Source organism: Heterodontus francisci, chromosome 21 (assembly GCF_036365525.1).
Source record: "Heterodontus francisci isolate sHetFra1 chromosome 21, sHetFra1.hap1, whole genome shotgun sequence".
NCBI lineage: Eukaryota > Metazoa > Chordata > Chondrichthyes > Heterodontiformes > Heterodontidae > Heterodontus > Heterodontus francisci.
In genome coordinates this window covers 10,562,019-10,706,197 of record NC_090391.1, presented here as the reverse complement: position 1 = coordinate 10,706,197, position 144,179 = coordinate 10,562,019, and positions in this window count along the sequence as shown.

The window sequence follows — 144,179 nt, the reverse complement described above, 5'->3', positions numbered from 1 at the left end:
GGAGTTCCCTCCCCTTTGTACATAGAGAGGGAGCTCCGTCCACTTTGTAAATAGAGAGGGAGCTCACTCCACTTTATACATCGAGTGGGAGCTCCCTCCACTTTATCCATGGAGAGGGAGCTCCCTCCACTTTGTACATAGAGAGCGAGCTCCCTCCACTTTATATATGGAGAGGGAGCTCCATCCACTTTATATATAGAGAGGGAGCTCCCTCCACTTTATACATAGAGAGGCAGCTCCGTCCACTTTGGACATAGAGAGGGAGCTCCCTCCGCTTTATCCATGGAGAGGGAGCTACTTCCCCTTTGTCCAAAGAGAGGGAGCTCCGTCCACTTTATACATAGAGAGGGAGCTCCCTGCAAATTATAGATAGAGAGGGAGCTCCCTCCAAATTATACATAGAGAAGGAGCTCCCTCCACTTTATACATTGAGAGTGAGCTCCGTCCACTGTATGCATAGAGAGGGAGCTCCCTCCACTTTATGCACAGAGAGGGAGCTCCGTCCACTTTATACATAGAGAGGGAGCTCCATTCACTTTAAACATAGAGAGGGAGCTCCCTCCACTTTATACATAGGGAGGGGGCTCCCTCCCCTTTGTACATAGAGAGGGAGCTCCGTCCACTTTGCAAATAGAGAGGGAGCTTACTCCACTTTATACATCGAGTGGGAGCTCCCTCCACTTTATACATGGAGAGGGAGCTCCCTCCACTTTGTATGTAGAGAGGGAGCTCCCTCCACTTTAGATATAGAGATGGAGCTCCCTCCACTTTGTACAGAGAGAGGGAGCTCCCTCCACTTTGTACATAGAGAGGGAGCTCCGTCCACTTTGTACAGAGAGAGGGAGCTCCGTCCACTTTATGCATAGATTGGGAGCTCCCTCCAAATTTGCATAGAGAGGGAGCTCCCTCCACTTTATACATAGAGAGGGAGCTCCGTCCACTTCGTACAAAGAGAGGGAGCTCCGTCCACTTTGTACATGGAGAGGGAGCTCACTCCACTTTATTCATCGAGAGGGAGCTCCCTCCACTTTATACATAGAGAAGGAGCTCCCTCCACTTTGTACATAGAGAGGGAGCTCCTCCACTTTATACACAGAGAGGGAGCTCCGGCCACTTTATGCATAGAGAGGGAGCTCCCTCCACTTTATTCACAGAGAGGGAGCTCCGTCCACTTTGTCTATAGAGAGGGAGCTCCGTCCGCTTTATACATAGAGAGGGCGCTCCCTGCAAATTAAAGATGGAGAGGGAGCTCCCTCCGAATTATACATAGAGAGGGAGCTCCCTCCACTTTATACATAGAGAGGGAGCTCCCTCCACTTTATACATAGAGAAGGAGCTCCCTCCACTTTGTACATAGAGAGGGAGCTCCTCCACTTTATACACAGAGAGGGAGCTCCGGCCACTTTATGCATAGAGAGGGAGCTCCCTCCACTTTATTCACAGAGAGGGAGCTCCGTCCACTTTGTCTATAGAGAGGGAGCTCCGTCCGCTTTATACATAGAGAGGGCGCTCCCTGCAAATTAAAGATGGAGAGGGAGCTCCCTCCAAATTATACATAGAGAGGGAGCTCCCTCCACTTTATACATAGAGAGGGAGCTCCCTCCACTTTATACATAGAGAGGGAGCTCCGTCCACTTTGTACATGGAGAGGGAGCTCACTCCACTTAGTACATCGAGAGGGAGCTCCCTCCACTTTATACATGGAGAGGGAACTCCCTCCACTTTGTACATAGAGAGGGAGCTCCCTCCACTTTATACACAGGGAGGGAGCTCCTTCCACTTTATACATAGAGAGGTAGCTCCCTCCAAATTATACATAGAGAGGGAGCTCCCTCCTATTTATTCATAGAGAGGGAACTCCCTCCACTTTATACATAGAGAGGGAGCTCCATCCACTTTATACATCGAGCGGGAGCTCCCTCCACTTTATACATAGAGATGCAGCTCCATTCACTTTATTCATAGAGAGGGAGCTCCCTCCTCTTGATACATGGAGAGGCTGTTCCCTCCACTTTATACATAGAGAGGGAGCTCCCTGCACTTTCTACAGAGAGAGGGAGCTCACTCCACTTTATACATAGAGAGGGAGCTCCCTCCACTTTATACGTAGGGAGGGAGCTCCGTCCACATTATACATAGAGAGGGAGCTCCATCCAATTTATATAGAGAGAGGGAGCTCCCTCCACTTTATACATAGAGAGGGAGCTCCGTCCACTTTGGACATAGAGAGGGAGCTCCCTCCGCTTTATACATAGAGAGGGAGCTCCGTCCACTTTGTACATAGAGAGGGAGCTCCCTGCAAATTACAGATGGAGAGGGAGCTCCCTCCAAATTATACACAGAGAGTGAGCTCCGTCCACTTTATTCATAGAGAGGGAGCTCCCTCCACTTTAGATGTAGAGCGGGTGCTCCCTCCAATTTATACATTGAGAGGGAGCTCCCTCCACTTTATACATAGAGAGTGAGCTCCGTCCACTTTATTCATAGAGAGGGAGCTCCCTCCACTTTAGACAAAGAGAGGGAGCTCCGTTCGCTTTGACATAGAGAGGGAGCTCCCTCCACTTTAGATGTAGAGAGGCAGCTCCCTCCACTTTATAGATAGAGAGGGAGCTCCGTCCACTTTATACATAGAGAGGGATCTCCATCCACTTTACACATAGAGAGGGAGCTCCCTCCACTTTATACATAGGGAGGGAGCTCCCTCCCCTTTGTACATAGAGAGGGAGCTCCGTCCACTTTGCAAATAGAGAGGGAGCTCACTCCACTTCATACATCGAGTGGGAGCTCCCTCCACTTTATACATGGAGAGGGAGCTCCCTCCACTTTGTACATAGAAAGCGAGCTCCCTCCACTTTATATATGGTGAGGGAGCTCCATCCACTTTATATATAGAGAGGGAGCTCCCTCCACTTTATACATAGAGAGGCAGCTCCGTCCACTTTGGACATCGAGAGCGATCTCCCTCCACTTTATATATGGAGAGGGAGCTCCATCCACTTTATATATAGAGAGGGAGCTCCCTCCACTTAATAGATAGCGAGGGAGCTCCGTCCACTTTGGACATAGAGAGGGAGCTTCCTCGGCTTTATACATAGAGAGGGAGCTCCATCCAATTTGTCGATAGAGAGGGAGCTCCGTCCACTTTATACATAGAGAGGGAGCTCCCTGCAAATTATAGATAGAGAGGGAGCTCCCTCCAAATTATACATAGAGAAGGAGCTCCCTCCACTTTATTCATTGAGAGTGAGCTCCGTCCACTGTATGCATAGAGAGGGAGCTCCCTCCACTTTATTCATAGAGAGGGAGCTCCGTCCGCTTTGACATAGAGAGAGAGCTCCCTCCACTTTATATATAGAGAGGGAGCTCCATTCACTTTATACATAGAGAGGGAGCTCCCTCCACTTTATACATAGAGAAGGAGCTCCGTCCACTTTGGACATAGAGAGGGAGCACCGTCCACTTTGTACATAGAGAGGGAGCTCACTCCACTTTATAGATCGAGATGGAGCTCCCTCCACTTTATACATAGAGAGGGAGCTCCCTCCACTTTGTACGTAGAGAGGGAGCTCCCTCCACTTTAGATATAGAGAGGGAGCTCCCTCCACTTTCTACAGAGAGAGGGAGCTCCCTCCACTTTGTACATAGAGAGGGAGCTCCGTCCACTTTGTCCAGAGAGAGGGAGCTCCGTCCAATTTATACATAGATTGGGAGCTCGCTCCAAATTTGCATAGAGAGGGAGCTCCCTCCACTTTATACATAGAGAGGGAGCTGCGTCCACTTCGTACATAGAGAGGGAGCTCCGTCCACTTTGTACATGGAGAGGGAGTTCACTCCACTTTATACATCGAGAGGGAGCTCCCTCCACTTTATACATAGAGAGGGAGCTCCCTCCACTTTATACATAGAGAGGGAGCTCCCTCCACTTTGTACATAGAGAGTGAGCTCCGTCCACTTTATACATAGAGAGGGAGCTCCCTCCACTTTATACTCAGAGAGGGAGCTCCCTCCCCTTTGTACATAGAGAGGGAGCTCCGTCCACTTTGTAAATAGAGAGGGAGCTCACTCCACTTTATACATCGAGAGGGAGCTCCCTCCACTTTATACATGGAAAGGGAGCTCCCACCACTTCGTACATAGAGAGCGAGCTCCCTCCACTTTATATATGGAGAGGGAGCTCCCTTCGCTTTATACATAGAGAGGGAGCTCCGTTCACTTTGTCCATAGAGAGGGAGCTCCGTCCACTTTAAACATGGAGAGGGAGCTCCCACCACTTCTTACATAGAGAGCGAGCTCCCTCCACTTGATATATGGAGAGGGAGCTCCCTCCACTTAATACACAGAGCGGGAGCTCCGTCCACTTTGTACATGGAGAGGGAGCTCCGTCCACTTTATACATAGCGAGGGTGCTCCCTGCAAATTATAGATAGAGAGGGAGCTCCGTCCACTAGATACATAGAGAGGGAGCTCCCTCCACTTTATTCATAGAGAGGGAGCTCCGTCCGCTTTGACATAGAGTGGGAGCTCCCTCCACTTTATATGGAGAGAGTCAGCTCCCTCCACTTTATACATAGAGAGGGAGCTCCGTCCACTTTACACATAGAGAGGGAGCTCCCTCCACTTTGTACATAGAGAGGGAGCTCCGTCCACTTTGTACATAGAGAGGGAGCTCCCTCCACTTTATGTTTCGAGAGGGAGCTCCCTCCACTTTTTACATAGAGAGGGAGCTCCGTCCACTTTGGACATAGAGAGGGAGCTCCCTCCACTTTATACATGGAGAGGTAGCTCCCTGCAAATTATTGATAGAAAGGGAGCTTCCTCCAAATTATACATCGAGCGGGAGCTCCCTCCACTTTATACATTGAGAGGGAGCTCCCTCCACTTTGGAAATAGAGAGGGAGCTCACTCCACTTTATACATCGAGAGGGAGCTCCCTCCACTTTAGACATGGAGAGGGAGCTCCCACCACTTCGTACATAGAGAGCGAGCTGCCTCCACTTTATATATGGTGAGGGAGCTCCCTCCACTTTATATATAGAGAGGCAGCTCCCTCCACTGAATACATAGAGAGGGTGCTCCGTCCACTTTGTACATAGAGAGGGAGCTCCCTCCGCTTTATACATAGAGAGGGAGCTCCGTTCACTTTGTCCATAGAGAGGGAGCTCCGTCCACTTAATACATAGAGAGGGAGCTCCCTGCAAATTATAGATAGAGAGGGAGCTCCGTCCACTTGATACATAGAGAGGGAGCTCCCTCCACTTTATTCATGGAGAGGGAGCTCCGTCCGCTTTGACATAGAGTGGGAGCTCCCTCCACTTTATATATAGAGAGGGAGCTCCCTCCACTTTTTACATAGGGAGGGTGCTCCGTCCGCTTTGGACATAGAGAGGGAGCTGCCTCCACTTTATACATGGTGAGGGAGCTCCGTCCACTTTGTCCATAGAGAAGGAGCTCCGTCCACTTTCTTCATAGAGAGGGAGCTCCATCCACTTTATACATAGAGAGGGAGCTCCCTCCACTTTATACATAGAGAGGGAGCTCCCTCCCCTTTGGACATGGAGACGGAGCTCCGTCCACTTTGTAAATAGAGAGGGAGCTCACTCCAGTTTATACATCGAGAGGGTGGTCCCTCCACTTCATACATGGAGAGGGAGCTCCCACCACTTTGTACATGGAGAGCGAGCTCCCTCCACTTTATATACGGAGAGGGAGCTCCCTCCACTTTATATATGGAGAGGGAGCTCCCCCCACTTAATACGTAGAGAGGTAGCTTCGTCCACTTTGGACATAGAGAGGGAGCTCCCTCCGCTTTATACATAGAGAGGGAGCTCCGTCCACTTTATACATAGAGAGGGAGCTCCGTCCACTTTATACATAGAGAGGGATCTCCCTCCACTTTAGACACAGAGAGGGAGCTCCGTTCGCTTTGACATAGAGAGGTAGCTCCGTCCACTTTATACATAGGGAGGAAGCTCCCTGCAAATTATTGATAGAAAGGGAGCTCCCTCCAAATTATACATAGAGCGGGATCTCCCTCCACTGTATACATTGAGAGGGAGCTCCCTCCACTTTATACATCGAGAGTGAGCTCCGTCCACTTTATACATAGAGAGGGAGATCCCTCCACTTTAGACACAGAGAGGGAGCTCCGTTCGCTTTGACATAGGGAAGGAGCTCCCTCCACTTTATATGCAGAGAGGCAGCTCCCTCCACTTTATACAGAGAGAGGGAGCTCCGTCCACTTTATACATAGAGAGGGAGCTCCATCCACTTTATACATAGAGAGGGAGCTCCCTCCACTTTATACATAGAGAGGGAGCTCCCTCCCCTTTGTACATGGAGACGGAGCTCCGTCCACTTTGTAAATAGAGAGGGAGCTCACTCCACTTTATACATCGAGAGGGAGGTCCCTCCACTTTATACATGGAGAGGGAGCTCCCACCACTTTGTACAGAGAGAGCGAGCTCCCTCCACTTTATATACGGAGAGGGAGCTCCCTCCACTTTATATATGGAGAGGGAGCTCCCTCCACTTAATACATAGAGAGGGAGCTCCGTCCACTTTGGACATAGAGAGGGAGCTCCCTCCGCTTTCTACATAGAGAGGGAGCTCCGTCCACTTTGTCCATAGAGAGGGAGCTCCGTCCACTTTATACATAGAGAGGGAGCTCCCTGCAAATTACAGATAGAGAGGGAGCTCTGTCCACTTGATACATAGAGAGGGAGCTCCCTCCACTTTATTCATAGAGAGGGAGCTCCGTCCGCTTTGACACAGAGAGGCAGCTCCCTCCACTTTATTCATAGAGAGGGAGCTCCGTCCACTTTATACATAGAGAGGGAGCTCCGTCCACTTTATACATAGAGAGGGAGCTACGTCCACTTTATACATAGAGAGGGATCTCCCTCCACTTTTGACACAGAGAGGGAGCTCCGTTCGCTTTGACATAGAGAGGGAGCTCCCTCCACTTGAAATGTAGAGAGGCAGCTCCCTCCACTTTATACATAGAGAGGGAGCTCCCTCCACGTTGTACATGAAGAGTGAGCTCCGTCCACTTTGTAAATAGAGGGGGAGCTCCCTCCCCTTTGGACATAGAGAGGGAGCTCCGTCCACTTTGTAGATAGAGAGGGAGCTCCCTCCACTTTATACGTAGAGGGGGAGCTCCCTGCACTTTGTACATCGAGAGGGAGCTCCGTCCACTTTGTACAGAGAGAGGGAGCTCCGTCCACTTTGTACATAGCGAGGGAGCTCCCGACAAATTACACAGAGAGAGGGAGCTCCCTCCACTTTATACATAGAGAGGGAGCTCCATCCACTTTGCACATAGAGAGGGAGCTCACTCCACTTTATACATAAAGAGGGAGCTCCCTCCACTTTGTACATAGAGAGGGAGCGCACTCAACTTTGTACATAGAGAGGGGCTCCCTCCACTTAATGCATAGAGAGGGAGCTCCGTCCACTTTAAACATAGAGGGGGAGCTCCCTGCACTTTGTACATAGAGAGGGTGCTCCGTCCACTTTGTACATGGAGAGGGAGCTGACTCCACTTTATACATCGAGAGGGAGCTCCCCCCACTTTATACATAGAGAGGGAGCGCCCTCCAAATTATACACAGAGAGGGAGCTCCGTCCACTTTATACATCGAGCGGGAGCTCCCTCCACTTTATGCATAGAGAGGGAGCTCCCGCCACTTGATACATAGAGAGGGAGTTCCCTCCACTTTATCCACAGAGAGTGAGCTCCCTCCACTTTCTACAGAGAGAGGGAGCTCACTCCACTTTATACATAGAGAGGGAGCTCCCTCCACTTTGTACATAGAGAGGGAGCTAAATCCAGTTTACACATAGAGAGGGAGCTACCTCCCCTTTGTACATAGAGAGGGAGCTCCTTCCACTTTGTAAATAGAGAGGGAGCTCACTCCAGTTTATACATCGAGAGGGAGCTCCCTCCACTTTATACATGGAGAGGGAGCTCCCTCCACTTTGTACATAGAGAACGAGCTCCCTCCACTTTATATATGGAGAGGGCGCTACCTCCACTTTATATATAGAGAGGGAGCTCCCTCCACTTAATACATAGCGAGGGAGCTCCGTCCACTTTGGACATAGAGAGGGAGCTCCCTCGGCTTTATACATAGAGAGGGAGCTCCATCCAATTTGTCCATAGAGAGGGAGCTCCGTCCACTTTATACATGGAGAGGGAGCTCCCTGCAAATTACAGATAGAGAGGGAGCTCCCTCCAAATTATACATAGAGAGGGAGCTACCTCCACTTTATACATAGAGAGGGAGCTCCGTCCACTTTATACATAGAGAGGGAGCTCCCTCCACTTTATTCATAGAGAGGGAGCTCCATCCGCTTTGACATAGAGAGGGAGCTCCCTCCACTTTACATGTAGAGAGGCAGCTCCCTCCACTTTATACATAGAGATGGAGTTCTCTCCACTTTACACATAGAGAGGGAGCTCCATCCACTTTTCATCGAGAGGGAGCTCCGTCCACTTTATACATAGACAGGGAGCTCCCTCCACTTTAGACACAGAGAAACAGCTCTGTTCGCTTTGACATAGAGAGGGAACTCCCTCCACTTTATATGTGGAGAGGCAGCTCCCTCCACTTTATACAAAGAGAGGGAGCTCCGTCCACTTTATACATGGAGAGGGAGCTCCATCCACTTTATACAGAGAGAGGGAGCTCCCTCCACTTTATATATGTTGAGGGAGCTCCCACCACTTTGCACATAGAGAGCGAGCTCCCTCCACTTTATATATGGAGAGGGAGCTCCCTCCACTTTATATATAGAGAGGGAGCTCCCTCCACTTAATACATAGAGAGGGAGCTCCGTCCACTTTGGACATAGAGAGGGAAATCCCTCCGCTTTATACATAGAGAGCGAGCTCCGTCAACTTTGTTCATCGAGATGGAGCTCCATCCACTTTATACATAGCGAGGGAGCTCCATGCAAATTATAGATAGAGAGGGAGCTCCCTCCAAATTATAAATAGAGAGGGAGCTCCCTCCACTTTATACATAGAGAGGGAGCTACCTCCACTTTATACATCGAGAGGGAGCTCCGTCCACTTTATACAAAGAGAGGGAGCTCCCTCCACTTTATTCATAGACAGGGAGATCCGTCCGCTTTCACATCGAGAGGGAGCTCCGTCCACTTTGTACATAGAGAGGGAGGTCACTCCACTTTATACATCGAGATGGAGCTCCCTCCACTTTATGCATAGAGAGGGAGCTCCCTCCACGTTGTACATGGAGAGGGAGCTCCGTCCACTTTGTACAGAGAGAGGGAGCTCCGTCCACTTTAGACATAGAGAAGGAGCTCCCTCCACTGTCTACATAGAGAGGGAGCTCCCTCCACTTTGTACATAGAGAGGGAGCTCCGTTGGCTTTGACATAGAGAGGGAGCTCCCTCCACCTTATATGTGGAGAGTCAGCTCCCTCCACTTAATACATAGAGAGGGAGCTCCGTCCACTTTATACATAGAGAGGGAGCTCCATCCACTTTATGCATAGAGAGGGAGATCCCTCCACTTTATACATAGAGAGGGAGCTCCCTCCACTTTGTACATAGAGAGGGAGCTCCGACCACTTTGTAAATAGAGAGGGAGCTCACTCCACTTTATACATCGAGAGGGAGCTCCCTCCATTTTATACATGAAGAGGGAGCTCCCTCCACTTTGTACATAGAGAGCGAGCTCTCTCCACTTTATACATGGAGAGCGAGCTCCCTCCACTTTATACATAGAGAGGGAGCTCCTTCCACTTTATACATACAGAGGGAGCTCCCTCCACTTTATTCATAGAGAGGGAGCTCCGTCCACTTTGTCCAAAGAGAGGGAGCTCCGTCCACTTTATACATCGAGAGGAAGCTCCCTGCACATGATAGATGGAGAGGGATCACCCTCCAAATTATACATAGAGGGGGAGCTCCCTGCACTTTATACATAGAGAGGGAGCTCCCTCCACTTTATGCATAGAGAGGGAGCTCCGTCCACTTTATACAGAGAGAGGCAGCTCCCTCCACTTTATTCATAGAGAGGAAGCTCCGTCCGCTTTGACATAGAGAGGGAGCTCCCTCCACTTTATACATCGAGAGTGAGCTCCCTCCACTTTATACATCGAGAGGGAGTTCCCTCCACTTTGTACATAGAGAGGGAGCTCCCTCCACTTTATACATAGAGAGGGAGCTCCCTCCACGTTGTACATGGAGAGGGAGCTCCGTCCACTTTGTACAGAGAGAGGGAGCTCCGTCCACTTTATACATAGAGAAGGAGCTCCCTCCACTGTCTACATAGAGAGGGAGCTCCCTCCACTTTCTACAGAGAGAGAGAGCTCACTCCACTTTATACATAGAGAGGGAGCTCCCTCCACTTTGTACATAGAGAGGGAGCTCCGTTGGCTTTGACATAGAGAGGGAGCTCCCTCCACCTTATATGTAGAGAGTCAGCTCCCTCCACTTAATACATAGAGAGGGAGCTCCGTCCACTTTATACATAGAGAGGGAGCTCCATCCACTTTATGCATAGAGAGGGAGATCCCTCCACTTGATACATAGAGAGGGAGCTCCCTCCACTTTGTACATAGAGAGGGAGCTCCGACCACTTTGTAAATAGAGAGGGAGCTCACTCCACTTTATGCATCGAGAGGGAGCTCCCTCCACTTTATACATGAAGAGGGAGCTCCCTCCACTTTGTACATAGAGAGGGAGCTCACTCCACTTTATCCACAGAGAGGGTGCTCTCTCCACTTTATACATGGAGAGGGAGCTCGCTCCACTTTATATATAGAGAGGGAGCTCGCTCCACATTATACATAGAGAGGGAGCTCCATCCACTTTGTACATAGAGAGGGAGCTCCGTCCACTTTATACATAGAGAGGGAGCTCCCTCCAAATTATACATAGAGAGGGAGCTCCCTCCTGTTTATACATAGAGAGGGAGCTCCCTCCACTTTAGACATAGAGAGGGAGCTCCGTCCACGTTATACATCGAGCGGGTGCTCCCTCCACTTTATACATAGAGAGGGAGCTCCATCCACTTTATTCATAGAGAAGGAGCTCCCTCCACTTGATACATAGATAGGCAGTTCCCTCCACTTTATAGATATAGAGGGAGCTCCCTCCACTTTCTACACAGAGAGGGAGCTTCCTCCACTTTATACATAGAGAGGGAGCTCCCTCCACTTTATACATAGAGAGGGAGCTCCCTCCATTTTCTACAGAGAGAGGGAGCTCCCTCCACTTTGTCCATGGAGAGGGAGCTGCCTCAACGTTATACATAGAGAGGGAGCTCACTCCACTTTATCCACAGAGAGGGAGCTCCCTCCACTTTATACATCGGGAGGGAGATCTGTCCACTTTATACATAGAGAGGGAGCTCCCTCAACTTTGTACATAGAGAGGGAGCTCACTCCACTTTATACATAAAGAGGGAGCTCCCTCCACTTTGGACATAGAGAGGGAGCTAACTCCACTTTGTACATAGAGAAGGAGCTCCCTCAACTTTATACGTAGAGAGGGAGCTCCGTCCACTTTGTCCATGGAGAGGGAGCTCCCTCCACCTTATATATAGAGAGGGTGCTCTCTCCACTTGAAACAAAGAGAGGGAGCTCGGTCCAATTTGTCCATAGAGAGGGAGCTCTGTCCACTTTATACATAGAGAGGGAGCTCCCTCCACTTTATGCATAGAGAGGGAGCACCCTCCACTTTATACATAGAGAGGGAGCTCCCTCCACTTTGTACATAGAGAGCAAGCTCACTCCACTTTATATATGGAGAGGGAGCTCCCTCCACTTTATATATAGAGAGGGAGCTCGCTCCACTTTATACATAGAGAGGGAGCTCAGTCCACTTTAGACATAGAGAGGGAGCTCCCTCCACTTTGCACATGGAGAGGGATCTCCGTCCACTTTGTAAATAGAGAGGGAGCTCACTCCACTTTATAGATCGAGAGGGAGCTCACTCCACTTTATACATAGAGAGTGAGCTCCCTCCTCTTTGTACATTGAGAGCGAGCTCCCTCCACTTTCTATATCGAGAGGGAGCTCCCTCCACTTTATACATGGAGAGGGAGCTCCCTCCACTTTGGACATCGAGAGGGAGCTCCGTCCACTTTATGCATAGAGAGGGAGCTCCATCCACTTTATTCATAGACAGGGAGCTCACTCCACTTTATACATAGAGAGCGAGCTCCCTCCACTTTGTACATAGAGAGGGAGCTCACTCCACTTTATACATAGAGAGGGAGCTCCCTCCACTTTATACATAGAGAGGGAGCTCCGTCCAGTTTGTACATAGAGAGGGAGCTCCCTCACTTTATATATAGAGAGGGAGCTCACTCCACTTTATGCATAGAGAGGGAGCTCCGAACACTTTGGACATAGAGAGGGAGCTCCCTCCGCTTTATACATAGAGAGGGAGCTCCGTCCTCATTGTCCATAGAGAGGGAGCTCCGTCCACTTTATACATAGAGAGGGAGCTCCCTGCAAATTATAGATAGAGAGGGAGCTCCCTCCAAATTATACATCGAGCGAGAGCTCCCTCCACTTTATACATAGAGAGGGAGCTCCCTCCACTTTGTACATAGAGAGTGAGCTCCGTCCACTTTATACATAGAGAGGTAGCTCCGTCCACTTTCTACATAGAGAGGGAGCTCCGTCCGCTTTGACATAGAGAGGGAGCTCCCTCCACTTTATATATAGAGAGGGAGCTCCCTCCACTTTATATATAGAGAGGGAGCTCCGTCCACTTTATACATCGAGAGGGAGCTCCCTCCACTTTATTCATAGACGGGGAGCTCACTCCACTTTATATCTCGAGAGGGTCCTCCCTCCACTTTCCACAGAGAGAGGTAGCTCACTCCACTTTATACATAGAGAGGTAGCTCCGTCCACTTTCTACACAGAGACGGAGCGCACTCCACCTTATACATAGAGAGGGAGCTCCCTCCACTTTGTACATAGAAAGGGAGCTCCGTCCACTTTGTACATAGAGAGGGTGCTCACTCCACTTCGTACATAGAGAGGGAGCTCCCTCCAAATGACACATAGAGAGGGAGCTCCATCCACTTTATACATAGAGAGGGAGCTCCCTCCACTTTATGCATAGAGAGGGATCTCCCTCCACTTTATACATCGACAGGGAGCTCCATCCACTTTACACTTGGAGAGGGAGCTCCCTCCACTTTTTCATAGAGAGGGAGCACAATTCACTTTATACATAGAGAGGGAGCTCCCTCCACTTTATACACAGAGAGGGAGCTCCCTCCACTTTATTCAGAGAGAGGGAGCTGCGTCCACTTTGTTCATGGACAGGGAGCTGCCTCCACTTTATTCATGGAGAGGGCGCTCACTCCACATTGTACATGTAGAGGGAGCTCCGTTCACGTTGTGCAGAGAGAGAGCTCCCTCCACTTTATATATAGAGGGAACTCCCTCCACTATATACATAGAGTGGGAGTTCCATCCACCTTATACATAGAGAGGGAGCTCCCTCCACTTGATACATTGAGTGGGTGCTCACTCCACTTTATGCATTGAGAGGGAGCTCCCTCCACCTTCTACATAGAGAGAGATCTCTGTCCACTTTATACATAGAGAGGGAGCTCCATCCACTTTGTGCATAGAGAGGGAGCTCACTCCACTTTATACATCGAGATCGATCTCTCTCCACTTTATACAGAGAGAGGGAGCTCCCTCCACTTTATACATAGAGAGGGAGCTCCCTCCACTTTATACATAGAGAGGGAGCTCCCTCCACTTTATACACAGAGAGGGAGCTCCCTCCACTTTATACATAGAGAGGGAGCTCCGTCCACTTTGTACATGGAGAGGGAGCTCCCTCCACTTTATACGTAGAGAGGGCGCTCACTCCACTTTGTACATATAGAGGGAACTCCCTCCACTATATACATAGAGTGGGAGTTCCATCCACTATATAGATAGAGTGGGAGCACCCTCCACTTGATACATAGAGTGGGTGCTCACTTCACTTTATACATTGAGAGGGAGCTCCCTCCACCTTCTACATAGAGAGGGATCTCTGTCCACTTTATACATAGAGAGGGAGCTCTGTCCACTTTGTACATGGAGAGGGAGCTCCCTCCACTTTATTGGTAGAGAGGGTGCTCACTCCACTTTGTACATATAGAGGGAACTCCCTCCACTACATACATAGAGTGGGAGTTCCATCCTCTTTATACATACAGAGGGAGCTCCCTCCACTTGATACATAGAGTGGGTGCTCACTCCACTTTATACATTGAGAGGGAGCTCCCTCCACCTTCCACATAGAGAGGGGTCTCTGTCCACTTTATATATAGAGAGGGAGCTCTATCCACTTTGTGCATAGAGAGGGAGCTCACTCCACTTTGTACATAGAGATTGAGCTCCCTCCACTTTATACATAGAGAGGGAGCTCCCTCCACTTTATACATAGAGAGGGAGCTCCCTCCACTTTATTCATAGAGAGGGAGCTCCCTCCACTTTATAAATAGAGAGGGAGCTCCGTCCACTTTGTACGTAGAGAGGGAGCTCACTCCACTTTATCCATAGAGAGGGAGCTCCATCCACTTTGAACACAGAGAAGGAGCTCCGTTCACTTTGTACAGAGAGAGAGCTCCTTCCACTTTATATATAGAGAGGGAGCTCCATTCACTTTATAGATGGACAGGGAGCTCCGTCCACTTTGGACATGGAGATGGAGCTCCGTCCACTTTATCGATGCAGAGGGAGCTCCGTCCACTTTATACTGAGAGAGGGAGCTCCGTCCACTTTATACATAGAGAGCGAGCTCCCTCCAAATTTTACATAGAGAGTTAGCTCCCACCTGCTTATTCATAGAGAGGGAGCTCCCTCCACTTTATACATAGAGAGGGAGCTCCCTCCACTTCATACCTGGAGAGGGAGATGCCTCCACTTTCTACACAGAGAGGGAGCATCCTCCACTTTATACAGAGAGAGGGAGCTCCCTCCACTTTATACATGGAGAGGGAGCTCCCTCCACTTTCTACAGAGAGAGGGAGCTCACTCCACATTATACATAGAGAGGGAGCTCCCTCCACTTTGTACATAGAGATGGAGCTCCCGCCACTTTATACAAAGAGAGGGAGCTCACTCCACTTTATACATAGAGAGGGAGCTCCCTCCACTTTATACATCGAGAGGGAGCTGCGTCTACTTTACACATAGAGAGGGAGCTCCCTCCACTTTATACTAGAGAGGGAGCTCCCTCCACTTTGTACATAGAGAGGGAGCTCCGTCCACTTTGCACATAGAGAGGGAGCTCACTTCACTTTATACATAGAGAGGGAGCTCCGTCCACTTTGTACATAGAGAGGGAGCTCCCTCCACTTTATATATAGAGAGGGAGCTCCCTCCACTTTATACATAGAGAGGGAGCACCCTCCACTTTATACATAGAGAGGGAGCTACCTCCACTTTATACATAGAGAGGGAGCTCCCTCCACTTTCTACATAGAGAGGGAGCTCCCTCCACTTTATACACAGAGAGGGAGCTCCATCCACTTTGTACATAGAGAGAGAGCTCCGTTCACTTTGTGCAGAGAGAGAGCTCCGTCCACTTGATACATAGAGCGGGAGCTCCCTCCACTTTATACACAGAGAGGGAGCTCCATCCACTTTGTACATGGAGAGGGAGCTCCGTTCACTTTGTACAGAGAGAGATCTCCTTCCACTTTATATTTAGAGAGGGAGCTCCCTCCACTTTATCCATAGAGAGGGAGCTCCGTTCACTTTGTACAGAGAGAGAGAGCTCCTTCCACTTTATATGTAGAGAGGGAGCTCCCTCCACTTTATAGATGGAGAGGGAGCTCCGTCCACTTTGGACATCGAGATGGAGCTCCGTCCACTTTACACATGGAGAGGGAGCTCCGTCCACTTTGTACAGAGAGAGGGAGCTCCGTCCACTTTAATCATGGAGATGGTGCTCCCTCCACTTTCCACACAGAAAGGGAGCTTCCTCCACTTTATACCTAGAGAGGGAGCTCCCTCCACTTCATAAATGGAGAGGGAGATCCCTCCACTTTCTACAGAGAGAGGGTGCTCACCCCACTTTATACATGGAGAGGGAGCTCCCTCCACTTTAATCATGGAGATGGTGCTCCCTCCACTTTCCACACAGAAAGGGAGCTTCCTCCACTTTATACCTAGAGAGGGAGCTCCCTCCACTTATTACATGGAGAGGGAGCTCCCTCCACTTTCTACAGAGAGAGGGTGCTCACCCCACTTTATACATGGAGAGGGAGCTCCCTCCACTTTGTACATAGAGAAGGAGCTCCCTCCACTTGAAACATAGAGAAGGAGCTCACTCCACTTTATACATAGAGAGGGAGCTCCCTCCACTTTATACATAGAGAGGGAGTTCCGTCCACTTTATACATAGAGAGGAAGCTCCATCCACTTTGTTCATAGAGAGGGAGCTCACTCCACTTTATACAAAGAGAGGGAGCTCCCTCCACTTTATACATCGAGAGGGAGCTGCGTCTACTTTATACATAGAGAGGGAGCTCCCTCCACTTTATCCATAGAGAGGGAGCTCCATCCACTTTGTACATAGAGAGGGAGCTCCGTCCACTTTGCACAAAGAGAGGGAGCTCACTTCACTTTAAACATAGAGAGGGAGCTCCTTCCACTTTGTACATAAAGAGGGAGCTCCCTCCACTTTATACATAGAGAGGGAGCTCCGTCCACTTTGGACAGAGAGAGGGAGCTCCCTCCACTTTCTACCTAGAGAGGGAGTTCCGTCCACTTTGTACATAGAGAGGGAGCTCCCTCCACTTTATATATATAGAGGGAGCTCCCTCCACTTTGTACATAGAGAGGGAGCTCCCTCCACTTCATACATAGAGACGGAGCACCCTCCACTTTATGCATCGAGAGGGAGCGCCCTCCACTTTATACATATGGAGGGAGCTCCCTCCACTTTATACATAGAGAGGGAGCTCCGTCCACTTTATACATAGAGTGGGAGCTCCCTCCACTTTATACACAGAGAGGGAGCTCCATCCAATTTGTACGTAGAGAGGGAGCTCACTCCACTTTATTCATAGAGAGGGAGCTCCATCCACTTTGTACATAGAGAGGGAGCTCCGTTCACTTTATAGATGGAGAGGGAGCTCCGTCCACTTTGGACATAGAGATGGAGCTCCGACCACTTTATACATGGAGATGGTGCTCCCTCCACTTTCTGCACAGAGAGGGAGCTTCCTCCACTTTATACATAGAGAGGGAGCTCCCTCCACATTATACATAGAGAGGGAGTTCCCTCCACTTTATTCATAGAGAGGGAGCTCCCTCCACTTTATAAATAGAGAGGGAGCTCCGTCCACTTTGTACGTAGAGAGGGAGCTCACTCCACTTTATCCATAGAGAGGGAGCTCCATCCACTTTGTACATAGAGAGGGAGCTCCGTTCACTTTGTACAGAGAGATAGCTCCTTCCACTTTATATGTAGAGAGGGAGCTCCCTTCACTTTATAGATGGAGAGGGAGCTCCGTCCACTTTGGACATGGAGATGGAGCTCCGTCCACTTTATACTTGCAGAGGGAGCTCCGTCCTCTTTGTACTGAGAGAGGGAGCTCCCTCCACTTTATACATAGAGAGGGAGCTCCATCCACTTTATACATAGAGAGGGAGCCCCCTCCACTTCATACATAGAGAGGGAGCTCCCTCCACTTCATACATGGAGAGGGAGATCCCTCCACTTTCGACACAGAGAGGGAGCATCCTCCACTTTATACATAGAGAGGGAGCTCCATCCACTTTATACATGGAGAGGGAGCTCCCTCCACTTTCTACTGAGAGAGGGAGCTCACTCCACATTATACATAGAGAGGGAGCTCCCTCCACTTTGTACATAGAGATGGAGCTCCCTCCACTTTATACATAGAGAGGGAGCTCACTCCACTTCATACATAGAGAGGGAGCTCCCTCCACTTTATACATAGGGAGGGAGTTCCGTCCAGTTTATGCATAGAGAGGAAGCTCCATCCACTTTGTTCATAGAGAGGGACCTCACTCCACTTTATACATAGAGAGGGAGCTCCCTCCACTTTATACATAGAGAGGGAGCCCGCTCCACTTTGGACATCGAGAGGGAGCACCGTCCACTTTGTACATAGAAAGGGAGCGCCGTCCACTTTGTACATAGAGAGGGAGCTCCGTCCACTTCGTACATCGAGAGGCAGCTCCCTCCAAATGACATATTGAAAGGTAGCTCCATCCACTTTATACAGAGAGAGGGAGCTCCCTCCACTTTATGCATAGGGAGGGAGTTCCGTCCAGTTTATGCATAGAGAGGAAGCTCCATCCACTTTGTTCATAGAGAGGGACCTCACTCCACTTGATACATAGAGTGGGTGCTCACTTCACATTATACATTGAGAGGGAGCTCCCTCCACCTTCTACATAGAGAGGGATCTCTGTCCACTTTATACATAGAGAGGGAGCTCTGTCCACTTTGTACATGGAGAGGGAGCTCCCTCCACTTTATACGTAGAGAGGGTGCTCACTCCACTTTGTACATATAGAGGGAACTCCCTCCACTACATACATAGAGTGGGAGTTCCATCATCTTTATACATACAGAGGGAGCTCCCTCCACTTGATACATAGAGTGGGTGCTCACTCCACTTTATACATTGAGAGGGAGCTCCCTCCACCTTCCACATAGAGAGGGGTCTCTGTCCACTTTATATATAGAGAGGGAGCTCTATCCACTTTGTGCATAGAGAGGGAGCTCACTCCACTTTGTACATAGAGATTGAGCTCCCTCCACTTTATACATAGAGAGGGAGCTCCCTCCACTTTATACATAGAGAGGGAGCTCCCTCCACTTTATTCATAGAGAGGGAGCTCCCTCCACTTTATAAATAGAGAGGGAGCTGCGTCTACTTTATACATAGAGAGGGAGATCCCTCCACTTTATCCATAGAGAGGGAGCTCCATCCACTTTGTACATAGAGAGGGAGCTCCGTCCACTTTGCACAAAGAGAGGGAGCTCACTTCACTTTAAACATAGAGAGGGAGCTCCTTCCACTTTTTACATAGAGAGGGAGCTCCCTCCACTTTATACATAGAGAGGGAGCTCCGTCCACTTTGGACATAGAGAGGGAGCTCCCTCCACTTTATACCTAGAGAGGGAGTTCCGTCCACTTTGTACATAGAGAGGGAACTCCCTCCACTTTATATATATAGAGGGAGCTCCCTCCACTTTGTACATAGAGAGGGAGCTCCCTCCACTTCATACATAGAGACGGAGCACCCTCCACTTTATGCGTCGAGACGGAGCGCCCTCCACTTTATACATATGGAGGGAGCTCCCTCCACTTTATACATGGAGAGGGAGCTCCGTCCACTTTATACATAGAGTGGGAGCTCCCTCCACTTTATACACAGAGAGGGAGCTCCATCCAATTTGTACGTAGAGAGGGAGCTCACTCCACTTTATTCATAGAGAGGGAGCTCCATCCACTTTGTACATAGAGAGGGAGCTCCGTTCACTTTATAGATGGAGAGGGAGCTCCGTCCACTTTGGACATAGAGATGGAGCTCCGTCCACTTTATACATGGAGATGGTGCTCCCTCCACTTTCTACACAGAGAGGGAGCTTCCTCCACTTTATACATAGAGAGGGAGCTCCCTCCACTTTATACATAGAGAGGGAGTTCCCTCCACTTTATTCATAGAGAGGGAGCTCCCTCCACTTTATAAATAGTGAGGGAGCTCCGTCCACTTTGTACGTAGAGAGGGAGCTCACTCCACGTTATCCATAGAGAGGGAGCTCCATCCACTTTGTACATAGAGAGGGAGCTCCGTTCACTTTGTACAGAGAGATAGCTCCTTCCACTTTACATATAGAGAGGGAGCTCCCTTCACTTTATAGATGGAGAGGGAGCTCCGTCCACTTTGGACATGGAGATGGAGCTCCGTCCACTTTATACTTGCAGAGGGAGCTCCGTCCACTTTGTACTGAGAGAGGGAGCTCCCTCCACTTTATACATAGAGAGGGAGCTCCATCCAATTTATACATAGAGAGGGAGCCCCCTCCACTTCATACATAGAGAGGGAGCTCCCTCCACTTCATACATGGAGAGGGAGATCCCTCCACTTTCGGCACAGCGAGGGAGCATCCTCCACTTTATACATAGAGAGGGAGCTCCATCCACTTTATACATGGAGAGGGAGCTCCCTCCACTTTCTACTGAGAGAGGGAGCTCACTCCACATTATACATAGAGAGGGAGCTCCCTCCACTTTGTACATAGAGATGGAGCTCCCTCCACTTTATACATAGAGAGGGAGCTCACTCCACTTCATACATAGAGAGGGAGCTCCCTCCACTTTATACATAGGGAGGGAGTTCCGTCCAGTTTATGCATAGAGAGGAAGCTCCATCCACTTTGTTCATAGAGAGGGAGCTCACTCCACTTGATACATAGAGAGGGAGCTCCCTCCACTTTATACATAGAGAGGGAGCCCCCTCCACTTTGGACATCGAGTGGGAGCACCGTCCACTTTGTACATAGAAAGGGAGCTCCGTCCACTTCGTACATCGAGAGGCAGCTCGTTCCAAATGACATATTGAAAGGTAGCTCCATCCACTTTATACAGAGAGAGGGAGCTCCCTCCACTTTATGCATAGGGAGGGAGTTCCGTCCAGTTTATGGATAGAGAGGAAGCTCCATCCACTTTGTTCATAGAGAGGGACCTCACTCCACTTGATACATAGAGTGGGTGCTCACTTCACTTTATACATTGAGAGGGAGCTCCCTCCACCTTCTACATAGAGAGGGATCTCTGTCCACTTTATACATAGAGAGGGAGCTCTGTCCACTTTGTACATGGAGAGGGAGCTCCCTCCACTTTATACGTAGAGAGGGTGCTCACTCCACTTTGTACATATAGAGGGAACTCCCTCCACTACATACATAGAGTGGGAGTTCCATCCTCTTTATACATACAGAGGGAGCTCCCTCCACTTGATACATAGAGTGGGTGCTCACTCCACTTTATACATTGAGAGGGAGCTCCCTCCACCTTCCACATAGAGAGGGGTCTCTGTCCACTTTATATATAGAGAGGGAGCTCTATCCACTTTGTGCATAGAGAGGGAGCTCACTCCACTTTGTACATAGAGATTGAGCTCCCTCCACTTTATACATAGAGAGGGAGCTCCCTCCACTTTATACATAGAGAGGGAGCTCCCTCCACTTTATTCATAGAGAGGGAGCTCCCTCCACTTTATAAATAGAGAGGGAGCTCCGTCCACTTTGTACGTAGAGAGGGAGCTCACTCCACTTTATCCATAGAGAGGGAGCTCCATCCACTTTGAACACAGAGAAGGAGCTCCGTTCACTTTGTACAGAGAGAGAGCTCCTTCCACTTTATATATGGAGAGGGAGCTCCATTCACTTTATAGATAGACAGGGAGCTCCGTCCACTTTGGACATGGAGATGGAGCTCCGTCCACTTTATCGATGCAGAGGGAGCTCCGTCCACTTTATACTGAGAGAGGGAGCTCCGTCCACTTTATACATAGAGAGCGAGCTCCCTCCAAATTTTACATAGAGAGTTAGCTCCCACCTGCTTATTCATAGAGAGGGAGCTCCCTCCACTTTATACATAGAGAGGGAGCTCCCTCCACTTCATACCTGGAGAGGGAGATGCCTCCACTTTCTACACAGAGAGGGAGCATCCTCCACTTTATACATAGAGAGGGAGCTCCCTCCACTTTATACATGGAGAGGGAGCTCCCTCCACTTTCTACAGAGAGAGGGAGCTCACTCCACATTATACATAGAGAGGGAGCTCCCTCCACTTTGTACATAGAGATGGAGCTCCCTCCACTTTATACAAAGAGAGGGAGCTCACTCCACTTTATACATAGAGAGGGAGCTCCCTCCACTTTAAACATCGAGAGGGAGCTGCATCTACTTTACACATAGAGAGGGAGCTCCCTCCACTTTATACTAGAGAGGGAGCTCCCTCCACTTTGTACATAGAGAGGGATCTCCGTCCACTTTGTACATAGAGAGGGAGCTCCCTCCACTTTATATATAGAGAGGGAGCTCCCTCCACTTTATACATAGAGAGGGAGCACCCTCCACTTTATACATAGAGAGGGAGCTACCTCCACTTTATACATAGAGAGGGAGCTCCCTCCACTTTCTACATCGAGAGGGAGCTCCCTCCACTTTATACACAGAGAGGGAGCTCCATCCACTTTGTACATAGAGAGAGAGCTCCGTTCACTTTGTGCAGAGAGAGAGCTCCGTCCACTTGATACATAGAGCGGGAGCTCCCTCCACTTTATACACAGAGAGGGAGCTCCATCCACTTTGTACATAGAGAGGGAGCTCCGTTCACTTTGTACAGAGAGAGATCTCCTTCCACTTTATATATAGAGAGGGAGCTCCCTCCACTTTATCCATAGAGAGGGAGCTCCATCCACTTTGTACATAGAGAGGGAGCTCCGTTCACTTTGTACAGAGAGAGAGAGCTCCTTCCACTTTATATGTAGAGAGGGAGCTCCCTCCACTTTATAGATGGAGAGGGAGCTCCGTCCACTTTGGACATCGAGATGGAGCTCCGTCCACTTTACACATGGAGCGGGAGCTCCGTCCACTTTGTACAGAGAGAGGGAGCTCCGTCCACTTTATACATGGAGATGGTGCTCCCTCCACTTTCCACACAGAGAGGGAGCTTCCTCCACTTTATACCTAGAGAGGGAGCTCCCTCCACTTCATAAATGGAGAGGGAGATCCCTCCACTTTCTACACAGAGAGGGAGCTTCCTCCACTTTATACATAGAGAGGGGGCTGCCTCCACTTTTTACATGGAGAGGGAGCTCCCTCCACTTTCTACAGAGAGAGGGTGCTCACCCCACTTTATACATAGAGAGGGAGCTCCCTCCACTTTGTACATAGAGAAGGAGCTCCCTCCACTTGAAACATAGAGAAGGAGCTCACTCCACTTTATACATGGAGAGGGAGCTCCCTCCACTTTATACATAGAGAGGGAGTTCCGTCCACTTTATACATAGAGAGGAAGCTCCATCCACTTTGTTCATAGAGAGGGAGCTCACTCCACTTTATACAAAGAGAGGGAGCTCCCTCCACTTTATACATCGAGAGGGAGCTGCGTCTACTTTATACATAGAGAGGGAGCTCCCTCCACTTTATCCATAGAGAGGGAGCTCCATCCACTTTGTACATAGAGAGGGAGCTCCGTCCACTTTGCACAAAGAGAGGGAGCTCACTTCACTTTAAACATAGAGAGGGAGCTCCTTCCACTTTGTACATAGAGAGGGAGCTCCCTCCACTTTATACATAGAGAGGGAGCTCCGTCCACTTTGGACAGAGAGAGGGAGCTCCCTCCACTTTACACCTAGAGAGGGAGTTCCGTCCACTTTGTACATAGAGAGGGAGCTCCCTCCACTTTATATATATAGAGGGAGCTCCCTCCACTTTGTACATAGAGAGGGAGCTCCCTCCACTTCATACATAGAGACGGAGCACCCTACACTTTATGCATCGAGAGGGAGCGCCCTCCACTTAATACATATGGAGGGAGCTCCCTCCACTTTATACATAGAGAGGGAGCTCCGTCCACTTTATACATAGAGTGGGAGCTCCCTCCACTTTATACACAGAGAGGGAGCTCCATCCAATTTGTACGTAGAGAGGGAGCTCACTCCACTTTATTCATAGAGAGGGAGCTCCATCCACTTTGTACATAGAGAGGGAGCTCCGTTCACTTTATAGATGGAGAGGGAGCTCCGTCCACTTTGGACATAGAGATGGAGCTCCGTCCACTTTATACATGGAGATGGTGCTCCCTCCAATTCTACACAGAGAGGGAGCTTCCTCCACTTTATACATAGAGAGGGAGCTCCCTCCACATTAGACATAGAGAGGGAGTTCCCTCCACTTTATTCATAGAGAGGGAGCTCCCTCCACTTTATAAATAGAGAGGGAGCTCCGTCCACTTTGTACGTAGAGAGGGAGCTCACTCCACTTTATCCATAGAGAGGGAGCTCCGTTCACTTTGTACAGAGAGATAGCTCCTTCCACTTTATATATAGAGAGGGAGCTCCCTTCACTTTATAGATGGAGAGCGAGCTCCGTCCACTTTGGACATGGAGATGGAGCTCCGTCCACTTTATACTTGCAGAGGGAGCTCCGTCCACTTTATACATAGAGACCGAGCTCCCTCCAAATTTTACATAGAGAGTTAGCTCCCTCCTGTTTGTTCATAGAGAGGGAGCTCCCTCCACTTTATACATAGAGAGGGAGCTCCATCCACTTCATACATAGAGAGGGAGCTCCCTCCACTTCATACATGGAGAGGGAGATCCCTCCACTTTCGACACAGAGAGGGAGCATCCTCCACTTTATACATAGAGAGGGAGCTCCATCCACTTTATACATGGACAGGGAGCTCCCTCCAGTTTCTACTGAGAGAGGGAGCTCACTCCACATTATACATAGAGAGGGAGCTCCCTCCACTTTGTACATAGAGATGGAGCTCCCTCCACTTTATACATAGAGAGAAAGCTCACTCCACTTCATACATAGAGAGGGAGCTCCCTCCACTTTATACATAGGGAGGGAGTTCCGTCCAGTTTATGCATAGAGAGGAAGCTCCATCCACTTTGTTCATAGAGAGGGACCTCACTCCACTTTATACATAGAGAGGGAGCTCCCTCCACTTTATACATAGAGAGGGAGCCCCCTCCACTTTGGACATCGAGAGGGATCTCCCTCCACTTTATACATGGACAGGGAGCTCCATCCACTTTACACATAGAGAGGGAGCTCCCTCCACTTTATACATAGAGAGGGAGCACAATTCGCTTTATACATAGAGAGGGAGCTCCCTCCACTTTATACACAGAGAGGGAGCTCCCTCCACTTTATACATAGAGAGGGAGCTCCGTCCACTTTGTTCATGGAGAGGGAGCTGCCTCCACTTTATACATAGAGAGGGCTTTCACTCCACTTTGTACAAATAGAGGGAGCTCCGTTCACGTTGTACAGAGATAGAATTCCCTCCACTTTATATATAGAGAGGGAGCTCCCTCCACTTCACACATAGAGTGGGAGTTGCATCCACTTTATACATAGAGAGGGAGCTCACTCGACTTTATCCATAGAGAAAGAGAGCTCCCTCCACCTTATACATAGAGAGGGAGCTTACTCCACTTTATACATTGAGCGGGAGCTCCCTCCACTTTTTAAATAGAGAGGGATCTCAGCCCACTTTATACATAGAGAGGGAGCTCCGATCACTTTGTACATAGAGAGGGAGCTCACTCCACTTTATACATAGAGAGGGAGCACAATTCGCTTTATACATAGAGAGGGAGCTCCCTCCACTTTATACATAGAGAGGGAGCTCCGTCCACTTTGTTCATGGAGAGGGAGCTGCCTCCACTTTATACATAGAGAGGGCGCTCACTCCACTTTGTACAAATAGAGGGAGCTCCGTTCACGTTGTCCAGAGATAGAATTCCCTCCACTTTATATATAGAGAGGGAGCTCCCTCCACTTCACACATAGAGTGGGAGTTGCATCCACTTTATACATAGAGAGGGAGCTCACTCGACTTTATCCATAGAGAAAGAGAGCTCCCTCCACCTTATACATAGAGAGGGAGCTTACTCCACTTTATACATTGAGCGGGAGCTCCCTCCACTTTATAAATAGAGAGGGATCTCCGCCCACTTTATACATAGAGAGGGAGCTCCGTCCACTTTGTACATAGAGAGGGAGCTCACTCCACTTTATACATAGAGAGGGAGCACAATTCGCTTTATACATAGAGAGGGAGCTCCCTCCACTTTATACACAGAGAGGGAGCTCCCTCCACTTTATACATAGAGAGGGAGCTCCGTCCACTTTGTTCATGGAGAGGGAGCTGCCTCCACTTTATACATAGAGAGGGCGCTCACTCCACTTTGTATAAATAGAGGGAGCTCCGTTCACGTTGTCCAGAGATAGAATTCCCTCCACTTTATATATAGAGAGGGAGCTGCCTCCACTTTTTACATGGAGAGGGAGCTCCCTCCACTTTCTACAGAGAGAGGGTGCTCACCCCACTTTATACATAGAGAGGGAGCTCCCTCCACTTTGTACATAGAGAAGGAGCTCCCTCCACTTGAAACATAGAGAAGGAGCTCACTCCACTTTATACATGGAGAGGGAGCTCCCTCCACTTTATACATAGAGAGGGAGTTCCGTCCACTTTATACATAGAGAGGAAGCTCCATCCACTTTGTTCATAGAGAGGGAGCTCACTCCACTTTATACAAAGAGAGGGAGCTCCCTCCACTTTATACATCGAGAGGGAGCTGCGTCTACTTTATACATAGAGAGGGAGCTCCCTCCACTTTATCCATAGAGAGGGAGCTCCATCCACTTTGTACATAGAGAGGGAGCTCCGTCCACTTTGCACAAAGAGAGGGAGCTCACTTCACTTTAAACATAGAGAGGGAGCTCCTTCCACTTTGTACATAGAGAGGGAGCTCCGTCCACTTTGGACAGAGAGAGGGAGCTCCCTCCACTTTACACCTAGAGAGGGAGTTCCGTCCACTTTGTACATAGAGAGGGAGCTCCCTCCACTTTATATATATAGAGGGAGCTCCCTCCACTTTGTACATAGAGAGGGAGCTCCCTCCACTTCATACATAGAGACGGAGCACCCTACACTTTATGCATCGAGAGGGAGCGCCCTCCACTTAATACATATGGAGGGAGCTCCCTCCACTTTATACATAGAGAGGGAGCTCCGTCCACTTTATACATAGAGTGGGAGCTCCCTCCACTTTATACACAGAGAGGGAGCTCCATCCAATTTGTACGTAGAGAGGGAGCTCACTCCACTTTATTCATAGAGAGGGAGCTCCATCCACTTTGTACATAGAGAGGGAGCTCCGTTCACTTTATAGATGGAGAGGGAGCTCCGTCCACTTTGGACATAGAGATGTAGCTCCGTCCACTTTATACATGGAGATGGTGCTCCCTCCAATTCTACACAGAGAGGGAGCTTCCTCCACTTTATACATAGAGAGGGAGCTCCCTCCACTTTAGACATAGAGAGGGAGTTCCCTCCACTTTATTCATAGAGAGGGAGCTCCCTCCACTTTATAAATAGAGAGGGAGCTCCGTCCACTTTGTACGTAGAGAGGGAGCTCACTCCACTTTATCCATAGAGAGGGAGCTCCGTTCACTTTGTACAGAGAGATAGCTCCTTCCACTTTATATATAGAGAGGGAGCTCCCTTCACTTTATAGATGGAGAGCGAGCTCCGTCCACTTTGGACATGGAGATGGAGCTCCGTCCACTTTATACTTGCAGAGGGAGCTCCGTCCACTTTATACATAGAGACCGAGCTCCCTCCAAATTTTACATAGAGAGTTAGCTCCCTCCTGTTTGTTCATAGAGAGGGAGCTCCCTCCACTTTATACATAGAGAGGGAGCTCCATCCACTTCATACATAGAGAGGGAGCTCCCTCCACTTCATACATGGAGAGGGAGATCCCTCCACTTTCGACACAGAGAGGGAGCATCCTCCACTTTATACATAGAGAGGGAGCTCCATCCACTTTATACATGGACAGGGAGCTCCCTCCAGTTTCTACTGAGAGAGGGAGCTCACTCCACATTATACATAGAGAGGGAGCTCCCTCCACTTTGTACATAGAGATGGAGCTCCCTCCACTTTATACATAGAGAGAAAGCTCACTCCACTTCATACATAGAGAGGGAGCTCCCTCCACTTTATACATAGGGAGGGAGTTCCGTCCAGTTTATGCATAGAGAGGAAGCTCCATCCACTTTGTTCATAGAGAGGGACCTCACTCCACTTTATACATAGAGAGGGAGCTCCCTCCACTTTATACATAGAGAGGGAGCCCCCTCCACTTTGGACATCGAGAGGGAGCACCGTCCACTTTGTACATAGAAAGGGAGCTCCGTCCACTTTGTACATAGAGAGGGTGCTCCGTCCACTTCGTACATCGAGAGGCAGCTCCCTCCAAATGACATATTGAGAGGTAGCTCCATCCACTTTATACAGAGAGAGGGATCTCCCTCCACTTTATGCATAGAGAGGGATCTCCCTCCACTTTATACATGGACAGGGAGCTCCATCCACTTTACACATAGAGAGGGAGCTCCCTCCACTTTATACATAGAGAGGGAGCACAATTCGCTTTATACATAGAGAGGGAGCTCCCTCCACTTTATACACAGAGAGGGAGCTCCCTCCACTTTATACATAGAGAGGGAGCTCCGTCCACTTTGTTCATGGAGAGGGAGCTGCCTCCACTTTATACATAGAGAGGGCGTTCACTCCACTTTGTACAAATAGAGGGAGCTCCGTTCACGTTGTACAGAGATAGAATTCCCTCCACTTTATATATAGAGAGGGAGCTCCCTCCACTTCACACATAGAGTGGGAGTTGCATCCACTTTATACATAGAGAGGGAGCTCACTCGACTTTATCCATAGAGAAAGAGAGCTCCCTCCACCTTATACATAGAGAGGGAGCTTACTCCACTTTATACATTGAGCGGGAGCTCCCTCCACTTTATACATAGAGAGGGAGCTCCGTCCACTTTGTACATAGAGAGGGAGCTCACTCCACTTTATACATAGAGAGGGAGCACAATTCGCTTTATACATAGAGAGGGAGCTCCCTCCACTTTATACACAGAGAGGGAGCTCCCTCCACTTTATACATAGAGAGGGAGCTCCGTCCACTTTGTTCATGGAGAGGGAGCTGCCTCCACTTTATACATAGAGAGGGCGCTCACTCCACTTTGTACAAATAGAGGGAGCTCCGTTCACGTTGTCCAGAGATAGAATTCCCTCCACTTGATATATAGAGAGGGAGCTCCCTCCACTTCACACATAGAGTGGGAGTTGCATCCACTTTATACATAGAGAGGGAGCTCACTCGACTTTATCCATAGAGAAAGAGAGCTCCCTCCACCTTATACATAGAGAGGGAGCTTACTCCACTTTATACATTGAGCGGGAGCTCCCTCCACTTTATAAATAGAGAGGGATCTCCGCCCACTTTATACATAGAGAGGGAGCTCCGTCCACTTTGGACATAGAGAGGGAGCTCACTCCACTTTATACATAGAGAGGGAGCACAATTCGCTTTATACATAGAGAGGGAGCTCCCTCCACTTTATACACAGAGAGGGAGCTCCCTCCACTTTATACATAGAGAGGGAGCTCCGTCCACTTTGTTCATGGAGAGGGAGCTGCCTCCACTTTATACATAGAGAGGGCGCTCACTCCACTTTGTATAAATAGAGGGAGCTCCGTTCACGTTGTCCAGAGATAGAATTCCCTCCACTTTATATATAGAGAGGGAGCTCCCTCCACTTCACACATAGAGTGGGAGTTGCATCCACTTTATACATAGAGAGGGAGCTCACTCGACTTTATCCATAGAGAAAGAGAGCTCCCTCCACCTTATACATAGAGAGGGAGCTTACTCCACTTTATACATTGAGAGGGAGCTCCCACCACTTTATAAATAGAGAGGGATCTCCGCCCACTTTATACATAGAGAGGGAGCTCCGTCCACTTTGTACATAGAGAGGGAGCTCACTCCACTTTATACATAGAGAGGGAGCTCCCTCCAATTTATACATAGAGAGGGAGCTCCCTCCACTTTATACATAGAGAGGGAGCTCCATCCACTTTTTACATAGAGAGGGAGCTCCGTTCACTTTGTACATAGAGAGGGAGCTCCGTCCACTTTCTACATAGAGAGGGAGCTCCGTCCACTTTGTACATAGAGAGGGAGGTCCGTCCACTTTATACATAGAGAGGGAGCTCCCTCCAAATGACACATAGAGAGGGAGCTCCCTCCTCTTTGTACATGGAGCGGGAGCTCCATCCACTTTACACATAGAGAGGGAGCTCCCTCCACTTTATACATAGAGAGGGAGCTCCGTCCACTTTGTTCATGGAGAGGGAGCTGCCTCCACTTTATACATAGAGAGGGCGTTCACTCCACTTTGTACAAATAGAGGGAGCTCCGTTCACGTTGTACAGAGATAGAATTCCCTCCACTTTATATATAGAGAGGGAGCTCCCTCCACTTCACACATAGAGTGGGAGTTGCATCCACTTTATACATAGAGAGGGAGCTCACTCGACTTTATCCATAGAGAAAGAGAGCTCCCTCCACCTTATACATAGAGAGGGAGGTTACTCCACTTTATACATTGAGCGGGAGCTCCCTCCACTTTATAAATAGAGAGGGATCTCAGCCCACTTTATACATAGAGAGGGAGCTCCGATCACTTTGTACAGAGAGAGGGAGCTCACTCCACTTTATACATAGAGAGGGAGCACAATTCGCTTTATACATAGAGAGGGAGCTCCCTCCACTTTATACACAGAGAGGGAGCTCCCTCCACTTTATACATAGAGAGGGAGCTCCGTCCACTTTGTTCATGGAGAGGGAGCTGCCTCCACTTTATACATAGAGAGGGCGCTCACTCCACTTTGTACAAATAGAGGGAGCTCCGTTCACGTTGTCCAGAGATAGAATTCCCTCCACTTTATATATAGAGAGGGAGCTCCCTCCACTTCACACATAGAGTGGGAGTTGCATCCACTTTATACATAGAGAGGGAGCTCACTCGACTTTATCCATAGAGAAAGAGAGCTCCCTCCACCTTATACATAGAGAGGGAGCTTACTCCACTTTATACATTGAGCGGGAGCTCCCTCCACTTTATAAATAGAGAGGGATCTCCGCCCACTTTATACATAGAGAGGGAGCTCCGTCCACTTTGTACATAGAGAGGGAGCTCACTCCACTTTATACATAGAGAGGGAGCACAATTCGCTTTATACATAGAGAGGGAGCTCCCTCCACTTTATACACAGAGAGGGAGCTCCCTCCACTTTATACATAGAGAGGGAGCTCCGTCCACTTTGTTCATGGAGAGGGAGCTGCCTCCACTTTATACATAGAGAGGGCGCTCACTCCACTTTGTATAAATAGAGGGAGCTCCGTTCACGTTGTACATAGAAAGGGAGCTCCGTCCACTTTGTACATAGAGAGGGTGCTCCGTCCACTTCGTACATCGAGAGGCAGCTCCCTCCAAATGACATATTGAGAGGTAGCTCCATCCACTTTATACAGAGAGAGGGAGCTCCCTCCACTTTATGCATAGAGAGGGATCTCCCTCCACTTTATACATGGACAGGGAGCTCCATCCACTTTACACATAGAGAGGGAGCTCCCTCCACTTTATACATAGAGAGGGAGCACAATTCGCTTTATACATAGAGAGGGAGCTCCCTCCACTTTATACACAGAGAGGGAGCTCCCTCCACTTTATACATAGAGAGGGAGCTCCGTCCACTTTGTTCATGGAGAGGGAGCTGCCTCCACTTTATACATAGAGAGGGCGTTCACTCCACTTTGTACAAATAGAGGGAGCTCCGTTCACGTTGTACAGAGATAGAATTCCCTCCACTTTATATATAGAGAGGGAGCTCCCTCCACTTCACACATAGAGTGGGAGTTGCATCCACTTTATACATAGAGAGGGAGCTCACTCGACTTTATCCATAGAGAAAGAGAGCTCCCTCCACCTTATACATAGAGAGGGAGCTTACTCCACTTTATACATTGAGCGGGAGCTCCCTCCACTTTATAAATAGAGAGGGATCTCCGCCCACTTTATACATAGAGAGGGAGCTCCGTCCACTTTGTACATAGAGAGGGAGCTCACTCCACTTTATACATAGAGAGGGAGCACAATTCGCTTTATACATAGAGAGGGAGCTCCCTCCACTTTATACACAGAGAGGGAGCTCCCTCCACTTTATACATAGAGAGGGAGCTCCGTCCACTTTGTTCATGGAGAGGGAGCTGCCTCCACTTTATACATAGAGAGGGCGCTCACTCCACTTTGTATAAATAGAGGGAGCTCCGTTCACGTTGTCCAGAGATAGAATTCCCTCCACTTTATATATAGAGAGGGAGCTCCCTCCACTTCACACATAGAGTGGTAGTTGCATCCACTTTATACATAGAGAGGGAGCTCACTCGACTTTATCCATAGAGAAAGAGAGCTCCCTCCACCTTATACATAGAGAGGGAGCTTACTCCACTTTATACATTGAGAGGGAGCTCCCTCCACTTTATAAATAGAGAGGGATCTCCGCCCACTTTATACATAGAGAGGGAGCTCCGTCCACTTTGTACATAGAGAGGGAGCTCACTCCACTTTATACATAGAGAGGGAGCTCCCTCCAATTTATACATAGAGAGGGAGCTCCCTCCACTTTATACATAGAGAGGGAGCTCCATCCACTTTTTACATAGAGAGGGAGCTCCGTTCACTTTGTACATAGAGAGGGAGCTCCGTCCACTTTCTACATAGAGAGGGAGCTCCGTCCACTTTGTACATAGAGAGGGAGGTCCGTCCACTTTATACAGAGAGAGGGAGCTCCCTCCAAATGACACATAGAGAGGGAGCTCCCTCCTCTTTGTACATGGACCGGGAGCTCCATCCACTTTAAACATAGAGAGGGAGCTACCTCCACTTTATACATAGAGAGGAAGCACCATCCACTTTATACATAGAGAGGGAGCTCCCTCCACTTGATACATGGAGTGGGTGCTCACTCCAATTTATACATTTATAGGGAGCTCCATCCACCTTCTACATAGAGAGGGATCTCTGTCCACTTTATACACAGAGAGGGCGCTCACTCCACTTTGTACATAAAGAGGGAACTCCCTCCGCGATATACATAGAGTGGGAGTTCCATCCACTTTATACATAGAGAGGGAGCTCCCTCCACTTGATGCATTGAGTGGGTGCTCACTCCACTTTATACATTGAGGGGGAGCTCCCTCCACCTTCTACATAGAGAGGGAGCTCTGTCCACTTTATAAACAGAGAGGGAGCTCCATCCACTTTGTGCATAGAGAGGGAGCTCACTCCACTTTCTACATAGAGATCGATCTCTCTCCACTTTATACATAGAGAGGGAGCTCCCTCCACTTTATACACAGAGAGGGAGCTCCCTCCACTTTATACATAGAGAGGGAGCTCCCTCCACTTTATACATAGAGAGGGAGCTCCCTCCACTTTATTCATAGAGAGGGAGCTCCCTCCACTTTATAAATAGAGAGGGAGCTCCGTCCACTTTGTACCTAGAGAGGGAGCTCACTCCACTTTATCCATAGAGAGGGAGCTCCATCCACTTTGTGCATAGAGAGGGAGCTCCGTTCACTTTGTACAGAGAGAGAGCTCCTTCCACTTTATATATAGAGAGGGAGCTCCCTTCACTTTTAACATAGAGAGGGAGCTCCGTCCTGTTTATACATAGAGAGGGAGCTCCATCCTCTTTATGCAGAGAGAGCGAGCTCCCTCCACTTTTTACATGGAGATGTTGCTCCGTCCAGTTTATACATAGAGAGGGAGCTCCGTCCACTTTATATATAGAGAGGGAGCTCCGTCCACTTTATACATAGAGAGTGAGCTCCCTCCACTTTATACATACAGAGTGAGCTCCGTCCACTTTGTACATAGAGAGGGAGCTCGCTCCACTTTATACATACAGAGGGAGCTCCCTCCACTTCATACGTTGAGGCGGAGATCCCTCTACTTTATCCAAAGAAAGGGAACTCCCTCTGTTTTATATAGCTGACGTGGTGGGATTTGAACCCCTGTCCCCAGTCCATCAGGTTGGGCCTCTGGATTCCGTGACCAGTGATATTATCACTACTCTGTTGCCTCCCAAAAGGATGCGTCCAGTGTCTGTCCCGTAATATCACACACAGTAGTTTCTGGGCTGTTACCCTGAACATGGTCCCGAATCAGAGAATCAAAGTTCACATTTTAACTGGGAAAAGGCAGGAATAGAGTGAAACGGGATTGCTTTTGTCCCTGGATTCAGTGTCCACTGCAGACAGATCAGTTACATTTACAATAGAAATGCCAGGATTGAACAAGATCAATGCAATAATATGGAAAATGTAAATGACGCCTCTCATAATTGCCATCCATCCAGTATGAGTACAGATTTCAGGTTTATTCCCGAGAGAGGTCTTACTCAGAAAATGCCATTGAAATTGAATTGATTGTGTTTTATCCACCACATTCCTTGCATGAGAGTCAAAGCTGCTGATGTAATGTGTTTGTCCAGGTGACTGTAACGAATAGCAATGATCAGAGGTATAACCGTGTCAGTGGAGACTTATCCCCTGTATAAATCAGGACCCATTAGAAGGGATCAGCTCAGAGCGCCTGGTGGAGCAGTGGATTCCAGGCAACTAGAATTCTCTGCTTCTCACAGAAATGGGATATCCAGTAATCTATCAGGTACAAGACATTTATTATCCTGTACTTGCAGCAATTGGAGTTCCTGGTGAGCCAGTATCTCAGCTGTTAATGGTGTAATTCGATGTTACCTGAGCTGCTCTACTTGGTATATTTTCCCTCTGTGTGTGTTACACAGCCGCCTGTTCTTTTCCAGCAATTTACTGCTGGAATCTCCTCATTGTCTACAATTTCATTCTTGCAAGAACTGCATTATGTATTTAATGGTATTGTTTTAAGTAACTGTGGCATTGTTACTGGATTATTCTGTGTATTGAATGTATTGGAATGAGATGTTTCAGTGAGGATCAATAATCAGACCATGAGGAGTTTTTAACAGTTTCATGATGTGGATCTAACCGGGCCTGGAATATTTTTATGATTTTGTTTTCAGTGATTGATAATGAGACATTTCACAGTCTCATTGTTGCAAGGGGACAGAACAATTTCCTCCCTCCCAAATAACATGGCTCAGTTGAACTGGAATTTCAATGTGTTTATTGATTATCACAGTTATCAAATATTATTTCATTCTGTGTGTGTCTGACGCTGCTTCAGAAGTCTGGCTACTGAACCGAGTTTCCTGCTGACACTTTCACATCTCCTTCTCTGCTTCACTGTGGACCTTCACTGTCACTGGACTACATTGTAAAATAGAAAGTATTGATGTGATGTTTTACTGGTTTTCACTCTATCAGTTGGAATCAAGAGTCTTTCCATTTATCTGTCGATTATCAGCTGCAGCGCTGATGTTGGTGTTTTATTAATTAAACAATCCCACATTCTAACAGGTTACTGTATAATTCCAGGAGAAGGAATTTCAATGATTGTGAGGTTTGTCTGGAAGTTGCTTTCGATCCTGTTTATTCCATGTATTGTAGATGAAGTGAAGAGTGTAGGTGAATAGGTGGAGACTTGAGTGTTCTGTGGATACATTAAATTATTCACAGAGGTTTCACCATTGAACAAACTGACTCTGAGAATAGAATCATTGAACCTGGGGCTGGTGAACAGAACACAGGTGCAGAATGGTAGTAATAAATCATTTGTGAAAAGTAGCAATAAGTAACAGTTTGCAGGTGTGAGTACTCCAGAGAGATAGGGAAGGAGAAAAGGAGCAGGGAGAACGAAACCGAGGGAAAGAGATAAGCAGAAGTAAAGAGAAAGAGAAAGAAGCAGCAGTGTAAATAATTCACAATCATAAAGTGCTGGAATGTCCAGAACAATTAGTGAGAGAAACTGTGAGTTGAATTTGTCTGTTGTCAGATTGTGTTCATTTTCCTGTTGGACTTGATCCTCTGTTTTGATTTCTGTCAGGTCCTCATTTTGTTTTGTAGAAAGTTCCTATTCCTTACTTAGTGACTGAATAAACAGAATAGAATCAGTTCATCACTGATGGTAATTCATTATTTAAATACTGCACTTTAAAATCTCTGTGACTGCTGAAATCAATAAAGAGCGAGGCTGATATCAGAAATATATTTACATTTATATTTAATAGCCTGTACAAACTACAGATATTGACTATATTGTAGAAACAATGAACTGTTCTCCAACACCAATAACCACAGGAATTATTGTCTGAATGTATGACTTGAGTTGTATGACTGGGATCTATAGATTAGATTTCCTCTAACACTCTGCTGCAGTCTCTCCCTGTGAATCTCAGCCTCTCTTCTCACTGTATTGAATCCTTAGTCTCCTCATCAATTGCTTCAGTTTATCCACTTTCCCAAACCATCTGCTCCAGTCTCCTCTCCTGCTCCGACATGTCCTTTCCCTGGAATTTAGAAGGTTATGGGGTGATGTGATGAATGTATTCAAGACAGTCAGGGAAACTGAAAGGGTGGACAGAGAGTAACAATTCCCACTGGCTGCGGAGTCAGGAACTTGGGGGCATAGTCTAAAAACCTAAACGCAGTCTAAAAACCTTTCAGGAGTTAAATGAAGAAACGCTTCAACACACCAGGTGTGGTATCAGTTTGGAACTCTCTTCCACAAACAGCAATTGATGCTGAGACATTTGCTGTTTTTAAATCTGAATTTGATAGATTTTGTTAACCAAAGGTATTAATGGGAAATGATCGGTACGTGGAGTTAGATCACACATCAGCCATGAGCTCATTGAATGACAGAAGAGGTTTGAGGGGCCAAATGGCCTCCTCCTCTTCCTCTGTCCAATGACAAATATCTTGCTATCACTCTCTGTGTCTTGTTCTGTGTCTCTCTCTTTGTCTCTCTTTCTGTCTGTCTGTCTCTCTCTCTCTCCTCTCTCACACATCTGTGGAAATCCACAAACATTAGTCAGCCATTTTCGGCTGGTTCTTGGTGGCCATTTTATGTAACCACAACACTGGGCCATTTATTCCAGAGGCCGACTCCTCACCATTGTTTGGGTCGTGCTTCAAATGTGACAGAGACAGAGACACAGAGTCACTGAGACACACTGTACGAGAAAATAATTAATCGTTCTCTTGTGCCTAATTATTTTCCCTCCACTGTGATTAGTCTGGGTGGCCTGTAATTACTCAGTCTATTTCTTTCCCCCTTGTTAAACAACGGTACAACATACGCAGTCCTCCAGTCCTCTGGCAGCACGATTATAACCAGAGATGATTGGAAAATGATGGTCGGAGCCTCTGCTGTTTCCTCCCTTGCACCTGTTAACAGTCTGAGCCTGATGAATTATCAGCTTTCAAAGATGCTAAATCCCTTAATATTTCCTCTCTCACTGTTTATCCCATTCAATATTTCAAACCCCTCCTCATTGGCTACAATGTCGATGTCATCCCCTCTTTTGTGAAGACAGTCGGTATTTATTCATTAAGAACCCTGCCCGCATCTTCTGCCTCCATGGTTAGGAAATAGGAGGAGAGACAATATAAAGTAAAGGATAGAATTCTAAAGGTGGTGCAGGAACAGACACATCTGGGGGGTACTTGTGCACCAATCACTGAAGGTGGCAGGGCAGGTACAGAAAGTGGTTAAACGGCATAAGGGTTCCTGAGATTATAAATAGAGACAATGAATACAAAATCAAGAAAACTCTGACCTTTGTAAAACGCTGGTTTGCCTTCAACTGGAGCATTGTCCAATTCTGGACACCGTACTTTAGGAAGCATGTGGGGGCATTAGAGAGGGTGCAGAAAAAATTCACAAGAATGGTTCCAGGGATGAGGGACTTCAGTGACTTGGATAGATTGGAGAAGCTGTGGTTGTTCTCTGTGTCTCTCTCTGTCTTCCTCTCTCTGTCTCTCCCTCCTGCTATCTTTGACACTAAGAGGGAGACGGAGGGAGAGAGGCTTAGATATGCAGGCAGTGAGAGTGTTGTGGAGAGGGACAATATCGGAGACAGAGAAACTGCTGGGGTGGATTGAAAGGAAGAATGGAAGATATATTCATTTGATGTCATCTTTCACTGCTGTGTTCGCAAACAGAGAAAGATAGGAATGTCGAGTGAAATATTAGTAGAGTGGGAGAAATGTGGATGAAGTTGGGGCCCAGGCAGCCAGTTCTAATGATCAGGAAGGAAAACGCTCCATTGTAAACATCCAGCAAGGTATTCCACCATGGAACACTCGTGATATTGGTGTGGAAATCTGGGAATCTCTGCCCCTGGTGATTGCCCCCTCTGTTAAGGGAAATGGGTCCTTCCTATCCACTCTATCTCGACTCATCATCATTTTATACACCTCAATTAAATCTTCCCTTCAACCTTCTGTGTTCCAAATAAAACTATTCCAGCCTATCCTATCTCTACTCATCGTTAAAATTCTCCATTCCTGACAACATCCTCTGCAAATCTCCTCTGTACCCTCTCTCGTGTGATCACATCATTCCTGTAATGTGGTCACCAGAACTGTACACAGTACTCTAGCTGTGGTCTAACTAGTGTTTTATACAGTTCTGGCATAACCTCCCTGCTCTTATATTCTCTACATCGGCCAATAAAGGGAAGTATTCCGTAAGCCTTCTTAACCACCTTATCCACCTGTCCTGTTACCCTCAGGCATCAGTGGACATTTACTCCAAGTTCACAGTCTGAGAGATTGTTCAGTTAGATTGAAGGGACAAATGTAAAACATAATAATTTGATGTAATCCTTCACTGCAGTATAAACAGACAAACGAGCGAGACGCATGGAGTGTGAAACATCGGGTTCGAAGGAGAAAACTAGTTAGAGATGGTAACAAATTGGAAAGGAGTGATCGGGACTGAGAGAGAGGGAATCTCTGGTAAACTCTCTTGCTGCCAATCTCTCTCCATCTCGATCTCTCTCTTCCCAAATCTTCTACTCTCTGAAACCCTATTTCTTCCCTCTGTTACTCACTTTCCAAGTCTATCTCTTTACTTTTCTCCCTCTATCTCCATCTCCCTCTGCGCGCTATCTCAATCTCTCCCTCTTGCTCTCAGGATGGGAAAAGGGTGAAAGAGAGGCTGAGAAAAGGTGTTGCAGGCAGTGAGAGGCGAGGAGAAAGAGATAGAGGAACATTGAGTCTGGCATTGGCAGATGGATCTTTACTCTGTGTCTAACCCCGTGTTGTACCTGTCCTGTGAGTATTCGATGGGGACGGTCACGGACGGGGGGGACTGTCTAAAAATCAAACATTAGTCGAAAGCCCTTTCAAAGATGAAATTTAGAAACACTTCTATATACAAAGGGTGGTAGATGTTTGGAACTGACTTCCACATAACGTCCCTCCATATCTCTGCAATCTCCTCCAGCTCCACAATCCACCAATCTCTGCGATCCTCTAATTCCGGCCTCTTGAGCATCCCCAATTTGAATCGTTCCACCACTGGTGGCCGTGCCTTCATGCTGCCAAGACCCGAAATCTGGAATTCCTTTCCTAAACCTCTCCGTCTCACTAACTCACTTTCCTCTTTGAAAACGCTCCCTCAAATCAACCTCTTTGACCAAGTTTTTGTTCGTCCAGTGTAATATCTCCTGAAGTGACTTGATGACAACTTTTTATTTGCCTTATTTATTTGTTGGATGTGTGTATTACTGGCCAGGCCAGCATTTATTGCCCATTCCTAATTGCCCTTGAGAAGGTGGTTTTGAGCCTCCTTCTTGAATCGCTGCAGTCCATGTGGGGTAGGTAGACCCACAGTGCTGTTAGGAAGGGAGTTCCAGGATTTTGACCCCGTAACAGTGACGGAATGGCGATATAGTTTCTAGTTAAGGTGGTGTGTGACTTTAGTTGTTGTGTGTGGACAGTATTTTCAGTGCGCAGTCCATTTATATTTTTAATTAATTATTTTTTTCACGTGGTTCGATGTAAAGTTTCTCCTGCAATCTGCCTGCCTCCCCGTATCTCCTCATTCTTTCTGTACGTCTCCACCTCCTTCTCTAAAACCAATGCTTTGCTCTGTATCTAAACTCACACTGTACCTGCCCTGGGAGGTCTCATTATGTTGCTTAAGCAATGAGTTGTACACTTCCAGCATAACCTCCCTGCTCTTATATACTTTAACAGCCTTGTTGGGAATGGCACTGCAGTTTGAAAATATGAAACACTGATCCAACATTCACCCCTAAAACACTCCCACAAAACTCCAAAAACAGGACTGGGCAGATAATGAGGATTGTTAATGATTGTTACAACTTGTCTCATCCTCTCTCTGTCTCTCCCTCTCATGTCAATTTCTTCCCATCTTTCTCTCTCTCTCCCTCTCCCTCGTCCTCTCCCTCTTTCTCTGCCTCTTTCCATGACTCTGTCTCTAACACCATCTCTCTCTCCTTGGACAGAAATGTTTTTATCCATTTCTTGCTTAATTTTGAATCTTTAAAACCTGCTCTTGCCGGAAACGTCACTGCAGTTTGAAAATATCAAACATTGATCAACAATCGCCCCCTAATCTCTCTCACTAAACCCCCAATACAGGACTGTGCAGATAATGGGAATTGTTACTCAGATTCAATTAAGGTCTCATTTCGCTTTCTCTTCTGTTTCTCACTGTCTTCCACTTTGTCCCTATCTCTCCATTTCCCCATTTGTTTTCGGTTCCCTCTCTCCGCGTTCCTTCATCGCCCCAACTTTATAAATAAAGAGGGAGCTCCCTCCACTTTATACATAGAGAGGGAGCTCCCTCGACTTTATACATTGAGAGGGCGCTCCCTCCACTTCATACATAGAGAGGGAGCTCCCACCACTTTATACAGAGAGAGGGAGCTCCGTCCACTTTGTACATAGAGAGGGAGCTCCCTCCACTTTATATATATAGAGGGAGCTCCCTCTACTTTATACATAGAGAGGGAGCTCCCTCCACTATATACATAGAGAGGGAGCTCCCTCCACCTTTTACATGGAGAGGGAGCTCCATCCACTTTATGCATAGAGTGGGAGCTACCTCCACTTTATACACAGAGAGGGAGCTCCCTCCACTTTGTACATAGAGATGGAGCTCCCTCCACTTTATACATAGAGAGGGAGGATTGTTAATGATTGTTACAACTTGTCTCATCCTCTCTCTCCCTCTCATGTCTGTTTCTTCCCATCTTTCTCTCTCTCTCTCTCTCTCTCCCCCTCACCCTCTCCCTCTTTCTCTGCCTCTTTCCATGACTCTGTCTCTAACACCATCTCTCTCTCCTTGGACAGAAATGTGTTTATTCATTTCTTGGTTAATGTTGAAACTGTAAATCTTGCCCTTGCTTGGAACGTCACTGCAGTTTGAAAATATCAAACACTGTTCAACACTCGCCCCCTAAACTCTCACACTAAACCCCCAATACAGGACTGTGCAGATAATGGGGATTGTTACTGAGATTCTGTCAAGGTCCCCTCACAAACTGTTTCCCATTTCCCCTGCTTCTAAAGTTTGTCAGTGTTTAATACTATTTTTTTTCAATAATATTAAATGTCACTTCAATTTGAAAATATCAATCACTGATCCAACAATTGCCCCCAAAACACTCACACTAAACCCCTGATCATTCCTTTCAAAATTAGTTCTTATACACAGACAGTTTTCCTTTTTAATTCTATCTTTTTTCAACATTATTAGATGTAAATTTATTCCGATAATATCGCACTCCCTCTCTCTCTGTCTGTCTCTCCTTCTGTCTCTGTTTCTCCCTCTGTTTGTCTCCCTCCCTCTCTCTCTCCCTGTCCCTTTCTCCCTCTGCATCTGTCTCTCTCCCTCTGTATCTGTCTCGCTCGCTTTCTCCCTGTCTCTCTCCCTTTGCATCTGCCTGCCTCCCTTTCTGTCTGTCTCATTCTGCATTTGCCTGCCTCCCTTTCTGTCTCTCTCCCTCTGTCTCTGTTTCTCCTTTTTTTCTCTATCATGCTGGCTCTGTCTCTCTCTCTCTCCCTCTTTCTCTGTCCCACTCTTTCTGTGTCTCTGTCCGTCTGTGTTTCACTCCCTCCATCTCTCTGTCCCTCTGTGCATGGACAGCAATGCTTTGAGCCATTTGTTTGGTTAATTTTGAATCTTTAACTCTTGCTTTTGTTGGGAATGTCAATGCAGTTTGAAAATATCAAACACTCATCTAACACTCATCCCTAAAACCCTTACATTAAACCCCAAATACCCGACTGGGCAGACAATGGGGATTTTTACTAGGGTTCCGTCAAGATCTCATTTCGCTATCTCTTCTGTCTCTCACTGTCTTCCACGTTGTCCCTATCTCTCCATTTCCCCATTTGTTTCCGTTTCACTCTCTTCTCTTTCCTTCATCGCCCCCAACTATATAAATGGAGAGGGTGATCCCTCCACTTTATAAATCAAGATGGAACTCCCACTACTTTGTACATAGAGAGGGAGCTCCTTCCACTTTATAAATAAAGATGGAGCTCCCTCCAGTTCATACATAGAGGCGGAGCTTCCTCCAGTTTATACATAGAAAGGGAGCTCTCTCTGTTTTACATAGCTGACGTGGTGGGATTTGAACCCCTGTATCCAGGCCATCAGGTTCGGCCTCTGGATTACATGACCAGTGATATTATCACTACCCAACTGCCTCCCAAATGGATGCGTACAGTGTCTGTCCCGTAATAGCACTCACATTAGTTTCTGGGCTGTAACCCTGAACATGGTCCCGAATCCGAGACTGAGTTCACATTTTAACTGGGAAAAGTCAGGAACAGAGTGAAACGGGATTGCTTTTGTCCCTGGATTCTGTGTCCACTGCAGACAGATCAGTTACATTTACAATAGAAATGCCAGGAGTGAACAAGGTCAATCCAATCATATGGAAAATGTAAATGACGCCTCTCATAATTGCCATCCATCCAGTATGAGTACAGATTTCAGGTTTATTCCAGAGAGAGGTCTTACTCAGAAAATATCATTGACATTGAAATGATTGTGTTTTATCCACCACATTATTTACATCAGAGTCAAAGCTGCTGATGTAATGTGTTTGTTCAGGAGACTGTAACTAATACGAATAATCAGGGATATAACCGTGTCAGTGGAGACTTATCCCCTGCATAAATCAGGACCCATTGGAATGGATCAGCTCAGAGTGCCTGCTGGAGCTGTGGATTCCAGGCTAACAGAAGTCTCTGCTTCTCACAGAAATGGGATATCCAGTAATGTATCAGACGGAAGACATTTACTACCCTGTACTTGCAGCAATTTTAGTTGCTGGGAAGCCAGTATCGCAGCTGTTAATGGTGTAAATCGATGTTAACTGTATTGCTGGACTCGATATTATTTCCCTCTCTGTGTGTTACACAGCCGCCTGTTCTTTTCCAGCAATTTACTGATGGAATCTCCTCACTGTCTACTCTGTCATTCTTGCAGGAATTGCATTATGTATTTAATGGTATTGTTTTAAGTAACTGTGGCATTATTGCTGGATTATTCTGTTTATTGACTGTACTAGAATGAGCTGTCTCGGCTACGATCAAGAATCAGACCATCAGGAGCTTTTTTTAACATTTTCATGATGTGGATTTAACCAGTCCTGGAATATTTTTATGATTTGTTTTCAGTGATTGATAATGAGACATCACACAGTCTCAGTGTTACAAGGGGACAGAACAATGTCCTCCCTCCGCAATAACATGGCTCAGTTTAACTGGGATTTCAATGTGTTTATTGATTATCACAGTTATCAAATATTATTTCATTCTGTGTGTGTCTGACGCTGCTTCAGAAGTCTGGTTACTGAACTGAGTTTGCTGCTGACACTTTCACATCTCCTTCTCTGCTTCACTGTGGACCTTCACTGTCACTGGACGACATTGTAAAATAGAAAGTATTGATGTGATGTTTTATTGGTTTTCACTCTATCAGTTGGTGTCAAGAGTCTTTCCATTCATCTGTAGATTATCAGCTGCAGCGCTGATGTTGGTGTTTTATTAATTAAATAATCCCACATTCTCACAGATGACTTTATAATTCCAGGAGAAGGAATTTCAATGATTGTGAGGTTTGTCTGGAAGTAGCTTTCGATCCTGTTTATTCCATGTATTGTAGATGAAGTGAAGAGTGTACTTGAACAGGTGTTCTGTAGATACATTGAATTATTCACAGAGGTTTCACCATTGAACAAACTGACTCTGAGAATAGAATTATTGAACATGGGGCTGGTGAACAGAACACAGACGCAGAATGTGAGGAATAAATCATATGTGAAAAGCAGCATTAAGTAACAATTTACAGGGTGTGAGTACTCCAGAGAAATAGGGAAGGAGAAAGGGAGCTGGGAGAACGAAACCGACGGGAGAGGAAAAGCAGAAATAAAGAGAAAGAGAAAGAAGCAGAAGTGTGAATAATTCACTATCATAAAGTGCTGGAATTTCCAGAACAATTAGCGAGAGAAACTGTGAGTTGAAGATGTCTGTTGTCAGATTGTGTTCATTTTCCTTTTGGACTTGATCCTCTGTGTTGATTTCTGTCAGGTCCTCATTTTGTTTTGTAGAAAGTTCCTATTCCTTACTTAGTGACTGAATAAACAGAATAGAATCAGTTCATCGCTGATGGTAATTCATTATTTAAATACTCCACTTTAAAATCTCTGTGACTGCTGAATTCAATAAAGAGCGAGGCTGATATCAGAAATATATTTAAATTTTAATTTAATAGCCTGTACAAACTAAATATATTGACTATATTGTACAAACAATGAACTGTTCTCCAACACCAATAACCACAGGGATTATTGTTTGAATTTATTAATTGAGTTGTATGACTGGGATCTATAGATTAGATTTCTTCTGACACTCTGCTGCAGTCTCTCCCTGTGAATCTCAGCCTCTCCTCTCACTGTATTGAATCCTCAGTCTCCTCATCCATTGCTTCAGTTTATACACATTCCCAAACCATCTGCTCCAGGCTCCCCTCCTGCTCCAACATGTCCTTTCCCTGGAATTTAGAAGGTTATGGGGTGATTTGATGAATGTATTCAAGATAATAAGGGAAACTGAACGGGTGGACAGAGAGTCACAATTCCCACTGGCTGCGGAGTCAGGTACTTGGGGGCATAGTCTAAAAATCTAAACGCAGTCTAAAAACCTTTCAGGGGTGAAATGAAGAAACACTTCAAAACACCAGGTGTGGTATCGGTTTGGAACTCTCTTCCACAAACGGCAATTGATGCTGAGACACTTGTTAGTTTTTAAATCTGAGTTTGATCGATTTTTGTCAACCAAAGGTATTAAGGGGCAAAGATAGGTACATGGAGTTAGATCACACATCAGCCATGAGCTCATTGAATGACAGAAGAGGGTTGAGGGGCCAAATGGCCTCCTCCTCTTCCTCTGTCCAATGACAAATATCTTGCTGTCACTCTCTGTGTCTTGGTCTCTGTCTCTCTCTTTGTCTCTCTTTCTGTCTGTCTGTCTGTCTCTCTGTCTCCTCTCTCAAATATCTGTGGAAATCCACAAACATTAGTCAGCCATTTTAGGCTGGTTCTCGGTGGCCATTTTACGTTGCCACAACACTGGGACATTTATTCCAGAGACGGACTCCTCACCAATGTAAGGGCCGTGCTCAAATTGTGACAGAGACACAGACATGGAGACACTGATGCACACAGTACTGGAAAGGAATTAATCATTCCCTTGTGCCCAATAAATTGCCCTCCACAGTGATTAGGCTGGGTGGCCTGTAATTACTCAGTCTATTACTTTCTCCCTTGTTAAACAACAGTGCAACATAAGCAGTCCTCCAGTCCTCTGGCAGCACGACTAAAACCAGAGACGATTGGAAATTGATGGTCAGACCCTCTGCTATTTCCTCCCTTGCGCCTCATAACAGCCTGAGCCTGGTGAATTATCAGCTTTCAAAGATGCTAAACCCCTTAATATTTCCTCTCTCACTGTTTATCCCGTTCAATATTTCAAACCCCTCCGCATTGACTACAATGTCTGTGTCGTCCCCTCTTTTGTGAAGACAGTGGCTATGTATTCATTAAGAACCATGCCCGCATCTTCCGCCTCCACGTTTAGGAAAAAGGAGGAGAGACGATATAAAGTAAAGGATAGAAATCAAACGGAGGTGCAGGAAGAGACACATCTGGGGGGTGTCTGCGCACCAATCACTGAAGGTGGCAGGGCAGGTTCAGAAAGTGGTTAAACGGCAGAAGGCGTCCTGAGATTATAAATAGAGACATTAAATACAAAAGCATGGAAATTATGACCTTTGTAAAACGCTGGTTTGCCTTCAACTGGAGCATTGTCCAATTCTGGACACCGTCCTTTAGGGGCATTCGAGAGGGTTCAGAAAAGATTCAGAAGAATGGTTCCAGGGTTGAGGGACTTCAGTTACGTGGATAGATTGGAGAAGCTGCGGTTGTTCTCTGTCTCTCTCTCTCTGTCTTCCTCTCTCTGTCTCTCCCTCCTGCTATCTCGAACACTAAGAGTGAGACAGAGGGAGAGAGGCTTAGATATGCAGATAGAGAGAGGGCTGTTGAGAGGGACAAGGTTGGAGAGAGAGAGATTGCTGGGGTGGATTGAAAGGAAGAATGTAAGATATATTCATTGATGGTAATCCTTGTCTTTTGTGTACGCAAACAGAGAAAGATAATTATGCTGAGTGAAATATTGGTCGAGTAGGAGAAATGTGGATGAAGTTGGGGCCCAGGCGGCCAGTTTTGATGATCAGGAAGGAAAACGCTCCATTGTAAACATCCAGCCAGTTATTCCACCATGGAAGCCATCACACCCACATGATATTGGTGTGGAAATCTTGTAATGTATGCCCATGGTGATTGTCCCCTCTGTTAAGGGAAATGGGTCCTTCCTATCCACTCTATCTCGGCCCATCATCATTTTATACACCTCAATTAAATCTTCCCTTCAACCTTCTGTGTTCCAAAGAAAACAATTCCAGCCGATGTAATCTCTACTCATCGTTAAAATTCTCCATTCCTGACAACATCATCTGCAAATCTCCTATGTACCCTCTCTGGTGTGATCACATCCTGCCTGTAATGTGGTCACCAGAACTGTACACAGTACTCTAGCTGTGGTCTAACTAGTGTTTTATACAGTTCCGGCATAGCCTCCCTGCTCTTATATTCTCTACATCGGCCAATAAAGGAAAGTATTCCGTAATCCTTCTTAACCACCTTATCCACCTGTGCTGTTACCCTCAGGAATCCTTGGACATTCACTCCAAGTTCACAGTCTGAGAGATTGTTCAGTTAGATTGAAAGGACAAATGTAAAACATAATAATTTGATGTAATCCTTCACTGAAGTATGCACAGACATACGAGCGAGAGGCATGGAGTGTGAAACATCGGGTTCGAAGGAGAAAACTAGTTGGAGATGGTAACAAATTGGAAAGGAGTGATAGGGACTGAGAGAGAGGTAATCTCTGGTAAACTCTCTTGCTGGTAATCTCTCTCCATCTCTATCTCTCTCTTCCCCTCTCTTCTGCTCTCTGAAACCCTATTACTTCTCTCTGTTACTCACTTTCCAAGTCTATCTCTCTACTTTTCTCCCTCTATCTCGATCTCCCTTGCACACTATCTCAATGTTTCCCTCTTGCTCTCAGGATGGGAAGAGGGAGAAAGAAAGGCAGAGAAAGGGTGTTGCAGGCAGTGAGAGATGAGGAGAAAGAGACAGAGGAACAGTGAGTCTGGCATTGGTAGATGGATCTTTACTCTGTGTCTAACCCCGTGCGTAACTGCCCTGTGAGTATTCGATGGGGGCAGTCTCGGACGGGGAGGAATGTCTAAAAATCAGAAATTAGTCGAAAGCCCTTTCAAAGATGAAATTTAAAAACACTTCTACATACAAAGGGTGGTAGAAGTTTGGAACTGTCTTCCACAAATGACCCCTCCCTATCTCTGCAATCTCCTCCAGCTCCACAATCCACCAATATCTGCGATCCTCTAATTCCGGCCTCTTGAACATCCCCAATTTGAATTGTTCCACCATTGGTGGCCGTGCCTTCAAGCTGCCAAGGCCCAAACTCCGGAATTCCTTTCCTAAACCTCACCGTCTCACTAACTCTCTTTCCTCTTTGAAGACACTCCCTCAAACCAAACTCTTTGACAAAGTTTATGTTCTTCTAGTGTAATATCTCCTTAAGTGACTCGGTGTCAACTTTTTATTTGCCTTATTTATTTGTTGGATGTGTGCGTTACAGGCCAATCCAACATTTATTGCCCATTCCTAATTACCCTTGAGAAGGTGGTTTTGAGCCTCCTTCTTGAACCGCTGCAGTCCATGTGGGGTAGGTACACCCACAGTGCTGTTCGGAAGGGAGTTCCAGGATTTTGACCCCGTAATACTGAAGGAATGGTGATTTAGTTTCAAGTCAGAATGGTGTGTGACTTCAGTTGTTGTGTGTGGACAGTATTTTCAGTGCGCAGACCATTTATATTTTTAATTATTTATTTTTTTCACGTGGTTAGATGTAAAGTTTCTCCGACAATGTGCCTGCCTCCCCGTATCTCCTCACTCTTTCTGCCCATCTCTCCCTCCTTCTCCAAATCCACTGCTTTACTCTGTATCTAAACTCACACTGCACCTGCCCTGGGAGGTCTCATTATGGTGCTTAAGCAATGAGTTATTCACTTCCAGCATAACATCCCTGCTCTTATATAATTTACAGCCTTGTTGGGAATGGCACTGCAGTTTGAAAATATGAAACACTGATCCAACATGCACCCCTAAAACATTCACACAAACCTGCAAAAACAGGACTGGGCAGATAATGAGGATTGTTAATGATTGTTACAACTTGTCTCATCCTCTCTCTCCCTCTCATGTCTGTTTCTTCCCATCTTTATCTCTCTCTCTCTCTCTCTCCCCCTCACCCTCTCCCTCTTTCTCTGCCTCTTTCCATGACTCTGTCTCTAACACCATCTCTCTCTCCTTGGATAGAAATGTTTTTATCCATTTCTTGCTTAATTTTGAATCTTTAAAACCTGCTCTTGCCGGGAACGTCACTGCAGTTTGAAAATATCAAACACTGTTCAACACTCGTCCCCGAAACTCTCACACTAAATCCCCAATACAGGACTGTGCAGATAATGGGAATTGTTACTCAGATTCAATTAAGGTCTCATTTCGCTTTCTCTTCTGTTTCTCACTGTCTTCCACTTTGTCCCTATCTCTCCATTTCCCCATTTGTTTTTGTTTCCCTCTCTCCGCGTTCCTTCATCGCCCCAACTTTATAAATAAAGAGGGAGCTCCCTCCACTTCATACATAGAGAGGGAGCTCCCTCCACTTTATACATAGAGAGGGCGCTTCCTCCACTTTATAAATAGAGATGGAGCTCCCTCCACTTTATACATAGAGAGGGCGCTTCCTCCACTTTATAAATAGAGATGGAGCTCCCTCCACTTTATACATAGAGAGGGCGCTTCCTGCACTTTATAAATGGAGAGGGCACTCCCTCTACTTTATACAGAGAGAGGGCGCTCCCTCCACTTCAGACATAGAGAGGGAGCTCCCTCCACTTTATACATAGAGAGGGCGCTTCCTCCACTTTATAAATAGAGATGGAGCTCCCTCCACTTTATACATAGAGAGGGCGCTTCCTCCACTTTATAAATGGAGAGGGCACTCCCTCTACTTTATACAGAGAGAGGGCGCTCCTCTCCACTTTATACATAGAGAGGGAGCTCCCTCCACTTTATACATCGAGAGTGCGCTTCCTCCACTTTATAAATAGAGAGGGAGCTCCCTCCACTTTATAAATAGAGAGGGAGCTCCCTCCACTTTATACATAGAGAGGGAGCTTCCTCCACTTTATAAATAGAGAGGGCACTCCCTCTACTTTTTGCATAGAGAGGGCGCTTCCTCCACTTTTTAAATAGAGAGGGAGCTCCTTCCACTTCATAGCAGGAGAGCGAGCTCCCTCCACTTTATACAAAGAAAGGGAGCTCCCTATGGTTCATATAGTTGCCGTCGTGGGATTTGAACCCCTGTCCCCAGGCCATCAGGTTGGGCCTCTGGATTGCGTGACCAGTGATATTATCACGGCCCAACTGCCGCCCAATTGGAGCGCACAGTGTCTGCAATATCACTCACAGTACTTTCTGGGCTGTAACCCTGAACATGGTCCCGAATCAGAGAATCAAAGTTCACATTTTAACTGGGAAAAGGCAGGAACAGAGTGAAACGGGATTGCTTTTGTCCCTGGATTCAGTGTCCACTGCAGACAGATCAGTTACATTTAGAATATAAATGCCAGGAATGAACAAGGTCAATACAATAACATGGAAAATGTAAATGACGCCTCTCATAATTGCCATCCATCTAGTATGAGTACAGATTTCTGGTTTATTCCGAGAGAGGTCTTACTCAGAAAATGTCATTGACATTGAAATTATTGTTTTATCCACCACATTATTTACATCAGAGTCAAAGCTGCTGATGTAATGTGTTTGTTCAGGAGAGTGTAATTAACAGCAATGATCAGGGGCATAACAGTGTCAGTGGAGACTTATCCCCTGTTTAAATCAGGACCCATTGGAATGGATCAGCTCAGAGTGCCTGGCAGAGCTGTGGATTCCAGGCTAACAGAAGACTCTGCCTCTCACAGGAATAGGATATCCAGTAATGCATCAGATAGAAGACATTTATTATCCTGTACTTGCAGCAATTGGAGTTGCTGGTAAGCAGTATCTCAGCTGTTAATGGTGTAAATCAATGTTAACTGTGCTGCTGTACTGGGTATTATTTCCCTCTCTGTCTGTTACACAGCCGCCTGTTCATTTCCAGCAATTTACTGATGGAATCCCCTCATTGTCTAATGTTTCATTCTTGCAGGAGCTGTATTATGATTTTAATTGTCTTGTTTTAAGTAACTGTGGCATTGTTACTGGATTATTCTTTGTATTGAATGTATTGGAATGAGATGTTTCAGTGAGGATCAATAATCAGACCATTAGGAATTTTTAACATTTTCATGATGTGGATCTAACAGGTCCTGGAATATTTTTATGATTTTTTTTAAGTGATTGATAATGAGACATCTCACGGAATCAGTGTTGCAAAGGGACAGAACAATGTCCTGCCTCGCCAATAACATGGCTCAGTTTAACTGTGATTTCAATGTGTTTATTGATTATCACTGTTACCAAATATTATTTCATTCTGTGTGTGTCTGACGCTGCTTCAGAAGTCTGTCTACTGAACTAAGTTTGCTGCTGACACTTTCGCAGCTCCTTCTCTGCTTCACTGTGGACCTTCACTGTCACTGGACTACACTGTAAAATAGAAAGTATTGAGGTGATGTTTTACTGGTTTTCACTCTATCAGTTGGAATCTAGAGTCTTTCCATTTATCTGTAGATTATCAGCTGCAGTGCTGATGTTGGTGTTTTATTAATTAAACAATCCCACATTCTAACGGATGACTTTATAATTCCAGGAGAAGGAATTTCAATGATTGTGAGGTTTGTCTGGAAATAGCTTTCGATCCTGTTTATTCCATGCATTGTAGATGAAGTGAAGAGTGTCGGTGAATAGGTGGAGACTTGAGTGTTCTGTAGATGCATTAAATTATTCACAGAGGTTTCACCATTGAACAAACTGACTCACACACGCAGAATGTTAGGAATAAAACATATGTGAAAAGCAGCATTAAGTAACAGTTTCCAGGGTGTGAGTACTCCGGAGAGATAGGGAAGGAGAGAAGGAGCAGGGAGAACGAAGCCGACGGGAAAGGAAAAGCAGAAGTAAAGAGAAAGAGAAAGAAGCAGCAGTGTAAATAATTCACTATCATAAAGTGCTGGAATGTCCAGAACAATTAGTGAGAGAAACTGTGAGTTGAAGTTGTCTGTTGTCAGATTGTGTTCACTTTCCTGTTGGACTTGATCCTCTGTGTTGATTTCTGTCATCTCCTCATTTTCTTTTGCAGTAAGTTCCTATTCCTTACTTAGTGACTGAATAAACAGAATAGAATCAGTTCATCACTGTTGGTAATTCATTATTTAAATACTGCACTTTAAAATCTCTGTGACTGCTGAATTCAATAAAGAGCGAGGCTGATATCAGAAATATATTTAAATTTATATTTATTAGTCTGTGCAAACTAAATATATTGACTATATTGTCGAAACAATGAGCTGTTCTCCAACACCAATAATCACAGGGATTATTGTTTGAATGTATTAATTGAGTTGTGTTACTGGGATCTATAGATTAGATTTCTTCTCACACTCTGCTGCAGTCTCTCCCTGTGAATCTCAGCCTCTCCTCTCACTGTATTGTATCCTCAGTCTCCTCATCCATTGCTTCAGTTTATCCACTTTCCCAAAACATCTGCTCCAGTTTCCCCTCCTGTTCCAACATGTCCTTTTCCTTCTCTCCCTCTCAATCTCACTCACTGTCTCCACCTCCAGCTGCCACGTCCAACCTGATAGGAATATAGTAACATGGGAGCAGGAGGAGGCCATTCAGCCCTTCGAGCCTGCTCCGCCATTCTAGATCTTTGCTGATACTCCAACACAGCGCTGCAGTTTTCCCATTTGATAACAGTCTCTGTCGGTGCCCTGAACACAGAGCAACAAACCAGCTACACATCCCGCTCTCCCCAAACCTTCCCAACCAACAATCTGGAGACACATTCCCAATTAACACATTGGATTGCATCTCTGTAAAACAGCTTTTCATTCCCCCACTGACACTGCATCCTCACTCAGTACTCCCCGTAGATCCGGTGCTGACTTTATTCACTTTCAGCATCAATCTCCCAATTCATTATTAGTAACTGTGTTTACAAACATTTCACTGTGACAAAGCACTGCCCGGGTCAATGAATCAGTTTTCACTGCTCGATGCAGCAACAAAGCTGGAAATTTCAGCCCAGATCCTGTCAAACTGCTGCTTTGTCTCCAGGTCTGATCAGTAATTTCTCTGCTTCCTTTTCTCTCTCTCGTCCAGTTAACTTGGTGGCGATTGTGATCCTGTCCCGAGCAAAGTGCGGTCTCTCCAAATGTATCAGTGTCTACCTGGTGGGAATGGCGGTGTCTGATCTCCTGGTCGTTGTCACTGAACCCATATTGTACATGATTGTTTTAATTTATTTCCCATATTCATTCCTGAGAATTACTCCTGTGTGTTCTCTCATTGGCGTTCTGCTGTCTGCATCCACAGTTGTTTCTGTCTGGCTCACAGTCACTTTCACCTTTGATCGATTTGTGGCCATTTGTTGTGAGAAGCTGAAAACAAAATATTGCAGCGAGAAAAAGGCGGCTGTGGTTGTGGGAACAGTGAGTGTGATTGGCTGTTTCGAGTCTCTCCCCTGGTACTTTACACTGGAACAAGATTACATTATTGATAATGTTCCCATGGGTTGTGTTTATAAACTGAGTTTCTTTAATTCCCCCATATGGGGGGCATTTGAATTGTTTGACCTCATTTTAACCCCTTGTGTCCCGGTCTTTCTGATGTTGCTGCTCAATGTTCTGACTGTCAGACGGATTTTATTCTCCAATAAAGTTCGCAGGGGATTCCGATGCCACAGCAATGCAGAGAATCACAAGGACCCAGAGATGGAGAATCGCAGGAAATCAATTATTTTACTCTTCAGTATATCCGGCAGTTTTATCCTGTTATGGGTGACCCGGGTTGTGTTTATCATTTGCAGGAGAATTAAAGATTATTATTATTCCTCCCCCACTGACCCTCTCTATATCACAAATCACACATCAAAGATGCTGCAGATTCTCAGTTCCTGCACCAACACATGTATTTACATTGTGACCCAGACTAAATTCAGACAGGAGCTGAAGAAGGGGGTGAAATACCCTCTCAATCTCATTGTTAAATTAATGAAATCATAGAAAGAGCTGAAGGGTTTCAAACACTGGAACTAAATCCCATTCCCCCTCCTCCCCCCCAGACCCCTAGCTCCACCTCCCACCCTCCACCCGCCTCTGTGATTATTTGACCGGCGCCATCTTTAGTCCTGGCAGCTGCCTGAGCGTGGGCAGACCCTGACGTTCAACTGGAATAGTGTACGTTTGCGCATGTGCCAGTACAGCGCCACTTTGTGGTTGCTTTGTCAACAACCGCAGCCAGTGGACCAAGCTGCGAAGGATTGTGAGCTGGTGAGTGGGACAGTAACAGCAGAGAGGCAGGAACACCAGCAGATGGAGATGGTGAGCGGGGGCAGCAACTGCAGTGAGGCAGAGGCACCAGCAGATGGCGATGGTGAGAGGAGGTCAGTAACTGCAGTGAGACAGGGACACCAGCAGATGGAGATGGTGAGAGGAGGACAGCAGCTGCATTAAGACAGGGACACCAACAGATGGAGATGGTGAGTGTGGGTCAGTAACTGCAGTGAGGCTGGGGTACCAGCAGATGGAGATGGTGAGAGAGGGACATTAACTGCAGTGAGGCAGGGACACCAGCAGATGGAGATGCTGAGCCATTACTGATGGGAGATTCCCTTGCTGAGTTTGAAAGTTTCCACAAGTTTGAAGAATTTACTTTATTGTAAACTTGAGTTGCTGAATAAAATACTTTCAATGCAACTTTTGTAAAATGGCTATTTTTCTACTGTGTGAACACCTGTAACATGAAACTCGTTCCTGTTTGGAAAGTTATATTGAGTGATTAAAGGTAATGTATAAATAAAACAACAGGATCAAATAAAACTGAAACAGTTATTTAGAAATAAAAACTCTCAATATAAGTTGTGTTGAGTTCTTGATCACCTACGTTATGACATCTCTCTCTCTCACACTTCTCTTTCTATGCTGGTATCTTCTCTACTATAACTAAGAGTAGTTGAACTTTTGATCCCATTGACCTTTGAAAGTTAATATTGAATCTGCTTTCAGAAACCTGTCAGACAGTGAATTCCAGGCCATATTAACTCCCTGCCTATTTGTTTCACCCCTCTACTAGTGTAAACAGTCTCTCCTCATATCTCCAAAATGAGGGAAAGAATTTGAATGCAATGCAATTAATTTCTCCAGGACAGCAACTGCAGAGGACCAGGAACCTCCTGAATGTGGACAAAAAATGAACAAAAATCCCTCTGAATCCCTCAGGAGAGCAGAGGATCGAAACAGTCTGGAAGCAAATGGAAACAAGTGACACTTTATTACAGCAGTAAAAACTCTTTGTCAGAAAGTAGAGGTCTTTATTGCTGAACTTTATATAAACTGGAGGAGAAACGTGGAAGATCTTTAATACCATTTGTGTTAAATGGCCATTTCCCAGCTTTGTAAACCCTTGTAACATTAAACTGGTGAATGTTAAGAAGGTTTTATTGATTGATTACAGCTAATACATAAATACAGCAGCATCAAATACAGTGCAAAGAATCATTGACGAATACAACTGTAAATATGGGTCAGAATTGTTGTGTGAACTGGCACTGATTATAAAAGTTCTCTTCGCTGCCTCATTAACCTGGCTCTAGTTTCAGTCTTTGTCACACAGTGGAAATGAAAAACCGAATAAAAACCGCATGTTTATACTGCATTCAAACAGGTCGCTCCAGCAAGAAGACTTTGTCAGAATTTCAAGGAAATTGCAATGAGTCATTTTCTGAACTTTCTGTTAACTGGAGGTGAATTCTTCTTCTTCTTCTTTGGGCCTCCTTATCTCGAGAGACAATGGATACGCGCCTGGAGGTGGTCAGTGGTTTGTGAAGCAGCGCCTGGAGTGGCTATAAAGGCCAATTCTGGAGTGACAGGCTCTTCCACAGGTGCTGCAGAGAAATTTGTTTGTTGGGGCTGTTGCACAGTTGGCTCTCCCCTTGCGCCTCTGTCTTTTTTCCTGCCAACTACTAAGTCTCTTCGACTCGCCACAATTTAGCCCTGTCTTTATGGCTGCCCGCCAGCTCTGGCGAATGCTGGCAACTGACTCCCACGACTTGTGATCAATGTCACACGATTTCATGTCACGTTTGCAGACGTCTTTATAACGGAGACATGGACGGCCGGTGGGTCTGATACCAGTGGCGAGCTCGCTGTACAATGTGTCTTTGGGGATCCTGCCATCTTCCATGCGGCTCACATGGCCAAGCCATCTCAAGCGCCGCTGACTCAGTAGTGTGCATAAGCTGGGGGTGTTGGCCGCTTCAAGGACTTCTGTGTTGGAGATATAGTCCTGCCACCTGATGCCAAGTATTCTCCGAAGGCAGCGAAGATGGAATGAATTGAGACGTCGCTCTTGGCTGGCATACGTTGTCCAGGCCTCGCTGCCGTAGAGCAAGGTACTGAGGACACAGGCCTGATACACTCGGACTTTTGTGTTCCGTGTCAGTGCGCCATTTTCCCACACTCTCTTGGCCAGTCTGAACATAGCAGTGGAAGCCTTACCCATGCGCTTGTTGATTTCTGCATCTAGAGACAGGTTACTGGTGATAGTTGAGCCTAGGTAGGTGAACTCTTGAACCACTTCCAGAGCGTGGTCGCCAATATTGATGGATGGAGCATTTCTGACATCCTGCCCCATGATGTTCGTTTTCTTGAGGCTGATGGTTAGGCCAAATTCATTGCAGGCAGACGCAAACCTGTCGATGAGACTCTGCAGGCATTCTTCAGTGTGAGATGTTAAAGCAGCATCGTCAGCAAAGAGGAGTTCTCTGATGAGGACTTTCCGTACTTTGGACTTCGCTCTTAGACGGGCAAGGTTGAACAACCTGCCCCCTGATCTTGTGTGGAGGAAAATTCCTTCTTCAGAGGATTTGAACGCATGTGAAAGCAGCAGGGAGAAGAAAATCCCAAAAAGTGTGGGTGCGAGAACACAGCCCTGTTTCACACCACTCAGGATAGGAAAGGGCTCTGATGAGGAGCCACCATGTTGAATTGTGCCTTTCATATTGTCATGGAATGAGGTGATGATACTTAGTAGCTTTGGTGGACATCCGATCTTTTCTAGTAGTCTGAAGAGACCACGTCTGCTGACGAGGTCAAAGGCTTTGGTGAGATCAATGAAAGCAATGTAGAGGGGCATCTGTTGTTCACGGCATTTCTCCTGTATCTGACGAAGGGAGAACAGCATGTCAATAGTCGATCTCTCTGCACGAAAGCCACACTGTGCCTCAGGGTAGACGCGCTCGGCCAGCTTCTGGAGCCTGTTCAGAGCGACTCGAGCAAAGACTTTCGTGAAAGACATTTAATACAATGAGTGTTAAATGGCCATTATCCAAACCGGCCCCTCCAGGTTTTAAATTGCAGCAGTTTTTCTGTTCTGTTAATGAGGTTTTTGGTGGAGGGAGAGAGAGACAGACAGACAGACAGGTTTCTGTGTGGAATGGTCGATTTGGGATATGTCTGGAATATCCCTCTCTCCCCCATTCCCTGTTTACACAGAGACTCACCTTGGACTGTCCCATACCTGGGAGGCAGTGTCCAGATGAAGGAAGCTGAGAGCTGGGTGGATGAGCTGCATTTTGGGTGGACTGTCTGTTTTGAGTGACAGGTTCTGGGATATATTAGGACAACATCAGCCTCCATTCTTTCTTTCCATGTGGCTGGTTTGTTCAGGTGAGTTTCTGTATCTCAGTCTCTGTGCCCAGGTGAATTGCAAGCTGATTACAGTGCGTGTGTGTGAGAGAGAGAGTCCAATCTGAATCCACCGCACTCTCTGTCCCAGTCCTGACCCTTGTCTCCAATTCCCACCCCAATCTCCCTCTCCAGGATCTTTTCCCCATGGATGAGCTGATGGAGGCAAGGTGTTGGAGTCCAATGATGGAGCGCAGACCGTGTGGGATGGTGAGTATCAGATCTTTATCGTCCCTCTCTGCCTTTCTCTCTCCTTTTGACTCAATCTCTCTCATTCAATCTCTTTTTCAATCTCTCTCTGTCTATTTCTCTCTGTTTCTCTCTCTCTGTTCCTCAATCTCTCTCTCTCTCTCTGTTTCTCTGTCTGTGTGTTTCCCTTCTCTCTCAATCTCTCTGTGTGTTTCTCTTTCTCTCTGTTCCTCAATCTTTCTCTATCTCTCTGTGTTTCTCTCTCTGTTCCTCAATCTCTCTCTCTCTCTGTTTCTCTCTCTGTGTTTCTCTCTCTCTCTGTTTCTCTCTCTCTCTGTGTTTCTCTCTCTCTGTGTTTCTCTCTCTCTCGATTCTCGCTCTCTGTTTCTCTCTCTCTCTGTTTTTTTTTCTCTCTCTCTGTGTTACTCCATCTCTCCCTCTCTCTCTCTCACTTTGTGTTTGTCTTTCTCTATGAATGATTGTGTGTCTTTCTGTCTCAATGGATTTCTTTGTCCTTCTCTCTCTCAACCTCTCTGCGATTCTCTGTGTGCCTTTCTCACTGGCTTTCTGTCTGTCTCTTTGCTGCCTGCAATTTCTTTGTGTCTCAGTTCTTTCCCTGCACTTTTTTCCCTCTTTTTCTGTGTCTCTTTCGGCCTTTTCTCTGTTCCTGACTTTCTTTCGACTGTATTTCTGACTTTGTCTTTTCTCTATTTCTGACTTTGTCTTTTCTGTATTTCTGACTTTGTCTTTTCTCTATTTCTGACTTTGTCTTTTCTGTATTTCTCTGAGTTTGTCTTTTCTGTATTTCTGACTTTCTGTCTATTTCTGACTGTGTCTTTTCTCTGTTTCTGACTTTGTCTTTTCTCTATTTCTCTGAGTTTGTCTTTTCTGTATTTCTGACTTTCTGTCTATTTCTGACTGTGTCTTTTCTCTATTTCTGACTTTGTCTTTTCTCTATTTCTCTGAGTTTGTCTTTTCTGTATTTCTGACTTTCTGTCTATTTCTGACTGTGTCTTTTCTCTGTTTCTGACTTTGTCTTTTCTCTATTTCTCTGAGTTTCTTTTCTCTATTTCTTACTTTGTCTTGTCTCTATTTCTCTGAGTTTCTTTTCTCTATTTCTGACTTTGTCTTTTCTGTATTTCTGCCTTCTGGCCCCCCCGCAATTTATTTCCCCCCGCCGCAATTTGTCCCCCCCCCCCCGCTATTCACCCCCCCCCCGCAATTTATCTCCCCCCCCCCCGCAATTTCACCCCCACCGCCCGCCTACAAAATTTCCTCCAACCGCAATTTCTATCAACGGTGTAAATTTTATCCCCTGCAATATTTCCCCCCCTCACCCCGGATAACATTCCCCTTTTGTACAGACCCCCATCCAATCTAAATAATCCTCATCTACAGACCCCTATCTGATATCTCAAGTTAACTGACCCCCATCTAATACCCTCACTATCAACAGACCCAGGAACAGACCCCATCTAATTATCCCCATCCCCCTGTTACAAGACAATCCATCTAGATCCCCCCCCCCCCAGGACCGAGTCCCATCTAGATACCCCCCAGGACCGAGTCTCATCTAGATACCCCCCAGGAACAGACTCCCATCTAGATACCCCACCAGGACCGAGTCCCATCTAGATTCCACCCCCCCCCAGGATCAGTCTCCCATCTAGATACCCCCCAGGACCGAGTCCCATCTAGATACCTCCCCAGGACCGAGTCCCATTTCGATAACCCCCCACAGGAACAGACTCCCATCAAAATATCCCCCCCAGGAACAGACTCTCATCTAAATATCCCCCCAGGAACAGACTCCACCCCCCAGGAACGGAACCCCATCTAATTATCCCCTTCCCCCTGTTACAAGACAACCCATCGAGATAACCCCCCAGGACCGAGTCCCATATAGATACCCCCCCAGGAGCAGACTCCCATCTAGATACCTCCCCAGGAACAGACTCCCATCTAGATAGCCCCCAGGACCGAGTCCCATCTAAATACCCCCCCAGGAACAGACTCCCATCTAAATACCCCGCCAATAACAGACTCCCAACTAACTACCCCCCGTGGTCAGACCCTCATCTAATTATACCCTTATAATACCCCTGTTACAAATACATCCCCGGTGATAGACCCTCATCTAAATACATCCACGGGGACCGACTGCCATCTAAATACATCCCCGGGGACAGAGCCCCATCTAAATAAATCCCCGGAGACAGACCACCATCTAAATACATCCCCGGGGACAGACCCCTATTTAAATAGCCCACCCGGGGACAGATCCCCATCTAATTATACCCATATAATACCCCTGTTACAAATACATCCCCGGGGACAGACCCCCATCTAAATACATCCCCGGGTCAGACCGCCATCTAAATACATCCCCGGGGACAGAGCCCGATCTAAATACATCCCCGGGGACAGACCCCCATCCAGAAACCCCGCCCGGGAACAGGCCCCCATCTAATTATACCCTTATAATACCCCTGTTACAAATACCTGACGGGAACAGACCCCCATCTCAATACTAACCCCGGGGACAGATCCCCATCTAAATACATCCCCGGGGACAGACCCCTATTTAGATAAATCCCCGGGGACAGAGCCCCATCTAAATACATCCCCGGGGACAGATCCTTATTTAGATAAATCCCCGGGGACAGACCCCTATTTAGATAACCCACCCGGGGACAGACCCCCCCTCTAGATAATTCCCCGGGGACAGACTCCTATTTAGATACCCCACCCGGGGACAGACCCCCATCTAATTATACACTTATAATACCCCTGTTACAAATACCTGACGGGAATAGAACCCCATCTAAATACTAACCCCGGGGACAGACCAGCATCTAAATACCCTCCCCAGGGACAGATCCCCATCTAAATACTAACCCCGGGGACAGACCCCCATCGAAATACCCCCCCGGGGACAGACCACCATCGAAATACAGACCCCCATCTAAATAAATCCCCGGGGACAGACCCCCATTTAGATAGCCCACCCGGGGACAGACCCAAATCTAACTACCACCCCCCCCCCCACACCGGGGACAGACCCCCATCTAATTATACCCTTATAATACCCCTGTTACAAATACCGCCCGGGAACAGAACCCCCATCTAACTACCACACCCCCTGGGACAGAGCCCCATCTATCTACCCACCCCGTCGGGGACAGAACCCCATCTAAATACCATCTAAATATGCAGAGACAGAAAGAAGTGGAGGGGCAGAGATACAAAGTAAGATGTGTTCACAGAATAGAGAGGGGTGTCCCGGGACAGGTCGGAGGGAAATGCAGAGATAATCTTGCAGGAAAGGAGGAGAAGAGATGGAAAGATTCAGGGATTTGGAAGTGAGTGAGAGAAGAAATGGACTGAGAGAGAGAGACAGATAAAGATACAGAGAGTCGCAGAAAGAGAGTGACAATGGAAACTTGTGAGACTCCAGAGAGAGGCAAAGATAGAAAGGATGTTGAGAGATACAGAGACAGGGATTTAAAGATGTGAAGAAACAGAGTTAGGAACAAAGAGGAAGGTGCAGGGGACAAGTTGCAGAAAGAGATGGAGAGAGGGAAATCTACGGGAATACATTGACTGTACTGGAGCAGCGATTCCCAAACTATTCCCTTTGGAGCACCATCCAGCCCCCTCCCTTGTGGTAAAAAAAAATCCACAGACCCCCGAAAACACAAAATCAAAATACTGCGAATGCTGGAAATCTGAAATAAAAACTGTGCTGGAAATACTGACCATTTCCAGCACTTTGCTTTTCTATCAGCCCCGAAATCACACAGTCTTCTTTTCTGGATCTAGAAATTAATTTGTCAATGACAAATATATTTTTATTATTACTTTCCCTCTCCGGTTAAAGCTCTTGTCGGAGAATTCCACGTGGCCAAAAGATTCTCCCTCTGTATCATCACAGCTGCAGCTTCCGAAAAGATTCTCCTTGGGAATAAGAGAAATAAAATTGATTCAAACAAAGCAAAGCATTTTTGCACAGAACTAAAACACAACGAGAGCCCAGGACACTCTCTCAAACTCACTGACATAAAACAATCTCTCAGTTACTTTCAAACACATCCCCTGACACAGAGCCAGAGACTGGGAAGTGTAGATGTCTTTAACCTGTCATTTCCTGATCTCTCTCTCTCCCTCTCTCTCTCTATTTCTCTGTGTGTCTGTCTACATCTGTTTCTGCCTCACTGTAAAAGCACACAAACACTGGTGACCCCCATCCCCTCTCCTGCAGAAGGATAGAGAGAGAAATCCACATTCCCATCCCTGAAAATCTGAATTGAAATGGTCCAGTGTTTCATTTCACTGTCAAATTCAGCCCACAGCCGAAAACACCAGCAATATTCAGGAATAAGAACAAGCCTTTACAAACCTTCACATTTCACCCATTTCATTGCTGATTCACAGAAGTATTTGACACTCAATGAATCAATTTTTAAAGTGGTCGTCACTGTTGCAACGTTGGAAATGCTGTCGGCCATTGATGCACAGCAAGATCCCACAATTAGCAGTGTGCTTACAGCCGGCTACCCCTCTCTCCCCCTCTGATTCCCTTACTCTCCTGCATCTCTCTCCCTCCTGTTACTCTCATTCAGAGAGACAGATGGAGAGAGAGAGAGAAATTCACGTCACTGCCTAAAACATCAGCATTATTCGGGAATTATACCGGCTTCAAGCTCCGGCCTTAAATTCCAGGCCTTCAGGAGAGCTTTACACACAATCAATTCACTTCTAAAATGCAGTCACTGTCACAATGCAGGGAATTCTGCAGGCAAGCTGTGCACAGCAAGATCCCAGCAATGGTGACACTTCAAAATTCAGTTTCCCAAGATTTTGAGTGTGGATTTCTCTCCCTGTCTTTCTCCATCTTTCTCTGCCTTCCCTCCCTCATCCACACTCCGCCTGTCTCTCTCACTCTCTCTCTGATTTACCTGCCACCTCCAGCTGTTTCTCTCTCTCCCTCTTTTTCTCTCCATCTGTTTCTGCCTCAGTGTTGTAATGTAAGAATTGATGCAGGGAATGTATGTACAGCAGGATCCCACAATGTGATCATAGCCAGATATCCTATCACAGTCCTCTGAAAATGCTAAACTCCATCTTTAAACTTTTCACAAGCCTTTATACAGCTTCACGTTCAGCTCTTGTAATTATTGGCCCATAGGAGCAGTTGAGAATCAATGAACTAATTTTTAAAGTGGTCCTCACTGTTGCAATGCAGGAAACCTGTAGGCAATCTGTGCACAGCAAGATCCCAAAGGCAACAATATGCTAATATGCAGATAATCTGTTTTCAGTGACGTAAGTTTCGAGAACCCAGAGGGAGGGACATTCCTGCAGTTTGAAAATCTCAAACACCCCTCTCCCTGTCTTTCTCCTGCTCCCTCCCCCCTGCACCCCATCCACATCTGTTTCTTTCTCTCTCGATCTGGGATTTAATCTAGATTGAAACGTCTGCTAAAATGTTTCTGTCACCGTTTAAAATAACCACACATCATATTCGATTCATAGAGCGATACAGCACTAAAACAGGCCCTTCGGCCCTTCGCTTACCATCAGCCATCCATTTATGCTAATCCTACATTCATGCCATTTTCCCCCTCTCACATCCCCACCTTCCCTCAATTCTCCGACCACCTACCGACATGAGGGGCAATTTTTATAATGGCCAATTTACCTATCAACCCGCAAGTCTTTGGCATGTGGCAGGAAACCAGAGCACCCGGAGGAAACCCACATGGAGAACTTGCAAACTCCGCACAGGCAGTACCCAGAACCCAAACTGGGTTGCTGGAGCTGTGAGGCTGCGGTACTAACCACTTAGCCGCTGCAGGAAAGTCCCTCCCTCTGCAATCCCGAAACTTACATCACTGAAAACACATTATCTGCATATTATCATATTGCTGCTTGTGGGATCATGCTGTGCACACATTGTGGCACCTATTGATTAATGGTTAAAATAGAGAAAGTGCGGGGGAGAGAAAAGCAGAGGAAGATGGAGAGAAAATACAGAGAAATCCACAATCTGACCCTCAGGAAGCTGAATTTTAAAGTGTCCTCATTGCTGTGCAGGAAATTCTGATGGGCACTAGATGCACAGCAAGATCCCACGAGCAGCAATGTGATAATAGCTAGATTTCAGTCCTCAGAAAGGGCGAAATTCCCTCTTTAAACTGGGAACAAGCTGCTGATTTTGTCTCTCCATTTCAAATAACGACAAAACACATTGCTGTGTGTGGCATGTTTTTTATGTATTAAAGGTTTAATTGGAGAAGGAGAGTGTGAAACCGAGACAGAGAAGAGAAAGCATGGGGAGAGATAGAGACACAGGGAAAGAATGTGGAGACAGAGAGAAAGCTAACCTCAGAACTACAGTAACATGAATTAAAATGGGCACAGTGCATCTTATTTCACTGTTAGCTTCCTAGCATTGCCCAAAACACCAGCAAACCTCACAGACAGGGCTGGAAGGAGCAAGTGGCAAATGGGACTCCCTCCTGGGGCTGCTCCTTTAACCCCAGGCTTTCAATCTGTATAAAACACCAGGAGCCCCAATCCAACATGAAATGTTTAACCCAGGGCCCCAGAGAGGAAATTAAACCTCAGGCTAATAAACAGACACAACTCACGTGGGCCCTTTGGGTGCAGTCTGTGGACAAGGCCTCAGTCCATCCTCTCTGGAGGAAGCTCCGGTCCAAGGATTCCTCGTCCCAGACTTTCCCTCTTTTCACCTTCACGGTGTAGTTTTCAGAAAGAGATTTCCTAAGGCAAGAGGGAGGGAGAGAAAATTGATGTAAAGGCATTGTGAAACAAAATAGCACAGCAAGAGCCCAGGAATTGCCCTCGGTTACACAGGCACTCTCTGAGCAACACCCAAATAGAAACAAATCACAGTTAATAAACCAGAGGATAAAAAGATTGTGACAGCAACCTCCACCTCTGTGAGTGTGTGTGTGTGTGTCTGTCTGTCTCTGAATCTCTCTCTCCCCGTCTCTGTATCTCGCTCTGTTCCTGTCACATTCCTCCCCTCTCTTTCTCTTTGTCCATATCTGTTTTTGTCCCTCTATCTCATATGTAATGTTGACTGAAATTACTGTGAAATATTTGTGTCTCACAAAACAACAACAAATCACACAGCTGTGTGTGTTTTTAACTATTAAAGGTTTAAAGAGAGAGACAGAGAGAGAAATCGAAACTCAGAACTTCAGTCAAATGAACTGAAATGAATCGGGAACATTTGACACTCAGTGAATTGATTGTTAAAGTGCTCGTCACTATTGCAATGTTGGAAACACTGCATGCCATTTGTGCACAGCAAGATCCCACAATTTCATTTCACCCTCAAATTCACGGCACTGCCCAAAACACCAACATTACTCGGGAATTATACCAGCTTCAAGCTCAGGACTTTAATTCCAAGCCTTCAGATAATGCAAATATGCAGCTAATCTGTTTTTAGTGCACAGCAAAATCCCAGCAATGTTGACACTTCAATATTCAGTGTACCAAGCTTTTGAGTGTGGATTTCTCTCTCTCTCTGTCTTTCTCGATCTTTCTCTGCATTCGCTCCCTCACACACACTCCGCCTGTTTCTCCCTCTCTCTCTCTCTCTGTTTAAGCTGCCACCTCCAGCTGTTACTCACTCTCCCTCTTTTTCTCTCCATCTGTTTCTGCCTCAGTGTTGGATGTAGGAATTGATGCAGAGAATGTATGCACAGCAGGATCCCACAATGTGATCATAGCCAGATATCCTATCACAGTCCTCAGAAAATGCTAAACTCCAGCTTGAAACTTAGAACAACCCTTTCTCCAGCTTCACGTTCAGCTCTTGTAATTATTATAGAGTTCTTGTAAAAACACAGAGAAAAGCACATTCAGGCCCTCAGGAAGCTGAATTTTAAACTGTTGTCATGGACAAAATGTTGGAGGGCACTAGATGCACAGCAAGATCCCACAAGCAGCAATGTGATAATACCCAGATTTCAGTCCCCAGAAAGAGCGAATCCCTCTTTAAACTGGGAACAAGCTGCTGATTCTGTCTCACCATTTCAAATAACGACAAATCACATTGCTGTGTGTGTGGCATGTTTTTTATTTATTAAAGGTTTAAATGGAGAAGGCAAGTGTGAAACAGAGACTGAGAAGAGAAAGCATGGGAGGAGATAGAGACACAGGGAAAGAATGTGGAGACAGAGAGAAAGCTAACCTCAGAACTACAGTAAAATGAATTAAAATGGGCACCGTGCATCTTATTTCACTGTCAGCTTCCTAGCATTGCCCAAAACACCAGCAAACTTCACAGACAGGGCTGGAAGGAGCAAGTGGCAAATGGGACTCCCTCCTGGTGATGCTCCTTGAACCCCACGGTTTCAATCTGTATAAAACACCAGGAGCCCCAATCCAACATGAAATGGTTAACCCAGGGCCCCAGAGAGGAAATTAAACATCAGGCTAATAAACAGACACAACTCACGTGGGTCCTTTGGGTGCAGTCTGTGGACAAGGCCTCAGTCCGTCCCCTCTGGAGGAAGCTCCTGTCCAAGGATTCCTCGTCCCAAACTTTCCCTCTTTTCACCTTCACCGTGCAGTTGTCAGAATGAAAATTCCTCAGGGGAAAGAAGGAGAAAAAAATTGGATTAAAATACAAAGCGAGGACATTTTTAAACAAAATTGCATAGCAAGAGCCCAGAGTTTCCTCTCTCAGTTGCACAGACAATCAACAATATTCAAATACAATCAAATCACAGTTATAAACCAGATTGAGACAGAGAGAGCACACACACAGATACACAGACACACACTGAATCAGACTGGGGAATGTGTCCACTCTCTCTGGAGAGAGAGTGAAAGGTGGGTTTTGTGATTGGAACTGAGATCTTCAAACCCAGTTTATATCCTGAGTGAGCTGTTTGCAAACTCCACCCATTGAGCCTCTGACATGTTGGGCTGTCTCTCAATCTCCTGCCTCGTGGGCGGGGGAGGGGGCCTGTCCATTGATCTGTTAATCCCAGCACAGCAATGCTTTCAGCCATCTCTTAGTTCATTTTAAACCTTTAATTCTTTGCCTGCAGTTTCAAAATATCAAACACTGATCCAACCACCCCCCCTCAAACCCTCACACTAAACCCACAAAAAAGACAGAGGCGCAAGGGAAGAGCCAACTGTGTAACAGCCCCGACAATCAAATTTCTCTGCAGCACCTGTGGAAGAGCTTGTCACTCTAGAATTGGCCTTTATAGCCACTAAATGCGCTGCTCCACACACCGCTGACCACCTCCAGGCACTTACCCATTGTCTCTCGAGATAAGGAGGCCAAAGAAGAAACCCACAATACAGGACTGGGCAGATAATGGGGATTGTTACTGAGGTTGTGTTTGGGGATTTTTACTGACATCAGTGTGGATTTTAAAGTGTGTCTCCCCTTCCCTCACATCTAAGTCTCTCAGTGTTGTTGTTGTGTGTTGACAGCTTTTCCAGTGTCCAGTCGATTTCAACTTTTAATAAAATCTGTGGAACACAAATAAATGTAAAGTTTCTCCTACAAGCTGTTTTGTCCTCCCTCTTTCACTGTCTTTCTCTGTCACTGCCCTATCTCTCTCTCTCTGTCTCTCTACAGGACTGGGCAGACACTGGGGATTGTTACTGAGGTTCTGTTGGTCATTTTTACTGACATCAGTGTGGATTGTAAAATCTGTCTGTCTGTGCGTGTGTCTGTCTGTGTGTGTCTGGATGTTTGTGTGAGTGAGAGAGAGAATATCTGGGTCACCTCCTTCTATCTCTGTCCCTACATCTGTGTTTCCCTCTCTGTCTCTCCATCTCTCTCCTTCTCTCTCTCTCTTTCCTCCATCTTTCTTCATCCCCTCAATCCCTCTCTCTCCTTCTATCTCTGTCTCTCTCTCTCTCTACCTATCCCTCCATCTGTCCTTCCATCTGTCTTTCCCTCTCTGTCTCTCCATCTCTCTCGTTCTATCTCTTTCTCTGCCTCTCTCTGTCCCTCCATCACTCTTTCCCTCTCTGTCTCTTCCTCTCTCTCCTTCTATCTCTCTCTCTCCATCTATCTTTCTCTCCCTCTCTCTCCCTCTCCCTCCCTCTCCCTCCCTCTCGCTCCCTCTTTCTCACGCTCTCTCCCTCTCCCTATCTGTCTCCCTCTCTGTCTCCCTCTCTATCTCCCTCTCTGTCTCCCTCTCTGTCTCTCTCTCTGTCACTCCATCTGTCTTTCCCTGTCTGTCATTCCCTCTCTCCCTCTCTCTCCTTCTCTCTCTGTCCCTCCATCTGTCTTTCCTCCCTGTCACACGCTCTCTCTCCTTCTATCTTGTCTCTCCATCTGTCTTTCTCTCCCTTTCTCTCCCTCTCTCTCCCTCTCTCTCCCTCTCCCTTCCTCTCCCTCTCTCTCCCTCTCTCCCTCTATCTCACGCTCTCTCCCTCTCCCTCTCTGTCTCCCTCTCTGGCTCCCTCGCTGTCTCCCTCTCTGCCTCTCTCTCTGTCTCCCTCTCTGTCTCCCTCTCTGTCCCGACATCTGTCTTTCCCTCCCTGTCACTCCATCTCTCTCCTTGCCTCTCTGTCTCTCACTCTCTCTCCTTCTCTCACTGTCTCTCTCTCTCTCTGTCTCTCCATTTACACCTGATTGAGGTGTACAAAATCATGAGATGTATAGACAGGGTAGATAGCAAGAGGCTTTTTCCCAGAGTGGGGGTTCAATTACTAGAGGACACGAGTTCAAATTGAATGGGGAAAAGTTTAGGGGGGATATGCGTGGAAAGTTCTTCATGCAGAGGGTGGTGGGTGCCTGGAATGCGTTGCCAGCGGAGGTGGTAGATGCGGGCACGATGGCGTCTTTTAAGATGTATCCAGACAGATACATGAATGGGCAGGAAGAAAAGAGATACAGAACCTTAGAAAATAGGCGACATGTTTAGATAGAGGATCTGGATCGGCGCAGGCTTGGAGGGCCGAAGGGCCTGTTACTGTGCTGTAATTATCGTTGCTCTTTGATCTTTTTTTAACGTCCCCAGCCCTGTCACTCCCTCTCTCTCCTTCTATCTCTGTCCCTACATCTGTCTTTCCCTCTCTGTCTCTCCATTTCTATCCGTATCTCTCTCTCTGTCCTCCATCTGTCTTCCCCTCCACTCCCTCTCTCTCCTTCTATCTCTGTCTCTCTCTCTTTATCCCTCCATCTGTCCTTCCATCTGTCTTTCCCTCTCTGTGTCTCCATCTTTCTCGTTCTATCTCTTTCTCTGCCTCTATCTCTCTCTCCCTTCACCCTCTCTCTCCCTCGCACCTTCTCTCTCCCTCGCCCCCTCTCTCTCACCCTCTCCCCCTCTCTCTCTCTCCCTCGCCCTCTCTCTCTCTCTCCCTCTCCCCCTTTCTCTCCCTAGCCCCCTTTCTCTCCCTCGCCCCCTCTCCTTCCCTCGCCCCCTCTACTTCCCTCGCCCCCTCTCCTTCCCTCGCCCCCTTTCTCTCCCTCGCCCCCTTTCTCTCCCTCGCCCCCTCTCCTTCCCATGCCCCCTCTCCTTCCCTCGCCCCCTCTCTCTCCCACGCCCCCTCTCTCTCTCCCTCGCCCCCGCTCTCTCTCCCTCGCCCCGTTTCTCGCTCCCTTGCCCCCTCTCTCTCTCCGTTTCCCTCTCTATCTCCCTCTCCCCCTCTATCTCCCTCCCCTCCTCTATCTCCCTCTCCCCCTCTATCTCCCTCCCCATATTTCTCCCTCCCCATATCTCCTTCCCCCCTATATTTCCCTCACCCCTATATCTCCATCCCCCCTCTATCTCCCTCCCCCCTCTATCTGCATCCCCCGCTCTATCTCCATCCCCCCTCTATCTCTCTCACCCCTCTATCTCTCTCCCCCTCTATCTCTCTCACCCCCCCTCTGTCTCTCTCACCCCCCTCTGTCTCTCTCACCCCCCTCTATCGTTCTGTCTTCTACATCTCTCTCTCTTGCTGTGTTTCGCTATCACTGACTCTGTCTCTGTCTCTCTCTCTCCCTCGCCCTCTCTCTCTCTCCCTCGCCCTCTCTCTCTCTGCCTCGCCCTTTCTCTCCCTCGCCCCCGCTCCTACCCATGCCCCCACTCCTTCCCTCGCCCCCTCTCTCTCCCACGCCCCCTCTCTCTCTCCCTCGCCCCCTCTCTCTCCCTCGCCTCCTCTCTCTCTCCCTCACCCCCTCTCTCTCTCCCTTGCCCCCTCTCTCTCTCCCTCTCCCTCTCTATCTCCCTCTCCCCCTCTATCTCCCTCTCCCCCTCTATCTCCCTCTCTCCCTCTATCTCCCACCCCTCCTCTTTCTCCCTCCCAACCTCTATCTCCCTCCCCTCCTCTATCTCCCTCTCCCCCTCGATCTCCCTCCCCTATTTCGCCCTCTCCCCTATATCTCCCTCCCCCTATATTTCCATCACCCGTATATCTCCCTCCCCCCTCTATCTGCATCCCCCCTCTATCTCCATCCCCCCTCTATCTCTCTCACCCCTCTATCTCTCTCCCCCTCTATCTCTATCCCCCTCTCTATCTCTCTCACCCCATCTATCTCTCTCACCCCATCTGTCTCTCGCACCCCCCTCTGTCTCTCTCACCCCCCTCTATCTTTCTCTCTCCTCCATCTCTCTCTCTTGCTGTGTTTCGCTATCACTGTCTCTGTCTCTGTCTCTCTCTCGCCCCCTCTCTCTCCCTTGCCCCCTCTCTCTCCCGCGACCCCCTCTCTCTCTCGCGACCCCCCTCTCTCTCGTGCGACCCCCTCTCTCTCTCCCTCCCCCTCTCTCTCGCTCCGCCCCCTTTCTCTCCCTCGCCTACTCTCTATCTCCCTGTGCCGCTCTATCTCCCTGTCCCCCTCTATCTCCCTGTCCCCCTCTATCTCCCTGTCCCGCTCTATCTCCCTCTCCCCCTATCTCCCTCTCCCCCTCTATCTCCCTCTACCCCCTATCTCCTTCCCCCTCAATCTCTCTCCCCCTCTATCTCTCTCCCCCTCCATCTCCCTCCCCCCTCTATCTCCCTCCCCACTCTATCTCCTTCACCCCTCTATCTTCCTCACTCCCTCTATCTCCCCAACTCCCTCTATCGCTCTCACTCCCTCTATCTCTCTCACCCCACTCTATCTCTCTCACCCCCCTCTATCTCTCTCTCTCTCCTCCATCTCTCTCTCTCATTGTGTTTCGCTATCACTGTCACTGTCTCTCTCTCTCTCTCACTGCCGCTCCCTCTCTCTCTATTTCCCTCTCTGGGTCTCTATCTCTCTCTTTCTGTCTCTCTCTCTCTCCCTCTCTTTCGCTCTCTGTTACTCTCTCTCTCTCTCTGTGCCTCTGTCCATGAATCTATTTGTGTCTCTCTCACCATCGTTGCCTATCTCTCTCTCCGTATCTCTCTCGTTCACTGTCTCTGTATCTTTCTCTCTGTCTCTCTCACTGTCCCTCCATCTGTCTTTCCCTCCCCGTCACTCCCTCTCTCCTTCTCTCTGTCTCGCCCTCTCTCTCCTTCTATCTGTCTCTCCCTCTCTCCCTCTCTTTCTCTGCCTCTGTCCATAACTCTGCCTGTGTCTCTATGGCACCATTTCTCCCTTTCTCTTTCCCCCTCTCTCTTTCTTTTAATCTCTCCATTCCTCCCTCGCTCCCAGGAAAGCAATGGTTTCAACCATTTTTCCTTCTTTCTGTATCCCACCCTCTCTGTCCCACTCTCTCCTTCTATCTCTGTCTCTGCCTCTGTCTCTGTCTACCTCTGTCCGTCCATCTGTCTTTCCATCTCTGTCACTCCCTCTCTCTCCTGCTCTCTCTGTCTCTCCCTCTCTCCATCTATCTGTATTTCCCTCTATCTCACTCCCAATCTCTCCTTCTTTCTCTGTATCTGCCACTTTCTCTGTCTCTCTCTGTCTCTCCAACTGCCTTTCCCTCTCTGTCTCTCCCTCTCCCCTTCTCTCTGTCTTGCACTCTCTCTCCTTCTATCTCTGTCCCTTCATCTGTCTTTCCCTCCCTGTCGCTCCCTCTCTCTCCTTCTCTCTCTCTGACCCTCCATCTGTCTTTCCCTCCCTGGCACTCCCTCTCTCTCCTTCTATCTCTGTCTCTCTCTCTGTCCATCCATCTATGTTTCCGTCTCTGTCTCTCCCTCTCTCTCCTTCTATCTCTGTCTCTGCCACTCTCTCTGTCTCTCTCTCTGTCTCTCCAACAGCCTTTCCCTCTCTGTCGCTCGCAATTTCTCCTTCGCTCTCTGTCTCTCTCTCTCTATCCCTCAATCCGTCCTTCCCTGCCTGTCATTCCATCTCTCTCCTTCAATCTCTGTCTCTCTCTCTGTCCATCCATCTGTCTTTCCCTCTCTGTCTCTCCCTCTCTCTCCTTCTATCTCTGTCGCTCTCTCTCTATCTCTCCATCTGTCTTTCCTTCCCAGTCACTCCCTCTCTCTCCTTCTATCTCTGTCCCTAAATATGTTTTTCCCTGTCGGTTTCGCCCTCTCTTTCCATTTCTGCCTCTCTCTCTCTCCACCTGTCTTTCCCTCTCTGTCACTCCCTCTCTCTACTTCGATCACAGTCTCTCACTCTCTATCCCTCCAACTGTCTTTCTCTCCCTGTCACGACCTCTCTCTACGTCCAACTCTGCCTCTCTCTCTCTGTCCCAACATCTGTCATTCCCTCTCTGCCTCTCCGTCTCTCTCTTTCTATCTCTGGCTCTGCAACTCTCTCTGTCCCTCTCTCTGTCCTTCTATCGGTCTCTCCCTCTCTGTCTCTCCGTCTTTCTCCATCTATCTCTGTCTGCCTCTCTCTCTGTCTCTCTCTCTCTGTCCCTCCATCTGTCTTTCCCTCTCTGTCTCTCCCTCTTTCAACTTGTCTCGCTCTCTCTGTCTCTCTCTCTGTCTCTCTCTCTGTCCCTCCATCTGAATTTCACTCTCTGTTACTCCCTCTCTCTCCTTCTATCTCTGCCTCTCTCTCTGTTCCTCCATTTCTCTTTCCCTGTCTGTCACTCCCTCTCTCCTTCTCTCTCTGTCTCTCACTTTCTACTTACATCTGTCTCTCCCTCTCTGTCACTCCCTCTCTCCTTCGCTCTTTCTGTCCCTCTCTCTGCTTCTCTCTCTCTTTGTCCTTCCATCTGTTTTTCCCTCTCTGTCACTCCCTCTCTCTCCTTCTATCTCTGCCTCTCTTTCTCTATCCCTCCATCTGTCTTTCCCTTTCTGTCTCTCCCTCTCTCTCCTTCTATCTCTGTCTCTCTCTCTCTGTCTCTCCATCTACCTTTCCCTCTCTGTCTCTCCCTCTCTCTCCTTCTCTTTCTGTCTCTGTCTCTCTCTCTCTGTCTCTCCATCTATCCTTCCCTCCCTGTCACTCCCTCTGTCACCTTCTATCTCTGCCTCTCTCTCTGTCTCTCTCTCTCTCTCTGTCTCTCTCTCTGTCCCTCCATCTGCATTTCCCTGTCTGTTTCTCCATCTCTCTCCTTCCATCTCTGCCTCTCTCTCTCTCTGTTCCTCCATCTGTCTTTCCCTCTCTGTCACCCCCTCTCCCTTCTTCTATCTCTGTCTCTGTCGCTCACTCTCTGTCTCTCCATCTGTCCTTCCCTCCCTGTCACTCCCTCTGTCACCTTCTATCTCTGCCTCTCTCTCTGTCTCTCTCTCTCTCTCTGTCTCTCTCTCTGTCCCTCCATCTGTCTTTTCCTCTCTGTCTCTTCCTCTGTCTCCTTCTATCTCTGTCTCTCTCTCTCCCTATCCCTCTGTCTGTCCTTCCCTCCCTGTCTCTCCCACTCTCTCCTTCTATCTCTCTCTATATCTCTGTATCTCCATCTGTCTTTCCCTCCCTGACACTCCCTCTCTCTCCTTCTACCTCTGTCTCTCTCTCTGTCTGTCTCTATGTCCCTCCATCTGTCTTTCCTTCTCAGTCTCTCCATCTCTCTCCGATCTCGGTCTCTCTCTCTCTCTGTCATTCCAACTGTCTTTCCCTCCCTGTCACTCCCTCTCTCCCCTTCTATCTCTATCTCTCTCTCTTTCTCTGTCCCTCCATCTGTCTTTCCCTCTCTGTCACCCCCTCTCTCTCCTTCTATCTCTGTCTTTCTCTCTGTTCCTCCATTTCTCTTTCCCTCTCTGTCACTCCCTCTCTCCTTCTCTCTGCCTCGCCCTCTCTCTACTTCTCTGTCTCTGTCCCTCCATCTGCATTCCCACACCCCACCCCCATCACTTCCTCTCTCTCCTTCTCTCTCTCTTTCTCACTTTCTCCCTCCATCTGTCTTCCGCTCTCTGTCACTCCCTCTCTCCTTCGCTCTTTCTCTCCCTTTCTCTCCTTCTCTCTCTCTCTGTCCCTCCATCTGTCTTTCCACCCCTGTCACTCCCTATCTCTCCTTCTATCTCTGTCTCTGCCTTTCTCTGTCTCTCTCTCTGTCCCTCCATCTGTTTTTCCCTCTTTGTCACTCCCTCTCTCTCCTTCAATCTCTGTCTCTCTCTCTCTATCCCTCCATCTGTCCTTCCCTTTCTATCTCTTGCTCTCGCTCCTTCTCTTTCTGTCTCTGCCTCTCTCTCTGTCTCTCTCTCTGTTCCTCCATCTGTCTTTCCCTCTCTGTCACTCCCTCGCTCTCCTTCTATCTCTGTCTCTGTCTCTCTCTCTCTGTCTCTCCATCTGTCTTTCCCTCCCTGTCACGCCCTCTGTCACCTTCTATCTCTGTCTCTCTCTCTGTCTCTCTCTCTCTGTCTCTCTCTCTTTCCCTCCATCTGTCTTTCCCTGTCTGTTTCTCCCTCTCTCTCCTTCCATCTCTGCCTCTCTCTCTCTGTCCCTCCATCTGTCATTCCCTCTCTGTCTCACACTCTCCCTCCTTCTCTCTCTCTCTCTCTCTCTGTCTTTCCATCTGTCGTTCCTTCTCTGTCTCTCCCTCTCTCTCCTTCTATCTCTGTCTCTGTCTCTCTCTCTCCGTCTCTCCATCTGTCTTTACCTCCCTGTCACTCCCTCTGTCACCTTCTATCTCTGTCTCTCTCTCTCTGGCCCTCCATCTGTCTTTACCTCTCTGTCTCTTCCTCTGTCTCCTGATCTCTCTCTCCCTCTATATCTCTCTCTTTCCATCGGTCATTCTCCCTCTGTCTCTCCCTCTCTCTCCTTCTATCTCTGTCTCTCTCTCTCTATCTCTACATCTGTCTTTCCCTCCCAATCACTCCCTCTCTCTCCTTCTATCTCTGTCTCTCTCTCTCTATCCCTCCATCTGTCCTTCCCTGCCTGCCACTCCATCTCTCTCCCTCTCTCTCTCTCTCTCTCTGTCCCTCCCTCTCTCCTTCGCTCTTTCTGTCCCTCTCTCTCCTTCTCTCTCTCTTTGTCCTTCCATCTGTTTTTCCCTCTCTGTCACTCCCTCTCTCTCCTTCTATCTCTGCCTCTCTTTCTCTATCCCTCCATCTGTCTTCCCTCACTGTCACTCCATCTCTCCTCTCTCCTTCTCTCTCTAGGTCCCTCCATCTGTCTTTCCCTTTCTGTCTCTCCCTCTCTCTCCTTCTATCTCTGTCTCTCTCTCTCTGTCTCTCCATCTGTCTTTCCCTCTCTGTCTCTCCCTCTCTCTCCTTCTCTTTCTGTCTCTGTCTCTCTCTCTCTGTCTCTCCATCTATCCTTCCCTCCCTGTCACTCCCTCTGTCACCTTCTATCTCTGCCTCTCTCTCTGTCTCTGTCTCTCTCTCTGTCTCTCTCTCTGTCCCTCCATCTGCATTTCCCTGTCTGTTTCTCCATCTCTCTCCTTCCATCTCTGCCTCTCTCGCTCTCTGTTCCTCCATCTGTCTTTCCCTCTCTGTCACCCCCCTCTCTCTTCTTCTATCTCTGTCTCTGTCGCTCTCTCTCTGTCTCTCCATCTGTCCTTCCCTCCCTGTCACTCCCTCTGTCACCTTCTATCTCTGCCTCTCTCTCTGTCTCTCTCTCTCTCTCTGTCTCTCTCTCTGTCCCTCCATCTGTCTTTTCCTCTCTGTCTCTTCCTCTGTCTCCTTCTATCTCTGTCTCTCTCTCTCTATCCCTCTGCCTGTCCTTCCCTCCCTGTCTCTCCCTCTCTCTCCTTCTCTTTCTGTCTCTGTCTCTCTCTCTCTGTCTCTCCATCTATCCTTCCCTCCCTGTCACTCCCTCTGTCACCTTCTATCTCTGCCTCTCTCTCTGTCTCTCTCTCTCTCTCTGTCTCTCTCTCTGTCCCTCCATCTGCATTTCCCTGTCTGTTTCTCCATCTCTCTCCTTCCATCTCTGCCTCTCTCGCTCTCTGTTCCTCCATCTGTCTTTCCCTCTCTGTCACCCCCCTCTCTCTTCTTCTATCTCTGTCTCTGTCGCTCTCTCTCTGTCTCTCCATCTGTCCTTCCCTCCCTGTCACTCCCTCTGTCACCTTCTATCTCTGCCTCTCTCTCTGTCTCTCTCTCTCTCTCTGTCTCTCTCTCTGTCCCTCCATCTGTCTTTTCCTCTCTGTCTCTTCCTCTGTCTCCTTCTATCTCTGTCTCTCTCTCTCTCTATCCCTCTGCCTGTCCTTCCCTCCCTGTCTCTCCCACTCTCTCCTTCTATCTCTCTCTGTATCTCCATCTGTCTTTCCCTCCCTGACACTCCCTCTCTCTCCTTCTACCTCTGTCTCTCTCTCTGTCTGTCTCTATGTCCCTCCATCTGTCTTTCCTTCTCAGTCTCTCCATCTCTCTCCGATCTCGGTCTCTCTCTCTCTCTGTCATTCCAACTGTCTTTCCCTCCCTGTCACTCCCTCTCTCCCCTTCTATCTCTATCTCTCTCTCTTTCTCTGTCCCTCCATCTGTCTTTCCCTCTCTGTCACCCCCTCTCTCTCCTTCTATCTCTGTCTTTCTCTCTGTTCCTCCATTTCTCTTTCCCTCTCTGTCACTCCCTCTCTCCTTCTCTCTGCCTCGCCCTCTCTCTACTTCTCTGTCTCTGTCCCTCCATCTGCATTCCCACACCCCACCCCCATCACTTCCTCTCTCTCCTTCTCTCTCTCTTTCTCACTTTCTCCCTCCATCTGTCTTCCGCTCTCTGTCACTCCCTCTCTCCTTCGCTCTTTCTCTCCCTTTCTCTCCTTCTCTCTCTCTCTGTCCCTCCATCTGTCTTTCCACCCCTGTCACTCCCTATCTCTCCTTCTATCTCTGTCTCTGCCTTTCTCTGTCTCTCTCTCTGTCCCTCCATCTGTTTTCCCTCTTTGTCACTCCCTCTCTCTCCTTCAATCTCTGTCTCTCTCTCTCTATCCCTCCATCTGTCCTTCCCTTTCTATCTCTTGCTCTCGCTCCTTCTCTTTCTGTCTCTGCCTCTCTCTCTGTCTCTCTCTCTGTTCCTCCATCTGTCTTTCCCTCTCTGTCACTCCCTCGCTCTCCTTCTATCTCTGTCTCTGTCTCTCTCTCTCTGTCTCTCCATCTGTCTTTCCCTCCCTGTCACGCCCTCTGTCACCTTCTATCTCTGTCTCTCTCTCTGTCTCTCTCTCTCTGTCTCTCTCTCTTTCCCTCCATCTGTCTTTCCCTGTCTGTTTCTCCCTCTCTCTCCTTCCATCTCTGCCTCTCTCTCTCTGTCCCTCCATCTGTCATTCCCTCTCTGTCTCACACTCTCCCTCCTTCTCTCTCTCTCTCTCTCTCTCTCTGTCTTTCCATCTGTCGTTCCTTCTCTGTCTCTCCCTCTCTCTCCTTCTATCTCTGTCTCTGTCTCTCTCTCTCCGTCTCTCCATCTGTCTTTACCTCCCTGTCACTCCCTCTGTCACCTTCTATCTCTGTCTCTCTCTCTCTGTCTCTCTCTCTCTGGCCCTCCATCTGTCTTTACCTCTCTGTCTCTTCCTCTGTCTCCTGATCTCTCTCTCCCTCTATCTCTCTCTCTTTCCATCGGTCATTCTCCCTCTGTCTCTCCCTCTCTCTCCTTCTATCTCTCTCTCTCTCTCTCTCTATCTCTACATCTGTCTTTCCCTCCCAATCACTCCCTCTCTCTCCTTCTATCTCTGTTTCTCTCTCTATCCCTCCATCTGTCCTTCCCTGCCTGCCACTCCATCTCTATCCCTATCTCTCTCTCACTCTCTGTCCCTCCCTCTCTCCTTCGCTCTTTCTGTACCTCTCTCTCCTTCTCTCTCTCTTTGTCCTTCCATCTGTTTTTCCCTCTCTGTCACTCCCTCTCTCTCCTTCTATCTCTGCCTCTCTTTCTCTATCCCTCCATCTGTCTTCCCTCACTGTCACTCCATCTCTCCTCTCTCCTTCTCTCTCTAGGTCCCTCCATCTTTCTTTCCCTTTCTGTCTCTCCCTCTCTCTCCTTCTATCTCTGTCTCTCTCTCTCTGTCTCTCCATCTGTCTTTCCCTCTCTGTCTCTCCCTCTCTCTCCTTCTCTTTCTGTCTCTGTCTCTCTCTCTCTGTCTCTCCATCTATCCTTCCCTCCCTGTCACTCCCTCTGTCACCTTCTATCTCTGCCTCTCTCTCTGTCTCTCTCTCTCTCTGTCTCTCTCTCTGTCCCTCCATCTGCATTTCCCTGTCTGTTTCTCCATCTCTCTCCTTCCATCTCTGCCTCTCTCTCTCTCTGTTCCTCCATCTGTCTTTCCCTCTCTGTCACCCCCCTCTCTCTTCTTCTATCTCTGTCTCTGTCGCTCTCTCTCTGTCTCTCCATCTGTCCTTCCCTCCCTGTCACTCCCTCTGTCACCTTCTATCTCTGCCTCTCTCTCTGTCTCTCTCTCTCTCTCTGTCTCTCTCTCTGTCCCTCCATCTGTCTTTTCCTCTCTGTCTCTTCCTCTGTCTCCTTCTATCTCTGTCTCTCTCTCTCTCTATCCCTCTGTCTGTCCTTCCCTCCCTGTCTCTCCCACTCTCTCCTTCTATCTCTCTCTTTCTCTCTGTATCTCCATCTGTCTTTCCCTCCCTGACACTCCCTCTCTCTCCTTCTACCTCTGTCTCTCTCTCTGTCTGTCTCTATGTCCCTCCATCTGTCTTTCCTTCTCAGTCTCTCCATCTCTCTCCGATCTCGGTCTCTCTCTCTCTCTGTCATTCCAACTGTCTTTCCCTCCCTGTCACTCCCTCTCTCCCCTTCTATCTCTATCTCTCTCTCTTTCCCTGTCCCTCCATCTGTCTTTCCCTCTCTGTCACCCCCTCTCTCTCCTTCTATCTCTGTCTTTCTCTCTGTTCCTCCATTTCTCTTTCCCTCTCTGTCACTCCCTCTCTCCTTCTCTCTGCCTCGCCCTCTCTCTACTTCTCTGTCTCTGTCCCTCCATCTGCATTCCCACACCCCACCCCCATCACTTCCTCTCTCTCCTTCTCTCTCTCTTTCTCACTTTCTCCCTCCATCTGTCTTCCGCTCTCTGTCACTCCCTCTCTCCTTCGCTCTTTCTCTCCCTTTCTCTCCTTCTCTCTCTCTCTGTCCCTCCATCTGTCTTTCCACCCCTGTCACTCCCTATCTCTCCTTCTATCTCTGTCTCTGCCTTTCTCTGTCTCTCTCTCTGTCCCTCCATCTGTTTTTCCCTCTTTGTCACTCCCTCTCTCTCCTTCAATCTCTGTCTCTCTCTCTCTATCCCTCCATCTGTCCTTCCCTTTCTATCTCTTGCTCTCTCTCCTTCTCTTTCTGTCTCTGCCTCTCTCTCTGTCTCTCTCTCTGTTCCTCCATCTGTCTTTTCCTCTCTGTCTCTTCCTCTGTCTCCTTCTATCTCTGTCTCTCTCTCTCTCTATCCCTCTGTCTGTCCTTCCCTCCCTGTCTCTCCCACTCTCTCCTTCTATCTCTCTCTTTCTCTCTGTATCTCCATCTGTCTTTCCCTCCCTGACACTCCCTCTCTCTCCTTCTACCTCTGTCTCTCTCTCTGTCTGTCTCTATGTCCCTCCATCTGTCTTTCCTTCTCAGTCTCTCCATCTCTCTCCGATCTCGGTCTCTCTCTCTCTCTGTCATTCCAACTGTCTTTCCCTCCCTGTCACTCCCTCTCTCCCCTTCTATCTCTATCTCTCTCTCTTTCCCTGTCCCTCCATCTGTCTTTCCCTCTCTGTCACCCCCTCTCTCTCCTTCTATCTCTGTCTTTCTCTCTGTTCCTCCATTTCTCTTTCCCTCTCTGTCACTCCCTCTCTCCTTCTCTCTGCCTCGCCCTCTCTCTACTTCTCTGTCTCTGTCCCTCCATCTGCATTCCCACACCCCACCCCCATCACTTCCTCTCTCTCCTTCTCTCTCTCTTTCTCACTTTCTCCCTCCATCTGTCTTCCGCTCTCTGTCACTCCCTCTCTCCTTCGCTCTTTCTCTCCCTTTCTCTCCTTCTCTCTCTCTCTGTCCCTCCATCTGTCTTTCCACCCCTGTCACTCCCTATCTCTCCTTCTATCTCTGTCTCTGCCTTTCTCTGTCTCTCTCTCTGTCCCTCCATCTGTTTTTCCCTCTTTGTCACTCCCTCTCTCTCCTTCAATCTCTGTCTCTCTCTCTCTATCCCTCCATCTGTCCTTCCCTTTCTATCTCTTGCTCTCTCTCCTTCTCTTTCTGTCTCTGCCTCTCTCTCTGTCTCTCTCTCTGTTCCTCCATCTGTCTTTCCCTCTCTGTCACTCCCTCGCTCTCCTTCTATCTCTGTCTCTGTCTCTCTCTCTCTGTCTCTCCATCTGTCTTTCCCTCCCTGTCACGCCCTCTGTCACCTTCTATCTCTGTCTCTCTCTCTGTCTCTCTCTCTCTGTCTCTCTCTCTTTCCCTCCATCTGTCTTTCCCTGTCTGTTTCTCCCTCTCTCTCCTTCCATCTCTGCCTCTCTCTCTCTGTCCCTCCATCTGTCATTCCCTCTCTGTCTCACACTCTCCCTCCTTCTCTCTCTCTCTCTCTCTCTCTGTCTTTCCATCTGTCGTTCCTTCTCTGTCTCTCCCTCTCTCTCCTTCTATCTCTGTCTCTGTCTCTCTCTCTCCGTCTCTCCATCTGTCTTTACCTCCCTGTCACTCCCTCTGTCACCTTCTATCTCTGTCTCTCTCTCTCTGTCTCTCTCTCTCTGGCCCTCCATCTGTCTTTACCTCTCTGTCTCTTCCTCTGTCTCCTGATCTCTCTCTCCCTCTATATCTCTCTCTTTCCATCGGTCATTCTCCCTCTGTCTCTCCCTCTCTCTCCTTCTATCTCTGTCTCTCTCTCTCTATCTCTACATCTGTCTTTCCCTCCCAATCACTCCCTCTCTCTCCTTCTATCTCTGTCTCTCTCTCTCTATCCCTCCATCTGTCCTTCCCTGCCTGCCACTCCATCTCTCTCCCTGTCTCTCTCTCTCTCTCTGTCCCTCGATTTGTCTTTCCCTCCCTGACACTCCCTCGCTCTCCTTCTCTCTCTGTCTCTCTCTCTCTCTGCGATCACTGACACGAGGAGAGACAGAGGGACGGAGGGTTAGATATGAAGGCATAGAGAGGGCTGTAGAGAGGGACAAACTTGGAGAGAGAACGAGATTGTTGAGTTGGATGAAGAGGATAATGTAAGATATATTAACTTGATTTAATCCTTCACTGCTGTGCACACAAACATATTTGAGGTAGGTATGGAGAGAAAAAAAAACATCGGGAGATGGAGGAATGCAGATGAAGTTGGGGCCCAGGCAGACACTTTTGTTCATCCAGAAGGAATAGCCTCCATTTTAAATATTCAGCCAACTATTCCACTGTGGGAACCATCACACCCTCATGATATTGGTTGTGGAAATTTCATGCTGGCTTATTGGTAAATTTTTAAACATGTGATTGATAGGTTCTTGTTCACCAAATGTATTAAGAGATAAGGGGCAAAGGCAGGATATATGGTGTAAGATTGATCACAGATCAGCCATGATCTCATTGTATGCCGGAGTTATGGAGTTGTGGAGTTAAATTGCATCCTCCACTTCCAATATCCCCTGTTAAATATCCTTCTTTCTCTGTCAGTCACCCTGTCAGTCGATGTCTCTCTGTTTCTCTCTTTCTGTCTCTCTCTCTGTCTCTATCGGACAGTGTAGAGTGAGATTCACTCTCTATCCACCCCATTATGTTCCTGCCCTGGGAGTGTGTGATGGGACAGTGTGGAGGGAAATTTACTCTGTGTCAAACCCAACATTGTGCTCAGCTTGGAATGTTTAATGGGACAGTGTAGCTGGAGATTTGCGCTGTCTCCCTGGAATTTAGAAGTTTATGGGGTGATTACATGAATGTTTTCAAGATAATAAGGGAAACTGATAGGGTAGACAGAGAGTAACTATTCCCACTGGCTGCAGAGTCAGGAACTTATGGGCATATTCTGAAAATATAAACCTAGTCTAAAAACCTTTCAGGAGTGAAATGAAGAAACACTTCAACACACCAGGTGTGGTATCAGTTTGGAACTCTCTTCCACAAACAGCAATTGATGCTGAGACACTTGTAAATTTTTAAATCTGAGAATGATAGATTATTTTAACCAGCGGTAGTCAGAGATAAGGGGCAAAGGTGGAATATATGGTGTTAGTTAGATCACTGATCAGCCCAAATCTCATTGAATGCTGGAACAGGGTCGAAGGGTTAAATTGCCTCCTCATCTTCCGCTGTCTGATGTTAAATATCCTTCTTTCTCTCTCAGTCACCCTGTCAGTCTGTTTCTCTCTTTCTGTCCCTCACTGTTTCAGCTTCGGAAAGTGTAGAGTGAGATTCACTCTATATCCACCCCATGATGTTCCTGTCCTGGGACTGTTGGTTGGGACAGTGTCGAAGGAGCATTACTCTGTATCTAATCCATGCTGTACCTGTCTGGGGAATGTTGATGGGAGAGTGGAAACAGAGAGGTCTGGGACCAGGGTCCTCATGGGGAGGACTTAATGGTGCCTCCTAATTGACCAGTTAGCAATATTGGTGCTCAAGGGATGAAAGGGACATTGGCTGAGTGGATACGACATTGGCTGAGAGAGTGGACAATGGTTGTTTCAGACTGGAGGCAGGTATACAGTGGAGGTTTATATTAGGACCACTGATCTTTTTGACAAATATAAATGACTTGGGCTTGTGTTTACAGGGCATAACTTCAATGTTTGCCAATGTTTGTGACATCTGCAACGTAATAAAAGGGAAGGGACTAGCAGCAGACTTCAGGAGGATGGAGGCAGTCTGGTGAAATGGAGCACACAAGAAAAAATGAATTAGGAGCAGGAGTAGGCCTTTTGGCCCCTCGATCCTGCTCTGCCATTCAATGGCTGATCTGATTGTGAACTCAACTCCACTTTCCTGTCTGTGTCCCATAACCCTTGACTCCCGAATTGATCAAAAATTTATCGAACTCAGCCTTGAATATATTCAATGATCCAGCCTCCACTGCTCTCTGGAGAAGAGAATTCCACAGACCGACCCCCCCTCTGAGAGAAACACACTTCTCCTCAGCTCAGTTTTAAATGGAACGTCCCTAATTTTTAAATGGTGTCCCCTAGTTCTAGTCTCCCCAACAAGGGGAAACATCCTCTCAGCATCCACCTGTCCAGTCCCCTCGGGACCTGAGATGTTTCACTCAGATCACCTCTCATTCCTCGAAACTCCAGTGAGTATAGACCCAACCTGTTCAACCTTTCCTCATAAGATAACCCCTTCATCCCAGGAATCAGCCCAGTGAACCTTCTCTGAACTACTTCGAATGTAATTATATAATTTCTTCAGCAAGGAGACCATCGGTGTCCACAATCCTGCATACGTCGTCTGACTTATGCCCTGTAGAGCTGTAACAGCACTTCCCCACTTTGATATTCTATTCACCTTGCAATAAACAACAACATTCCATTTGCCTTCCTAATCACTCGCTGTAGCTCCACGGTAACATTTTGTGATTCATGTACCAGGACACCCAGATCCCTCTGTACCGTACAGTTCTGCAGTCTCTCTCCATTTCAATAATATACTGATTTTTATTCTTCCTGCTAAAGTGGACAAGCTAACATTTTCCCACATTGTACTCCATCTCCCAATTTTTTGCTTACTTACTTTACCAATGGAAATCTCTTTGTAGACACTTTATGGCCTCTTGACAGCTGAATATCCAACCTATCATTGGACAGACACAGGGCAGGTTAACTTCAATGCTGAGAAATGTGAAGTGATGCATTTTGGAAGGAGGACTGAGTGATATAAACTAAATGGTACAACCTTAGACTGGGTGACAGGACAGAGAGATCTGGGATTTCATCAATGTTCCCTGTTCTACCCAAAAGTTCAATTTTGCGCTTGGAATCTGTGAGTTGAATTTAGCTTCATCCTGAAAAGTGTTAGCAAACGTGTTGGGAAATGTGTCAAAAGCTTTTTCCATTCAGACATTCCTGCATTGTGGAAGTGCGAGCTGTCTTTGCAGAGACAGGAAATAAAGTTGTTTGAATGGACCTGCAGGTTTTGGTTGAAGCAATAAGGTGAGAATTTGAATTGTGTCCCTTCCAGATACACAGAATTGAAGGTATTTACAGAACACCACATGAAGTAGTTTACCAATGTCTGACAAACTTCAAAGACTTCAAAAACATGGAAGAAGAGGAGAAGGGAACAATATACAAAACCTGAGACTGTCAGACAACAGCAGGAGGAAAATGAATCTCCTTTTATTGGTTTTAATTTGAAGGCCTGAGCTGATGATTGAGAAAGCCGGAGTTCAAATCCCACTCTGGGCTGTTGTGAATTTGAATTTTGTTTTTTATAAAAATAAACATAAATCTGGAATTAAAAAAACTTCTAGGTTGGAATGATTCACTCCTGTCTACTAGTGCAAAGCCTGTGTGCGTCTCAGTTTTGCTGTATTTATTCACGATTTAAGATGATGTGGAAGAATGCAACATCCCCAAGTTTACCAATGACACAAAAATAGGCAGCACTGTAAGCAATGTAGCTGGAAGCAGAACATTGCAAAGAGATATCTGAAGTGAATGGTTAAAACTGTGGTAGATAGATTTCAATGTCAGTTTAAAAGACTGGAACAGAGTACTTTATAAATGGTGAAAAGATAGAAACACTGGAGGTCCAAAGAGACTTGAGGGTTCCATGTCCATTTGAGTGCAGTGTAGATTTACCAGAATGATAACTGGACTCCAAGGGTTAAATTACGAGGTGATATTACACAAACTGGGAATAATTCCCTGGAATTTAGGAGGATCAAGGTGATTTGATCAAAGTTATTGAGATATTAAGGGGAACTGATGGGGTAGTTTGCGAGAAACTATTTCGGCTGCTTTGGAATATATGAACAGGAGTAGGCCATTCAGCCCATCTTGCCTGCTCCGCCATTCAAGACGATCATGGCTGATCATCCACTTCAATGTGTTTTTCCCAGTCTATCCTCATATCCCTTTATGTCATTGGTATTTAATAATCTGTCAATCTCTGCTTTAAACATACTCAATGACTGAGCTTCCACAGGCCTCTGGGATAGGGAATTCCTAAGATTCACAACCCACTGAGTAATGACATTTCTCCTCATCTCTGTCCCAAGTGGCTTCCCCCTTATTTTGAAATTGTGTCCCCTGGTTCTCGACTCCTCAACCAGGAGAAACATCTTACCTACATCTACCCTGTCTTTCTATAATGTTCCCCCAGGGTCTCCACACAGCCTGTCTTCCCTTCCCAATGCTTCTAAAGTTTCTCCGGGTCTCCTGGTAATTTCTATCTCCCTGCTTCTGTCTCTATCCCTCACTATCTCTCTGTTCTCTCTCCATTTCTATCTCTCCCTATATCTCTGTTACTCTACCTCTGTTCATCTCTCTCCTTCCATCACTCTCTCCCACCATGTTGGATTTCATTGGGGGTCGAGTAAAATCACAGACAAAATAAACACTTCACCTGTCTGCCCCGGAATAAATAGCAAACTTTGTGGATATTTTATGTCTGTATTCAGACAATACAGACAGGATTGTATATTATATGATGGGATGCTGCAAATCGATTTACACTAGTACTGTTGGAAAAACAACTTAAAAAGATTTATTCACAAGTGCAGTCCAACTTAACGACAGATTTGACCCGATAAGGTAATATGTGCCAAAAGTCTGGAGTTTTTTGGCGTACCTTAAGCTTTACTCTGTCTGGCTTTCAGAAATTAAACATTACACATGCACTGCAAGATTAAAGATTATATATAGGTTAGGTGACATAGAATTTTGGAAGGACTAAAAAGGCTAGGGAATATCCAATGAATGGTAGGACCATAGGAAGTACCGAGTGTCAGAGGGATCTTGGTGTACTTGTCCATAGATTTCTGAAGGCTGCAGCGCAGGTAGACAAGGTGGTTAGGAAGGTAGATGGGATACTTGCCTTTATTAGATGAGGCATAGAATATAAGAGCAGGGAGGTTATGATGGAGCTATATAAAACACTGGTTAGGCCACAGCTGGAGTACAGTGCACAGTGCTGGGCACCACACTACAGGAAGGATGTGATTGCACTGGAGAGGATGCAGAGGAGATTCACCAGGATGTTGCCTGGACTGGAGCATTTCAGCTATGAAGAGAGACTGAAAAGGCTGGAGTTGTTTTCCTTAGAGGAGAAAAGGCTGAGGGGGACCTGATTGAGGTGTTCAAAGTTATGAGGGGCATTGATAGGTTAGATAGGGATTTGAGGAAAAGATTTTTCTCCTGGAAGGTTATTGGATGATTTGATGAAGGTTTACAAAATAATAAGGGAAACTGATAGGGTGGACTGAGAGTAAATATTCCCACTGGCTGCGGAGTCAGGAACTTGGGGCATAGTCTAAAAATATAAAGAGTGGCCACTTTGACTTCATCCCATCATGTCGTATGTACATTCTCACAGATAGCAGGTATAGCAGCACATGTATTACAGGATAGCAGGTATAACAGTAGTCATAGTATTCAGCTGAAAATTGATCAGTTACATTGTTATTTCAGTCCATATTTACAGTACACACGGTACCTTACTGTTGTAATCAAGTCATAGAGTGTCTATTCATCCCACTGGGGCAAAATGTCACTGGCTCAACATTCTTACCAAATACTAAAACATTCCACAATGCAAGACTCACAAATTCAACACAAGTTTCCTTTTCTGAGTCTCCCTGGTCTGTTCTGATTCTCTGAGGGATTACTGGTGCTTATCCTCCACATGAGCAGTCGGCCTAATCCCGTGTGCCTGTCCTGCTCCCAAACCCGGCATCCGCTTACATTAAGGCAAGTGATACAGGAGCGTCTCAGTGACTGAGGCAGGTGAGTCATGAGGCTGAGCCGGGGACAGTGAGTGACCCGCGTTAATCCGACGCTCGATGGACAGTTTAAACTGAAGGGTACTCTGTATCTAACCTGTGCTGTACCTTCTGTGAGATTGTTTGATGGGGCAGTGCAGACGAGGAGAGTTATTCCTTACCCATTTTAAATATAGAGAAGTGAATATCCAAGAGATTGTTTAAAGTGTGATGAGGGTTTCTGCCTCTACCATCCTTTAGAGTCATCGAGAGATACAGCACTTATACAGGCCCTTCGGCCCGCCCAGTCTGTGCCGGCCATCACCCACCCATTTTATATTAATCCTTTCAGGCAGTGAGTTCCAAACACCCACCAGCCACTGGGTGAAGAAACTATTGATGTGTTTCATTCAGTTAAGTTTGATGTCAATGTTTCCCCAAATTGTTGACGCTGGGGGATTCAGCGATGGGACAATGCTTTGAATGCCAAGGGGAGGTGGTTGGATTCTCTCTTGTTGCAGATGGTCATTGCCTGGCACTTGTGTGACGTGAATGTTACTTGCCACTGGTCGGCCCAAGCCTGAATGTTGTCTGGGTCATGGTGCATGTGGCGATAGATTGCTTCATTATCTGAGGCAAAATACTGTGGATGCTGGAAAGCTGGAAAGCATCGAGCTGAATCACAACCTCTGTTTCTCTCTTCACAGATGCTGCTTGACCTGCTCAGTATTTCCAGCATTCTCTCCTCGGACACGACCCTGAGGAACTCCTGCAGTGATGTCCTGGGACTGAGATGAATGACCTCCAACAACCACAACCATCTTCCTTTGTGCTCGGTATGAGTCCAACCAGCGGATTCCAACTGACTTCAGTTTTACTCCGGCTCCTCAATGTCACACATGGTCAAACGCTGCCTTGATGTTTCGTTCAGTCTCTTTTCCCAGTAGCAGACAGGAGTGAATCGTTCCCTTTGACCCGTTGTACACTGAATAAGCTGTGTTTCTTCACAGCATGATACCGGACTGCACACGGCCGATTAATGTAGCCCATCAAACACTCCCAGAGCAGGTTCAGCACAGCTTCGGAACAGAGTATAGTTCCTTCAACATTCTCTCTCTGTCTTCCTCTCTCTGTCTCTCCCTCCTGCTATCTCTGACACGAGGAGAAAGACAGAGGGAGAGAGAATTAGATATGCAGAAAGAGAGAGTGCTGTGGAGAGGGACAAGGTTGGAGAGAGAGAGATTGTGGGGTCGATTGAAAGGGAAAATGTAAGAAAAATTAATTTGATGTAATCCTTCACTGCTGTGTGCACAACATTTTAGAGATAGGTATGGAGACAGAAACATCGGGAGAGATCTCTGTCTCGCTCTCTGTCTCTCCATTTGTCTTTCCCTCTCTGTCTCTCCCACTCTTTCCATCTCTCTCTGTCTCTCTCTCTATCTCTCCATCTGTCTTTCCCTCTCTATCTCGCCAACTCTCTCCTTCTCTCTCTGTCTCTCTCTCTCTGTCTCTCCATCTGTCTTTCCCTCTCTGTCTCTCCCTCGCTCTCCTCCTCTTTCTGTCTCTGCCTCTCTCTCTGTCCCTCCATCTGTCTTTCCCTGTCTGTAACTCCCACTCTGTCCTTCTATCTCTGTCTCTATCTCTGTTCGTCCATCTGTCTTTCCCTCGCTGTCTCACCCTCTCTCTCCTTCTATCTCTGTCTCTCAATCTCTATATCTCCATCTGTCTTTCCCTCCCTGTCACTCCATCTCTCTCCTTCTCGCTCTGTCTCTCTCTCGCTCTCTCCTTCTATCTCTGTCTCTCTCTCTCTATCTCTCCATCTGTCTTTCCCTCCCAGTCACTCCCTCTCTCTCTTTCTATTTCTGTCTATCGCTCTCTATCCCTCCATCTGTCCTTCCCTCCCTGTCACTCCATCTCCCTCCTTCCAACGCTGTCTTTCTCTCTGTCTCACCCTCTGTCTTCCCATCCCCCCATCACTCCATCTCTCTCCTTCTATCTCTGCCATTCTCTCTCTCTGTCTCTCCATCTGTCTTTCCCTCTATGTCTCTCCCTCTCTCTCCTTCTATCTCTGTCTCTCTCTTTCTATCCCTCCATCTGTCCTTCCCTCCCTGTCACTCCATCTCTCTCCTTCCATCTCTGCCCCTATCTCTCTGTCTCTCCATCTGTCTTTCCCACTCTGTCACTCCCTCTCTGTCCTTCTATCTCTGTCTCTCTCTCTCTGTCACTCCATCTCTCTCCTCTCTCTGTCTCTCACTCTGTCCCTCCATCTGTCTTTCCCTCTCTGTCAATCCCTCCCTCACGTTTTATCTCTGTCTCTGTCTCTCTCTCTGTCTCCCTATGTCCCTCCATCTGTCTTTCCCTCTCTCTCCTTCTCTCTCTGTCTCTGCCTCTCTCTCTGTCTCTCTCTCTCTCTGTCACTCCATCTGACAGATGGAAAGACAGAGAGAGGCAGAGACAGAGATAGAAGGAGAGAGAGGGAGAGACGGAAAGGGAATAACAGATGGAGGGACAGAGAGAGAGAGAGGCAGAGATGGAAGGAGAGAGAGGGAGTGACAGAGAGGGAAAGACAGATAGAGGGACAGAGGGAGACAGAGAGAGAGGCAGAGACAGAGATAGAAGGAGAGAGTGGGACAGAGAGGGAGGGATTTTGAAAGAAGGAAAAATGGTTGAAACCATTGCTGTCCTGGGAGCGAGGGAGGAATGGAGAGATGAAAAGAAAGAGAGAGGGGGAAAGGGAAAGGGAGAAATGGTGTCTTAGACACAGACAGAGTTATGGACAGAGGCAGAGAGAGAAAGGGAGATACAGATAGAAGGAGAGAGAGGGAGTGACAGGGAGGGAAATACAGATGGAGGAACAGAGAGAGAGAAGGGGAGGGAGTGCAAGACAGAGAGAAGGGGAGAGGGAGTGACAGAGAGGGAAAGACAGATGGTGGGACAGTGAGATAGAAGGAGAGAGAGGGCGAGAAAGAGAGAAGGAGAGCGGTAGTGACAGGGAGGGAAAGACAGATGGAGGGACAGTGAGAGAGACAGAGAGGAAGAAGCAGAAATGGAGAGGGAGACAGAGATATAGAGAGGAAGATACAGAGACAGCGAGAGAGAGAGATGAAGAGAGAGAGAAAGGCAACGATGGAGCGAGAGACACAAATAGAGTCATGGACAGCGGCACAGAGAGAAAGAGAGGGAGAGAGAGAGAGACAGAAAGAGAGAGATAGAGACAGCGAGGGAAATAGAGAGAGAGGGTGCGGCAGTGAGAGAGAGAGAGACAGAGACAGTGATAGCGAAACACAATGAGAGAGAGATGGAGGAGAGAGAGGGAAACAGAGGGGTGAGGTGAGAGAGATAGAGTGGGGTGAGAGAGATAGAGTGGGGGGAGAGAGATAGAGGGGGCGGGAGATAGAGGGGACAGTCTCACACGGTGGGGGACTGTCTAAAAATCAAAAATCAGTTGAAAGCCCTTTCAAAGATGAAATTTAAAAACACTTCGACATACAAAGGGTGGTAGAAGTTTGGAACTGTCTTCCACAAATGACCCCTCCCGATCTCTGCAATCTCCTCCAGCTCCACAATCCACCAATATCTGCGATCCTCGAATTCTGGCCTCTTGAGCATCCTCAATTTGAATCGTCCCACCATTGGTGGCCATGCCTTCAAGCTGCCAAGGCCCTTGTTATTTTTCTCTCTCTCTCTCTCTCTCCCCCTCGCCCTCTCCCTCTTTCTCTGCCTCTTCCCATGACGCTGTCACTAACACCACCTCTCTCTCCTAGGACAGAAATGCTTTTATCCATTTCTTGCTTAATTTTGAACCTGTAAATCGTGCCATTGCTGGGAACGTCACTGCAGTTTGAAAATATCAAACACTGTTCAACACTCGCCCCCTAAACTCTCACACTAAACCCCCAATACAGGACTGTGCAGATAATGGGGATTGTTGCTGAAGTTCTGTCAAAGTCCCCTCACACACTGCATCCCATTTCCCCTGCTTCGAAAGTTTGTCAGAGTTTAATAACATTTTTTGGAATTATTTTAAATATCACTTCAGTTTGAAACTATCAATCACTGATCCAACACTTGCCCCCAAAACACTCACACTAAACCCCTGATCTTTCCTTTCAAAATTAGTTCCTGCACACAGCCAGTTTTACTTTTTAATTCTATCTTTTTTCAACATTATTAGATGTCAAGTTTTTCCAATAATATCACCCTGCTTCTCTCCCTCTCTGTCTGTCTCTCCTTCTGTCTCTGTTTCTCCCTCTGTTTGTCTCTCTCCATCTCTCTCTCTGTCCCTTTCTCCCTCTGCACTTGTCTCTCTCCCTCTGCATCTGCCTGCCTCTCGTTCTATCTCTCTCACTCTGCATTTGCCTGCCTACCTTTCTGTCTCTCTTCCTCTGTCTATGTTTCTCCTTTTTTCTCTCTCCCTCTGTCGCTGTCCCACTCTTTCTGTGTCTCTCCCCCTCTGTGTCTCACTCCCTCCATCTCTCCGTCCCGCTGCACATGGACAGCAATGCTTTGAGCCATTTGTTTGGTTAAAGTTGAATCTATAACTCTTGCTTTTGTTGGGAATATCAATGTAGGTTGAAAATATCAAACACTCATCTGACACTAATCCCTAAAACACTCACATGAAACCCCAAATACCGGACTGGTCGGACAATGGGGATTGTTACTGGGGTTCCGTCAACGTCTCATTTCGCTATCTGTTCTGTCTCTCACTGACTTCCACTTTGTCTCTCTCTCTCCATTTCCCCATTTTTTCGTTTCCCTCTCTCCTCTTTCCTTCATCGCCCCCAACTTTATAAATAGAGAGGGTGCTCCCTCCACTTTATACACAGAGAGGGAGCTCCCTCAACTTTATACATAGAGAGGGAGCTCCCTCCACTTTATACGAGGAGGCGGAGCTCCCTCTACCTTCTACACAGAAAGGGAGCTTCCTCTGTTTTATATAGCTGCCATGGTGGGATTTGAACCCCTGTCCCCAGGCGATCAGGTTGGGCCTCTGGATTACGTGACCAGTGATATTATCACGACACAACTGCCTCCAAAATGGATCCATACAGTGTCTGTCCCGTAATGTCACCCACAGTAGTTTCTGGGCTGCAACCCTGAACAGGGTCCCGAATCAGAGACTCAAATTTCACATTTGAACTGGGAAAAGGCAGGAACAGAGTGAAACGGGATTGCTTTTGTCCCTGGATTCAGTGTCCACTGCAGACAGATCAGTTACATTTACAATAGAAATGCCACGTGTGAACAAGGTCAATACAATAATATGGAAAATGTAAATGATGCCTCTCATAATTGAAGCATCCGTCCAGTATGAGTACAGAATTCAGGTTTCTTCCCGGGAAAGGTCTTACTCAGAAAATGTCATTGATATTGAATTGATTGTGTTTTATCCACCACATTATTTACATCAGAGTCAATTTGCTGATGTAATGTGTATTGTTCAGGTGAATGTAACTAATAACAATGATCAGGGGTATAACCGTGTCAGTGGAGACTTATCGCCTGTATAAATCAGGACCCATTGGAATGGATCAGCTCAGAATGCCTGCTGCAGCTGTGGATTCCAGGCTAATAGAAGTCTCTGCTTCTGACAGAAATGGGATATCCAGTATTCATTCAGTTCATATTCATTTACTATCCTGTACTTGCAGCAATTGGAGTTGCTGGTAAGTCAGTATCTCAGTTAATGGTGTAAATCGATGTTAACTGTGCTGCTGCACTCGGTATTATTTCTCACTGTGTGTGTTACACAGCCGCCTGTTCTTTCCCAGCAATTTACTGATGGAATCTCCTCATTGTCTACTCTTTCATTCTTGCAGGAACTGTATTATGTATTTAATGGTATTGTTTTAAGTAACTGTGGCATTATTACTGGTTTATTCTGTGTATTGAATGTATTGGAATGAGATGTTTCGGTTAGGATCAATAATCGCACCATTAGGAGTTATTAGCATTTTCATGATGTGGATCTAACCGGTCCTGGAATATTTTTATGATTTTTATTCAGTGATTGATAATGAGGCGTCTCATCGTCTCAGTGTTACAAGGGGACAGCAGAATGCCCTCCCTCCACAATAACGTGGCTCAATTTAACTGGGATTTCAATGTATTTATTGATTATCACTTTCTTCAAATATTATTTCACTATGTGTGTGTCTGACGCTGCTTCAGAAGTCTGGCTATTGAACTGAGTTTGCTGCTGACAATTTCACTTCTCCTTCTCTGCTTCACTGTGGACCTTCACTGTCACTGGACGACATTGTAAAATAGAAAGTATTGATGTGATGTTTTAATGGTTTACACTCTATCAGTTGGAATCAAGAGTCTTTCCATTTATTTGTAGATTACCAGCTGCAGCGCTGATGTTGGTGTTTTATTTCTCTTTCTCTTGACTTCTGCTTTTCCTTTCCCGTCGGTTTCGTTCTCCCTGCTCCTTTTCTCCTTCCCTATCTCTCTGGAGTACTCACACCCTGTAAATTGTTACTTCATGCAGCTTTTCACATATGATTTATTCCTAGAAATCCCACATTCGAACAGATTACTTTATAATTCCAGGAGAATGAATTTCAATGATTGTGAGGTTTGTCTGGAAGTAGTTTTCGATCCTGTTTATTCCATGTATTGTAGATGAAGTGAAAAGTGTAGGTGAACAGGTGGAGACTTGAGAGTTCTGTGGATACATTAAATTATTCACAGAGGTTTCACGATTGAACAAACTGACTCTGAGAATAGAATCATTAAACCTGGGGCAGGTGAAAAGAGCACAGATGCAGATTGTTAGGAATAAATCATATGTGAAAAGCTGCATTAAGTAACAATTTACAGGGTGTGAGTACTCCGGAGTGATAGGGAAGGAGAAAAGGAGCAGGGAGAACGAAACCGATGGGAAAGGAAAAGCAGAAGTAAAGAGAAAGAGAAAGAAGCAGCAGTGCAAATAATTCGCTGTCATAAAGTGCTGGAATGTCCAGAACAATTAGTGAGAGAAACTGTGAATTGAGGTTGTCTGTTGTCAGATTGTGTTCATTTTCCTGTTGGACTTGATCCTCTGTGTTGATTTCTGTCAGTTCCTCATTTTGTTTTGTAGAAAGTTCCTATTCTTTACTTAGTGACTGAATAAACAGAATACAATCAGTTCATCACTGTTGGTAATTCATTATTTAAATATTGCACTTTAAAATCTCTGTGACTGCTGAATTCAATAAAGAGCGAGGCTGATATCAGAAATATATTTAAATTTATATTTAATAGCCTGTAAAAACGAAATGTATTGACTATATTGTATAAACAATGAACTGTTCTCCAACACCAATAACCACAGGGATTATTGTTAGAATGTATTAATTGAGTTGTATTCCTGGGATCTATAGATTAGATTTCCTCTAACACTCTGCTGCAGTCTCTCCCTGTGAATCTCAGACTCTACTCTCACTGTATTGAATCCTCAGTCTCCTCATCCATTGCTTCATTTTATCCACTTTCCCAAACCATCTGCTCCAGGCTCCCCTCCTGCTCCAACATGTCTTTTCCCTGGAATTTAGAATGTTATGGGGTGAGTAGATGAATGTTTACAAGAAAATAAGGGAAACTGAAAGGGTGGGTGAGAGTAACAATTCCCACTGGGAGCGGAGTCAGGAACTTGGAGGCATAGTCTAAAAAACTAAACGCAGTCGAAAAAACCTTCAGGGGTGAAATGAAGGAACACATCAACACACCAGGTGTGGGATCAGTTTGGAACTCTCTTCCACAAACGGCAATTGATGCTGAGACACTTGTTCGTTTTTAAATCTGAGTTTGATAGATTTTTGTCAACCAAAGGTATTAAGGGGCAAAGATAGGTACATGGAGTTAGATCACACATCAGCCATGAGCTCATTGAATGACAGAAGAGGGTTGAGGGGCCAAATGGCCTCCTCCTCTTCCTCTGTCCAATGACAAATATCTTGCTATCACTCTCTGTGTCTTGGTCTGTGTCCCTCTCTTTGTCTCTCCTTCTGTCTGTCTCTCTCTCTCTCTCTCCTCTCTCAAACATCTGTGGAAATCCACAAACATTAGTCAGCCATTTTAGGCTGGTTCTCGGTGGCCATTTTATGTTCCCACAATACTGGGGCATTTATTTCAGAGACCGACTCCTCACCAATGTAAGGGTAGTGCTCAAATTGTGACAGAGACACAGACATGGAGACACTGAGACACACAGTACTAGAAAGGAATTAATCATTCCCTTGTGCCCAATAATTTTCCCTCCACAGTGATTACGCTGCGTGGCCTGTAATTACTCAGTCTTTTGCTTTCCCCCTTGTCAATCAATAGTATAACATACGAAGTCCTCCAGTCCTCTGACAGCATGACTATAACCAGAGAAGATTGCAAAACGATGGTCAGAGCCACTGATATTTCCTCCCTTGTACCTCTTAACAGCCTGAGCCTGGTGAATTATCAGCTTTCAAAGCTGCTGAACCCCTGAATATTTCCTCTCTCACTGTTTATCCCATTCAATATTTCAAACCCTCCTCATTGACTACAATGTCTGTTTCCCCTCTATTGTGAAGGCAGTTGCAATGTATTCATTAAGAACCATGCCCGCATCATCTGCTTCCACGTTTAGGAAAAAGGAGGAGAGACGACATAAAGTATAGGATAGAAATCTAAAGGAGGTGCAGGAGCAGAAACATCTGGGGAGTATTTGTGTATCAATCACTGAAGGTGGCAGGGCAGGTTCAGAAAGTGGTTAAACGGCAGAAGGGGTCCTGAGATTATAAATAGAGTCGTTAAATACAAAAGCAAGGAAATTATGACCTTTGTAAAACGCTGCTTTGCCTTCAACAGGAGCATTGTCTAATTCTGGGCACAGTACTTCAGAAGGAACGTGGGGGCATTCGAGATGGTGCAAAAAAGATTCACAAGAATGGTTCCAGGGATGAGGGACTTCAGTTACTTGGATAGATTGGAGAAGCTGGGGTTGTTCTCTGTGTCTCTCTCTGTCTTCCTCTCTATGTCTCTCCCTCCTGATATCTCTGACACTAAGAGGGAGACAGAGGGGGAGAGGCATAGATATGCAGGCAGAGGGAGGGCTGTCGAGAGGGACAAGTTTGGAGACAGAGAGATTGTTGGGATGGATTGAAAGGCAGAATGTAAGAAATATTCATTTAATGTAATTCTTCACTGCTGTGTACGCAAACAGAGAAACATAGGTATGTAGAGTGAAATATTGGTGGAGTGGGAGAAATATGGATGAAGTTGGAACCCAGGCGGCCACTTTTGATGATCAGGAAGGAAAACGCTCCATTGCAAACATCCAGCAAGGTATTCCACCATGGAACCCTCATGATATTGGTGTGGAAATCTGGAAATCTCTGCCCCTGGGTATTGCCCCCTGTGTTAAGGGAAATGGGTCCTTACTTTCCACTCTGTCTAGGCCCGTCATCATTTTATACAACTCAATTAAATCTTCCCTTCAACCTTCTCTGTTCCAAAGAAAACAATTCCAGCCTGTGCAATCTTTACTCATAGTTAAAATTCTCCATTCCTGACAGCATCCTCTGTAAATCTCCTCTGTACCCTCTCTTGCGTGATCACATCCTTCCTGTAATGTCGTGACCAGAACTGTACACAGTACTCTAGCAGTGGTCTAACTATTGTTTTGTACAGTATTAACATAACCTCCCTGCGCTTATATTCTTTCCATCGGCCAATAAAGGGAAGTATTCCATAGGCCTTCTTCACCACCTTATCCACCTGTCCTGTTACCTTCAGGAATCAGTGGACAGACAGTCCAAGGCCCCTCTGTTCACAGTCTGAGGTATTGTTCAGTTGGATTGAAAGGGCAAATGTAAAACATAATAATTTGATGTAATCCTTCAATGCAGTATACACAGACAGACGAGCGAGAGGCAGTGGAGTGTGAAACATCGGGGTTGATGGAGAAAAATAGATGGAGATGGTAACAAATTGGAAAGGAGTGGCAGGGACTGAGAGAGAGGGAATCTCTGGTAAACTCTCTTGCTGGCAATCTCTCTCCATCTCTATCTCTCTCTTCCCCTCTCCTCTACTCTCTGAAACCCTATTTCATCTCTCTGTTACTCACTTTCCATGTCGATCTCTCTGTGTTCTCTCTCTATCTCCCTCTGTACACTATTTCAATCTCTCCCTCCTGTTCTCAGGATGGGAAGAGGGAGAAGGAGAGGCTGAGAAAAGGTGTTGCAGGCAGTGAGAGGTGAGGAGAAAGAGACAGAGGAACAGTGAGTTGATGGATCTTTACTTTGTATCTAACCCCGTGCGTACCAGCCCAGTGAGTATTCGATGGGGACAGTGTCGGACGGGGGGACTGTCTAAAAATCAAACATTAGTTGAAAGCCCTTTCAAAGATGAACTTTAGAAACACATCTACATACAAAGGGTGGGAGAAGTTTGGAACTGTCTTCCACAAATTACCCCTCCCTATCTCTGCAATCTCCTCCAGCTCCACAATCCCCCAATCTCTGCGATCCTCTAATTCCGGCCTCTTGAGCATCCCCAATTTGAATTGATCCAACATTGGTGGCCGTGCCTTCAAGCTGCCAAGACCCGAATTCTGGAATTCCTTTCCTAAACCTCTCTGTCTCACTAACTCTCTTTCCTCTTTGAAGACGCTCCCTCAAATCAACCTCTTTGACCAAGTTTTTGTTCGTCTAGTGTAATATCTCCTTAAGTGACTTGATGTCAACTTTTTATTTGCCTTATTTATTTGTTGGATGTGTGTGTTACTGGCCAGGCCAGCATTTAATGCCCATTCCTAATTGCCCTTGAGAAGGTGGTGTTGAGCCTCCTTCTTGAACCGCTGCAGTCCATGTGGGGTAGGTATACCCACAGTGCTGTTAGGAAGGGAGTTCCAGGATTTTGACCCAGTAACAGTGAAGGAATGGCGATATCGTTTCAAGTTAGGATGGAAAGTGACTATAGTTGTTGTGCGGATAGTATTTTCAGTGCGCAGTCCATTTCAATTTTTAATTATTTATTTTTTTCATGTGGTTAGATGTAAAGTTTCTCCTTCAATCTGTCTGCCTCCCCGTATCTCATCACTCTTTCTGCCCGTCTCTCCCTCCTTCTCTAAATCCACTGCTTTACTCTGTATCTAAACTCACACTGTACCTGCCCTGGGAGGTCTCATTATGGTGCTTAAGCAATGAGTTATACAGTTCCAGCATAACCTCCCTGCTCTTATACACTTTAACAGCCTTGTTGGGAATGTCACTGCAGTTTGAACATATGAATCACACCCCTAAAACACACCCACTAACCTCCAAAAACAGGACTGGGCAGATAATGAGGATTGTTAATGATTGTTACAACTTGTCTCATCCTCTCTCTGTCTCTCCCTCTCATGTCATTTTCTTCCCATCTTTCTCTCTCTCTCTCTCTCTCTCCCTCACCCTCTCCCTCTTTCTCTGCCTCTTTCCAAGACTCTGTCTCCAACGCCATCTCTCTCTCCTTGGACAGAGATGTTTTTATTCATTTCTTGGTTAATTTTAGAACATAGAACATAGAACATTACAGCGCAGTAAAGGCCCTTCAGCCCTCGATGTTGCGCCAACCTGTGAAACCATCTGACCTACACTATTCCATTTTCATCCAAATGTCTATCCAATGACCACTTAAATGCCCTTAAAGTTGGCGAGTCTACTACTGTTGCAGGCAGGGCGTTCCACGCCCCTACTACTCTCTGAGTAAAGAAACTACCTCTGACATCTGTCATATATCTATCACCCCTCAACTTAAAGCTATGTCCCCTCGTGTTTGCCATCACCATCCGAGGAAAAAGGCTCTCACTATCCACCCTGTCCAGCCCTCTGATTATCTTATATGTCTCTATTAAGTCACCTCTCCTCCTCCTTCTCTCTAACGAAAACAACCTCAAGTCCCTCAGCCTTTCCTCGTAAGACCTTCCCTCCATACCAGGCAACATCCTAGTAAATCTCCTCTGCACCTTTTCCAAAGCTTCCACATCCGTCCTATAATGCGGTGACCAGAACTGCATGCAATACTCCAGGTGCGGCTGCACCAGAGTTCTGTACAGCTGCAGCATGACCAAGTGGCTCCGAAACTCGATCCCCCTACGAATAAAAGATAACACACCATATGCCTTCTTAACAGCTCTATTAACCTGGGTGGCAACTTTCAGGGATTTATGTACCTGGACACCAAGATGTCTCTGCTCATCTACACTACCAAGAATCTTTCCATTCGCCCAGTATTCTGCAATCCTGTTACTCCTTCCGAAGTGAATCACCTCACACTTTTCCGCATTAAACTCCATTTGCCATCTCTCAGCCCAGCTCTGCAGCCTATCTATGTCCCTCTGTAACCTACAACATCCTTCGGCACTATCCACAACTCCACCGACCTTCATGTCATCCGCAAATTTACTAACCCACCCTTCTACACCCTCATCCAGGTCGTTTATAAAAATGACGAACAGCAGTGGCCCCAAAACAGATCCTTGCGGTACACCACTAGAAACTATACTCCAGGATGAACACTTACCATCAACCACCACCCTCTGTCTTCTTTCAGCTAGCCAATTTCAGATCCAAAGCACTAATTCACCTTCAATCCCATACTTCTGTATTTTCTGCAACAGCCTACCGTGGGGAACGTTATCAAATACCTTACTGAAATCCATATACACACATCCACGGCTTTACCCTCATCCACCTGTTTGGTCACCTTGTCAAAAACCTCAATAAGTTTTGTGAGGTACGACCTACCCTTCACAAAACCGTGCAGACTATCTCTAATGAACTTATTCTTTTCAAGATGATTATAAATCCTATCTCTTCTAACCTTTTCCAACATTTTACCCAGTACTGAAGTAAGGCTCACAGGTCTATAATTACCAGGGCTGTCCCTACTCCCCTTCTTGAACAAGGGGACAACATTTGCTCTCCTCCAGTCTTCCGGCACTATTCCTGTCGACAATGACGACATAAAAATCAAGGACAAAGTCTCTGCAATCTCCTCCCTGGCTTCCCAGAGAATCCTAGGATAAATCTCACCTGGCCCAAGGGACTTTTTTATTTTCACGCTTTCCAAAATTGCTAACACCTCCTCCTTGTGAACCTCAATCCCATCTAGCCTAGTAGTCTGTATCTCAGTATTCTCCTCGACAACATTTTCTTTCTCCACTGTAAATACTGACGAAAAATATTCATTTAACACTGTAAATCTTGCCCTTGCTGGGAACGTCACTATAGTTTGAAAATATCAAACACTGCTCAACACTCGCCCCCTAAACTCTCACACTAAACCCCCAAAACAGGACCGTGCAGATAATGGGGATTGTTCGTGAGATTCTGTCAAAGTCCCCTCACAAACTATATCCCACTTCCCTGCTTCTAAAGTTCGTCAGTGTTTGATACTATTTTTTCAATAATATTAAATGTCACTTCAATTTGAAAATATCAATCACTGATCCAACACTTGCCCCCAAAACACTCACACTAAACCCCTGATCATTGCTTTCAAAATTAGTTTTTATACACAGCCACTTTTACTTTTCAATTCTATCTTTTTTCAACATTATTAGGTGTACAGTGTTTCCTATAATCTCGCATTCCCTCTCTCTCTGTCTGTCTCTCCCTCTGTCTCTGTATCTCCCTCTGTTTGTCTCCCTCTCTCTCTCTCTCTCTCTGTCCCTTTTCCCTCTGCATCTGTCTCTTTCTCCCTCTGTATCTGTCTCGCTCGCTTTCGCCCTGTCTCTCTCCCTCTGCATCTGCCTGCCTCCCTTTTTGTCTGTCTCACTCTGCATTTGCTTGCCTCCCTTTCTGTCTTTCTCCCTCTGTCTCTGTTTCTCCTTTTTTCTCTATCATGCTAGCTCTGTCTCTCTCTCTCTCCCTCTTTCTCTGTCCCACTCTTTCTGTGACTCTGTCCATCTGTGTCTCACTCCCTCCATCTCTCCGTCCCTCTGTGCACGGACAGCAATGCTTTGAGCCATTTGTTTGGTTAATTTTGAATCTTTAACTCTTGCTTTTGTTGGGAATGTCAATACAGTTTGAAAATATCAACACTCATCTAACACACAGCCCTAAAACACTCACATTAAACCCCAAATTCCGGACTGGGCAGACAATGGGGATTGTTACTGGGGTTTCTTAAAGATCTCATTTCGCTATCTCTTCTGTCTCTCACTGTCTTCCACTTTGTCCCTCCCTCTCCATTTCCCCATTTGTTTTTGTTTCCCTTTCTTCTCTTTCCTTCATCGCCCCCAACTTTATAAATGGAGAAAGTGCTCCTCCCACTTTATAAATAAAGCGGGAGCTCCCTCCACTTTATAAATAGAGAGGGCGCTCTCTCCACTTTATGCACTGAGAGGGAGCTCCCTCCACTTTAAACATAGAGAGGGAGCTCCCGCCACTTTATACAAAGAGGCGGAGCTCCCTCTACTTTATACATAGAAATGGAGCTCCCTCTGTTTTATAAAGCTGCCGTGGTGGGATTTGAACCCCTGTCCCCAGGCCATCAGGCTGGGCCTCTGGATTATGTGACCATTGATATTATCACTACCCAACTGCCTCCCAATTGGAGCGTACAGTGTCTGTCCCATAATATCACTCACAGCAGTTTCTGGGCTGCAACCCTGAACATGGTCCTGAATCAGAGACTCAAAGTTCACATTTTCACTGGGAAAAGGCAAGAACAGAGTGAAATGCGATTGCTTTTGTCCCTGGATTTTGTGTCCACTGCAGACAGATCAGTGACACAATGGAGAAAAGCCAGGAGTGAACACGGTCAATACAATAATATGGAAAATGTAAATGACGCCTCTCACAATTGAAGCATCCGTCCAGTATGAGTACACATTTCAGGTTTATTCCCGAGAGTGGTCTTATGAAGAACATGTCATTGATATTGAAATGATTATGTTTTATCCACCACATTATTTACATCAGAGTCAAAGCAGCTGATGTAATGTGTTTGTTCAGGATACTGTAACTAATAGCAATGATCAGGGGTATAACCATGTCAGCGGAGACTTATCCCCTGTATAAATCAGTACCCATTGGAATGGATCAGCTCAGAGTGCCTGCTGGAGCTGTGGATTCCAGGCCAATAGAAGTCTCTGCTTCTCATAGAAATGGGATATCCAGTAATGTATCATATAGAACGCATTTATTATCCTGTACTTGCAGCAATTGGAGTCGCTGGTAAGCAGTATCTCCGCTGTTAATGGTCTAAATCGATGTTAACTGTGCTGCTGTACTCGGTATTATTTTCCTCTGTGTGTGTTCCACAGCCACCTGTACTTTTCCAGCAATTTACTGATGGAATCTCCTCATTGTCCACTCTTTCATTCTTGTAGGAGTTGTGTTATGTATTTAATGGTATTGGTTTAAGTAACCGTGGCTTTGTTATTGGATTATTCTGTGTATTGAATGTATTGAAATGAGATGTTTCAGTTAGGATCAATAATCAGACCATTAGGTCTTTTTAATATTTTCGTGATGTGGATCAAATCAGGCCTGGACTATTTTTATGATTTTTTTGATTGATAATGAGACATGTCACTGTCTCAGTGTTACAAGGGGACAGAACAATGTCCTCCCTCCCCAATAACATGGTTCAGTTTAACTGGGATTTCAATGTATTTATTGATTATCACTGTTAACAAATATTATTTCATTCTGTGTGTTTGTGACGCTGCTTCAGAGGTCTGGCCACTGAACTGAGTTTGCTGCTGACACTTTCACTTCTCCTTCTCTGCTTCATTGTGGACCTTCAATGTCGCTGGACTACATTGTAAAATAGAAAGTATTGATGTGATGTTTTATTGGTTTTCACTCGATCAGTTGGAATCAAGAGTCTTTCCATTTATCTGCAGATTATCAGCTGCAGCGCTGATGTTGGTTTTTATTAATTAAACAATCCCACATTCAAACGGATTACTTTATAATTCCAGGAGAAGGAATTTCAATGATTATAAGGTTTGTCTGGAAGGAGCTTTCGATCCAGTTTATTCCATGTATTGTAGATGAAGTGAGGAGTGCAGGTGAACAGGTGGAAACTTGAGTGTTCTGTAGATACATTAAATTATTCACAGAGATTTCACCATTGAACAAACTGACTCTGAGAATAGAATCATTGAACCTGGGGCTGGTGAACAGAACACAGATGCAGAATGTTAGGAATAAATCAGATGTGAAAAGCAGCATGAAGTAACAGTTTGCAGGTGTGAGCACTCCAGAGAGATAGGGAAGGAGAAAAGGAGCAGTGAGAACGAAACCGAGGGAAAGAGATAAGCAGAAGTGAAGAGAAAGAGAAAGAAGCAGCAGTGTAAATAATTCACTTTCAAAAAGTGCTGGAATGTCCAGAACAATTAGTGAGAGAAACTGTGAGGTGAAGTGGTCTGTTGTCAGATTGTGTTCATTTTCCTGTTGGACTTGATCCTCTGTGTTGATTTCTGTCATCTCCTCATTTTCTTTTGCAGTAAGTTCCTATTCCTTACTTCGTGACTGAAAAAACTGAACAGAATCAGTTCATCACTGACAGTAATTCATTATTTAAATACTGCACTTTAAAATATCTGTGACTTCTGAATTCAATAAAGAGCGGTGCTGATATCAGAAATATATTTCAATGTATATTTAATAGCCTGTACAAACTAAATATATTGACTATATTGTATAAACAATGAACTGTTCTCCAACACCAATAACCACAGTGATTATTGTTTAAATGTATGAATTGAGTTGTATTATGGGATCTATAGATTAGATTTCCTCTAACACTCTGCTGCAGTCTCTCTCTGTGAATCTCAGCCTCTCCTCTCACTGTATTGAATCCTCAGTCTGCTCATCCATTGCTTCAGTTTATCCACTTTCCCAAACCATCTGCTCCAGTCTCTCCTCCTGCTCCAACATATCCTTTTCCTTCTCTCCCTCCCAATCTCACTCACTGTCTCCACCTCCAGCTGCCTCGTCCAAACTGATAGGAATACAGGAACATAGGAGCAGGAGGTAGCCATTCAGCCCTTCTAGCCTGCTCCGCCATTCTTGATCATGGCTGATAATCTGACTCAGCGCTGCAGTTTTCAGCCTTTTCCCATGTGGGAACAGTCCCTGTCGGTTCCCTGACCCCAGAGCAACAAACCAGCTACACATCCCGCTCTCCCCAAACCTTCCCAACCAAAAGTCTGGAGACACATTCCCAATTAACACATTGGATTCCATCTCTGTAATACAGCTTCTCATTCCCCACTGACACTGCATCCTCACTCAGTACTTCCAGTAGATCCGGTGCTGACTTTATTCACTTTCTGCCTCAATTTCCCAATTCATTATTAATAATTGTGTATTCAAACATTTCACTGTGACAAAGCACTGCCTGGGTCAATGAATCAGTTTTCACTGCTCGATGCAGCAACAAAGCTGGAAATTTCAGCCCAGATCCTGTCAAACTGCTGCTTTGTCTCCAGGTCTGATCAGTAATTTCTCTGCTTCCTTTTCTCTCTCTCTTCCAGTTAACTTGGTGGCGATTGTGATCCTGTCCCGAGGGAAGTACGGTCTCTCCAAATGTATCAGTGTCTACATGGTGGGAATGGCAGTGTCTGATCTCCTGGTCGTTATCACTGAACCCATATTGAGCTGGATTGTTGGAATTTATTTCCCATATTCATTCCTGAGAATTACACCTGTGTGTTCTCTCATTAAGGTTCTTCTTTCTGCATCCACAGTTGTTTCTGTCTGGCTCACAGTCACTTTCACCTTTGATCGATTTGTGGCCATTTGTTGTGAGAAGCTGAAAACAAAATATTGCAGCGAGAAAAGGGCGGCTGTGGTTGTGGGAACAGTGAGTGTGCTGGGCTGTTTAGAGTCTCTCCCCTGGTACTTTACACTGGAACAACAATACATTATTGATAATGTTCCCATGGGTTGTGTTTATAAACTGAGCTTCTTTACTTCCTCCATTTGGGGGGCATTTGAATTGTTTGACCTCATTTTAACCCCTTGTGTCCCGGTCTTTCTGATTTTGCTGCTCAATGTTCTGACTGTCAGACGGATTTTATTCTCCAGTAAAGTCCGCAGGGGATTCCAGCGCCACAGCAATGCAGAGAATCACAAGGACCCAGAGATGGAGAATCGCAGGAAATCAATTATTTTACTCTTCAGTATATCCGGCAGTTTTATCCTGTTATGGGTGAGCCGGGTTGTGTTTATCATTTATACTCGAATTACAGATATTTGTTATTATTCATCCTACCCTGACCCGCTCTTTATCACAGATCACACATCAAAGGTGCTGCAGATTCTAAGTTCCTGCACCAACACATGTATTTACATTGTGACCCAGACTAAATTCAGACAGGAGCTGAAGAAGGCGGTGAAATACCCTCTCAATCTCATTGTTAAATTAGTGAAATCATAGAAAGAGCTGAAGGGTTTCAAACACTGGAACTAAATCCCATTCCCCCTCCCCACCCCAGAGCCCCAGCTCCACCTCCCACCCTCCACCCGCCTCTGTGATTATTTGATCAGCGCCATCTTTAGTCCTGGCAGCTGCCTGAGCGTGGGCAGACCCTGACGTTCAACTGGAATAGTGTAAGTTTGCGCATGTGCCGGTACAGCGCCTCCTTGTGGTTGCTTTTGTCAACAACCGCAGCCAGTGGACAAAGATGAAAATCGCAGTGATTGTGAGGTGGTGAGTGGGGCAGTAACTGCAGTGAGGCAGGGACACCAGCAGATGGAGATGGTGAGAGGGGGCTGTAACTGCAGTGAGGCAGGGACACCAGCAGATGGAGATGGTGAGAGGGGGCTGTAACTGCAGTGAGACAGGGACACCAAAGAACATCGAACATTACAGCGCAGTACAGGCCCTTCGGCCCTCGATGTTGCGCCGATGTGTGAAACCATCTGACCGACCATTTTCATCCATATGTCTATCCAATGACCACTTAAATGCCCTTAAAGTTGGCGAGTCTATGACTGTTGCAGGCAGGGAGTTCCATGCCCCTCCTACTCTCTGAGTAAAGAAACTACCTCTGACATCTGTCCTCTATCTATCACCCCTCAACTTAAAGCTATGCCCCCTCGTGTTTGCCATCACCATCTGAGGAAAAAGACTCTCACTATCCACCCTATCTTACCCTCTGATTATCTTATATGTCTCTATTAAGTCACATCTCCTCCTCTCTAACGAAAACAACCTCAAGTCCCTCAGCCTTTCCTCGTAAGACCTTCCCTCCATACCAGGCAACATCCTAGTAAATCTCCTCTGCACATTTTCCAAGGCTTCCACATCCTTTCTATAATGAGGCGACCAGAACTGCACGCAATACCCCAGGTGCGGCCTCACCAGAATGTTGTACAACTGCAGCATGACCTCGTGGCTCCGAAACTCGATCCCCCTACTAATAAAAGCTAACACACCATATGCCTTCTTAACAGCCCTATAACCTGGGTGGCAACTTTCTGGGATTTATGTACCTGGACGCCAAGATCTCTCTGCTCATCTAAACTGCCAAGAATCTTCCCAATCGCCCAGTACTCTGCATTCCTGTTACTCCTTCCAAAGTGAATCACCTCACACTTCTCCGCATTAAACTCCATTTGCCATCTCTCATCCCAGCTCTGTAGCCTATCTATGTCCCTCTGTAACCTATTGCATCCTTCGGCACTATCCACAACTCCACCGACCTTCGTGTCATCCGAAAATTTACTAACCCACCATTCTACACCCTATTCCATGTCATTTATAAAAATGACAAACAGCAGTGGCCCCAAAACAGATCCTTGCGGTACACCACGAGAAACTAAACTCCAGGATGAACATTTCCCGTCAACCACCACCCTCTGTCTTCTTTCAGCTAGCCGATTTCTGATCCAAAGCACTAATTCACCTTCAATCCCATACTTCCGTATTTTCTGCAATAATCTACCGTGGGAATCCTTATCAGACGCCTTACTGAAATCCATATAAACCACATCCACGGCTTTACCCTCATCTACCTGTTTGGTCACCTTCTCGAAAAACTCAATAAGGTTTGTGAGGCACGACCTACCCTTCAAAAAACCGTGCTGACTATCGCTAATGAACTTATTCTTTTCAAGATGATTATAAATCCTATCTCTTCTAACCTTTTCCAACATTTTACCCACAACCGAAGTAAGGCTCACAGGTCTATAATTACCAGGGCTGTCTCTACTCCCCTTCTTGAACAAGGGGACAACATTTGCTATCCTCCAGTCTTCCGGCACTATTCCTGTCGACAATGATGACATAACGATCAAGGACAAAGGCTCTGCAATCTCCTCCCTGGCTTCCCAGAGAATCCTCGGTTAAATCCCATCTGGCCCAGGGGACTTATCTATTTTCACCCTTTCCAAAATTGCTAACACCTCCTCCTTGTGAACCTCAATCCCATCTAGCCTAGTAGTCTGTATCTCAGTATTCTCCTCGACAACATTTTCTTTCTCTACTGTAAATACTGACGAAAAATATTCATTTCACACTTCCCCTATCTCCTCTGATTCCACACACAACTTCCCACTACTATCCAGCAGATGGGGATGGTGAGAGGGGGGCAGTAAGTGCAATGAGACAGGGACACCAGCAGATGGAGATGGTGAGAGGGGGACAGTAACTGCAGTGAGGCAGGGACACCAGCAGATGGTGATGGTGAGAGGAGGACAGCAGCTGCAGTAAGACAGGGAATCCAGCAGATGGAGATGGTGAGAGGGGGGACAGTAACTGCAGTGAGAGAGAGAGACACCAGCAGATGGAGATGCCGAGCCATTTCTGAGGGGAGCATCTCTTGCTGAGTTTGAAAGTTTCCACAGGTCTGAGGAATTTTCTTTATTGTAAACTTGAGATGCTGAATAAAATAATTTCAATGCAACTTTTGTAAAAAAAGCTATTTTTCTACTATGTGAACACTTATAACATGAAACTCGTTCCTGTTTGGAAAGTTATATTGAGTGATTAAAATTAATGTATAAATAAAACAACAGGATCAAATTAAACTCAAACAGTCATTTATAAATAAAAACTCTCAATATAAGTTGTGTTGAGTTCTTGATCACCTGCGTTATGACATCTCTCTCTCTCACACTTCTCTTTCTGTGCAGGTATCTTCTCTACTGTAACTCAGAATAAATGAAATTTTACTCCAATTGTCCTTTGAAATTTAATATTGAATCTGCTTTCAGAAACCTGTCAGACAGTGAATTCCAGACTATAATAACTCCCTGCCTATTTGTTTTACCCCTCTGCTAGTGTAAACAGTCTCTCCTCATGCCTCCAAAACGAGGGAAAGATTTTATATGCAATTATTTTCTCCAGGCCAGCAGCTGCAGAGGATCTGGAACCTCCTGAATTTGGACAAACAATTAACAAAAATCCCTCTGGATCCCCCAGGAGAACAGAGGATCGAAACAGTCAGGAAGCAAAGGGAAACACGTGACACTTTATTGCAGAAGGAAAAAGTCTTTGTCAGAATGTAGAGGTGTTTATTGCTGAACTTTATATGAACTGGAGGTGAAAAGTGGAAGATGTTTCATACCATTTGTGATAAATGGCCATTTCCCCGCTTTCTAAACCCTTGTAACATTAAACTGGTAAATGCTAAGAAGGTTTTTTTCGATTGATTACAGGCTAATACATAAATACAGCAGCATCAAATACAGTGCAAAGAATCATTGACTAATATAACTGTAAATATGGGTCAGAATTGTTGTGTGAAATGTCACTGGTTATAAAAGTTCTCTTGGCTGCATCCTTAACCTGGCTCTAGTTTCCGGTTTTTTCACACAGTGGAATTGAAAAACTGAATAAAAATTGCCTGTTTCTTCTGCAGTCAAACCGGCCTCTACAGCAATAACTCTTCGTCAGAATTTCAAGGTAATTGCAGTGAGTCATTTTCTGAACTTTCTGTTAACTGGAGATGAATAGTGAAAGACATTTAATACAATGAGTGTTAAATGGTGATTATCCAAACCGGTCCCTCCAGGTTTAAAATTACGATTTAGGATGAGGACGTATGACCACCTGGTTTTCCAGACTACACTCAGACAATGGACAATATTGTTCCAATTAATTATTTTCCAATTTCCATAACATAGGGTAAAATATCATTGTATTTTATGTAATTTTTTCCCCTTTTATGTAATTTTTTCCTGTAGTTTCTACTTTGTATAATTGCATCCCTAACTTATCTCTCAGAATTACAGGTATTCCCAACACTACTTCAATACTCATAGATCCTGTATTTGCACATTCCTGATCTATCCATACTTTAAATTTTCTGATTTGGCACCTGGTAATTTTATCATTTGTGTGACTAGTTAAGTATTCCAACTGGATGTCATTGATCCAAACTGGCACCTGTCTTGCATCAATTTGCCTCGAATTTTCTCGAATTTGTTCTAACATTCCCGAACTGTATGTACTACAAACACTCGCATTATTTGAAATGTCACTGTTCATTAATATATGTTACTGGTTACTATAATAATATTTCTAGATAGACAAATTGTCTCCCTTGCCTTTGCTCTGGTTTTCATCCTCCTTCGCTGCAAATAGCGCCTGTGTGAACGGCAAGCTAGTCTGCCCCATATTATGGCCAGTATTAACTGTATTTTACTATGGAGGCACCGGTATTGAATCCGGTAGCAACGTCATTAACTATCCCTCTCCTTGTCTTATGATGTTGATTCTGACCTCGAAATCTGACGGCACCCATGGCATTGGCAGCCTGCTGCATTACAATCTTACTTAATACACTATACATATTTCTTGCCTGTTCCATACAATATCCCGGCATTTGCATCCCTGAGATGTTGACCAGGACAGGCACAATCGCATGTTTAACATTATCATGCAACACTTCCCCTGGGCTCGATGTACCCACACACATCCATGTTACTTTCAACTTTCCTTATCATCTGTTGCCCAATGGGAGGGGCACAAACAATTCCAAAGACACAGCTCTCAGTTACCCCGTCCCCTTTCTGTCTGGTCACGCAGTTAGCACGGTCATCTGTGGAACACCGTACACACTTCCCATCCAACATGTTGTGCAATGCCCCATAGTTCATATAGTCCATATTAATACTCCTTTCATTAATCCGTTGTGCATCCATTACCGGGTCTTTGTTCTGCAGGCCCCACAGCCACTGCAGTCTGGTTCTTTCCCATTCTCCACTAGTGGTTATATCTGTAATTTAAACACACTGCCCTGGTGGTCACCAGGTGTTAGTACTTGTCCATGTTGTGAGTATCCTCCAATGATGGATACATGTCTACCTGTGGGGACCGAACATGTCCTGGGGAATCCAGGAGTTAATTTATATTCTTATCATCTCTAATCTTTCGAAATTATCTATATGGTCCCGTTGTGCTCGGTTTGCATTCCCCTCAATCCTTGCCCAGTTATTAACCCATCTAATAATAATCCAAATGCCTATTAATACTACCATTATTCCCTTGATTATATTTTTTCAGTTGGGGCCATGTATTTCTATCGGCCCTTCCCTTTACCATTACTTTGTCTCCCACAACAGGCACCTTTGTCTGTTCCTCTATCATGTTTCTATGGAACCTCCTGCCTCACCTTGTGCAGTTGTCTGCACAGCTCCTTCACAAATCTTTAACCCGTTCTCTTGCGGATCCTATTTCCTGCTATGAGATCCCCAGGCAACCTCATTGCCCTTCCTGTCACCGTATTCATCAAGTCTTTCCTACTTTAGCTACACCACTCTGTCCTTTTTGTTCCTTTTTCAAAATATCCTTTACTAGCTGACTAAGAGTTCTCACATTCTAATCCACATTTTCCAAATCTATAGTATTGACAATTGAAGTTCCCTTATTAAGGACTGTAGCTGTGTCATTCACTAAACTATGTTTATGTCTCTTTCCCTTTATTATTCCCTCATTACCAAATTCCTGTCTCAGCAATTGTTACAGTAATACCTTGTACAACTCTCTGTTCTTAGGGCACCAGCCAGGTAGCTGGATATCTGAGATATTCAATATTACCAGTACCAACTCAAGCTTTATGTTATCATATACAATTTTATTAGCTTTATTATCGCAAGTCCATTTTCTAGTCCTGTAGTCAAGGCCAGGCAAGGGAGACCAGTCACTTGTGGCTGTTGGGTCGTAACCTTACTCATTAGTAATTAAAATGTGGGGGTAATCGTGGTAATTGGAGCTTGTTGTCCGTTTAATAAATTTTGAATGCGGGTTTGATTGTTGGCTCTTTCCCTTGTACACCCCCCCAATGATTTTGACACAAAAGGTCCCTTGAGGGCCTTTGCTGTCAAAAGCTGACACACCTGGTAGATTAAATTGTCTACTAAAATAAAAGCAAAATACTGCAGATGCTGAAAATTGTCTCATTGATAAAGATGCTGTGATATTTGCTGTCTGCAATTAAGGTCTTAAATTCTCAAAGCTGCCGGATCTCTTGCTGTGGCATCAATTCTCACATGGCCTGCCGTCACCTGCTTAAAAACAACCCACAATGAATCCACTGTGGCTCTGCCCCTGAACCCAATGGGTTAATTTGTCCAATTCTATCTGTCAATTTAGAAATTTAAAATTTAACAATGTCCAATATGTATAAATTTTACTCTCAGCAATGCAAAATTGTGTGGTGGGTTAAATGGAAAAACAGTAGCTGCAGCGGGGTTTTTTCAAGGTGCGGAGAAATATCGTCTCAGCTGCGTCACTTTACAAAACGTTTTCCTTCTCTGATCGGGAAAAAACCACACTCCATTTTAATCTATTTTTTTTCAATCCTTTTGGTATCCTTAGGGTTATTCGCCTTTGAAGTTGAAAATGCCATGAATGCTTCCGTTACTTTCCAAATAACAAATCACATCTGCACACTTACACTGGTATTCCACTGTCATGCCACATATTCTGAACTCTCAGGTGATGTTATCAAAAGATCAAATATCAGCGGTGAGGAAAAGGGGGGGTGCTGGTGGTGTCTATCTGAGATCTTTGCTTACCTCCCCCTGCAGGGTCCTGATGTCTAAGGTTATGGCCAGACTTTCAAATGTAGCTCTCTTAAAAACTCATATCTCCAAGAGAAAACTATCAATTGCTAGTCTTATCTACACTTTCCTGACATTCACTGGAAAATTCGAGGCTTCTTGGAAATTAGCTGTTTATTTCACTATTTGTTTATCCCCAGAATTCCTTTATTAGCGCTTGCATCAGCCAGATCTGATTGCCAATTCCCATTAATTATAATTCTATTTCATTTTGAGTCCTGGAGAACCTTTACCATTAATATTAATAATTCCTTAAAACAGAAATCGAACATTTCCATTTGATTCCAGACATTAGTGTATATTTGTTTTTTTTACCTTAGATTACATTTTAATTCCTTAAATAACTTGCCAAATTAAATTGAATTTTCAACATTTCAGATTATTCCAAATTCAAATAACAGTAAATTTCCCTTTGAATGCTTTAAATAACCACTCATATCAATTAAATTTTGTTTATTGATTCCAATTTCTTATGCCCAGACTTGGTTGTACTTTTTGTACGTTAAAGACAGAAGTGCTAGCAACTATATCTCCTTCTCAAGCACATTGTCTCATCGATAAGGATGGTTGCAGCAGGGTTAATTTCTTGCTTGTCTCCAAGGGGGCGGAGCAAAGCATTCTCCGTTGCGCTGCTTTACGTAACCCTTTTTTTAATGGAAAAGAACTAAACTCCTTTTTAAATGTTTTTTTTATCCTTAGGATTTTCAAACAACAAAATCTTCAATAACATTATCAACTTCAAAAGAAACCATCTCCATAAGGAAAGACAGCATTTTAGAGTAAACTCCAATTGTTTCCAAACTTTTTTTTTGCATCTTTTATAAGAAGTTTCTAATCCAAGGATTATTAATTTTTTTTAACAAAGATGATTCAAAATTCCAATTCACTGCAATAATATTTAAAATCAAAACTGCCAATGTTATATGAGTGAGTCCTCTCTCCGGAACTGAAGACTCCTCCAAAACATGACATAATAAACTTGAAAGTTCATTGTGGCAACAAATGAAATTTCCAGTTCTTCAACTTAAACAGGTCAATTAACCTTAATAGTATTAATTCAATTCAGACTTATTAACTTATACTACTTATTAACTACACACAGAACAGAATAAACCGTGCTTATTTTAAAAGATAGGTAAATTACGTCATTTTCTTGTTCTTTCTTCAGGCGCCTTTTCAAATGACTGTAATAAAACCAAAAACTAAAGAAAAAGTTATTTAACATTCTTACCATAAAATACTTAACACCAGCTTCTTAAACAAACTTTAAACAGACAGAATCTTTCCTATATCTCCTTTGTTTATCCTTCTCTCCCTTAAAACAACATATCAATTCCTGACATTTGCTACTTAAAACAGTCAGTAAAACATTTCTTTAATTTAAACTCAAAAACTAGAACAGATTTTAAACTGGAACTCCAATTAAAGCAGGAGTGGTAAACTTCAAATTGGATTTCTGCCAAACATCTTCAGACCTTCAAGGCTGAACCTTATCTCTTAGAAAATTGTTCATTGCCTTTTGACAGTTGCAAAACCAACTTTAAAAAAATAAAATTTTAACTTAAAATATAATTCAATTTTATATCCCATTCCTGGGTGAACCACACTAAATCGAAATGAACACACTCAACAATCACTTTTCACACTCATTCAATTCCAAACAACTTCGAAAATTGATTTCTGTAATGGGTTATGAATTCAAAATACCAAAACTCTTTCAAAATTCCCTGTCCCAATGTCAAGGAACACACACAGGTTCAACTAATTCACAACCAAAACATGACTCAAGGTTCCCATAAAATATACACTTGTAAAAATAGAAAAAGTAACAGACTCATTCTCTCATCATTAAGGCCAGACAACAAAGAGTTAACGACAGTCAGTTGTACAGAACACAAGCTGTACATCCCAGACATTCAATTCATTCGCGGAAGCTTCCAACATTCTCACATTCAAATCAAAGACACTGTAACTCGTTTTTACTCTAAAACATACCTATCTTTAAAACACATTTTTACCATGGCGCTTCTGCGTCTTTCTCGAGGGGGCAAACGGACGTGGGTCGCCTTTCTCCAGAGGCCATGATTTACTTGTCCCCGGGGGCAACCCTTCTTCCTTACAAGCCGTCGAGCCCATTCTTCGTTCTACTTTCTCAAACCCTAGTTCTTTTCTATGAATCAAGCAGCATTAAAACGAAAGAAAACAAACAAGACACAAGAAAACGAATAGACACAGTAACACAAACAAAGGACGAACCACACACAAGGAGATGAAGAGGCGCAGTCAATTTTGGGATCAACAGAATTTTTAGAGTCTTTTGGTTTCCCCCTTCACCAATCGGTATTCCTTATTTAAGGGCGTTTTCGTGCCAACTTGATAGGAGGGTTCTATCTTTTTCCTCCTGACAATATTGTCTCCATAATCCAATTAATTCTTTGGCCCTATTGCCTTTATTTTGTTTCCATATTTTTTCTTGGGTTTTTTTAGTCACTTCCAAATCTTTTGTCCCCTCTAAGGACCATTGATCTCCTAATTTCTTATTCAAGGCTGCCGATAATTGTCTAAAGTCTTTCCCTTTGTCCGGATATTTATCACACAGTACTTGTAATGGACAGGATGAATCACTTGTATTATCGAAACAGTTCCCCATTTTCACAACTATCATCACGAACTATTATTACAAACTACAAACTGCGTTGTTCGCCCCTCCAGTCCAAGAGGTAAAATTTACTTACAAATTATTATCTAAACAGTTAAAATTACTTACAAATTATCCACACAGTAATTCACAATAAAATAATAAAACCTTAATCTCAGCCGTTCTAAAACAACCTCGCATAACCTTCAGTCGCGACCTACTTTAACTTTAACCTCAGTCCCCATCAGCCGTAGTCTAAACTATCCGACTAAACTTGACATAAAATTTTAACCTCAGTCCCCATCAGCCGTAGTCTAAACTATCCGACTAAACCTGACATAAAACTTTAACCTCAGTCCCCATCAGCCGTAGTCTAAACGATCCGACTAAACCTGACATAAAACTTTAACCTCAGTCCCCATCAGCCGTAGTCTAAACTATCCGACTAAACCTGACATAAAACTTTAACCTCAGTCCCCATCAGCCGTAGTCTAAACTATCCGACTAAACCTGACATAAAACTTTAACCTCAGTCCCCATCAGCCGTAGTCTAAACTATCCGACTCAACCTGACATAAAACTTTAACCTCAGTCCCCATCAGCCGTAGTCTAAACCATCCGACTAAACCTGACATAAAACTTTAACCTCAGTCCCCATCAGCCGTAGTCTAAACTATCCAACTGAACCTGACATAAAAGTTTAACCTCAGTCCCCATCAGCCGTAGTCTAAACTATCCAACTGAACCTGACATAAAACTTTAACCTCAGTACCCATCAGCCGTAGTCTAAACTATCCAACTGAACCTGACATAAAACTTTAACCTCAGTCCCCATCAGCCGTAGTCTAAACTATCCGACTAAACCTGACATAAAACTTTAACCTCAGTCCCCATCAGCCGTAGTCTAAACTATCCAACTGAACCTGACATAAAACTTTAACCTCAGTACCCATCAGCCGTAGTCTAAACTATCCAACTGAACCTGACATAAAACTTTAACCTCAGTCCCCATCAGCCGTAGTCTAAACTATCCAACTGAACCTGACATAAAACTTTAACCTCAGTACCCATCAGCCGTAGTCTAAACTATCCAACTGAACCTGACATAAAACTTTAACCTCAGTCCCCATCAGCCGTAGTCTAAACTATCCAACTGAACCTGACATAAAACTTTAACCTCAGTCCCCATCAGCCGTAGTCTAAACTATCCAACTGAACCTGACAGAAAACTTTAACCTCAGTCCCCATCAGCCGTTGTCTAAACTATCCAACTGAACCTGACATAAAACTTTAACCTCAGTACCCATCAGCCGTAGTCTAAACTATCCAACTGAACCTGACATAAAACTTTAACCATCAGTCGTACCTACACCGACTGATCCTTGTCTTTCTAATCCTCCAGACTGATCGTTGATCTCGTCCAGACGATCTTACCTGACCATCAGCGAGTGATCAAACTTTTATCGGACTACGGGACAGAGGAAAACCGACATGGTCATATATCAACTACTCACGTCGGGGGCCCATTTCCTCTCTCTCCATCCAAGACTAGTCTGATTCTGATTTCACGGATGATCGGCGGTCGTCTGTTGAGATCCCACTTCTGACACAAAAATGTGAATCTGAGTTCTTTTTGCCTTCATTCTGGTTCAGTAAATATACCAAGTCGGATGTGTAGGTAAAATCAATTACTTTATTTGCGCATTTAGCCGGCTGACTTACTCTATTGCAACGACACTGACTCCACTCAAAGTCTGTCTGGTCCACTAGAGTAAGTGAAGTTTTTGATACAGGTACTACTGTTTATACATTATGATTCATGCTACACCCCCTTGTTTAACCAATCAGTGCGGTCCGATTCGACTTCACCCACGTGGTGGCATGCAGTACATCTGTTACTGAGGTTAACAATACACTCCATTCTCAATACATACTTGTTACTAATAAAATATTGTTTTGTACCAGCAAGATAAAACAAAGTGGATAAGCAAGCTAATTAGCAAGAGCATAGGAATCATCAATAACCATGCTGGTCTCACTCCCGACATGGATCATGAGTCTGTCTCTACCTTGTGACAAGTAATTGGGGTGCATCCTGCTATCTCTATTAGGTGTACATTCCTGAGTGTTTCGTGCAGTGTGCAGCTACATCAAGCAGTGGCAGTTCACGAAGATAAGAGGGGTCTAGCACTCCTTATCACTCACACAAGGATGGACATCATTTGATTCACAGGAGTCCATTTGTTCCAAACCACAGGGAGTCACACAATCAGGCCATAAAGAACAGATGTCCTTGCAATTACCAGTGTCGGCTACTCTTTACAGTCTCACACGCTCTGCCTTTACTTTTAACTATTTCATTGTGTTTTCTGCTACTTAAAATCAAAGCTCAGCAAAGCTACTATTCCTAACTTGGTTATATTTCTCATTAGGCATAGTGCCATGCCTTTCTGCTCACTTCCACAAAGAAAAATCATAAAAATATTCCAGGACCGGTTAGATCCACATCATGAAAATGCTAATAACTCCTAATGGTCCGATTATTGATCCGAACCGAAACATCTCATTCCAATACATTCAATATACAGAATAATCCGGTAATAATGCCACAGTTACTTAAAACAATACCATTAAATACATAATACATGTCCTGCAAGAATGAAAGAGTGGACAATGATGAGATTCCATCGGTAAATTGCTGGTAAAGAACAGGCGACTGTGTAACACACACAGAGGGAAATAATATCGAGTACAGCAGCACAGTTAACATCGATTTACACCATTAACTGAGATACTGGCTTACCAGGAACTCCAATTGCTGCAAGTACAGGATAATAAATTAATATGAACTGAACAAATACTGGATATCCCATTTCTGTGAGAAGCAGGGACTTCTATTAGCCTGGAATCCACAGCACCACCAGGTACTCTGTGCTGATCCATTCCAATGGGTCCTGATTTATACAGGGGATAAGTCTCCACTGACACGGTTATACCCCTGATCATTGCTATTAGTTACACTCACCTGAACAAACACATTACATCAGCAGCTTTGACTCTGATGTAAATAATCTGGTGGATAAAACACAATCATTTCAATATCAATGACATTTTCTGAGTAAGACCTTTCCCGGGAAGAAACCTGAATTCTGTACTCATACTGGACGGATGTTACAATTATGAGAGGCATCATTTACATTTTCCATATTATTGTATTGACCTTGTTCACTCCTGGCATTTCTATTGTAAATGTAACTGATCTGTCTGCAGTGGACACTGAATCCAGGGACAAAAGCAATCCCGTTTCACTCTGTTCCTGCCTTTTCCCAGTTAAAATGTGAACTTTGAGTCTCTGATTCGGGACCATGTTCAGGGTTACAGCCCAGAAACCATTGTGAGTGATATTACAGGACAGACACTGTACTCATCCATTTGGGAGGCAGTTGGGTAGTGATAATATCACTGGTCAAGTAATCCAGAGGCCCAACCTGATGGCCTGGGGACAGTGGTTCCAACCACACCACGGCAGTTATATAAAACAGAGGGAGCTCCCTTTCTGTTAATGAAGGGGAGGGAGCTCCACCTCGAAGTATAAAGTGGAGGGAGCGCCCTCTCCATGCATAAAGTGGAGGGAGCACCCCCTTTATTTATAAAGTGGAAGGAGCTCCCTCTCTATGTATCAAGTGGAGGGAGCACCCTCTTTATATATAAAGTAGAGGGAGCTCCGCCTCCACGTATAAAGTGGAGGGAGTTCCCTCTCTATGTATAAAGTGGAGGGAGCACCCTCTTTATTTATAAAGTGGAAGGTGCACCCTCTCTATTTATAAAGTTGGGGGCGATGAAGGAAAGAGGAGAGAGGGAAACGAAAAAATGGGGAAATGGAGAGAGAGGGGCAAAGTGGAAGACAGTGAGAGACACAAGAAGTAGCGAAATGAGACCTTGACAGAACCCCAGTAACAAATCCCATTGTCTGCCCAGTTCGGTATTTGGGGTTAATGTGAGTGTTTTAGGGATGAGTGTTAGATGAGTGTTTGATATTTTCAACCGACATTGCCATTCCCAACAAAAGCAAGAGTTAAAGATTCAACTTTAACCAAATAAATGGCTCAAAGCATTGCTGTCCATGTACAGAGGGACGGAGAGATGGAGGGTGTGAGACACAGACGGACAGAGACCCAGACAGAGTGGGACAGAGACAGAGGGAGAGAGAGAGAGACAGAGCTAGAATGAGAGAGAAAAAAGGAGAAACAGAGACAGAGGGAGAGAGAAAGACAGGGAGGCTGGCAAATGCCGAGTGAGACAGGCAGAAAGGGAGGCAGGCAGATGCAGAGGGAGAGAGATAGAAAGAGAGGCAGGCAGATGCAGAGGGAGAGAGACAGAAAGAGAGGCAAGCAGATGCAGAGGGAGAGAGACAAATGCAGAGGGCGAAAGGGACAGAGAGAGAGAGGGAGAGAGACAAACAGAGGGAGAAACAGAGACAGAGGGACAGAGAGACAGTGAGGTAGAGAGGGAGGACGAGATTATAGGAAAAACGTTACATCTAATAATGTTGAAAAAAGATAGAATTAAAAAGTAAAACTGGCAGTGTGCAAGAACTAATTTTGAAAGGAAAGTTCAGGGGTTTAGTGTGAGTGTTTTGGGGGCAAGTGTTGGATCAGTGATTGATAGTTTCAAACTGAAGTGACATTTAAAATCATTCCAAAAAATATTATTAAACACTGACAAACTTTCGAAGCAGGGGAAATGGGATATAATGTGTGAGGGCACTTTGACAGAATTTCAGTAACAATCCCCATTATCTGCACAGTCCTGTATTGGGGGTTTCGTGAGAGAGTTTAGGGGGCGAGTGTTGAACAGTGTTTGATATTTTCAAACAGCAGTGACGTTCCCAGCAAGGGAAAGATTTACAGGTTCAAAATTAACCAAGAAATGGATAAAAACATTTCTGTCCAAGGAGAGAGAGATGGTGTTAGAGACAGAGTCATGGAAAGAGGCAGAGAAAGAGGGAGAGAGCGAGGGGGAGAGAGAGAGAGAAAGATGGGAAGAAACAAACATGAGAGGGAGAGATAAATAGAGAGGATGAGAGAACTTGTAACAATCATGAACAATCCGCATTATCTTCCCAGTCCTATTTTTGGAGTTTAGTGTGAGTGTTTTAGGGGTGAATGTTGGATCAGTGTTTCATTTGTTCAAACTGCAGTGCTATTCCCAACAAGGCTGTTAAAGTATATAAGAGCAGGGAGGTTATGCTGGAAGTGTATAACTCATTGCTTAAGCACCAGAATGGGACCTCCCAGGGCAGGTACAGTGTGAGTTTAGATACAGAGTAAAGCAGTGGATTTAGAGAAGGAGGGAGAGACGGCTGAAAGAGTGAGGAGATACGGGGAGGCAGTCAGATTGTAGGGGAAACTTTACATCTAACCACGTGAAAAAAATAAAGAAAACAATTTAAATGGACTGCGCACTGAAAATACTGTCCACACACAACAACTAAAGTCACACACCATCTTAACTTGAAACTATATCACCATTCCTTCACTGTTACAGGGTCAAAATCCTGGAACTCCATTCCAAACACAGCACTGTGGGTTTACCTACCCCACATGGACTGCAGCGGTTCAAGAAGGAGGCTCCACACAACCTTCTCAAGGGCAATTAGGAATGGGTAATAAATGCTGTCCTGGCCAGTAACGCACACATCCAACAAATAAATGAGGCAAATAAAAAGTTGACACCGAGTCACTTAAGGAGATATTACACGAGACGAACAAAAACTTGGTCAAAGAGGTTGGTTTGAGGCAGCGTCTTCAAATAGGAAAGAGAGTTAGTGAGACGGAGAGGTTTCGGAAAAGAGATCCAGAGTTTGGGTCTTGGCAGCTTGAAGGCACGGCCACCAATGGTGGGACGATTCAAATTGAGGATGCTCAAGAGGCCAGAATTTGAAGATCGCAGATATTGGTGGATTGTGGAGCTGGAGGAGATTGCAGAGATAGGGAGGGGTCAATTGTGGAAGACATTTCCAAACTTCTACCACCCTTTGTATGTAGAAGTGATTCTAAATTTCATCTTTGAAAGGGCTTTCGACTGATTTTTGATTTTTAGACAGTCCCCCCCCCCGTGTGGGACTGTCCCCTCTATCTCCCTCCCCCTCTCTATCTCCCTCCCCCCTCTATCTCCCTCCCCCTCTATCTCTCTCCCACTCTATCTCTCTCACTTCCTCTATCTCTCCCACCCCTCTATCTCTCTCACCCCCTCTATCTCTGTCACCCCCCTCGATCTCTCTCACCCCCCCTCTACCTTTCTCACCCCACTCTATCTCTCTCACCCCCCTCTATCTCCCTCCCCACCTCGATCTCTCTCCCTCTCCTCCATCTCACTCCCTCGTTGTGTTTCGCTATCACCGTCTCTGTCTCTCTCTCTCACTGCCGCTCCGTCTCTCTCTATTTCCATCTCTGTGTCTCTATCTCTCTCTTTCTGTCTCTCTCTCTCTCTCCCTCTCCTTCTCTCTCTGTTACTCTCTCTCTCTCTCTCTCTCTCTGTGCCGCTGTCCATTACTCTATCTGTGTCTCTCTCACCATCGTTGCCTTTCTCTCCCTCTGTGTCTCTGTCTCTCACTGTCTCTGCATCTTCCCCTCGATATCTCTGTCTCCATCTCTATTTCTGCCTCTTCCTCACTTTCTCTCTCACTGTCCCTCCATCTGTCTTTCCCTCTCTGTCACTCCCTCTCTCCTTCTCTCTGTCTTGCACTCTCTCTCCTTCTCTCTCTCTGTCCCTCCATCTGTCTTTCCCTCCCTGTCACTCCCTCTCTGTCCTTCTATGTGTCTCTCCCTCTCTCCCTCTCTTTCCCTGCCTCTGTACATAACTCTGTCTGTGTCTCTATGACACCATTTCTCCCTTTCTCTTTCCCCCTCTCTCTTTCTTTTCATCTCTCCATTCCTCCCTCGCTCCCAGGACAGCAATGGTTTCAACCATTTTTCCTTCTTTCTATATCCCTCCCTCTCTGTCCCACTCTCTCCTTCTATCTCTGTCTCTCCCTCTGTCTCTGTCTCCCTCTATCCCTCCATCTGTCTTTCCCACTCTGTCAATCCCTCTCTCGCCGTCTCTCCCTCTCTCCATCCATCTGTCTTTCCCTCTCTGTCACTCCCAATCTCTCCTTCGCTCTCTGCCTCTCTCTCTCTATCCCTCAATCTGTCCTTCCCAGCCTGTCACTCCATCTCTCTCCTTCTATCTCTGTCTCTCTCTCTGTCCATCCATCTGACTTTACCTCTCTGTCTCTCACTCTCTCTCCTTCTATCTCTGTCTCTCTCTCTCTATCTCTCCATCTGTCTTTCCCTCCCAGTCACCCCCTCTCTCTGCTTCTTTCTCTGTCCCTCCATCTGTTTTTCCCTGTCTGTTTCTCCCTCTCTTTCCATTTCTGCCTGCCTCTCTCTCTCTCTCTCTCTCTCTCTCTCTCTCCATCTGTCTTTCCCTCTCTGTCACTCCCTCTCTCTCCTTCTATCTCTGTCTCTGCCTCTCTCTCTCTGTCTCTCTCTCTGCCCCTCCATTTGTCTTTCCCTCTCTGTCACTCCCTTTCTCTCCTTCTCTCTCTGTCTCTCCCTCTCTCCATCCATCTGTCTTTCCCTCTCTGTCACTCCCAATCTCCCCTTCTATCTCTGTCTCTGCCACTCTCTCTGTCTCACTCTCTGTCTCTCCAACTGCCTTTCCCTCTCTGTTTCTTCCTCTCTCCTTCTCTCTCTCTGTCCCTCCATCTGTCTTTCCCTCCCTGTCACTCCCTCTCTCTCCTTCTATCTGTCTCTCTCTCTCTCCCTCTCTTTCTCTGCCTCTGTCCATAACTCTGTCTGCGTCTCTATGACACCATTTCTCCCTTTCTCTTTCCCCCTCTCTCTTTCTTTTCATCTCTCCATTCCTCCCTCGCTCCCAGGACAGCAATGGTTTCAACCATTTTTCCTTCTTTCTCTATCCCTCCCTCTCTGTCCCACTCTCTCCTTCCTTCTCTGTCTCTCTCTGTCACCCTCTGTCCCTCCATCTGTCTTTCCCTCTCTGTCACTCCCACTCTCTCCTTTTCTCTCTGTCTCTCCCTCACTCCATCCATCTGTCTTTCCCACTCTGTCACTCCCTCTCTCTCCTTCTATCTCTGTCTCTGCCACTCTCTCTGTCTCTCCAACTGCCTTTCCCTCTCTGTCACTCCCAATCTCTCCTTCGCTCTCTGTCTCTCTCTCTCTATCCCTCAATCTGTCCTTCCCTGCCTGTCACTCCATTCCTCTCCTTCTATCGCTGTCTCTCTCTCTGTCCATCCATCTGTCTTTCCCTCTCTGTCTCTCCCTCTCTCTCCTTCTATCTCTGTCTCTGCCTCTCGCTCTGTCTCTCTCTCTGCCCCTCCATCTGTCTTTCCCTCTCTGACACTCCCTCTCTCTCCTTCTATCTCTGTCTCTCAATCTCTATCCCTCCATCTGTCCTCGCTCCCTATCACTCCATCTCTCTCCTTCTCTCTGTCCCTTCATCTGTCTTTCTCTCCCTGTCACTCCCTCTCTCTACGTCCAAATCTGCTTCTCTCTCTCTGTCCTAACATCTGTCTTGCCCTCTCTGCCTCTCCATCTCTCTATTTCTATTTCTGTCTCTGCAACTCTCTCTGTCTCTCTCTCTCTGTCCCTCCATCTGTCTTTCCCTCTCTGTCTCTCCGTCTCTGTCCTTCTGTCTCCGCCTCTCTCTCTGTCCCTCCATCTGTCTTTCCCTCTCTGTCACTCCCACTCTCATCCTTCTATCTACCTCCCACTCTGCTCCTCTATTTCTCTTTCCCTCTCTGTCACTCCCACTCTCCTTCTCTCTCTGTCGCTCACTTTCTACTTCCATCTGTCTCTCCCTCTCTGTCACCCCCTCTCTCCTTCGCTCTAACGGTCCCTCTCTCTCCTTCTCTCTCTCTCTGTCCCTCCATCTGTCTTTCCCCCATGTTACTCCCTCTCTCTCCTTCTATCTCTGTATCTGCCTTTCTCTGTCTCTGAATCCGTCCCTCCATCTGTTTTCCCTCTCTGTCACTCCCTCTCTCTCCTTCTATCTCTGTCTCTCTCTCTCTATTCCTCCATCTGTCCTTCCCTCCCTGTCACTCCATCTCTCTCCTTCTCTCTCTATGTCCCTCCATCTGTCTTTCCCTTTCTGTCTCTCCCTCTCTCTCCTTCTCTCTATGTCTCTCCATCTGTCTTTCCCTCTCTGTCTCTCCCTCTCTCTCCTTCTCTTTCTGTCTCTGCCTCTCTGTCTGTCTCTCTCTCTATTCCTCCATCTGTCTTTCCCACTCTGTCACTCCCTCTCTCTACTTCTATCTCTGTCTCTCTCTCTCTGTCTCTCCATCTGTCTTTCCCTCCTTCTCAGTCCCTCTGTCACCTTCTATCTCTGACTCTCTCTCTGTCTCTCTCTCTCTCTCCATCTCTCTCTCTGCCTCTCCATCTGTCTTTCCCTCCCTGACACTCCCTCTCTCTCCTTCAATCTCTGTCTCTGTTTCTCTCCCTCTCTCTCTGTCTCTCCATTTGTCTTTCCCTTCCTGTCACTCCCTCTCTCCCCTTCTATCTCTGCCTTTCTCGCTGTCTCTGCCTCTCTGTCTCTCTCTCTGTCCCTCCATCTGTCTTTCCCTCCCTGTCTGTTTCTCCATCTCTCTCCTTCCATCTCTGCGTCTCTCTCTCTCTGTCCCTCCATCTGTTTTTCCCTCTGTGTCTCTCCCACTCTCCTTTTCTCTCTGTCTCTGCCTGTCTCTGTCTCTATCCCTCCATCTGTCCTTCCCTCCCTGTCACTCCATCTCTCTCCTTCTCTCTCTGTCTCTCTCTTTGTCCCTCCATCTGTCTTTCCCTCTCCATCTCTCCCTCTCTCTCCTTCCATCTCTGTCACTCTCTCTCTCTCCATCTGTCTCTCCCTCTCTCTCCTTCTATCCCTGTATCTCTCTCTCTCTATCCCTCCATCTGTCCTTCCCTCCCTGTCACTACATCTCTCTCCTTCCATTTTTTCTCTCTCTCTGTTCCTCCATCTGTCTTTCCCTCTCTCTCCTATCTCTGTCTCTCTCTCTGTCTCCATTTTAAATATTCATCAAGCTATGCCACTGTGGGAGCCACCACACCCTCATGATATTGTTTGTGGAAATTTCATGCTGGCTTATTGGTTAATTTTTTAACCTGTGATTGATAGAATCTTGTTAACCAAATGTATGAAGAGATAAGGGGCAAAGGCAGGATATATGGTGTAGGTTTGATCACAGACCAGCCATGATCTCATTGAATGCAGGAACAGAGTTGTGGGGTTAAATTGCATCCTCCTCTTCCAATATCCCCTGTTCAATATCCTGCTTTCTCTGTCAGTCACCCTGTCTGTCTATGTCTCTCTGTTTTTCTCTTTCTTTCTCTCTCTCTCTGTCTCTATCTGACAGTGTCGACTGAGATTCACTCTGGATCCACCCCATGATGTTCCTGCCCTGGGAGTCTGTGATGGGGCAGTGGAGAGTGAAATTTACTCAAACCCAACATTGTGCTTGGCTTGGAAATGTTTAATAGGACAGTGTAGCTGGAGCTTTACTCTGTATCCCTGGAATTTAGAAGGATATGGGGTGATTAGATGAATGATTGCAAATAATAAGGGAAACTGATAGGGTGGACTGAGAGTAACTATTCCCACTGGCTGCGGAGTCAGGAACTTGGGGCATAGTCTAAAAATATAAACAGTGGCCACTTTGACTACATCCCATTGTGTCGAATGTACATTCTCACATATAGCAGGTATAGCAGCACATATATAACAGGATAGCAGGTATAACTGTAGTCATAGTATTCAGCTGAACATTGATCAGTTACATTGTTATTTCAGTCCATATTTACAGTACACACGGTACCTTACTGTTGTAATCAAGTCATATAGTGTCTATTCATCCCACTGGGGCAAAATGTCACTGGCTCAACATTCTTACCAAATACTAAAGCATTCCACAATGCAAGACTCACAAATTCAACACAAGTTTCCTTTTCTGAGTCTCGCTGGTCTGTTCTGACTCTCTGAGGGATTACTGATGCTTATCCTCCACATGAGCAGTCGTCCGTATCCTGTGTGCCTGTCCCGCTCCCAAACCCGGCATCTACTTACATTAAGGCAAGTGATACAGGAGCGTCTCAGTGACTGAGGCAGGTGAGTCTTGAGGCTGAGCCGGGCACAGTGAGTGACCCGGGTTAATCCGACATTCCAGGGAATGTTTAAACTGAACTGTACTCTGTATCTAACCCGTGCTGTACCTTCTCTGAGATTGTTCGATGGGCAGTGCAGACAAGGAGACTCTAATAGGGTAGATGGAGAGTAACTATTGCCAATAGCTGCAGAGTCAGGAACTTGGGGGCATAGTCTAAAAATATAAACCTAGTCTCAAAACCTTTCAGGAGTAAAATGAAGAAACACTTCAACACACCAGGTGTCGTATCAGTTTGGAACTCTCTTCCACAAACAGCAATTGATGCTGAGACACTTGTACATTTTAAAATCTGAGATTGATAGATTTTTGTTCACCAAAGGCATTAAGAGATAAGGGGCAAATGTGGGATATATGGTGTTAGTTTCCACAGATCAGCCCTGATCTCACTGAATGCTGGAACAGGGTCAAGGGGTTAAATTGCCTCCTCATCTCCCTATGTCTGATGTTAAATATCCTTCTTTCTCTCTCAGTCACCCTGTCAGTCTGTTTCTCTCTTTCTGTCTCTCACTGTGTCTGCTGCGGACATTGTAGAGTGAGATTCACTCTGTATCAACCCCATGCTGTTCGTGTCCTGGGACTGTTGGATGGGACAGTGTAGAAGGAGCATGACTCTGTATCTAATCCATGCTGTACCTGTCTGGGGAATGTTGATGGGAGAGTGGAAACAGAGAGGTCTGGGACCAGGGTCCTCATGGGGAGGACTTAATGGTGCCTCCTAATTGACCAGGTAGCAATGGCGGTGCTCCATGGATGAAAGGGGCTGTGGCAGAGTGGATACGACATTGGCTGAGAGAGTGGACAATGGTTGTTTCAGACTGGAGGGAGGTATACAGTGGAGGTTTATATTAGGACCCCTGCTCTTTTTGATATATACTAATGACTTGGACTTGTGTTTACAGGGCATAACTTCAATGTTTGCCAATGTTTGTGACATCTGCAATGTAATATACAGAGAAGGGACTAGTAGCAGACTTCAGGAGGATAGAGGCAGTCTGGTGAAATGGAACACACAAGAACACAAAACGCCCAACACAGGTTTGGACAGAACATGGGGATATTTTATGAAGATTCTGTTGGGTGATGTTTACTGATGTGCAGATTGTGCAGTCTCTGTGTGTCAGTTTGTGTGTGTATCAGTGTTTGTATCTGTGTGTGTGTCTCTGCTTCTGCTGCATTTCACCCGGTCTCAGTTTGTGCTGCACAAGACCATTTTTCTATTTATAATACAATGGGCCCTGTCTTTTCTCTGTATCTAACCTCATGCTGCCCCTGTCCTGGGAGTGTGTGATGGGACAGTGCAGAGGGAAAATTACTCTGTATCTAACCCCACATTGTGCTTGGCTTGGGAATGTTTAATGGGACAGTGTAGATGGAGGTTTACTCTGTATCCCTGAAATTTAGAAGACTAAGGGTGATTTGATGAAGGTTTTCTGAATATTGAGGGAAACTGATTGGGTAGACAGAGAGAAACTATTCCCACTGGCTGCGGAGTCTAGAACTTGGGGACATAATCTAAAAATCTAAACATAGTCTAAAACAGTTCAGGTCTGAAATGAAGAAACACTTCAACACACCAGGTGTGGCATCAGTTTGGAACTCGCTTCCACAAACAGCAATTGATGCTGAGACACTTGTTAATTGTTAAATCTGAGTTTGATAGATTTTTGCTCACAAAAGGTATGAAGTGATCTGGGTCAAAGACGGGTACATGGAGTTAGATCACAGATCAGCCATGAGATCATTGAAGGACAGAACAGGGTTGAGGGGCTAAATTGCCTCCTCCTCTTCCTCTGTCCTCTGACAAATATCCTGCTATCACTCTCTGTGTCTGGGACACCCTCCTGGTCTGTGTCGCCCTCTTTGTGTCTGTTTCTGTCTGTCTCTCTCTCTTTCCCTCCTCTCTTCAGAACATCAGTCAGCTATTTGAGGTTTGTTTTCAGTGGCCTTTTTATGTTACCACAGCACTGGGTCATTTATTTCAGAGACTGACTCCTCACTAATGTAAGGTTAGTGCTTTAAACTTGACAGAGAAACAGATACTGGCATTCAGTTGAATGTTGCTTCATCCTGAACAGTGTTAGCCATCGTTTTGGGAAATGTGTCAAAAGCTGTTTCCATTCAGACATTTCTGCATTGTGGAAGTGTGGGCTATCTTTGCAGAGACAGGAAATAGGGGAGTTTGAATGGACCTACAGGTTTTGGTTGATGCAATAAGGTGAGAATTTGAATTGTGTCCCTTGCAGATGCACAGAATTGAAGGTATTTTCAGAACACCACATGAAGTAGTTTACCAATGTCTGACAAACTTCAAAGACTTCAGAAACATGGAAAAAGAGGAGAAGGGAACAATATACAAAACCTGAGACAGTCAGACAACAGCAGTAGGAAAATGAATCTCTTTTTATGGGATTTAATTTGAAGGCCTGAGCTGATGATTGAAAAAGTAGGAGTTCAAATCCCACACTGGGCTGTTGTGAATTGGAATTCTGTTTTTTCTAAAAAAAACATAAATCTGGAATTTAAAAACCTCTAGGATGGAATGATTCACTCTTGTCTACTAGTGCAAAGCTCATGTGTGTCTCAGTTTTGCTGTATTTATTAACTATTTAAGATGATGAGCTGGAATACCACATACCCAAGTTTACCAATGACACAAAAATAGGCATCATTGTCAGCAGTGTAGCTGGAAGCATCAAATTACAAAGAGATATTAGTATCTTAAATGAATGGGCAAAACTGTGGTGGATAGATTTCAATGTCAGCAAAAAAGATGAGAACAGAGTACTGTATAAATGGTGAAATGCTAGTAACACTGGAGGTCCAAAGAGACTTGGGGGGTTCATGTCCATTTGAGTGCAGTGTAGATTTACCAGAATGATAACTGGCCTCCAAGGGTTAAATTACGAGGTGATATTACACAAACTAGCGATTTATTCCCTGGAATTTAGGAGGATCAAGGTGACGTGATCAAAGTTGTTGCGATATTAAGGGGAACTGATGGAGTAGTTTGGGAGAAAGTCTTTCGGGAGGTTGGGGAGTCTGGGACTAGTGAGCATCGTCTAAAAGTTACAGGCAGACCTTTTAGGAGTGAAGTTAGGAAGCACCTCTGCAGACTAAAGGTGGTGTTAGTTTGGAACAGTCTTCTCTAAACGCCCATTGATAAATCGATTGTTCATTTTTAAATCTAAGACTGACCTCATCAAATGCATTTTGGATATTGAAATATTCTTCTGTTGCTCTCTGTCACTTGGTCACACTCTTTCTATGTGTGTGTGTGTGTGTGTGGGGGTGTGTGTATCTGTGTGCCTGTGGGCGTGTGTCTGTTTCTGTGTGCTTGCCTGTGTTTATGTGGGTGTGTGTGTGTTTCTCTGTGTGTTTCTGTGTTTCTCTGTGTTTCTGTGTTGCTGTGTGTGTGTTTCTGTGTTGGTGTGTGTGTTTCACTGTGTGTTTCTGTGTTTCTCTGTGTTTCTGTGTTGGTGTGTGTGTTTCTCTGTTGGTGTTTGTGTGTGTGTGTTTCTGTGGGTGTGTTTCTGTGGGTGTGTTTCTGTGCGCGTGTGTGTGTGTTTCTGTGCGTGTGTTTCTGTGCGCTTGTGTGTGTGTGTGTGTGTGTGTGTGTGTGTGTGTGTGTCTATGCCTCTTTCTCTCTCCTCTTTCAGAACCTCAATAAAACTACACATATATCAGTTTGCCATTTTAAGTTGGCTACGTTTGGTGACGCCATATCTGCAGAGGGTGCACTTCCTTCTGCAGGCTGGTAAGAAACCTGTATCCACAACAGTCTCCAATGTTGCCGTGAGAATTTGGCGGCTGCTCGCACCCAGTTTTTTTTTTTTCGTGAGCAGTCCCTTTAAATATTTGAAGAATCTTTGCAGACGCATGTTATTTATCAAGGAACAGGACCTGCGTGGTACCTTCCAGGCTGCTGCATACAGCTTTGCAGGAGTACTGACCGACAATCTTCATCCCAAACTCTTCCTCTTTCTCTCTGGGAATCTTTCGCCATTGCTGTCCTTCCCTCTCTCTGTTCTTCCCTCTCTATATCTATCCCTGTCTTTCTCACTGTTACTCTCTCCATCTGGATGGAGGAGGAGAAAAAGCAGCATCTAGAGAGGCAGCTTTACTCTGTATCGAACCCCACACTGTACCTGCCCTGGGAGTGTTTGATGGAACAGAGAAGACAGATATTTACTCTGTAGATAGCTCCAGGTTGCACTTGGCTTGGCAGTATTTGATGGGACAGTGTAGATGAAGATTTACTCTGTACCCCGAGAATTTCGAAGGTTAACGGCTCATTTGATTAAAGTTTACAAGATAATAATGGAAACTGATGGGGTCGATAGAGAGAAACAATTCTCACCAGGACCATTGACCGGTTCCCTTAGACATGAATCAATGGGTCGTTCCAAGGCTGGAGAGAGGGTTTTGGGGGAGAGCAGAGAGAACCCTGACCGGGTCAGCTCTTTTCAAACAGAAAACCAACAATGCATTGGCTGTGATATTAATAAAACCCTTAGGAAGACAGGAGGAGGCCATTCGGCCCCTCCAGCTTGTACCGCCCATTCTCTCAGGTCATGGCTGATTTGCTCCTTATCCACAATGAGCTGTCTCGGCTCCGTAAACATTAATACCCTTTCCTAACAAATCTCTACCGGCAATCAGGAATTAATGTCACTGCCTGTTAACACTGGGGAATTCCTTCCCTAAACCTCTCTGCCTCTCCTCCTCTCATACCTGCTGAAAGACGTTCCTTAAAACAAACCTCTTTGACCAAGCGTTTGGTCATCAGCCTTAATCTCTCCTGAAGTGGGTTTGGTGTCAGATTTTGTTTTATAATGCACCCTGTGTAGTATCTTTGGGACATTTTATTTCTCGCCTTCTCCCTGACCCCATCTCTCTCTCTCTCTCTCTCTCTCTCTCTTTCTCTCTCTCTCTCTCTCTCTTGCTCCCTCTCACCCCATCTCTCTCTCTCCTCACCTCGAAGATAAGTATATCCTTCCTGAACACCAACATTTAATAGTTTCTCACCATTTGAAAAATGTTCTGTGTTTCCACTCTTCCTGCTAAAGTGAAGAACCTCACATATTTCCACATGATATTCCAGCTGCTATTTACTTGCCCACTCACTAACCTGTCAATCTCCCTTTGCCATCTCTTTGTGCCCTCCTCACAGCTTACTGTCCCACCTAACTTTATATTATCAGCCCATATAAACCTAACATAGGCCGTGTTTGAGAGAGGCACCTTTGTCCTGAGAAGTGTTAAGATACAACTGCTTGATATTTATTTTAGTTTAATTTAGAGATACATCACTGAAACAGGCCCTTCAGCCCAGCGAGTCTGTGCCGACCATCAACCACCCATTTATACTAATCCTACACTAATTCCATATTCCTACCACATCCCCACCTGTCCCTATATTTCCCTACCACCTACCTATACTAGGGGCAATTTATAAAGGCCAATTTACCGATCAACCTGCAAGTCTTTGGCATGTGGAAGGAAACCGGAGCACCCGGAGGAAACCCACGCAGACACAGGGAGAACTTGCAAACTCCACACAGACAGTACCCAGAATTGAACCCGAGTCGCTGGAGCTGTGAGCCTGCGGTGCGAACCACTGCGCCACAGTGCCGCCAAAAATATTGTGAATTCGGATTAAGAATTTTAAAGGAGAATCTGTTGTTAATTAATTCCATTCCATTTGCTAAAAATGATCATCATGACCTTGTTTATTTCAGGATGTAATATTAATAAATCCCCGAGGAAGACAGGAGGAGGCCGTTTGGCCCCTCGAGCCCGTCCAGCCTCTTTGATACATTTTCTTCCTCATCCTCTCCCTTACGGTGTCTCTCGCTCTCTCTGTCCCTCAGCCAGACTCTCTTTCTGTCCTCCTTACCCATCTCTCTCCCTCCCTCACCCTGTCTTTATCTATCTCTCTCTCACCCCATCTCTCTCTCTCTCTTCCTCACCCCATCTCTGTATCTTTCTCTCTCTGTCTCTCTCGCTCAGCCCGTCTATCTCTCTCTCTCTCTCTCTCTCCCTCACCCTATCTCTCTCTCTCTCTCTCTCTCTCTCTCTCTCTCTCCCCCTGAAGAGGACCGTAGCTTCATTGAGTACTATAACACATTAGGAGGCGATGGGATAGTAATCTTAAAGGAGAAACTATTGTTAATTATTTCCATTTTATATTCTCAAAATTATCATCACGACATTGCTTATTTCAGTGTGTAATATTTATAAAGCCCTTAGGAAGACAGGAGGAGGCCGATCGGCCCCTCGACACTGTTCCATCCATTTTGGATGTTTTATTCCTGTCCCTCTCCCTGTGTGTGTCTCTCTCTCTGTCCCTCACCCGATCTTTGTATCTCTCTCTCTCTCTCCTAAACCCATATCTTTCTCTCTTTCTCTCTCTCTCTCTCTCAGAAGATGACCTTAGAATCACAGTGTACTGTAACACAGTAGGAGGCGATTCGACCCATTGAATCTATGCTATCTCTTTTGAAAAGCAGTCCAGTTAGTCGCAATCTCCCGCTCTTCCCCTCACTTAATATTTTTCTGTCATTTAGGAATGTTTTAGGAATGCAGCATATAGAACATTCCACAGCGATGTCTGCTCAGTGTTTATTTCGACAAGTGAATTGATCATTTAATATTTTTAACTTACTTAACCCTTGTGCTCCCACAAAGACCAAGCTCGCTAATTCAATAGTGGCCACTTTGACTTCATTCCATTGTGTCTTATGTACATTCTCACAGGATAGCAGGTATAACAGTAGTCATAGTATTCAGCAGAAAGTTGATCAGTTATATTGTTATTTCAGTCCATATTTGCAGTACACACGGTACCTTACTGTTGTAATAGTCATCTAGTATCTATTCATCCCACCGGGGAAAAATGTCACTGGCTCAACATTCTCACCAAATACAAAAATATTCCACAATGCAAGACTCTCAACTTCAACACAAGTTTCCTTCTCTGAGTATCGCTGGTCTGTTCTGATTCTCTGAGGGATTACTAATGCTTATCCTCCACATGAGCAGTCGTCCTAATCCCGTGTGCCTGTCCTGCTCCCAAACCCGACATCCGCTTACATTAAGGCAAGTGATACAGGAGCGTCTCAGTGACTGAGGCAAGTGAGTCTTGAGGCTGAGCCGGGCACAGTGAGTGACCCGGGTTAATCCGACATTCCAGGGAATGTTTAAACGGAGTTGTACTCTGTATCTAACCCGTGCTGTATCTTCTCTGAGATTGTTCGATGGGGCAGTGCAGACGAGGAGAGTTATTCCTTACCCACTTTAAATTTGGAGAAGCTATTCCTTCAAGTTCATATCCAAGAGTTTGTTTTAAATGTGGTAACGGTTTCTGCCTCTACCATCCTTTAGAGTCGCAGAGTCACAGAGAGATCCAGCACTGAAACAGGCCCTTCGGCCCACCCAGTCTCTGCCGGCCATCAACCACCCATTTTATAATCATCCTTTCAGGCAATGGGTTCCAGATACCCACCAGCCACTGGGTGAAGAAACTATTGCTGTGTTGAGTTCAGTTAAGTTTGATGTCAATGTTTCACTAGGATGTTGATGCTGGGGGATTCAGCGATGGGATAATGCTTTGAATGCCAAGGGGAGGTGGTTGGATTCTCTCTTGTTGCAGATGCTCATTGCCTGGCACTTGTGTGATGTGAATGTTACTTGTCACTGGTCGGCACAAGTCTGAATGTTGTCCAGGTCTTGGTCCATGTGGCTCTGGATTGATTCATTATCTGAGGCAAAATACTGTGGAGGCTGGAAATCTGGAAACCATCGAGCTGAATCATTAACTCTGTTTCTCTCTCCACAGATGCTGCCTGATCTGCTCAGTATTTCTAGTATTTCCTGCTGGTATCTCATTATCTGAGGAGGTGTGAATGGAACTGAACAATGTGCAATCATCAGTGAACATCCCTACTTCTGACCTTAGAGCAGGTCATTGAGGTAGCAGCTGAAGATGGTTGAGCCTCAGACACTACCCTGATGACATCCTGCTGTGATGTCCTGGGACTGAGATGATTGACCTCCCACAACCATCTTCCTTTGTGCTCGGTATGATTCCAACCAGCGGATTCCCACTGACTTCAATTTTACCCGGGCTCCTCGATGCCAAACTCGGTCAAACGCTGCCTTGATGTTAAGGTCAGTTTCTCTTCCCAGTAGCAGACAGGAGTGACTCGATCCCTTTGAGCCATTATGTACTGAACATGCTCTGCTTCTTCACAGCCTGATACAGGACTGTTCGGCCGATTAATGTAGCCCATCAAACACTCCCAGAGCAGGTTCAGCACAGCTTAGGAACAGAGTACTGTTCCATTAACATTCTCTCTCCGTCGCTCCCTCTTGCTGTCACTGACTCTCGGACAGAGACAGAGGGAGAAAGGGTTCTATATGAAGGCAGAGAGAGGGCTGCAGAGAGGGACAAAGTTGGAGAGAGAGAGATTGTTGACGTGGATGAAAAGGAATTATCTAAGATCTATTAATTTGATGTAATCCTTCAGTGCTGTGTACACAATCGTGCAAGAGATAGGTGCAGAGAGAGAAACATCAGGAGATATCGAGAGGGAATATCCGCCATTTTTAGCATCCAGCAAGTTATTCCACGACGGGAGCTATCACACCCTCATGATATTGGTTGTGGACAATTTGAAATCTATGTCCCCGCTTATGGACCTCGGTGCTAAACGAAATAGGTCCTTCCTATCCACTCTATCGAGGCCCCTCATAATTTTATACACCTCAAGTCAATCTCCCCACAGCCTCCTCTGTTCCAAAGAAAACAACCCCAGCCTGACCAATCATTCCTTTGGATTTCTTTACAATTTTGGAACTCTCTTCTGCAATTAGTAATTCATGCTGTCTTAATTGTTAATTTTTAAATCTGTGATTGATAGATTCTTGTTAACCAAAGGTATTAAGAGATGAGGGGCAAAGGTGGGATATATGGTGTTAGTTAGATCACAGATCAGCCCTGATCTCACTGAATGCTGGAACAAAATTGAGGGGTTAAATTACCTCCTCCTCTTCCAATGTCCGATGTTAAATATCCTTCTTTCACTCTCAGTCACCCTGTCGGTCTGTGTCTCTCCATTTCTCTCTTTCTGTCTCTCTCTGTCTGTTTCGGAGAGTGTAGAGTGAGATTCACTCTGTAGCCACCCCATGATGTTCCTGCCCTGGGGGTGGTCTTTGCTTATGCTGCGTTTCACCCGGTCTCAGTTTGCACTGCACAAGACCATTTCTCTGTTTATAATACAATAGACCCTGTATTTACTCTGTATATCACCCCATGCTGCCCCTTACCTGGGAGTGTGTGATGGGACAGTGCAGAGGGAAATTTACTCTGTGTCTAACCTCACACTGTGCTTGGTTTGGGAGTGTTTAAGGGGACAGTGGAGATGGAGCTTTACTCTGTATCCCTGGAATTTAGAAGGTTAAGGGATTATTTGATCGAAGTTTTCAGAATAATAAGGGAGACTGATAGGGTAGACAGAGAGAAACTATTCCCACTGGCTGCGGTGTCTACAACTTGTGGACAAAGTCTACAAATGGAAACATTGTCTCAACCATTTCGGAGTGAAATGAAGAAACACTCCAACACACCAGGTGTGGTATCAGTTTGGAACTCTCTTCCACAAACAGCAATTGATGCTGAGACACTTGTTAATTTTTAAATCTGAGATTGATAGATTTTTGTTGTTCAAGGTGGATTAAAGTTTTGGTTAATTTAGGCCTGGCCTGTCATTACGACACGAACATGTTAATCCTCGATGCAGTCATTTAGGAAGGATAGGCGGAGGGGAAAAGGAGGTGTGATAGGGCTGCTTCTGCAGGACGAGACAGTACGTTAGTGAGACAGTATCTAAGATCAAAGGAGCAAGATGTGGAATCAGTTTGGGTGGAACTAATAAACAGCAAGAGGCAGCAAACATTGGTGTAAGATGTTTTGTAGACCATTAAACTACAGGGGTAATGCTGGACACGTTAAACATCAGGAAATTACAGCTGCATGTAACATGGGCAATACAGTAACAATGGGCATCTTCAATTTATAGATAGATTGTCTCATCCTAATTAGCACCAAATCTGTGGAGGCTGAATTATCAGTATGTGTATGAGATGGATGCCTGGAGCAGTATGTTGAAGAACCAACTCGGGATTGAGTTATTTCAGGTTTTGTATTTTGTAATGAGAAAGGGCTAATTAACAACCTTGTTGTAAAGGAGCCATTATGAAATCGTGACCACAATATGATAGCATTTAACATTTGAAAAAATGATATAGTTCATTCTGAAACTAGGCTTTTAAATCTGAACAAAGGAAACTATTAAGATATGAAGGGAAAGTTGGCTCTGGTGGATTGGGATATTTGGACAGGCTTAGTGAATGTGCAAGAGCCTGGCAGATGGAATAAAATGTGAATAAGTGTGGAGTGATCCTTTCTTCTTTCTTTCTTTCTTTCCTTGGTCTCCTTATCTCGAGATACAATGGATAAGCGCCTGGAGGTGGTCAGTGCTTTGTGAAGCAGCGCCTGGAGTGGCTATAGAGTCCAATTCCAGATTGAGAGACTCTTCCACAGGTGCTGCGGATAAAATTGGTTGTCGGGGCTGTTACACAGTTGGCTCTCTTCATGTGTTTCTGTCTTTTTTCCTGTCAACAGCTAAGTCACTTCCACATGCAACACTTTCGCCCCACCTTTATGGCTGTCCGCCAGCTCTGGCGATCACTGGCAACTGACTCCCACGAGTTGTGGTCAATATCACGGGACTTCATGTCACGTTTGCAGACCTCTTTAAAGCGGAGATATGGACGGCCGGTGGGTCTGATACCAGTGACGAGCTCGCTGTACAATGTGTCCTTGGGGATCCTGCCATCTTCCAGGTGGCTCACATGGCCAAGCCATCTCAAGCGCCGCTGGCTCAGTAGCGTGTATATGCTGGGAATGTTGGCCGCCTCGAGGACTTCTGCATTGGAGATACGGTCCTGCCTCCTGATGCCAAGGATTCTCCGGAGGCAGCGAAGATGGAATGAATTGAGACGTCGCTCTTGGCTGACATACGTTGTCCAGGCCTCGCTGACGTACAGCAAGGTACTGAGGACACAGGCTTGATACACTCGGTCATTTGTGTTCCATGTCAGTGCGCCATTTTCCCACAATCTCTCGGTCAGTCTGGACATAGCAGCGGGCGCCTTTCCAATGCACTTGTTGATTTCTGCATCTAGAAGCAGGTTACTGGTGATAGTTGAGCCCAGGTAGGTGAACTCTTGAACCAGTTCCAGAGAGTGATCCACTTTGGTAGAAAATCAGAAAGGCAGAGTTGTTCTTAAATGGTGAGAGGTTGTGAAGTGTTGATGCCCAAAGGGATCTGGGTGTCCTGGTTCATGAGTCACTAAAAGCTAGTATACAGATGCAGTAAGCATTTAGGAAGTCAAATGGTATGCTGGCCTTCATTGCAACGGCATTTGAATACAGGTTATAAAGTTATGTTGCTGCAATTGTAAAAAGCCTTGGTGAGACTCACCTGGAGTATTCTATACAGTTGTGTGCTCCTCCTGTTAAGATGTGTATACTTGCCACAGAGGGGGTGCAATAGAAGTTCAGCAGATTAACCCTGGAATGATGGGATTATCTTATTGGGAGAGATTGCAGAAACTGGGCCTGTATTCGCTAGAGATTTGAAGAATGAAAGTTGATCTCATTGAAAGTTACTGCATTCTTACAGGGTGTGACAGGGTAGATGTGGGTCGCATGTTGCTCCGGCTGGTGAGTCTGGAACCAAGCGACACCGTCTCAGAATAAGGGGTAGGCCATTTAAGACTGAGATGAGGAGGAATTTCTTTTCTCAGATGGTGGTGAATTTGTGGAATTCTGTACACCATAGGGCTGTGGAAGCTCAATCACTGAGCATGTTCAAGACAGAAATCTATAGACTTCTGGATATTAATGACATTTCGGGATATGGAGATAGTGGGTAAAAATGGCGTAGAGGTAGATGATCAGCTATGATCTGTTTGAACGGCACTGTTAGAATGGCACAGCAGGCTCACCAGCTGAACTGCATACTCCTGCTCATATTTCCTATAATCTTATGAGTCTTCAATGAGAAGTGCGAAGATTTCTTAGAATTTTTTTTTTATTCATTCATGGGATGTGGGCGACGCGGGCCAAGCCAGCATTTATTGTCCATCCCTAATTGCCCTTGAGAAGGTGGTGGTGAGCTGCCTTCTTGATCCACTGCAATCCATGTGGGGTAGATACACCCACACTGCTGTTAGGAAGGGAGTTCCAGGATTATGACCCAGCGACAGTGAAGGAACGGCGATATAGTTCCAAGTCAGGATGGTGTGTGACTTGGAGGGGAACTTGTGGTGTTCCCATGTATTTGCTACCCTTGTCCTTCTAGTTGGTAGAGGTCGCGGGTTTGGAAGGTGCTGTCTAAGGAGCCTTGGTGCATTGCTGCAGTGCATCTTGTAGATGGTACATTCTGCTGCCACTGTGCGTCGGTGGTGGAGGGAGTGCATGTTTGTAGATGGGGTGCCAATCAAGCGGGCTGCTTTGTCCTGGATGGTGTCGAGCTTCTTGAGTGTCTTTGGAGCTGCACCCATCCAGGCAAGTGGAGAGTATTCCATCATACTTCTGACTTGTGCCTTGTAGATGGTGGACAGGCTTTGGGGAGTCAGGAGGTGAGTTACTCGCCTCAGGATTCCTAGCCTCTGAGGTGCTTTTGCAGCCACGGTATTTATATGGCTACTCCAGTTCAGTTTTCGGTCAATGGTAGCCCCTAGGATGTTGATAGTGGGGGATTCAGCAATGGCAATGCTGTTGAATGTCAAGGGGAGATGGTTAGATTCTCTCTTGTTGGAGATGGTCATTGCCTGGCACTTGTTTGGCACGAATGTTACTTGCCACTTATCAGCCCAAGCCTGGATATTGTCCAGGTCTTGCTGCATTTCTACACGGACCGCTTCAGTATCTGAGGAGTCACGAATGGTGCTGAACTTTGTGCAAACATCAGCGAACATCCCCACTTCTGACCTTATGATTGAAGGAAGGTCATTGATGAAGCAGCTGAAGATGGTTGGGCCAAGGACACTACCCTAAGGTACTCCTGCAGTGATGTCCTGGAGCTCAGATGATTGACCTCCAACAACCACAACCATCTTCCTTTGCGCTAGGTGTTACTCCAGCCAGCGGAGTTTTTTTCCCCCCTGGTTCCCATTGACCTCAAATGCTGCCTTGATGTCAAGGGCAGTCACTCTCACCTCACCTCTTGAGTTCAGCTCTTTTGTCCATGTTTGAACCAAGGTGGTAATGAGGTCAGGAGCTGAGTGGCCCTGGCGGAACCCAAACTGAGCATCACTGAGCAGGTTATTGCTAAACAAGTGCCGCTTGATGGCACTGTTAATGACACCTTCCATCACTTTACTGATGATTGAGAGTAGGCTGATGGGGCGGTAATTGGCCGGGTTGGACTTGTCCTGCTTTTTGTGCACAGGACATACCTGGGCAATTTTCCACATTGGCGGGTAGATGCCAGTGTTGTAGCTGTACTGGAACAGCTTGGCTAGGGGCGCGGCAAGTTCTGGAGCACAGATCTTCAGTAAATATTGCCGGATTATTGTCAGGGCCCATAGCTTTTGCAGTATCCAGTGCATTCAGTCGTTTCTTGATATCACGTGGAGTGAATCGAATTGGCTGAAGTCGGGCATCTGTAATGCTGGGGACTTCAGGAGGAGGTGGAGATGGATCATCAACTCGGCATTTCTGGCTGAAGATTGTCGCAAATGCTTCAGCCTTATCTTTCACACTGATGTGCTGGGCACCCCCATCGTTGAGGATGGGGATATTTGTGGAGCCACCTCCCCCAGTTAGTTGTTTAATTGTCCACCACCATTCTCGGCTGGATGTGGCAGGACTGCACAGCTTCGATCTGATCCGTTGGTTATGGGATCGCTTAGCTCTGTCTATTGCATGCTGTTTACACAGTTTCACATGCAAGTAATCTATGTTGTAGCTTCACCAGGTTGACACCTCATTTTGAGGTATGCCTGGTGCTGCTCCTGGCATGCCCTCCTGCACTCTTCATTGAACCAGGGTTGGTCTCCTGGCTTGATGGTCATGGTAGAGTGGGGGATATGCCGGGCCATGAGGTTACAGATTGTGGTTGAGTGCAATTCTGCTGCTGCTGATGGCCCACAGCACCTCATGGATGCCCAGTTTTGCATTGCTAGATCTGTTTGAAATCTATCCCATTCAGCATGGTGATAGTGCCACACAACACGATGGACGGTATTCTCAATGTGAAGGTGGGACTTCGTCTTCACAAGGACTGTGCGGTGTTCACTCCTACCAATACTGTCATGGACAGATGCATCTGCAGCTGGTAGATTGGTGAGGACGAGGTCAGATATGTTTTTCCCTCGTGTCGGTTCCCCCACCACCTGCCACAGACCCAGTCGAGCAGCTATGTCATTTAGGACTCGGCCAGCTCGGTCAGTAGTGGTGCTACCGAGCCACTCTTGGTGATGGACATTGAAGTCCCCCACCCAGAGTACATTTTGTGCCCTTGCCACCCTCAGTGCTTCCTCCAAGTGGTGTTGAACATGGAGGAGTACTGAGTCATCAGCTGAGGGAGGGGGGTAGTTAGTAATCAGTAGGAGGTTACCTTGCCCATGTTTGACTTGATGCCATGAGACTTCATGGGGCCCGGTGTCGATGTTGAGGACTCCCAGGGCAACTCCCTCCTTACTGTATACTACTGTCCCGCCGGAGCGACAGGGCATACCCGGAGATGGTGATGGCAGTGTCTGGGACATTGTCTGTAAGGTATGATTCCGTGAGTATGACTATGTCGGGCTGTTGCTTGACTAGTCTGTGGGACAGCTCTCCCAACTTTGGCACAAGCACCCAGATGTTAGCAAGGAGGATTTTGCAGGGTCGGCAGACCTGGGTTTGCCGTTGTCGTTTTCGGTGCTGCGGTCGATGCCGGGTGGTCCGTCCGGTTTCATTCCTTTTTATTGACTTCGTAGCAGTTAGGGACAACTGAGTGGCTTGCTAGGCTATATCAGAGGGCATGTAAGAGTTAACCACATTGCTGTGCATCTGGAGTCACATGTCAGCCAGACCAGGTAAGCACAGCAGATTTCCTTCCCTAAAGGTCATTAGTGAACCAGATGGATTTTTACAACAATCGACAATGGTTTCATGGCCATCATTCGACGAGCATTTAATTCCAGATTTATTAATTAAATTCAGATTCCACCTAATGCTGTGATAGGATTCGAACCCATGTCCCCAGAGAAAGCCCCTGTGTCTCTGGGTTACTGGTCCAGTGATAATACCACTACGCCACTGCCTACCCAATAATTCCAGGACAATGCCTGTTTTCCGGGCGATGCAATGAGTTCCATGGTTATGTGAAATACACAGCAGCCATTTTAAAATTCGTTCGATCCACCGTGCCAATTTAAGTGATTTATGACCGCAGCTGTGATTTTATGTGATATGCCGATTGGTTCTTTGAAATGATAAGCACAGTAGTCATTTATGTTATATGTATGGCAGCCATTTTATGTGATATGCATTGCAGCCATTTTAAGTGGCATGCAAGGTACATATATTAAGTGATAAGTACTGTGGCCATTTTAAGTGATATCACCTGTAGCCATTTCAACTGACAGGCATAGTGGTCATTTTAAGTGAAATATGGTGAGGTAATTTTAAGTGATATTTTCTGTGACTGTTTTAATTATAGATAGTTCAATGAAATGACAAGATATTTGCTGTGGCAATTTTCAGTGGTGTACCATAGTCCATTTTATGTGATATGCATATTGGTCATTTAAAATCATATTTTGAAACTTGCTGTGGCCATTTTAAGAGGTATTTGCGGTGGTCAGTTGAAGTGATTATTGCTGCAGTTATTTTTAGTGGCATGAAGGAAAGAAAAGAAGGAAAGGCTTGCACTTGCATTGTGTTGTTTAGAACCACGGGACGTCTCGAAGTGATTTACTGCCATGTAAATGTTTCTGATGTGGAGTCACTGTTGGAATGTAGAAAACAGAGCAGCTAATTGACACACAGTATGATATCACAAACAGCAAGGTGATAATAAACAGATCATCACAGATCATCATCGAGGGCAAAATATTGGCCAGGGCACCACAGATAAGCCCCTGCTCTCCTTTCACATGGTACTTTGGGATCTCGTATCTCCAGAGAGAGGGCAGAGGGGGCTCGGTTCAACGTCTCATCCCCAAAAATGCACCTTCAACAGTGCAGCACTTCATCAGTACCGGCCCTTTGACTGTGCAGCGCTCCCGCAGTATTGAACATCGGAAAATGCAGCCCTGCACTAATATTGCCCCACTGACAGTGCAGGGCCCCAAAGGTACTGCCCCTCTGACAGTGCAGCATTCCTCCAGTACTGTCTCTGCTGACAGGGCCGAGTTCCCCCAGTAATATCCCAGCGACAGTCCGGTACCTCTTCAATACTGACCTTCCCACAATACAGTACTGTCTCTGTACATACCCTACACCTGTGTCGCATGCTATTAGTAATTCACCTCAAAAAGGGCATCACTCCCACATTGCTGCCCCTCCAACAGTGTGGTTTCCCACCCGATGGCGACACTGGCTATGCAGAGATTCCTCAATACTGCCCCTTCAACAGTGAATCGCTCTCTCAGTACTGCCCCTTCAACAGTGCAGCACTCCTTCAGTACTGCTCCCTCCAACAGTACAGTAGTCCCTCTGCACTGCTCCCTCCAGCAGAAGGAGTAGGCCATTCGGCCCTTCCAACCTGCTCCTCCAGTCAATAAGATCATGCATGATCCAATCTCCTTGAGTCCACTTCCCTCCTTGCAACCCCCACCGGCACTTCCCCCACAACATAACCATTGTCTCTCATGTTAATCGATATTTGTCGATCTCAGCCTTGAATACATTCAATGACTCAGCTCCACTGCTCGCTCGGGTGGAGAATTTCAAATATTAACAACAGTCTGAGAGGAAATTCCTCCTCACGTCCGACTTAAATTGGTGACCCATGAATATGAAATTGTGCTCCGTAGTTCTAGATTCCCCCACGAGAAGAAGCTTCCTCTCAACTTCTACCCTGTCAGGTCTCCTCAGAATCCTTTACTTCGCAGTAAGATCAACTCTCAATCTTCAAACTCCGTTGAGTATGGACACAACTGGTCTAACATTTCCTCATAAGAGAAACCTCTCATCCCAGGATTCAAACTAGTGAACTTTCTCTGATCTGCTTCCATTGCAAGTATATCGTTCCTTAAATAAGGTGACGAAAACTGCAGACAATGCTCTAGCTGCCTTCTCACATGTGGCCTGGACAACTGCAGCAATGCTTCACTACTTTTATACTTCATCCCCTTTGCAAAGAAAACCAACAATCCATTTACCATCCGAATTACTTGCTGTACTTGCATGCTGACATTTTCTGATTCCTGTACATGGACACCCAGTTTCCTCATACCGCAGCATTCTGCCGTCTCCCACCACATAAATAATAGTCTTCTTTTCTGTGATTCCCACCGAAGTGAAAACCTCACATCGTACTCCACGTTATACTCCATCTGCCACATTTTCTCCACTCACTTAACTTATCTATTTCCCTCTGCAGACTATGTTTACCCTCATCACAACTTGCTTTCCTACCAATCTTCGCCTCCGCAACAAATTTGGCTACAGGACTTCATCCAAGTCATTATTATTGACTGTAAAACTTTGAGGCTCCAGCACTGATCCCTGTTGTACTCCACTAGTTACAGCTTTTCACCCTGAAAATAATCCATTCATCCCGACTCTCTGCGTCCTATTATTTAGCTAATCCTCTTTTCATGCTGATATATCGACTCTTAGGCTGTTTCCAGTGACGTTCCACAGGGCTCGCTAATAGATCCACTACTTTTTGTGCGATATATTTAGGATTTGGACGTAACTAGGGGAAATGATCAAAACGATTTCAGGCGATACAAAAAAAATGGCACATTGGTTGATGGACAGAAGAATACCTGTGGACTGCAGGAAGATGTTAATGGACTAGCCAGGTGGGCAGACAAGTGGCAAATGGTATTCAACGCAGAGACGTGTGAGGTGATGAATTTGGGGAGGTCGAGCTCGGAAAAGTAATACACAATTAATGGTAGAATCCTTCCAGGTGTAGAAGAAGTGTGGGATCTTGGAGTGAATGTTCACAGATCCATGAAGATAGCAGGACAGCTCGCTAAGAGAGTTAAGAAGTATAGGTAATACGTTTCCTTTATTACCCGAGGTGCAGAATAGGAGGTTATGCTGTTAGTATATAAGTCATTGGTTGGGCCAAGCCGTGAGTACTTTGTGCAGTTCCGGTCACCACATTACAGACAGGATTTAATTGCACTAGAGAGGGTACAGAGCAAATTTACGAGGATGTTGCCAGGTCTGGAAAAATGCTGCTATGCGGAAATATTGGATAGGCTGGGACTGTTATGCTGGAACAGAGAAGTCTGAGGTGAGGTTTGATTGAAATTTACAAAGTTTTGAGGGGCCCGGCTAGAGTGTACATAATGGGCCTATTTACCTTCGCAGAGAGGTCAGTGATAAGGGGTCATAGATGTAAAGTGAAACAAAAACAGGAAACGCAGGAAGTACTCAGCAGGTCTGGCAGTATCTGTGGAGAGAGAAGCAGAGTTAACCTTGCATGACTGTGACCCCTCATCAGAACCTTCATCATTGACCTGAAGCATGAGGCAGGGAAGGTTGTAGGGGTGGAGGAGGTTACAGAGATCATGAGGGTTATAGG